At 35.1% G+C, this 144179-nt stretch overlaps 3 protein-coding genes across 3 annotated transcripts in view; 2 read left to right on the plus strand and 1 right to left on the minus strand.

Moving 5' to 3' along the window:
* The first annotated feature begins 5597 nt into the window (after window positions 1-5597).
* LOC145684901 (uncharacterized) lies at window positions 5598-11725 on the plus strand. Its single transcript, XM_081757253.1, has 2 exons — window positions 5598-5734; window positions 11271-11725. The coding sequence occupies exons 1-2, from the start codon at window positions 5684-5686 to the stop codon at window positions 11664-11666; spliced, it is 447 nt and encodes a 148-aa protein (XP_081613379.1). The 5' UTR covers window positions 5598-5683; the 3' UTR covers window positions 11667-11725.
* Window positions 11726-15931: 4206 nt separating this feature from the next.
* LOC145685575 (uncharacterized) lies at window positions 15932-69003 on the plus strand. The gene is made up of 2 exons (XM_081757964.1): window positions 15932-16042; window positions 68611-69003. The coding sequence occupies exons 1-2, from the start codon at window positions 15992-15994 to the stop codon at window positions 69001-69003; spliced, it is 444 nt and encodes a 147-aa protein (XP_081614090.1). The 5' UTR covers window positions 15932-15991.
* Window positions 69004-138116: 69113 nt separating this feature from the next.
* Window positions 138117-144179, minus strand: part of LOC145684902 (uncharacterized) — a 13303-nt gene continuing 7240 nt past the window's right edge. Inside the window, exon 2 of the mRNA XM_081757255.1 lies at window positions 138117-138562. Within this exon, the coding sequence (XP_081613381.1) occupies window positions 138167-138562 (396 nt within the window). The 3' untranslated portion in view covers window positions 138117-138166. The remainder of the gene's footprint in view (window positions 138563-144179) is intronic.

Consider the following 144179-nt stretch of genomic DNA (forward strand, 5'->3'; position numbering starts at 1 on the left):
GTTATTCCAGGAAGTGAATAATCTTTAGAAATGTTTTGGAAACTCTTCAATCGGTTGCTCTGAAAGTAATGATTTTTTTCATTATATCATAAGTAAGAACGTGAGGTAGATTAATCTATTTTCCCAAGAATGACGTACGTATAAGAGTGGACACAAATGAAATATTTAAATTACATTATTTTATTCTCTAGATATATTTGTAATTAGTTTTACTAGAATGTTTACTTGATTTCTTGTTGAAAATAAATGAATTATTTTTGACTTGGTCATATACATTTGTTGACTCCAACGATAGTAGGATCAATAATATATAAATTATCAAATACCATTCTCTAGGCGTCGTTAATGCTTTTGGCTAAATTCCTGATTTGTTTCTTAATTTTGTTACTCTTCTCTTATAGTGACGATGGCATTATCTATTGAAATAGAAATATATTACTTGAATGTCCAAAGCAACATCAAATTTTAAAAATCATTCACAAACTTTCTGTAACGTGAAGGGTGTGAGGTAAATAAATGTGATCATTTAATAACTTTAACAAGCTCTTGAAGAACTGTGTATTAGTGTATTCTTTTATATTTGAAATTGTATAAATCCGAAATTGGAATAACACCGGCTACTTAGTCTATGGAATTTGTACAACCAGTACGTATTCTCTACTTAAAAGAATATGTTTAATTTGATTGAAGTCTTGATATTTGAACACATGTTCAACTAGATACATTTCAATACAAAAAGTAAACCATGTCTCTGTACTAAGAGTTTGGAAATGACCCTGTCTTAGGAAAGAATATTCAACAAATTACAATGCTTCTTATGCATTATTCTTTGATTATTCCGTTTGGGTGAAAAGTACACCAATATCTTGAATCATTAAACTAATTGAACGCCACATGCAGGTGATATTTCAATTCACGTATATAAAAGAGTGTATTTTAAAGAAAGAAAAAAATAGAAATTTAAGATGCAATAACAATTGAGTTCTCGTTCGAAAAACTGGAAAACAAATCTATAATGTGGTTCATCACAACTACTGAGAATAATGTATTGAAAAGACATTCCTACGTAATAAAATGTTTAGATATACCGCTAATGGGTATCAACATGAAGAATGAATTCAACATAACATAAAAAAAATCTTTAGTGTTATTTAGCTGATGCCTGCTATTTATTTAAAATGTTCTACTAGTTTACTAGTTCCATAATACTTCCCAGGATATATTGATATCTTGATATATTGATAACCAAGACTTTTATTTTTTTCATTTCTTCGATCCGACATGACTGTTACCTAGTGTCTGACGTATTTTTCTTATTAGTTCAAATGTATGATATTTTGTATTATTTTGCGTACTTACGAATATTTTCAGTGTTGCTTAGTTGCTTGGTGTTGGAGTATATTTAAAAAAAAAACACTTTCGTTTTACGATTTGGGAGCATTTTAGTGATGTCATATATTTTATTTTATTTATTTATTTTCATTTTTTCATTTATATTATTTTTCTTTGTTTCTTCAAGTTTAAAACACCTCCATAGCACTAAGAGTGCATGCGTCATGGATCCAAAGTGTAAGGTGGAAACTGAATGAAAGTCATACATTATTTCTTTTTATAATATTCCCATGTGTCCAAAGAGCACTCGGGTTAGCTACTAAATCGGAGATGGAGGTCTTCTCACTTGTGGATTAACTAATATGCATTAAAGTCGTGGCTTTATGTAACTAATCGTCATTATCAACCTAGCGCTTGTGAAGTCATATCAAAGTCTTCTTTTGCAAACATGAATGAATAAATAAATCAATAAAAATAAAGATATAAATTAAAATAAGTAAAAGGTATCAAATTACTTTCAACTGATACGATCGTATTGTTCTACACAATTAGGTACCTTTCAAAAACTTTGTCAAAGATATATGTCAAGTAGCTGTTTCCTTTCATACTCAAGTTTCAGCACTGAGCATCATATTTCATTTTCGTACGTTGTGTGGTACGTAAGTAATGGCATTTCATCTGTAATAATATTTTGGTACACTGTGATGGCTGTCCAGAAATTTAACGCATTGCAATCGTTACGTTACCTTTCGAAATCAGATGTTGATGGTGCATACAAATGAAGAAATATAATGAATTATACCTAGGTACTATAATTTTATGTAGAAGGTGTTTCGCCGTTTTCCGATAGGTGGCTACAACGGTAAGTAGCGGTCGAAATAAACAGATTGCAGACGTCAAGCAGTTAGCTTGGACCTCTGTCAACATAACCCAATTCAAGCATTAGTCGATTTCTGTGTGCATTATAAGGTTGTCCTCGATTGAAAATGTCAGATTACGATTCAAATTCTCGCCATTTGCGGGAGGTCCTACTATGTTGTTTTAATATGAAGAAAACTGCTGCTAAGTCTCATCGAATGCTCTCAAGTACTTATGGTGAGGACGCTATTAGTGAGTGAACGTGTCGTGAGTGGTTCCAACGCTTCACGAACGGTGACTTTAACTTCGAAGACCGGCATAGTTGTGGAACACAATGTTTTCGAAGATGCAGAATTGGAGACATTTCTGAGTAAAGATTCAGGAAACTCAAGAGAAATTGGCACGATCGTTTGGAGTGACACAACAACCCATTTCAAAAGGGCTCAAAGCCATGGGTATGATTCAGGAAAAATGGATTTGGGTCCCGTATGAGTTGAAACCAAGAGACGTTGAAAGGCGTTTGTGTGTTTGTAAACAGTTGTTTCAGAGGCAAAAACAGAAGGGATTTCTGCGTCGTATTGTGGCCGGGGACGAAAAGTGGGTTTATTGCGATAACCCTAAACGCAAAAAAACATGGAAATATCCCGGCCATGCTTCCACGTCGACGGCCAAACCGAATATTCACGGTTCCAAGATCATGCTCTGCATCTTTTGGGACCAGCTCGGCGTCGTGTAGTATGAGCTGTTAAAACCAAGTGAAACAATCACAGGTGATCGTTATCGAACGCAATTAATGTGTTTGAACCGAGCATTAAAGGACAAATGGCCGCAATACAGCGAGAGGCACGACAAAGTCATTGTGCAGCACAACAACGCTCCACCCCACGTTGCAAAAGTGGTGAAAACGTACTTGGAAACATTAAGATGGGAAATCCTGCCCCATCCGCCGTACTCTCCAGACATCGCTCCCTCTTATTATCACCTGTTTCGATCAATGGCGCATGACCTGGCTGACCAACCCTTCTGATCTTATGAATAAGTCAAAAAGTGGATCGATTCGTAGGTCGCCTCCAAAGATGAAACATTCTTTCGACGCGGCATTCGTACGCTGGGAGAAGTATTGGGAAAAAACGGATTTACATTCCATAACTGTTCGTATCATAATTATAAAATGCTTCGTTTGATGGTTTAGAACGCAATACCTCGTACAGGTTCTTCACGTCACGAAGAACATATCCGGCTCGCTACACCTAACTTTGAAAAGACGATAAATATAAAAGTCGGGCAAGAACGGGCAGTAGATCACAACTGTATTTCGAAATACATATATCAAACTACAACATGACGAAAGATCTCAATACAGACATGAACGTACATTTTTAAATTTCAATTTCAATTTCCAGTAGCAGTTCTTCAATACGTGAATACTTCGACTCTCTAGAAATGCTTCTACAGAACAGCAACGTAAACCAATCAATCAAAACTTTAGTCAAACAGCAAGTACTCATACATACCTTTACTCATAGCTTATTTTGCGATCGTTCGTTGCCTTTTCACAAGCGCAATTAACCCGCAAACCTTACGTTCATACTATCCCAATTCAGCGCGCTATAAAACAGATAAAGAACTATCAATTTTGAAGTGCTGCTGCCGCCACTATATGCTGTTATCCGTGTTTACTGATACGCAGCAAGAAACCTTATTTATTACTTAACACAACTGTGCTGTTCGAATGTAGATTAGACGTAGTTGCCAAAACTACATTTTTTCCAGTCAGATTCTGATTCTGGCCTACTGTGCAGTGGTGCCATAAACCGGACTGACAATATTCACCACTGTGACTGCAAAGTGACATACGGTCGGATGGGCCATACTTCAAACTACATGACGTACTTTGGTGACAGACTTTAAAACAAGATTATATCTATCATATTTTCTGGACGTCATAATTAGATAAAATGTTCTCTGCAGGTTTTGACATACATCTACCTAAGCATAACATATTAACGCAAGTAACTATTCGAAAGTAGTTGTAGAACGTGAACACATTTGGATTCAAACATTGTGACTCAGTTATTTTAAAAAAATAAAAGGAATAACAAATAATAATATTAGCACTATAAATAAGATTATAAGTTTCGGTGTTCGGTACAGAGATAACTTCTGGTGTGACAAAATAGGTTAATAAAAATTTTGGTGAAAATAGAGATGGGGATGTGGGTTCCACTCAGCCTGTACCACATAAATTATCTTATATATTAAAATAACATGGATGTAATAATAAAATACTAACGAAAGTAAACATTGTGTAGAAACGAAAGTGTATATAATCCATAACGTTTTGAGAAGATTTTATTATGTAACACATTTTACAAATTATGTAACTTCTGACAAGTAGTTTTTGAAAGAGTAAACTGAAAGAAACCTAATTTGTATTGTGTTGCAAAGGTGTATTTCTTATTGCTAATATGATGTAAGTGATTATTTATTTATGTAGTGTATTTGAAAATATAAGCTATGACGCAGCAGGTTGTATCTATTATTGCTTAATTTTCAATAACAAACACATATATAAGTATCCAGTATATAAGTAACAACCACATATATAAGCTTTAAAAGTAATCCACATAAGGTAACAGAGACATATTGCACTTGTAATTAATAAACCTGTATAATACAATTTCATATTAAAACTTCCTTCCATATTTAAATTTTAAGTGTATACTTTTGTAATGGATTCTAATAAAATTTGGTATACTTTGATATAGTAGTATAGCCTTGATAATAGCAAATGAAGCAGGTTATCTGTACTTATTCTATGCCCTGCATTTTTAGTTTGTATGTCCTGATTGCAATAACTAAAAGTTACAATTACTGATATTTGAAAACAAATAACTGTGCCCTATTTATGTAAGCTCAAGAACAAAAAGACAACATTTTGCAAACTTTTAGCGGCTATCAAAGAATTGTTCACGGAAGAAAATTATGATGTGGAAGAAAATGTTTTGTGACGTTAATTAGGACATAACAACGTGGTCCACAAGCAAACAGTTGTTTCATAGACATATAAACGAATGTTAATTATAGTATTTTACTTGTGAAAACAGAAACCGTAAAGTCATGTTTTAGTGTAAGAGACCGTAAAGAGAAAAAACCTATCAAAACATCACGTTTAGGCTTCAAGTACTAAATACAGACATTATGTTCCTTTACCTTGGCAATAATATGGCGGTTGTCGATATTTTGTATTGAACTTTTCTCTAGCAGGAAGCCGTGTTTAATCACAACGCCCAAAATGGGCCAATAAATTCTTACGTGAAACTAGATTTATGATCTGCGTTCAGTATTAAAGAAGTTCACTACTATAAGTGCTGTTATATTTAAAACATGGCAGTAAGAAAGAGCAACATTTCCAAATGAAAGAGGCTTTTCTTAGCGAAAGGAAAGAAATATACCTGGTTAACAGTGCATTTGAAATTTTAAGAAAACAAACATGAGTCTTAGACATCAAATAGGAATCATGTTATTGATTGGCATATTAGAGGTATGTACATAATAGTTACAGTTTTTCTGTCTTTGTTCTTGGCAAATTGTATTTGGATGGGGTAATATATATGTGTTGTGTTTATTAAACTAACAACCCAGATACATCAGGGAGAGGGATATACAATATTAATAGTTATAAAGATTTTTCCCACACAAATTACAAAGAGTCAAGTCTCTCTAATAAAAAAATGTACCTGCTACATGAGGATCATTCAAAATTAAATGACCTCGTGTTTTAATACCATTTTTGTTTAAAGCAAAATTTCAAGAATTACTGTGAGGATATATGTATTTTTTAACAACAAGCGTTTCAACAAAAAATAAGATTCCTCAATTATTACTATTCTTATATATCCTTAACAGATTATATTATTACAATTCCGTTGTAATTCCATGGATCATTGGAACGGGTTACGAACAAAAGGTCGTAAAGAAAGACAAAAGACAAAGATCACGTGAAAATATATCAAGTTTGATAAAACGAGAAAAAATTGTTTAGCAATTACTTATTCATATAGTAGAAGAGTCCTGTATTTAAGTTTCCTGTTCTATCACGTAAGGCATGTGGTCAAACTAATCCGTCTAATACTGACAAAAAGTTACAAACATCAAAACCAATACTCTTGTTACTATCTTCATTTAAATATTTTCAGTCGTGAGTTCTTCCATATACAATAAAAAGTTATATTGAATCCTCACACCAATGATTATGACGAAACACTGTATGAAGAGTAATTCATCGGGTTTAGGACCAACTGAGCAATTTTTCCCCTAGTGTAGAAAACAAATATACCAGAATGACTAATAGTCTACACTAAAATGACAAATTCGTATAGCAGCGAGCATTTGATGTGGGAGAACCAGGTTCGATTCCCGGCTGAAGCTCATAAGGTGCGGATTCCACGTTAATCAGCATGTCCCGTCTCATATTGTCTCGCTGCTGAAATTGATGTTAAAGCCAAAATCAACTGAACTCAACTAGCATAGGTGCGAAAGAATAGTTTTTACGTAATTCTAATTTCTGAAAGCATTTCTTCCCTTATGATTGATTTCGAAGAAAAAAATGGCAATTTCTCATATTTGTATCACTGAGTCGTTGAATACGTGATTCGAACAAATCTCATAGTCGAGAACATTGAAGCTAAATCCTGAAGGAGCCAGAATAAGTAGAGCGGAATTCATACCCCACATTCATCACATGGGATCGCCTCGAGATCGTCGATGCACTCTTGCACATACTTCCTAAGCAATTGTCTTAGCTTACCAACCACTTGTTGCTTTAATTAGTCAATAATTTGATTTCGCTAACAGGGAAAAATTTACGTGACACGTTTCATTTTAACCCTAAGAAATAAACGTGGTTATCCATCTGCACATATTTTACATGTATTTAAGAAACAGTTTAACTTAAATTTCTCCGATACTATGTCTCTTGGTTATATTCCAAAATTTAACTTGATATACCTCTTGAACTATCCTTCACTTTGACTCTGGAGCCAAACCCACAATAAAGATTGTGTTCAGTCTCTACCGATAGAAAGAAACATAGTGAGACTGAAATTTCGTTTGTGAGAAACCATTTTCGCCAACATCAACGCAGGTAAAAGGTTAACGAAATTGTGATCCAAATTACTAAAACTGGAGTATGTTAATAATAATAGTTTATTTTGTAAACATACAAATACAAATTAAGTTTCGCTTGAGGAAGTATCTTCAACTTTATATTGGGAATTTATTAACTCATTTTAAAACCTAAAATTTATATGATTGAAAAAAAAATACTTAAGAGATATTATATTCTACCAGATACCAACTTAAGATTTTCATAAATAAAAATTTAAAAAAACGAGTAAGATATTCCTAAAATTTTCTATAGAAAATACTTTTTTGATTTCATTTTCACCAAGTACACATTTCATAGTAGATTCATGAAGTAGTGTAGTATCTTGGAATGATTCAATCACAAATATAAGTTACTTTCTCACTAAAGATCCGAATCGAATTGAATCTACCGGTCAAAAACTTAACTTTATCGGTACAACTGATATTTATGTGGCAATTAACTGTTATAAATAATGATATACTGTAATACCCTAATAAAACCAAGACAACTTTCATCACAAAAATCAAAGATTTTGCTTTTCTGAATTATGGCTTGGTTCTATTCCATCACTTTATTGCGTTTTTCGATGAACAGAGATGAAACATTTATTATCATTGTACTGTGTAATAACAATGGTGGGCAAGTTTCCTTTACAAGGTCCTCAACGAAATAAGTCAACGTTTCGAAAGAAAGACGTCAACGTTTTGAAAGCTGTCAATAATTCGGGTAATCTGCTAACATGCTGATATGCATAATCATAAACATCGACATTACGAAGTATTTAATATATTAAAGGGCTCGGGGCAAAGATGGTGCTATGCCACATTTGAATGTTTTGGAGGTAAATAGTAATTAGGTATTAGAAAGGCCATAAGTAATAGTTTCATTTTCGTTTTGAAAACGAAGGTCCCTCTTTTGTTCTACGAGTGAAGTTTTAATGAATTAATTAATGTAAGTAATTTACTAAACAAAGATAGGTCGTAAGGTTAGGGTCAAAAGAAGCTAGTGTGAATGTGAGCTGTGAGCAACGTGAGCAGTCCCGTGTACGATACCTGGTTGGGACACTCGGCCAAAACGGTGTATAGCTTTCTAAAGCCAACTACGGGAGGGAGTCCAAAACTAAGTTTCTCCAGGCTACGGTGTACAGAGATGGGAATGTAAGAACAAAGAGAGCATGTGACATTAAACATCAGACGTACCTTTACTTTTCCATATAAGTACCACGTACATTGAGACATATTTCATACCAGTCTATAAGCTCCAAAAACCCTTCGAGGATAATTGGAGGGCTCTGCATACCGAAGAAGCGTCGAACAACTGTGACTTCAGCATTGCTTCCAAAGCGAATTCTTCCGAGAGTCTTCTTCAAAGCAGGAAACAGACGGGTCACTGGGTGCGAGATTAGGACTGTGTGGCGGATGGGCGCTCCCACTCAAGAGTTGCAATGTGGTTTTGCTTGGCTGTCGCTGAGTGTGGTCTTCCGTTGTCGTCCATAACAACCAGGCTCAAACTGAGAGACATGTCTCCGCTTTGTGCAAGCTTTGCAACGTGACCATCTGCACGGTACCAAGAGAAGGATACGCACTTAGGTCTGGGTATTTTGCGAGTGCAATAGCTGTTTTGTTTACCCCACTGTTGTTCTTTTTCTTGAGAAAAATGAGAGGGGTATCTTAATTTCGACTTTCCATCGTTTTATGGGAGCTTTTATTAGGTTTGCCTCGTTCACATCAGGAAAATGTAGAGTGGTTCCCAACGTAATAGATCCCAGCTCATTTCTTTCCTTCCCGACTCCTTTTTTTGTTGTGTTTTCCTTGGGTTGTGTGCTTGTTAAGGGATATTATCCGTTATACTTGACTGTCCTAAAGCCTTAGAAGACAATAATACCCAGAAATGTATATATAAATATATAAAATTGTAACATCGCATCATCCTATTTCCTTAAGTTTACTTATTTATTAAAAAAGCATAGACTTGTAGTAATATAATTATATGACATAATATTTTGATTTGGAGAAGAATGTTAATAATAGTTTCAAAATATTCAGCAATTGCCAGTTTGCTTGTTTTTCTTTACATATTTTGATATATCCATAATGAAAATTAAAATCACTTTTATAAATTAAGTGAAAAAGAAAATAGTTTAGGTTCTAGGTAGGTAGATTCTATTGTCCAAACTAAACAATATTTTTTTCTGAACATTATTGTTTTTTTTTTATATATTCCTAACAGAAATTGCATCTTAAATAATATATAGTAATATTTTCAAGGTCTACTTAAAGCAGTATTCCGCAATCATTTATAAATCAATGAAGGAGAATCATGGTTAAGTTTTAAATATGATAGTTAATGACTTGTACAAAGTATTCTATTTGCTAAGGTTCAACGATAGAAAGAGGGTTAAAACCAAATTTTAAAAATCTTGTAGATCTTTTATAGTTTTAAATTTATCCAATTTTGTTCTTCCAGTTGCAAATAAAGACTGTCACTCTTTCAGTATTCAGTCAACCATTTTCAATTGAAATTGAGATACATTCATATGTCCAAACGATTTAACACACTGGTGAAAACGTTATCTGATTCCGCAGTGAGTAAATCATATTTCTAATCAGTTGAGCAGCAATATTTATTCAAAAACAGGTCGATTTGTAAATCATAATATGTTGTTTTAAAGGTTTGTGTTTCTTTGGAGCAGCGACCCGTATATTGTAATTACGGTGTACTTTAATCCAGATTTAAGGACCGTGTTGGAACAAGGTTGGCCTTCTAGGTGATCCAGTAACAGCAGCAAATTAAAACATGCTTAACACAGCTTCATTCAACCAGACAAATTTTAATTGACTAATTTCCAATCATGTTACACATTTTCCTTAGCAAGGCTATTCGCAGTATTTATTTTATTTATTTATTTAACAGTTACCAGGTACAGTTCAGAGCCTATTTTATAGTGGATATTTAACAACAACAACAACAATGGAAAGGCTTTGGAAGGTATCGGCCATGGCCTGTTTAGTAGTATGAATCGGCCAGGGAATCCGGGCGTTTGCCTGGTGGAAAACCCCAGTCAGGATGGTCTGCAGTGGGAATTGAACCCACGACCTCCGAAATGCGAATCCAACGCTCTACCACTTGAGCTACTTCGCTCGGAAATAGTTTAAAATAACAAATAGAATAAAACTATATAGCAATTTCCGCCTACGCAAAACGATATCTATTTGGAACAGACCATTATACTATACTGAAAAATATGCTTGGCATTTTACTATTCCTTTTCCAGAACATACAGTAGACGCTGACGGAGTCCACACCATACTCTCACATTTTCCTTACTACCAATTTAGGAGAACCTGCATCCATCCTTTGAAGTTTCTGAAAAATAACAGAACATGAAATAAAAGACCTCCTCCAGGTGATCCAATTTGTGCTGAGAGATTCTTAATGGCAACACACCCAAATGTTATGCAAATAATTTTACAAATATCATGCCAACAAAATACCAATTTGGACAAGTTACCTACAGCGACAAATAAATGAATTTACTTCTTACAACAAAGAAGATTAATAGAACGAGTGCATCTCATGACCTTTGGACCCTACTGTATAAAGAACACGTGGATCCATTATATGAGTAAAGTAACACAATTAAGTTTAAGAAATGTTGGTTTGATTTCTCTTTATTTTCTAGTAGCTAGACAAAATTTCCAAAATCTTTATTCCTCATAATATGTTCTTGATAGTAGTTTGTTATTTATATAATATATCATCGATCGATGGACTACATCTTCCCTTTATCAAAAGGCAGAGTAACATTTTCGACAACAACAATAATAAAATATAATAATAAATATAAATGCAAATGAAATAGACATGAATTTTGCTATCTATTAAATGAAAAGTCCAACATACTTTATTGTAACAACTTTCTTCCAATTAGGTGATTCCAAAGAACAAGATTTCCTGTGGTGAATTGCTATCACGAGCTCGTGTGGACAACTTGTACCAGAACGTCAAGAAATTGTTCGTGAAAGTTCTCCGATTTTTTCCTGCAACCACACGGAACGAAAGAGAGGAAGGATTGTTTCAGCTTGCATCCAGTTATGATGTTATAAAAAGGTATATGAACGAAATAAGTGAAAGTGATGCTGCAGCTGCAACAAAACATATACAAGAGTACGAAGAAAAGGTTAAGAAAGCAATTGACGACATAGACAGACTTCCTAAAGAATGTTACGCAATGGAAAGTATTAAAGAAAGAACAGCTGATGTAGTAAAGAACGCATTAAATGATCTAGAGTACATAATTAAAAAGCCAGTACCAGTAGCGATATAATTTTATATTGTACCAGTAATTAATTCTAACTTTCTATTAATTGAGATATTGTTACCAACTACAATTAATAAAAATGTTGGAAAGTAAACCTTTATTTTATTTTAAGCACAATTAAATGAACTTGTGTGTCGTTGTTTGATTTTGAATAAATAAGACTTTATACTTACCACATTGGTGTAACAATTTAATACTAAAAGGTATGATAGGTATGACATTTTGTTTTTCTTCTATGTGCAATTGTCATAGTCTTAGTTTAAGTTTAGATCTTTATGTGTCTAAGACTATCGAACGATTGCTACTCAAGTGGGTGAGCGACATTGCTATTCCAATGGAATTGATAATGTCCTAGTAACCCTGTAGTACAGGTATCTTTCATTTATTTCTTCATTGCAATAAGAAATTGTATTTGCATTTTGAGATTAGCATCTCATTCAGTAGCAAGTCAATATGAGACGCGAATGAACTAAATTAACGTACAGTTTTAAAAATACTAGCTGAAATCTTGAATCGAACACAGTTTTCTCGCGCCAAAACCAAATACACTGGCCAAATAGCCAAAGTTGCACGACAAAATTACAGATATAGCAAACAAGTTGTGACTTTGCATACTGTTACACGACTTGACAAAGAATGGTAACCTGCAAGAAAAATGCATGTGATTTACAGATTTACTAGGAATTCACGAAGCACATGTAAAATGAAATTTAATCCTTAGTTTAAAATCATAAACTTATTTCCTTCAAGATAAAAAGAGACTAACGACTAATGAAAATGAAAGATTAGGAAAGATTGGTGGAATAAAATGGGAACATACGAAAAAACCGAAAACAGATCATGTTGTGCACTCTAGTAAAAATTGAATGCTTGGTGAAACAACCATTACAGAGCCCACGGCTTGTGGCACTCATGCCTATGACTTGATCTATTACTAGCATATAGGCTTCCCATGTCATTGATGCTGGATTTGTGGATCAAAGCTAACTATTTTCTACATTCAAATAGCCTCCCAATTATCAACACAGATTGGATAGATGTCGCAATGCCAACACGTCGCACTGTTTGACTTTACTGATCTCACGAGAAGAGGTATTTTTCCAGACAATTGGCTGTTTCATGTTATTGCTATATATGCTATGTTTGCAAACTGTAATTTCAAAAAGAAAAGTTTTTTTCAAGGACAATAATAATGGACTTCAACAATACCTTTAAAAACCAGAAACAATTCACTACTATTATGAAGTATTTGCCATGTTAACAAATTAATTCGTCATAAAATCACCATCCACTTTATTTTATATTGGACATTACATTATTTCTTTTAGCACAAACTTCAATCTGATTTCTGAAAAGTTCAACGCTTAATTATTAATATCTTCGGCTTTTTAAGTAATTTTATTATATTTCGTTAATATTGTTTATCTTAATTAAAATATAATCCTAACAAAGTAACCCACAATAACAAATTAAAGTACTGTAATTTCGTTAATGTTTTCCACGACTTTCCTTTTAATTAAGGTAAAGAAATTCCAAACCTAGAATTAACGAACTTTTACTATTACCTATACCATCGTTTTCTAGTGTGTTTTCGAAGTCGGTTATTTTTGCTTTAAATTTCTATATTATGTCCACTTTTTAGTTACTCTAGTTGTATATTTAGATACTGAAACTCAAGATAGGTCATTTCAAAAAAAGGTCTAATTACGAATTATCTGTGGACCAATATAAGAGGCGAAAATCAAGAGTTCTTTCGGTTTCGTTCTCATTTCCAAGAAAAAGGAAATGCAGGACACTAATCTGTGTCTACTTCTCAACAAACTCCCTTCTGTAGTGAAAAACGTTGTCATCGCTCCATTCATTTTGTCTAGCATGCGGCATAGTCATTTTGGAGCTATGTTTCAAAAGCTGGAAAATAGTACTTCCCAGGAATGATCAACTAAAGAAATGGCGTCAACGAAGAGACTCCTTGAGGTTTGGCAACAACCATAAGCCACTCGCAACAAAATCTGGTGAGTAAAGTGAATATACTAGAAGTTAAATACTATTATCAGGCAGGAATGAACTGACAACCTTAGCGCGGTGTGGCGTTGAATTGTCGGAGTGTAGGATGGAATTGCCATTTTTTATCGTTTCTCAGTAAATTTTGGAATATTCAAAAGTGTACGAAACTGCTCGCGTCCTAATTGTACGAAATTTTAGAAAATTGTTGAAAATTATCACTCCCTGGGAATCCAAGAAGACAGTGTACACCACCGCTACCCGATGCTGCTCGATAATTTTTTTTAAATTGAGGAATCTAAATATTTTCACTTCTTAGACTGCCTCTATGTTTCGGATTTAAATAATGAAATATGTACTTTATAAGTATCACAACATTTTCCAGGAACAAATTCCCCCTCTTCTGAATCACATCATACTTACGACACTCACTCGAATTACTTCCTCTTTACATTTAAGCATTAAGCATTCGTAGAATTCAGCGAGAAAAGACTTTCCTTAAACCCAGTTAGTTTGCTTTACTTAGTTTTACTATTCTCACTGTTAGCTCTAGTGTATCGCAAATCTCCTGCATGATGACACTTCTATCTTCCACGATACAATGTTCAACACGGTCAATTGATAACTTCAGTTGATGCTGTTTTGCAACGTCCAGACCTATGCTCAAGTTTCACGCTCATTTTTCCTGGTTTGAACTCATGCATCCACCTTTTAACAGTGTTTTCTGCTATTGAACTATCATACAAAACATCCAATTGGCGTTGAATATCGGAAGCATGGCATCAAGCTGAGGTGAGGAAATCATAATTGCCCGTTCACCTTCAATCGAAAATTCCATTTCTCCGGACAGTATCATAAAGTCATTTTGATCTTTCAGGCACTGCATCTTAACTACTGCCACCTAGGAAACAAAACCAGCATTGTTTAGTGATGAAAGATGAATATCTCGAACGCCGTAGTTGTTTTCTCTATACGAAAATAAATGTGGACTTTAGAACAATACGGGTCGTATTTTTGACGTATATCTCGTATATATATATATATATATATATAGTGTTTCAATACAACACCGACAACGTTTCTTTACATCAAGATAAGACAAAAAGTATAGAATAACCTGGGTTCACTGATGCTTCCTTTCGTAGTTATAGGCTGCCGAAATTGAACTTTAAACGTCAATAGCTCCAAAGCTATGGGACCTACCGTAGTTGGTTCAAGACTTTACCTAAGAACTAGTAGGTGCCATATCCAAGTATCCACGTTACAGAATCCTAAGATATTCTGAAAACAATTTTTATCGAGGGAGTTTCGCAACGGGCATATAATTTGAAGTACTAATCAACTACCTTCATTAAAATTGTTCCGGAAGTAGCGCAGGATTCTGAAATATGTATTTTTGAATAGCGCATATATAAATTCCTAAGTGAAGTCTTGACCCGACTACGGTAGGTCACATAGTTTTGGAACCATGGACCTTTAAAGTTAATTTTGTTTATGTTTTCGGCAACCTATAACTTCGAAAGAAAGCATTTGTGCACCCAGGTTGGTGTATGCTTTTTTGTTATCTTGGTGTCAGAAATCACCAGGATGGTGTATACGTTTTTTGTTTTCTTGGTGTCAGAAATCACCAAGGTTATCGTGGTGTCAGAAATATATATGCAATGGTCCTTAGACTCTGAGAGACGGATAATTAAGGCAAATTAATCACGAATGAAGAAGAGGTGGAGTGAGAATTTGAGAGAAAATGAGTAAACTTAAAAAACATACGGACGAGAATTTTTCCTTTCCAAATTTATGTGATAGGGGATCGCAGCAAGTAGCCTACGCATCGGAGGTTAGTGCTACACCTCTGAGCCACCCTACCCCCACGAAAAATATATAATGAGTCGAATTAGAAAGATTCACCTTTTTTGTTTAAAGGGAAATTCAAACATTGTTTTTGCTTGTTTTCTGGAAACACAAGCATTATAGTTAAAGAAATACGCCTATTCAGTATTTTTAACGTTAATGTGATGGATTAGTTTTTTTTTTTATTAGGCAACACTTACAGGAATCAAGGTATGCCATTGTCTATCAACACTTCACCCTGTGCCGCTTGTAACTTTTTCTTGTTTAGCAACAAATATATAGATAAAGGAATTGGATTATTCTCTTTTGCATTCTTCTGCATTCAACCATTGAAACCATTGTCTTCTACTAATCATTTCAGTTTGCAAAATACTGATGTAATACTACAATTTGCCATAACTTCTTGTAAACAAAATATACATAACAATGATAATCAGTTATAAAGAGTAACACTTTCGGTGATCTCTATGTTCTGAATCAACATGAAGATTACTCATCGAATTCACATCGCTTTATTATTTTGTATATTGGGAGTAAGTTATAAATCCATTCTTTATTTCAGTAGAAATCAATTCGAAATACAATTCAATGGCCCCGCAGAACAACGTTGCAAGTGACAAATATCCAACTTTAGAGAAATCAAAAGAAAAAAAGACATGTTGATTATGTATAGCCTTTAAATTCACTTTTTCAGTGTCAACCTATGCCTTTCTATCAAAAAGTCGTAACCCACGTGGTGGAGAATGTTATTTGCTATGTCGCTTTGTTAAAATTGTTGTTTAATGTAGCAGAAATTGTTGCTTGCAACATTGTATGGCGGTGCTATTGAATTAGTGGTAGTTTGTCTCATATTTAACTCTATTCAGCATATCATCGTTAATTTAAATCTGAGCAGGTAGATGTACCTTGAACAAAGCATGCAATCATCATATATAATTGATATGAAAGTGGTAATTGAGTTTTCGGCAAAGATTAAGTTTAGAAAAGAAGTTATATTTAGAGTATAATAAACGATTTACAAAATTTTCGTATAAAAACATTAATTTTCTTTAGTTTGTAAATGAAAATAATAAATGTCGTCATTAGAAAATCAGGTAGCTGATTTCACACACGCTCAAGGAGACCACTCTCTTAAGAACACATGCAGTAATTATATCGGGTTCAGGGAAACTCCGAAGACGCACTAGTGGTTTCCACAAGAAGAGGGGCTGGTATCCTAGGATTGAGTTGAATGCCAGAGTGCCATATTTTAAAACATAATATGCACCTATATCCTTACAAACTGTAACTGGTATAACAACTGTAAAAACCTATAGGCAACGACTCAGATTTCCTACGCGCTTTCAGGAGCTGGTTCATGAGGGCAGATTTTATGGACAATTTTATCATAAGTAATGGAGTGTACATCCATCTCAATGGGCAAATAAAAAAAAATGGAAGTTTTGGTGTACGAAGAATCCACACGCTATCCACGAATGTCCACTAAATCCTGCGAAGTATACGGTATGTTGTGGTGTTTCGCCCCGGATAATTAAAGGACCTTACTTCTAAGAAAATGGCAATGGCAATGCAGTGACCGCCATTGCTGTTCGGTACCGGGCCATGATTCAAGATGCTTTGAGTCCTGCAGTCTAAAAGATGCAAGGCGTCTAGTTCCAGGAAGTTAACACAAAAGCGCACACATTTTCAGGGATACAATCACACTTCTGCGAACCGTTTAGAACATCGTATCTTTTACCAAATGTAAACGTCCCTTTGCCACTACGATTGACAGATTTGAGCAAGATACTTTTACTTTTGGGTCCACCTCAAAGAACGAATATACGCCAATAAACCTTAAACACGGCAGTAGTTCAAGGAGAACATCTGAGCCGAAACCAATCAAACACAATTGTGACTTTGAGAAATATGACTAATGTTGTGGCAAGAGTTTATCTACATCATTGGTTACATTTACATGAAGTTATTTGTCACACGTAAATGAAAGGAATCACTCGTATGTAATCTATGTTATACTAGCATATAAATACATATTGCTAACATGCGACTGGCGTTTATTGTTTTTAAATTACTTTGCAAATTATATCCTATCCTATATTGCAACTATTGATTCAAAATGGCCAGAATTGAAGCACCAAGTTCTATAGATTTCAACTGCTTCCAGTTTTTTCTTTAAAAATAAGGGAGGAAATAGAATCTATTCCTACCATACGGAATGCATATAACCAACTACTTCTAGGTAACTGCCAAAGTGTTTGTTGTGGTAATCAGTGTAGAAATTATATATATATATATATATATATATATATATATATATATATATATATATATATATGTAGTATTACACATTATGTTTGAAAAGAGGGATAAAAGTGAAGACAGGTTGTATTCCTGAGGCACTAAATTAATTTCAAGAAGCTTTTCACTATCTGGTATAGTTTTTGTAATCTCGTGCTCAAATTTACACGCTAAAAGAATTTACTTATACCATTTTCCTTGTGGGTATGGGTTTAGTCTATTTCTAAAATACTGAGTTCATATTAAAAAGAAGTTTCTTAATACATCTCACTTATGTTACTATGATACCATTCGATAGATAAGACGAAAAGACAAAAGAATTTACACGTTCTATATAACTTTCCATCTTTAGACATAGCATAGTCTGAAAGCCTAAACATATAGATAATCAGCTGATCCTATAGTGTGCGTTATATATTAGTTCGAATGAGTTTGATGGCATATAAAAGATGGTATATACTACTTTAGGAGGCTTAGATGGGCATGTCATTTAGTTAGAATGGAAGAAAGTAGAAACGCTTTCAAAGTCTTGACTGGAAGACCAATCGGAAAACGACCATTAGGAAGACGTAGGCGCTGATGGGAGGACAATATTAAGATGAATCTCGCAGAGATTGGAATACAAAGTAGAAACTGGATGCAGTTAGCTAAAGATAGAAGTCAGTGGAGAGTTTTCGTGTACGCGGCATTGAACCTCTGGGTTAAATAGGCCATACAGTTAGTTAGAGTTATATACTACTTAGCATATCTTAAGTACTGCATTATTATAATTGTATTATATTTATTATTATTTACCAATTTTTTAAAGTCTTTATTGAATGAATGTAATTGCATGTACTAAATATGTATTGTATGTATCATATATTTACTACCGAGGCGCATTTCTGGGTGTAAATGTTGTTTGCTGTATAACAGATAAATAAATAAATTATTATTAATGTCTCCCGGGATGTTAGGTGATCTGCCAGGGATAGCATAATTCTTATCACGAAGCTGCGTCGTGAATTGGAAGAGCGCCTTGTTGTATTAAAAATATTAGGAACCTTACTGTTTGATAGATATTTTTATTGTGTTTGATAATCAAATAGGATTTAACACTAACTTCAAAATATAAGAAGTGTAATTTATGATCTTTAAATACGATAGACCAAACTCGTAGATGTTATATTTGAAGGTTTGAGCGAATTCACTGAACTTTATGGAATTAAATCAATTAGTATAAAACTAAAAAGAAAATAGGCAAAGGGTAGGCTAAATTATTATTAATGTCGGTCAGGGGTGTTATGTGATCTGCGGGATAGCATAATTCTTATCACGAATCTGCGTCGTGAATTGGAAGAGCGCCTTGTTGTATTAAAAATATTAGGAACCTTACTTTTTGATAGATATTTTTATTGTGTTTGATAATCAAACACTAACTTCAAAATATAAGAAAGGTAATTTATGACCTTGAAATACGATAGACCAAACTCGTAGATGTTATACTTGAAGGTTTGTGCGAATTCACTGAATTTTATGGAATTAAATCAATTAGTATAAAACTAAAAATAAAATAGGCAAAAGGTAGGTTATCGGTGTTGTCAAATAAGGGAGATATGAGGCCCGGAAGTTGAGAAATTATGAGATTCCTACAATAAAACGAAGAAATGGAAAACAAAACAAGACTGCAGAAGAACCAAATGTACAGTAGGAAGTAAACCACAGCATGTTTTTTTTTGTCCGTCGGCCCGCTAAAGGGTTTTGCCCTTTCTTCGGGTAAGTGCTTTAGAGAAAAGGTAGTTTGCATGTTACTGTGGCTGGTCTAAGAGGTGCACAAGTATATAAGATTTATTTATTTATTAAATACATATACACACAGAGAGGTGATTGAAGGGTGACAATAACATCTAATGAAATACAAGCATGATATAAGCATGAGGCAACAATATTGTGGAAAAGAATACATTTATTACCATGTAGTGCTGAGGTAAGGCGAATGCAAAACGGGAATGAGTATAGTACGGGAGGCAGTATGGAGAGAAGGAGATGAAGATGAAATGCAGTGCTCTGAACGCCACATCACAAGGTATTTGATAGTACTGACGAATGCATGTTATCTTCTGTTCCTGGGGCGATTCAGGAACTGATGAAGACAGAGGAAGCCCATGTTAATAGGTATTTACGGTGCGTATGATGGATATATGAATGATGAAAGTTCACGTGGTTCGTAGATGTGAAAGATTTCGGGATCTACTACAGCATCATCCAGTTGCAAATGATAAAGAGTCATGAAGTGCTGTAGGGGAGTATCAACGTAAGTTGAGGGTGCGTCGTGATCTCGATCGTACCGTAGGATATCAAGTAACATGGGATGCTGCTGGTTTATTCGCTTGCAAACGTACCGAGTACGAAGCTGTTCGAGATGGTGCAATAAAGGTGGAAAGTCAATCAGTTCGTAAAGTAACCGTGTCGGATGCGGTAAGCTGATGCGATGTGCGAGACGTAGAGCATGGCGCTCTAGGATAGCCAACTTCTGATAGAATTTTGGCGGTGCAGATGTCCAGGCAGTGTGACCGTATGTTAATGTACTGCGCATAAATGCTTTATATGTATGAAGTACTGTTAACGGTTTTAATCCCCAGGTTGTACCAACTAGGTGCTTGAGGAGGTTGAGCCGATTTTGCGCTTGGCGTATGATCTTGGTGAGGTGTGGGGTCCAAGTAAGTTTGGAGTCAAATATGACACCAAGATAAGTAAGAGTATTTGATGCCACGACAGGTGTATGATCCACTTGGAGGTTTAATCGACTTGGATTCCTGTATATACGTGAACGGCGTCTACGTGGCAGGAAAACAATAGCCTGAGTTTTGGTAGAATTAATACTTAAGCGCCATACATTACACCAGTCAACGAATGCATCAATTGCCGTTTGCATAGTTTTACTGATGGATTGCACTGTGCGGGCTGTCGTGAAAAAGGCGGTGTCGTCAGCAAACTGAAATATGTTGACATTGTTTGGAACAACAAGGTCGGCAACATACAATAGGTATAATAAAGGAGACAGTGACGAGCCTTGAGGAACGCCAGATTGGATGAAGATCGGATGGGAAAGTGTTCCGTTAATAGAGATATATGCTAGTCGCCCTATTAAGAAAGAATGGATGAATCTGATATACGAGGATGGTAGAAAATAGTTATGGAGTTTGTATAGTAAACCAGGGTGCCAAACTTTGTCGAAAGCTTTTTCTAGATCAAAGGCTACCAGACAAGAAGGAAAACCTGTGTTGTATTGATCATAAACAGCCGTAGATAGTCGTAATAACTGATCCATCGTACTAAAATGAGGTCGAAAACCGGCTTGATGAATAGGAAGTAGATTATGAGTTGTAAGATGAGCGTGCATGCGGCGGACTAGAATACGTTCTAATATTTTGCAAAGGCAACTGGTGAGATGAATAGGGCGATAGGACTGTACGTCAGTTGGAGGTTTGTTAGGTTTGGGAAATAGCAGAACTTTTGAGTATTTCCAGTCGATTGGAAAAAATCCAGTTCGTAGGATGAAAGTATATATGGCGCTAAGAAAAAGTAGAAAAGCGGGTGATGCTTGCCTGATCAGAACATAGGTAATAAAATCAAAGCCTGGTGCAGTGTTTCGTTTACGGAGCAATGTTTGGCGAATATCATCTGGTTGGATCGGAGTGGTAAGTTGATTATTGGGTTCTAAAGAGTGGCTGATAGATGGGCGCAGAGAAGCAGATGTTGGATCTGTACGTCGGTTTATTGAATTTTGTAGGCGCTGCGGTGTATACCAACCAGGAAGAGGTGTAAAAATATCTTGAAAAAATGAAGCAAACGTATTTGCTTTATCCATATCACTGAGCACTGCCTGATTATTGTGAACGATGGGATATGGTGTGCGGGATACTGTCCCGGTGAGTTGATGGAATTTGCGCCAATATTTACTGGGGTGTGATTCACTTGCAAGTGTGTTGCAAGTTTGAATCCAATGGCGTTTCTTATAGGCAACAATATAATTGTGCGTAATTCTAAGGTATTGGCGATGAAGTCGAAGCGCTTCAAGATTACCCGTAGCGAGGTACTCACGATGTGCTCGACGAGAAGCGGATATGAAAGGTAAATAGTGCGGAGGCAATTTTGGTTTATGTAATTGTACTTCTGTTGTTGGAATGGAACGGTGTGCTGCATCTTGAATAGATTCAGTAAGAGCGGCTATTGTGTGATCAAGATCACATTGTGTAGTAGGCATGAGTAGTGTATTAATAGCATTGTCCAAATCAGAGCGATATTGCTCCCAATTAGCTCGTTTGTAACAGAATACTTTCTGAGGAGGTAGCTTCGGAAAGAGCGAGGAGAGCAGTGAAGTGCAAGTTTGATAGGTACATGATCACTACCTATAGAATCGAGCACATCGATATGTATACTCTGCGAGAGAGATGTTGATGTGAGGACAACATCAGGAGTAGTATTGCTGACGGGGCGTGTAGGCTTCGGTAAAGCATGGAACTCTGCAACTGTTTCATTGTGAAGAAACTCAAGAAAATTAGTTTTATCTCGCTGTGACCGGCTATGAATGTTTAGATCCGCCATTATAATGTAATGCCTAAAGGTAGAATCGATATATCGAAAGAAGTCATAGTGGATTGCCTTGCCTGGACGAAAATATATGGTGGCGAAAGTGACAGTACGGCCTCGAAAATAAATAGTTGTGACATTATGCTCAGGAAGATGGTGTGCGAGCTGGAGTGGAACAGTAACTGCTCGATAAGGAAGTCGTTGGCTAACACCTATAGCTGTACCTCCGTAAACTCTAGGACCAGATGGAGCATCATGTCGGAGAAGATGATATTTCGGAAAATAACAGGAAAGATGTGGTGCGAGATAAGTTTCGTTAAGTGCAAAGGCTGCTATGTTTTCTTCTTGGAGAAGTTGTGTGAAGAGCACGTGATGGGTTAAGACTGATCGAATGTTGAGAAAAAGTAAATTATAAGCCATAATGATACGTAGTATACAAGTGTATGTAGCAGCACCCATATTAAACATAGACTTCGATTGGTTGAACTTGAAAATGAACTGTAGGTCCGGAATAGGTAGCATGAAGTTGTAAGTTAAACAGTAATTTGGCTGCATACATAATCTGATTCAGGATGTGGTTGCGATCAAAAGGATGAATATTTTGTAAAGAAATTGTAAGGAAGCGTAATAGATCTTCAACAGTTATTGGGTGGCGTAGCGAATTTGCTGGTGGTGTTGGAGTGTCAACAGAACGTATCGGTACAACAAGTTCTGGCTTAGCTGGATCTGGTTTAGGCTTAGCTTTGCACTTGTAGCTATAAGTAGGATGTTTTTCAGAACATCGGTCACAATGTGGTGGTTCCTTAAGATTAGGGCAGCTTTTTGTTGGATGTTCCAGTGAACAATAGCCACATTTGATGGTATTCGGACACTCAGATGTCGGATGGGAATTGTATTGTTGGCATTTCTCGCATCTAACCGGCAGAGGTGCTGGTGTGCGAGATGGTTCCACTTTGTAACGACGCCTGTAGATATATGCACCGTGAAGAAGAAGTTGGTCGATCAACTGTTGTTGATCAGTAAGAATGCGAACTAAGTATGTTGGACCCTGGTTGTTCTTGATACGTATACACCGCTTGACAGGTAGTCCTTCTTGATGTAATTCAGAGTAGATTTCCTCATCGGTGAAGTCGGGTTCTACGCCACGAATGACAACTGATAACATTGGAGGACGCCGTGGTGGTGGTGGGGTTTTTCGTCCGCTCGAGTTTAAAGTAGATATTTTCGCTTTCGACCCAAAAATTTCAAAAGTAGCCTTGTTGCGGACGTGAGTAGCAAAGTTTGGATTGGTCGATTTCAGGATTATACCCCGACGCGTCTTGATGATCTCTCGTATTTCTGGACGAGGAACGTACTTTACAAGTTGCTGAAAGACAGTGCGCACTGTGTCGTATTTTGGATCATAATCAGTTAACAAAAAGTTATAAATGGTGTCTTGGTGAAGCAAAACTTGATTTTCAGCAGAAGTGGATGTCCAATCCATATTAGTGCTCGTATTAGAAGCAGTAGGATCTGCGATTGGTGTAAGACGTTGTTTCTTCGGATCCAATGTTTGCTCACCATCAGAAAGAGATCTCGAGCGAATTCTTTGTCCGTTAGTTACACAGGTTGCGTAAGTAGTTTTAACAATGGTGGTAGCTTGTACTAGTCGTGCTGTGCCGGTAACAATACGCGGTTGCGTTTTCTGCCGACCATGTGGCCCGATATTTAATGGAGATGTTTGAACCAGATTCGACTGTCCGGGAGCATTGCCTGAGTCCGCCATAAGGATGAAGAGTACTAGGGCCGAAGCCCAAACAAAGATGAAAGAAGATGAAAAGATGATTAGATGAAGTTCAAAAATCAAGGAACCCTTCGAAAGTGCTAACTTTCGTCAATCCCCTAAGTGTAGTATTTGTGTTATGCTCACAGGTACGTTTTGCAATACCTGGTCCTCGCTGACACAATAACAGACACAAGAGAGGCTAGGTTTCTTGCTAAGGTATGATGTGTACCACAGCATGCACAATGAAATATATTATTTACTTTAAATGCTATTTTGGCTGCGAGAGCCAGCTTGAGGCGTTATATTTTACAGTAATTAGAATTTTGGTTGGTATTATTAGTTTGAAATGCAACAATTTATTTTAAATTGTATTTGTAGTTGATGCTAAGGAAAAGGATGGAAAGGAAAGAAAAAAATGTGTTGCTGATATTTTTTTACGTTGTAATTATAGATTAGTAAGCACAACGTTATTTAATTTTTAGATTTTTGCACACTAGAGGAAGACGCTGAGGAAGAAGAGATGGGGAAAAATTATTTAGGATAATATTACATATTTTGTAATTTTATTTATTTAATTTTTTTGTAATAATGTATAATATTGGAATTATTGTTAATATTAATGATTATGGACAGCTAGATTTAGTTGTTTAAAAAAACTATGTGTATTTAGTTTTAAAAGATTTTAGAAAATTTTAGCGCTAACATAATTTAAAGATGAGTAATAATAATGTTTAAACAGTATTTTTAATAATAGTGAGAGAGTTGTTTATATTTTTGTATTAAATATTAGAATAAAATTTTTAGTGGATTATTTTATAGAGAGGAAATTATTAATTATATTATTGTTTATAAAACATTTTATTATAGAGGGAGTAAATATGTGGGTGTGTTCATTAATTTTTTTTAGACACATAATGTTTTTATTATTTTTGCTATTAGCTGTTGAGAGGGCATTTTTTAATATAATTTATACATTAATAGCGGTGGTAATAATAATATATATTGCTGAAACATTATAGGAAGTATAAGATTAGCTAGTAAATTAGACTTTACCCCTGATATTATCGCGTTAAAGTGCGAGTATTATTGTATACCCATTGTTTTGATGAGCCTTACTGAATTAGTGCATTATAGCTTAAGATATAATATAAAGATCACTTGAGGATTTATATAGATTTTTGTGTGGTGATTTAATATTTGAATTTTGAACTATATATATAGTATAATAGATAATACGGAATGCCCGCTACTGGACATATATGAGCTAGCCATTGCTAATTAATTTTTATTTTATTAAATAAAATATTTGAGAAATTGAACAATATGGAATGTTTGCTATTGGACGAACATGAGGTAGATGGTAGCGAGTAATATATTATATATTTACATAATTGGGAAAATGATTTTTTTTAAAGCAAGAGAGAAACGGTGTTGATATTAGACTATTTTGCTGGCGTATGATTTGATTTATTGGATAGAGACTTATTTTTGTTTATTTGGACATCTTATGGACAAGATTTACTTTAGACAATATTGTAAATATTGTAGAATTGATGTACATAGTATATAAATACACTGAGGAACCAATGATTAATAAATTGTATGTATATTGTTTTGCTTTATAAAACGACCTGAAGCAGCAGAGTAAACACACGGTAGTAATAATATAACATTTAGATATTGTAAACGGAGACAACTTGGACGAATTTGTCACCTAACATTTTTCTTGCTTACGAATAGACAACATTGCCCCCCCCCTCAGGGCCAGTGCATAGGGCTCCATTTGGGACAGCATCCTAGTGTGGCAATCGGTTTTGATGACATTTTTGACATTTCACCATGTAGCAATTATAACCATAACCTCGGCACAGGTTGATTAAACGGTGACCTTTTCTTGGTTAATAGTAAGAACGTACATTTTACTACTACTTTTACCAGGTAGACAAGATTTTCACTGCAAAGCTGCTGCAACGTTCACGTTCGCAACAACGACCGCAGTCAGGTACATTCAAGTCCCACAGAAGCAGGCGGAACTGACGACAAGTAACAGAGGACAGAGTCCCTTATTAAGGAAAACGGAGAACGAGGAATTACTACGTCAAGAGGACGAGGCCATACACAATTGAATGTGGTCCTAGAAATAAATTTAGAGAAAGACTATTGAACTTTAGCTTTCATCACGGCAATGATTAGCGAGTGTTACACCAATTTCAGCAATATTTTGGACACGCACAAGCTGAGTGTTTATGGGTGAATTTTTTTGTAATTTACTGCATGTACACTAGTTTAGCATACTATTTGACTATGGCAGCTTTTAGGAAGACATTGTTGATGAAACAAAAAGGACGATCATTCACTGTACGATTTGCGATAATTTCATGTCCAAAGACATGAGCAAAACTACACCTCCCTCTTAACTGCCGCCATGTTTTAGTACAAAGAGCTGAGACAAAGGGGAGCAGGCTTCTCCAGCCCGCTCGCTCTTGATTGGTTGCTCCTTACTACGTATTAGAGCGTAGTACCGGAACAACAATTTGAATAAGAGAATATATATGACCAAATAAAAATAAAATTTATATAAGTAAACGTTCATATATGTATGTTCATAATAATCCTTTCGTTTACACGAAACACAAAATTTCAAATTATTTTAAACAGTCAGCGCTACTCTCAGAAGCCGCTTAACGCAAAACATAGACATACAAAGAAAGGTAGCATGTTTTGATTACATACATTAATTCAATTGTTGACCATTTTGAATCCTTTACGAGACTTGAGAATTGAGAAAATATAAAAGAAAATAACATTAACTAAGAGCTGATTAAACATTTTTACAAATAATCTCTTTGAGAAAATGTAACGCTCAAAGAGGAACGTTACATCCACCCAGGGGACAAAAAAATTATCTAAAACATCGGTTATTTTTTTAAACACTTTATATATTATTATTTAAAAATAGAAGTTATTTATATGGATAATTTTGAAGAAGTTTATTTTTTTGTTTTTTGGAGAAGTTGATTTTTTTTTAAGTTGTGAAAAGTTTGTGTTGTTATACTTTTTTTAGTGAGGGTATGTAAAATTGTTGAGTTTTTTAGAACTTTTTGGCCAAGAAAGGGCTTGAGAAATATTTTATATATTTAACAAATTTTTTTTAACCGAAGAGGAAAAATGGTGAAGTTTAACCATTATTAGGTTTTTTTAACTTAACCTTTTTTTGTTTGTTTTAAAGATTTTTAGTTTTATTAGTAACTTTAGGATACAACGTAATATGACGATTTTGGGTAGGTGTTTTTTTTTTAAAACACCGGGCCAAGGAATTTTTTTTTAATGCTTAATAGCAGAATAAGATAAAAATATCTCTGCAGGCGTATAATTAATACTACTCCATAATGAATAATTAAGAAGTTTTTCACATTGCTTAAGTACAGTATTCCACTTAGAATGATTACTATGACACTTTAAATGAATAATTTGGTTGAGTTTTTAATGTTTTTTTTTTGTTAAAACATTTGAGGAAGGGGAATAACTGGATGTTAATATTGATTTTATATTATGTTTTTACAATAGTTTTGCCAGGGGCGCGAAATGAATTGTGAACCTTTGTTTGAGACAATAACATTAGGATAGGGAAATAAATAAAAATATTTTTTTAACATTGAAATTATATCTTTAACATGAGCAGTTTTTAAGGAAAGAAACAAACAAACCTTGAATAAATATTGATAATATATAAGATATAATAATAACCATTATTAACTGGGAGTTTTTTAACAAGGTTTACCGCTAGACGGTTGTGAGGTTGACTAGCTTTTATATGATTCTTTAAAGTATTACTTGATTGGCGAACATTGTTTTAGCACAATCAAGATAATTTTTTGATATACTGTTGAACTGACAGTTTTTGTTTTTTCTAATAAAATAAAGAACGACATAAAAACATATATTTCCTAGGCCTAAAATGACCACGCAAATGGACTATTTTAATTATTTTTTTTACTAATTTTTGAGGAATAACCAAAAGCCATTGGTTTGAATTTTTATGTTTAAAATATAACAAACTTTGATAATAAGTGACATGTTTTGGAGAACTATCCAATAAAGACCTTACCTTAATACAAAAATTATTATATTGTTGCTTTTTTTATTTTTTCCAGGTTAAAAAGAGGTGAATTTTGAACAGACAAGAAATTTACATGATGTTTTTTAACTTAGAAGGCACTTTTGGTGGATTTTTACTTAATGTGTTTGCTATAAAATTTAGACTCCCAGGGCAATGCTCGAAGACAAGGTTGAAATTTTGTAATTTGAGAAGCATACGAGTTGTTTTGGTATTTAAGTTTTTTATAGAAAAAGAATGAGTGATGGCAGCATTATTTGTATGAATATATGTGGTTTTTTTTGAGAACATATTGTGAAAAATGTTTACATAGAAACAAAATAGAGAGCAATTGCAATTGAAAAGAAAACAATGAAAGTTTGTGAGGTTTAACTTTACGACTAGCGTAGGCAATGACATTTGGATGATTAGACCCGTCAGGGTACTGTGCCAGAAAACCAGCCAAATTTTTTGAACAAGCATCCGAATGGATGTGGAACGGCAAATTGAAATCAGGCTGTTTTAACGCAGGCGGATTACTGACGATTTTTTGCAATTTATAAAAGAGATTTAAAACTTTGGGAGTGAGTTTGTATTTAATATTTTTTTAATGAGATTGTATAGCGGAGAAGTAAGAGTTGAATAATTGGGAATAAACTGCTGTTGTCATCCCAATAATTTTAGAAATTGACGCATTTTTTTTGGGGGGGGGGGGCTTTGGGATGGGATAGCAACGAATTGGCTTATTATGACGTGGATTAATTTTAACAGTTTGACCACTAATGACATGTTCCAGGAAGTTCACTTCCGTCAGAAGGAAACAACACTTCCGGAAATTTAGGGAAAAATTTCCACGCTTAAAAATTTTAAACACACGCTCCAAATGGGCGAAATGTTCACTTCGAGAAGTATTAGATATTAAAATATTATTTAGAAATAAAGTAACGAAATTTTTAGTACTTTGATTGAAGTAACTATGCATTACGCTCTGAAAAATGGCGGGCGCACTCTTGATTTTTTGAAGTAATACCAACAATATGTACTGGCGTTTTTTATAAACAAAACTTGTACAGGGATATGACGAACGATGGAGACCTACGCCATAATATTTTGACGAACAGTTAAACTTTGAAAAGTATTGCGCTTTTGCTATACGGTTTAATATATTACCTATTGGTTTTACTTGAGCCTTAGGAGCCCGAATACGGTGGTTTAGTAGACGAAAATTAATTACGGGCCTAACAGCACCGGACGCCTTGCGGACATAATGCATGGGGTTTTGGTATGGTGAGGTTTGTTTACGGGCTATGCTTAATTTAATTCATTTTTGTAATTTTGCCTCAAATTCCATTTCTATGGATTTTGGCACAGAATAATACGGTTTTACGACAGGTTTTTTATTGGTTAATTTTATTTTGTACAAAGGCGTTTGTATCCTACGGGGATACTCGTAGAAAACATTACGATATTGGAGTAACAGATTATATTAACGTTGCTTAACATTGCTATCTAAATTTTTTTGAGATGAGATATAGTTTTGAATTTTAGCTTTTGAAAGATTGGATTTAGGAACTATATGCACATTTGATACAGAGAGGACAGCTGAATTTTTTACTGGAGGAGGAACCTCTAAGATATTAACATCAGAACACGAAAGTTCAGAAATAAGTAATTCCTGCTTATTGGATGGCTATTTAGTTCTCCCGATTTCAACCTTGTTTGAAGACAAAGCTACCATAAGAATACTAGGTTGATCAGTTGAAATTACGACAACACTACCAGCATTATCACGCAATTTGATTTCCTTTCTTTCCCTGTCGATAACAGCTTTAAATTTGTTTAAAAATAGACAACCCAAAATAAGATTTTTTCGAAGATGTTTTATAACAAGTAAAGGAATATCAAATAAATGACCCTGAATATTTAAACTAAATATCTAGACACCTTGAACTGAAAACTTCTCTGTACCTGCAAAGGCACCCAACGATAAACCCGTATATGGTCGCAATTTAGCAGATGAGAATTTTAGTTTTAACTGTTTTAAAATATTCCAGTTTAAAAGGTATAAATTAGATTTACAGTCAATAGTACAGGTTAATTGGACTCCTCCAATGTTTTTTTACAACGGGGGAAGAAGAGAAATAATAGTTAGGCTTTTCTTTTTCTTTATCCTCCTCGACTACAAAGTTTACGTTAAATGACATAGCATTATTGCTTTCATTATTGTTTACATCTCCAGATAATGACTCGACCAAGACATTACAAGTTTTGACATTAGCTTCAGAATCATTATCTACGGGGACTGAAGAAATACAGCAGTCGTTTCCCCCCGTGTTCGGAAAAGACTGCAACCTTAGTTTTTCGAAGTAGATGAAGGTTGATCTTCCCTCGGATTGGAAGATACCTCATCTCGTCTTCTATCATTATTTTGATATCTTCCGTTACGTTCTCGATTTCTTTTACGATAACGGTTTCTACCATTTCCTCGATATCGATTATTATACTGATAATTATTACTATTATTGTTATTGTTATTATTATTATTTCTATTTTCAGTCTGAGCATAGCTTAAAAATTCAGTTTGACAGCTACTGTCAACATGTTCTGAATTACGATTAATAATTTTAGCTTGCTTAGGGAATACTTTCTTTGTCGGAAGCCTAACTTCATGCATGGAAGTATCCTCGATCCCAGATAATAACACTACTTTACTCATTAATTCATCAACACTATTATATTGCTGAACAGACAGTAAACGCATATCTCTAGGCGATAAACAATTCAAAATTAATTCCACAAGTTCCGAAGTACTCGGGGTTTCACATATATTGTAGTAACTTTCAACTACAAACCAAACGTAGTCTAACAATGAAGCGAATTTTGTCTTATCATACCGCAAAGATTGCAACGACTTCTTCTGTGCACGCTCTATTTGAGGCGAATAATATTGATTTTTAAAAAGACGTATAAAGTTTTGATTTTAGGAGCTACTGAGCTATACCAAGCAAAAGTGGCTTGTATTATATAATGTTTTATGACTTTTAGTTGGTTTCTATTAGTAAGTGAATATATACTTAAACATTTTTAAGATTCCTCAAAAAATTTTTGGGGGCTCCAGGTTTGATATTTCCAGAATACGAAGGAAGAGATTGTAAATCTTTCTGCTTAATTGCAAAAGGCAATGAACTTGGTGTTATACCACTGAAGGTGGCAACAGTGTTACGCGGTACCTGACTATTTGGTACAATAGTAGTGTGGAAAACACTAGGATCATAACTAGGCTTTAAATAGCTAGTATTAAACAACGGTGGGCTATTACCAACATGAGAAGTAATTCCTCTTGACATTGACCATGTGACAGTGTTAGTAGTACGAGTACTATTACTTATAGTATTACTATAATAAACAGAAGAATTGACATTTGGAAAAGTATTTAAAGCACTGGCAACTATTTTAGTTTCAATCGGGCTAGCTGGAAAGTTATATGTAATATCTGGTTCTGATTGCACAAACACAGGTTTACTTGAATAACTAACAGAACTAGTAACAAACACATTGCGTTCAGCAGACGTATTAACAATACTATTGACAGGCAAATTATCCCTTGACTCAGAAAACGACACAGGAGGGTCAACACTAATACAAGGACGTTTACAGGGGACACCTTCCTTACTCAGACTCCCACTCTCAACTGACGTAAATTTAGGTTTTTGCAATTTATTTACTTTGTTGATTAAGGTTAACACTTTAGAGAAAAGCTTAGATTGACTAGTAGTACACACTTCTAGTTTAGTTTTAACCTCATTACTTTCAATTTTAAGTTTTTTTAATTTTATTAAACACAACCTTTAACGTTTTATGATGAGATTTAGCCTCATTTTTAATAGAATCAACATGAGATTCCACGGATTTAACACACGACCTAACAGACTTAATACATAACTTATTATTTTCAATACATGACTTATTATTCTCAACTTTTACTTTAATGTTATCTAACTGCACTTGCAAATCCTTTTGATTAACAGTTAGAGAACTACAAAGGTTATTTATACTACTTATTTTTTCATCAATCTTGTTAATTGTAGTGGAAAGGTTATGTACATTTTCAACAATGCACTCCTGAATTTTAACATTGTTAGCTTCAGCTTTTTTGTTACTTTTTTCTATTTTATCATTACTTTTTTTTTAACTTTCTGCTCAACGCTTTTTATTTTGCTATTAATATTAGCATTACTTTTTTCTATCTTGCTCAATACAAGAGCGAACATTTCAGCGAGTTCACTCGCCCGCTCTGTTCCTTTTTTTGCTGCCTTGCGGGGACTTAGGCGAAGAAAAATATTTGGGAGGTGATTCATTCTCACGCTCCGACACTTCAGGAGAAGTATGTGCGTCACATTTAGGACAAACCCAAACAAAAGAATCTGAGCTAACACCTTTAAAAACACTAGAAGTATTCTTTAACTTAACACAAACAAAATGTGACCATTCGTGACACCTGTCACAAGATATAGCACGTTTCTTATCAGAGTAAATTTGTTCTGCGGCAGCAAGAGGCTCGCTACAACAAACGCAAATAATATTATCTCCATTAGGAGGAAGATTCCTCGACTTAGCCGACATTTTACTTATTTATTTATAAATTTAATAAACATAAACATATCTGAGCTCTATCCAGTATATTTTATTAACATCAACGCGACAGTTTGTATTACTTATTTCTTTTTGCATAACACGACAACAACCAAATAGTGTGACATTTTTACACAATAAAATAATCCTGGCTGGGTCGCCAGCTTGAAACGTACCACTTATTTTAAATGGTATTTTGGCTGCGAGAGCCAGCTTGAGGCGTTACATTTTACAGTAATTAGAATTTTGGTTGGTATTACCAGTTTGAAATGCAACAATTTATTTTAAATTGTATTTGTAGTTCACGCTAAGGGAAAGGACGGAAAGGAAAGAAAAAAATTAGATTGCTGGTATTATTTTTTTACGTTGTAATTATAGACCAGTAAGCACAACGTTATTTAATTTTAGATTTTTGCACACTAATGGTATTGTTAACGCTGAGGAAGAAGAGATGGGAAAAAATTTAGGATAACACCACATATTTTGTAACTTTATTTATTTAACTTTCTTGTAATAACGTATAATATTGGAATTATTGTTAATATTAATGATTATGGAAAGCTAGACTCAGTTGTTTAAAAAAACTATGTGTATTTAGTTTTAAAAGATTTTAGAAATTTTAGCGCCAACATATATTAAAGATGAGTAACAATAACGTTTAAACAGTATTTTTAATAACAGTGAGAGAGTTGTTTACATTTTTGTACTAAATATTAGAATAAAATTTTTAGTGGACTACTTTATAGAGAGGAAATTATTAATTATATTATTGTTTATAAAACATTTTATTATAGAGGGAGTATATATGCGGCTGTGTTGATTAACATTTTTCTTAGACACATAATGTTTTTACTACTTTTGCTACCAGCTGTTGAGAGGGCATTTTCCTTAACATAACTTATACATTAACAGCGGCGGTAATAACAATATACACTGCGGAAACATTATAGGAAGTACAAGACCAGCCAGTAAATTAGACTTTACCCCAGACACCATCGCGTTAAAGTGCGAGTATTATCGTATACCCACCGTTTTGACGAGCCTTACTGAACTAGTGCATTATAGCTTAAGATATAATATAAAGACAACTTGAGGATTTATATAGATTTTTGTGTGGTGATTTAATACTTGAATTTTGAACTATATATATAGTATAATAGATAATACTGAATGCCCGCTACTGGACATACATGAGCTAGCCATTGCTAATTAATTTTACTTTATTAAACAAAATATTTGAGACATTGAAAAATATGGAATGCTCGCTATTGGTCGAACATGAGGTAGATGGTAGCGAGTAATATATTAAATATCTACATAACTGGGAAAACGATTTCATTCAAAGCAAGAGAGAAACGGTGTTGATATTAGACTATTTTGCTGGCGTATGATTTGATTTATTGGATAGAGACTTATTTTTGTTTATTTGGACATGTTACAGACAAGATTTACTTTAGACAATATTGTAGATATTGTAGAATTGATGTATTATCTGTCAGGAAAGTAAATGTACACCTATTTTTCGAATCTGGCATTCCTGCGCTCCATCCGTGGAGAGTATGAGAATTAAATCAATCAAATGTTTACTGAGGGGCAAAAAGAAAAGTTTAATCTGAATAAGACATTGTAGAGGAGCACAAGCTGTGAATACGAATAGTGCATAGTGTAAATAAAGGATGACACCGAAAGAGAAAGCCAGAAACAGCTGTTAAACTTAGAAAAAAGAGTAAAAATTGTCGACGTGGGAACATAAAACTCAAATACAACAAATACGCCGTTAACTAAATGTTCACCACGCCATGATCTTGGTGCAGTGGTTAAGGTGCTAGATTACAAATGAAAAGAACGCGAGTTCGAATCCCCATCAAGGACATTTTTAAAAACTTTGTTAATAATACATACAGCTTATCAGAGATGGTAAAAGAGGTCGTATTTAGTCATTCGTAGCAATTATTATTGGTAATGTTTAATAATGATAATACTTTTTGGCTTTGCGTATTGCTTTTATTCTCTTCTTAATTTTGAAAGAGAAGAATATCCGAACAAATGCTACCAAAATTCCTCATATTTTGAATATAAACGCCATTTGCAATTAGTAAAGAATAAAAATTGAACGTTCCGATGTAACTGCAAAAAGTAAAAAGAAAAACATGGAAGTGGAGTGTTCGAATCCATACTCATGGTTATTAAAAATACAATTTCTACATGCTTTACACCTCCCGACCGCGTTTCTACGTTAGCAATTAAGAGGTTTGTGTTTAGGTTAGGGTGGTCAAATACGTTTTGCAAAGGGGCCCGGTTTAGCTCTGACGCACCACAGGTGCGAGCAGGGAGCAAACACCTTTTCTCTCTCCCTCTGTGTGTCTATTTATCTATCTATCTGTATATATATATATATATATATATATATATATATATATATATATATATAACGCTATTTGTGAATGCCATAACCACCCTAATTTTCAGCGGATTGAGACGAAACTTGGCACAAACATTAATTGTTGAAATATCTTCATGAGTTCGTTAACCAGAATAATCAGATGAAAATGTTCAAAATGGCGGCCCTTCAAACTCTTAAAAACTTCCATGGGAACCAAATTTCGCCCATAAATAGGTGTTCAGAAAGTTTAAATAACTTTTCCTCTTTTACTGAGATATTTGTGTGCAGGGACTTATTGAAATATTGGACCCGATTAATCGCATAAAGAAGGTTCACGCTCTTTCGCTACGGTCGGGCATTTTTTTTTTCTTTGCAGGAGGGAGTTATTTTCGTATCGGAACAAGATGATTGTTAGTGATGATATGAAATTACACATTGAAAGTGAAGTAACTTGTGAAACGTGTTATTTGAAATAATAATATAATAAATGTGCTTTCCCCTAACACAGAGGACTGTAAATCATGCATTTTGAGTTCGGGAGCGTGAATGGCGAGGAGTGTTTTTTGATTTGCTTTTTAGTAACACATTGCATTGCAAATAAAGGTAGGCAACATTAGTGGTAAGTAAAATATTTTTATTATTATTAATAATAATAATAATAGGTGTTGTTTGTGGCAAGGCAATATCTTCCTCAATTCTCCTTCAAACGTAATAATTGTAACGCCATATCTCCCTTACAAACAAAATATTAGCAATTTATATCGAGAGAACGGGAAATTGTAGAGTGATGGGAGCAACGTTGGACAGTATGCACTCATAGTAATCAGAAAAATAAGCGATTTCAATGCAAAATGAACGAAGAGTCATTGTCATGGGTAGTCATGGAGCCACGCCAGAGCCGTCTTTAGGCAAAATGTCGATAACTTATATCGAGAGAACAGGAGGTGATAGTGAGATGGGACCAACGTTCTGCCGTGTCATGACAAAACGCTGTAACTTTGGCGGAGCAGTTTTGCGAAAATGAGCCGTAAAGTTTTCATTCGAAAATGTGATCTGTATCGTGTAGAAGAAGAGTAACTGGGCAATAATGGTCAACCAATCAATTTTCAACAAATTCAATCACACAACATGCATTTACGTAACATTACATGTAATCACGTGTTTCCAAAGTCAAGATACACTGGTTCTACACGATACAGATCACATTTTCAGATGAAAACTTTACGGCTCTTTTTCGCAAAACTGCTCCGCAAAGTTACAGCATTTTGTCACAACACGGCACCGTTGGACACTGTGGACCCATAAGGCACATCCAAATTAGTGGGGGGGGCGCCAGCCAGCCTTACTTATTTCCACATAATAATATAAAATTATATTGTCGAAATACACACACGAGTTAGCTAGTAATATTTGATATTATTATTATTATTATTATCGACAGCGTCTCTTCATTACGTGTGCATGTTTGACATGAAGCCAAAGAGAAAATCCATCATTCGTATAAAGAATAAGAATAGTCAGTTACTTTAACTGTGAACGACAGCGAAAAATACGAAAAGAGTGATTAGCTTAGCGAAAAGAAACAATACTTTCTCTCTAATGGATAAAAAAAATCAAGCCGAGATAGATTCGAACTCGTTGGACGGCGTGAAAAGTCAGTGTTTTTTCCACTTTTTTTTAACTGACTCACCGAACGTGTTTCAGTAACTTACTTATTGCTAATTTTACTTGCTTCACTCGTTTAACTTGCTTTTTCTAATAACTTATAACGACAGAGACACGAACACAGAAACATAAGGAACAGTTAAAAATCATAGATACTCTCCCGCCCGAATCGAACCCGAGACACCAGACACCAAAGTCGCACGCGCTAGCCACTAGACCAGAGGGGAGGGCACTGCTCACTCTCTGTGTCGTTAGGGATTACGACCACTGTATTGCCAGGTATCACTTCTGTGGGTTGTATACTATGATCACATGTTTCTTTGCTGGAAGAGTTAAACCTACAATCTAGGTAATACATGAGGTATTTAGACCTACATGCTCTTCATATAATGTAATAAAAGGGTCATGCTGGGAATAAGAAAAAGAACATTCCTTGGACAACATGGAAACTATTGGCATCAGAAATATTTATCTACGAGGCATGCGCAGAAACATAATTCAGAATAGTTACTGTTTAGTTCAGTAAACGAAGAAAGGGGTATAAAAAGCAAATATGTCGTGTCAACGAGATCGACCAGAGTTGACAGAGGCGGAAGCAGATGTGTAGTAATACAACAACTTGGTTAAATTGATAATTGGTTTTTTATTCTGTAGTAGATCGTATCACAACTTTACGGGAGAGCAGAGAAAGACTTACTAACGCTGTCATATAGTAAGCTTTAGTAACACGATCATATAGACACAAATGGATGTAACTGTGAGTACTACAACTTGGATTTAACGAAAGCCGTTTAGATATTCAGTGGTTTGCAGGGTTGTATAAGACACAAAAAGATAAGACACGATACAATTCTTCATACCTCAGCTTCCAGTAACTAGATACATGCAATTTCTGGTTAGATACTGAAGCTGCTGTCGGATTTTAATACATGACGTATTGCAGGATTCAAAATGCTTTGCATTACTTGTTTGTTTGTAGACAGCTACTAGCTTAATGTTCTCAAAGGTTGTGCATAAACTACGGATAGCCAATTCCGGAATTATTACTTTTCGGACTCCCGAAGGTAAAACCGGACAAATTCCGGAAATCCGGAAAATTCCCATTTTGGAATAATTCCGGAATTCGGAAAAATCCGGAATTTAGAAATTTCTGATTTCGTTAACATTCCGGAATTCGGAGCAATCTACTGCATTCCGGAATTCGGAATTCGGAGCAAGTTTTTCTCAATTCCGGAATTTTCTAAATTCCGGATTCTTCCCGAGTTCCGGAATTTTTCTGAATTAGGGAGTTTAACTGAATTCCATAATTTTCCGAAATCCGGAAAGTGAAAGTTCCGTTTTCAAAAAATGAATTTACTTTGGTTAATATGAATCGTGGCGGAAATAAGTCTTTGAGCAGGTAATGGCGACTGCTTTGAAAGAAATGGGGTGTATGAGAATTCAATCTGACATATTTGTAGTTTCGTGTGGAGAAAAAACAAACTTGTGAACCAACGGTTTAAGAAAACTGAAGTTATTAATGTAAACTTTGCCGACATCATAAAAGAAATACGAAAGACATTTTGAATCGAAGAAATATAACATACAAGTTTGCAAGCGGAGACAAAGAAACCTAACGTAACCAGACTAAAGATGAATCGTTTACTGCGTAGCGAACAAGGTCAAGCTGTTTTCGAGGGCAAGTTTCGAGTTGAGTCGAGTTTGATAATGGCTCGCTCGCCCGTTCAGTTCGTTTTAACTCGTTTTGAAATAATGGCATGATTAGACTGGAATTGCGAAAGCCATGAGAAATGTAAGCAGTAACGTGGAATACTTTTAGTGTTGCTTACGACAGGGGTGCGTCTCGTCTCGTAATTTTAGTACATCTCGTGGGGCAATTTTTGTGTATCTCGTCTCGTCTAGATAACGAGAAGACAAGAGTTTTTTTTTTACGAGACAGCCTCAAATGTCGTAATCACCAATATAAGTATATACTGTAGTTCTTAAAATCAAGGCTGAGACCTGCACTGTCGAATTCTTGAGCCCAAGCAGAAGACCAACTCGGGTAGTGATATCAACCGGCTCGGCTCGTATCAACTGAGCGAACAGCTCGAGTCGGCTCGGTTGGGATGAGCCGATGACCCGAGCAGGCTCAGTCATCATAAAAGAAATACGAAAGACATTTTGAATCGAAGAAATATATCACATACAAGTTTGCAAGCGGATTTAAAGAAACCCAACGTAACCAGACTAAAAACGAATCTTTTACCGCGTAGCGATCGCGGTTTCGTGGTCAAGGTGCTTGTGCGAATGCACTTTTTTTTTTACCTTAGGATTTTTGATGGCGATTGATCGGCGATAACATACGTTTTATTATATTCAGATATTTGAATACTCGGATGTTTCAATACTTGAACTATCAAATCTTCAGGAATAATAATAGTAATAATAATAAACTAATAATAATTATTATTATCTCGTAGAAAATTAAAAGCTAGGAGCTAATTATCGCTCAGGTCATACCATTACAAGCAGAAACGTGACATTTGGAAAGAATATTTCGGTTTGGTTTAATGTTGCTCACGAGAAGAGGAGTTTCTCATCTCGTTTCTAAAACAAATAAAATAACATGAGAATTAACACTTTACATTCGAGACGGGTCAAGGCTAACTGAAAATTTTCGTCTCTTTTTGGAGATGAAAATCGAGACTAGACGAAAAGTATGGTAAACATTTCCCATCTTGTCTCGATTCTCGAAATAATGTATGTCCATTCTTTAAGTAGCAATTGCTCTGTAGACTGAATCTCATAGGCTATTTCGTTACATTATATTTCAGAGCTCATTGAATTATGCTCTCTGTAGGTATTTTGTAGCAAAGCTTTTATATTTACCTCTGCATATCCTAAAAATTAGTTTATTATATGCATTACTGTTGCGTGATATTCAGTTATATTTATTACAGTTATTTTCCTTAAAACATACAGTAGAATACTTTCTACATGAAACTTCAAAGGTACGTTGTAGTTTAAAATGTTGGTAGTTGCAGAGGTGTCTTGAAGGTACGGAACCACGAAATCTCTACTTTTAAGTAAGTTTTGCCAAATTTCAGTGGCAAGTTTAAACTTTTATTATTATTATTATTATTATTATTATTATTATTATTATTATTATTATTATTATTATTATTATTATTATTATTATTATATCAACACCGTGTATAATCTTTAAAAGATATACGGTTTGTATCTGTATAGTAAAAGCCAATTGACTGTCGATCTCGGTCGTCGAGAAGTCTTCAGGAGGGAAGGACATCGGTCACGTTCTGGGTTTGAGTTCCGAAGGGGCAAATATTCGGGCTCGAGCCAAAAATTGTTAATAGTTTTTAGTGTTGCCACGAGACGAGACGAGACCAGACTTCAGGCTGTCTCGTCTCGTCTCGTGCAAGCATGTCTTGTCTCAAAAAATGAGCTGGTCCCGTCTCGTGTCTCGTCTCGAGAGGTTCTGTCCGTCTCCTCTCGTCTCGTTTGTCTCGTTTTGTCTCGTCTTGTATCGTAAAAAATATAGCAGCATACCATGGGAACGAAAGTAAAATGTAGCAGGTTGCACCATGCTAATCAAGATACAACGAAGTTACAAGTATTACCCAGAACACACAAGACAAGAAATGTCACGTTAGCTACACTCTGAAGCCTTCACCTCTGGTGTATGTGGTAGTCGGTTCGATCTCGGTTAGTGCCATGTGAGGTTTATGGTGGACATTGAATGTGTGTGGAGACCGCGGTGGCTCAGTGGTAGAGCGTTCACCTCTGGTGCTTGGGGTCTCGGGTTCGATCCCAGCCCCGCGAAGTGAACTTTGTGGTGGACTAACACCGTGTGCGTGGGTTTTCTCGGGGTTTTCCCGTTTCCTCCCACTTTCTTCATTCCACCATTTCATTCATTACTCATCATCACTGTCTCCTTTAGCCTAACCGTGGAACGGAAAACTCAAAGATTTCATTTAATTTCATTTCATTTTTCGAATGTGAGTGTTTTCTCGAAGTTGTCTAGTATTCTACTACTTTCTTCATTCCACTAATTTCCCCATCATCATCCATTCGGCCAAAGTTGCCTAACGGTCTTAAAAATAAATTCAAATAAGCTCACAAGGCAAGGACAAATAGTTTACAAGATAATATATCTCTGCTGTTAGTTGTCTGAGGCTTATCGACCCTGGCTTTTTTTTTTTTTTTTTTTTTTACATTCTGAAACATTGAAATTTGTTTCACGAGTTTTAATACACGAATATACAGTAAATTGCTCATAGGTATGTCGAAGATGAAGCCACTAATGTCAAATAATGTTTACACGACAAGCAAAGTTCGATGTAAAGGTGTCACCATCCCCGACACTACCGTATACTATCAACCCACTTGCTTTATAGTGTCTGTATATATGAGAGAGAGAGAGAGAGAGATGGAAAGATATATAGATAAATAGAGAGATAGATATGTGTGTACACTTTGATTTCATATATTCCAGCTTTTAGGTTTCACAGTCCATTTTAGCATGTTTAGATTTGTTGCAATTATTATTATTATTATTATTATTATTATTATTATTATTATTATTATTATTATTATTATTATTATTATTATTATTATCATTATTATTATTATTATTATTATTATTTTACAACAAACCTCGGAACCAAATAATTTCATTGAGTAATGGAAAGTATTTGATTGAAATTTTATGTTACTGCACAGTAAGCTCTACTTAAAGTTTCATAGTAATGGGAGCTGAACGACACATCGGACGAAAGAATGCTTGCGGCCAGTCTTCACCTCCATGGTTCAAATCGGTTCCCATAACTGCGGGGTGTGTGATACTATGTGGTGGTTGCCCCGTTTGTGTAACGAACTCATGACAGTACACCCAGATTAGCTAGTGGTCTAAAAAAAAGTTGATTTTTTGGGTGGCCATTTTGGATTAAAGTTTCTTATATTGTCGTGATCTATTCGCAATCATACAACGTACACCTTCATACCAAGCCGAGTGGTCTGCGGCGATAGACCATCGGCTTGAAGGCCCCGAGTTAGTCCCGGAAGGGTCATCTGTATGGATTTTAACAGCATTTGTTTTTTCGTATTGTTTCAGGGGGGGAAATCGTACGAAATAAAAGGATTTCAATCTGAAAAAAATTGGAGAGAATATCCTCCCCAGGATACTTTCATGGGAGTAAGGAATTAGTAAAAATATAGGATATACATTTTATAGCAGGTTTAAAAATATGGTTTGGGTATCCTATTTCTTTTCTGTTAATTATGTTTTTCAATGTTCGAATTCTCATTCTCATGATATTTTCTGATCATTCTCATGATATTTTCTGCTTTCAACGGAGTTCCATGAATATTATACCAAATGTTCTTTACATTTATCAAGTTCGAAAGATTTTATGTGCCTGAAAGAAACCATTTTTGAAGATAATTCAGGTTCTAATGAATATTATTTACTAGGAAAGGGAAGTATTCCGCTCCTCTCAACATGGAAGCAGAGGGCAATTTTGCACTTTGGTCAGATCAAACGTTTCCGCGTAACAAAAGGAAGGCCCCCTGTAAAACCTCTTTAACTCCAGTAGTATTGTTAGTACCATAAATTTGCTAAAAGCAAACACTTTGAAGGGTTCGTCGACAATATTTTTGCTTTCTTTGTCCTTCACCCGGCTTCCAAACGGAGAGGTGAATTTTACAACATGATTGCTGTATAATAAGCGAACGATTGGTAAAATGGTAAAAGTGTGTTTTTATGGGTATGTGTGTGAGACACAGAGAGAGAGAGATAAGACAAAATTTTAGTAGCAAGATAACATACTTCAATTGCCGTTTTCGGTTCATATAGCAAAAAGAATACCGCCGCCAGAGAATAAAGACAAGTGTAGTCTGTTCTGTTCTCTTCCGCTATCTCAGCCAGAACTTTCAACTACAGCCTGTAATGAATGTAGACCTTACCCAGTTTTCAAATTGAATAGATGGTGGTGGTAGTTCGGTTTCTTGACCTTGTAAAAATCTTCCCTGCCTTTGATTTTGTTTGGCATCATTCCAGCCAGAAATGAAAGAAAATGAGAATTCCTCAGTTTACAGCAAGAGGAATTGGAGACAAGACATTAAGGACGATATTCTTGGAGGCTCATGTATCACGATTGTTTCATTTAATAGACAAAGAACACTTTTCTATGAAGGCTTTTCAACATGTTTTCTCACAAAGGGGATTTTACATTTGCAATCTATATGACCACTGGCAATTTCAATCTTGGCCATTCCAGCCAACGTTTTCATTTTCGAGACGAGACAGACTACTTGTCTCGTGTAAAAGGGTTCTGTCTCGTCTCGTGGCAACACTAAAAGTTATAGGCTTCATCCAAACATGTTCAAAACAGCTGGGACCGGGCTTAGGCTTCTCAACGGCTCGAGCGGCTCAGCTTACAGCTCATTCACTATCGAACCGAACCGAGAAGTGAGCCAAACCAACAGCTCACCCAACCAAGCCGATTTGAGCCATCGGCTTATTTCAGCTGAATCGAAACGTGCCGATGGAGTAGGTCCAACTTAGCTGGCTTGAACCGGTTCACATGAGCCGAATAGGGGACCCATCCCAATCGAGAAAGCTCGAGCCATCGACTCAGCTCAAATGTCGTTCTAACTGAGCCGGCTCGGGTCATCGGCTCATCCCAACCGAGCCGACTCGAGCTGTTCGCTCAGTTGATACGAGCCGAGCCGGTTGATATCACTATCCGAGTTGGTCTTCTGCTTGGGCTCAAGAATTCGACAGTGCAGGTCTCAGCCTTGATTTTAAGAACTACAGTATATACTTATATTGGTGATTACGACATTTGAGGCTGTCTCGTAAAAAAAACTCTTGTCTTCTCGTTATCTAGACAAGACGAGATACACTAAAATTGCCCCACGAGATGTACTAAAATTACGAGACGAGACGCACCCCTGTCGTAAGCAACACTAAAAGTATTCCACGTTACTGCTTACATTTCTCATGGCTTTCGCAATTCCAGTCTAATCAGGCCATTATTTCAAAACGAGTTAAAACGAACTGAACGGGCGAGCGAGCCATTATCAAACTCGACTCAACTCGAAACTTGCCCTCGAAAACAGCTTGACCTTGTTCGCTACGCGGTAAACGATTCATCTTTAGTCTGGTTACGTTAGGTTTCTTTGTCTCCGCTTGCAAACTTGTATGTTATATTTCTTCGATTCAAAATGTCTTTCGTATTTCTTTTATGATGTCGGCAAAGTTTACATTAATAACTTCAGTTTTCTTAAACCGTTGGTTCACAAGTTTGTTTTTTCTCCACACGAAACTACAAATATGTCAGATTGAATTCTCATACACCCCATTTCTTTCAAAGCAGTCGCCATTACCTGCTCAAAGACTTATTTCCGCCACGATTCATATTAACCAAAGTAAATTCATTTTTTGAAAACAGAACTTTCACTTTCCGGATTTCGGAAAATTATGGAATTCAGTTAAACTCCCTAATTCAGAAAAATTCCGGAACTCGGGAGGAATCCGGAATTTAGAAAATTCCGGAATTGAGAAAAACTCCGGATTTCGAAGAAATCCGGATTGCTCCGAATTCCGGAATGTTAACGAAATCAGAAATTTCTAAATTCCGGATTTTTCCGAATTCCGGAATTATTCCAAAATGGGAATTTTCCGAATTCCGGAATTTGTCCGGTTTTACCTTCGGGAGTCCGAAAAGTAATAATTCCGGAATTGGCTATCCGTAGTTTATGCACAACCTTTGAGAACACTAAGCTAGTAGCTGTCTACAAACAAACAAGTAATGCAAAGCATTTTGAATCCTGCAATACGTCATGTATTAAAATCCGACAGCAGCTTCAGTATCTAACCAGAAATTGCATGTATCTAGTTACTGGAAGCTGAGGTATGAAGAATTGTATTGTGTCTTATCTTTTTGTGTCTTATACAACCCTGCAAACCACTGAATATCTAAACGGCTTTCGTTAAATCCAAGTTGTAGTACTCACAGTTACATCCATTTGTGTCTATATGATCGTGTTACTAAAACTTACTATATGACAGCGTTAGTAAGTCTTTCTCTGCTCTCCCGTAAAGTTGTGATACGATCTACTACAGAATAAAGAACCAATTATCAATTTAACCAAGTTGTTGTATTACTACACATCTGCTTCCGCCTCTGTCAACTCCGGTCGATCTCGTTGACACGACATATTTGCTTTTTATACCTCTTTCTTCGTTTACTGAACTAAACAGTAACTATTCTGAATTATGTTTCTGCGCATGCCTCGTAGATAAATATTTCTGATGCCAATAGTTTCCATGTTGTCCAAGGAATGTTCTTTTTCTTATTCCCAGCATGACCCTTTTATTACATTATATGAAGAGCATGTAGGTCTAAATACCTCATGTATTACCTAGATTGTAGGTTTAACTCTTCCAGCAAAGAAGAAACATGTGATCATAGTATACAACCCACAGAAGTGATACCTGGCAATACAGTGGTTCTAATCCCTAACGACACAGAGAGTGAGCAGTGCCCTCCCCTCTGGTCTAGTGGCTAGCGCGTGCGACTTTGGAGTCTGGTGTCCCGGGTTCGATTCCCGGCGGGAGAGTATCTATGATTTTTAACTGTTCCTTATGTTTCTGTGTTCGTGTCTCTGTCGTTATAGGTTATTAGAAAAAGCAAGTTAAACGAGTGAAGCAAGTAAAATTAGCAATAAGTAAGTTACTGAAACACGTTCGGTGAGTCCGTTTAAAAAAAAGTGGACAAAGCACCGACTTTTCACGCCGTCCATGCGAGTTCGAATCTATCTCGGCTTGATTTTTTATCCATTAGAGAGTATAGTATCACTCTTTTCGTATTTTTCGCTGTCATTCACAGTTAAAGTAACTGACTATTGTTATTCTTTCTACGAACGATGGATTTTCTCTTTGGCTTCATGTCAAACATGCACACGTAATGAAAAGACGCTGTCGATAATAATAATAATAACAATATCAAATATTAATAATAATAATAATAATAATAATAATAATAATAATAATAATAATACTATTTTACTTATCACTAATGTTACCTACCTTTATTTGCAATGCAATGTGTTACTAAAAAGCAAATCAAATAACACTCCTCGCCATTCACGCTCCCGAACTCGAAATGCATGATTTACAATTCTCTGTGTTAGGGTAAAGCACATTTATTATTTATTCTTTCAAATAACACGTTTCAAAAGTTACTTCACTTTCAATGTGTAATTTCATATCACTAACAATCATATTGTTCCGATACGAAAATAACTCCCTCCTGCAAAAAAAAAAAAAAAAAACTGACCGTAGCGAAAGAGCGTGAACCTTCTTTGTGCGATTAATCGCGTCCAATATTTCAATAAGTCCCTGCGCACAAATATCTCAGTAAAAGAGGAAAAGTTATTCAAACTTTCTGAATACCTATTTATGGGCGAAATTTGGTTCCCTTGAAAGTTTTTAAGAGTTTGAAGGGCGCCATTTTGAACATTTTCATCTGATTATTCTGGTTAACGAACTCATGAAGATATTTCAACAATTAATGTTTGTGCCAAGTTTCGTCTCAATCCGCTGAAAATTAGGGTGGTTATGGCATTCACAAATAGCGTTATATATATATATATATATATATATATATATATATATATATATATAGATAGATAGATAGATAGATAGATAGATAGATAGATAGATAGATAGACACACAGAGGGAGAGAGAAAAGGTGTTTTGCTCCCTTCTCGCACCTGTGGTCGGGAGGTGTAAAGCTTGTAGAAATTGTATTTTTAATAACCATGAGTATGGATTCGAACACTCCACTTCCATGTTTTTCTTTTTACTTTTTGCAGTTACATCGGAACGTTCAATTTTTATTCTTTACTAATTGCAAATGGCGTTTACATTCAAAATATGAGGAATTTTGGTAGCATTTGCTCGGATATTCTTCTCTTTCAAAATTAAGAAGAGAATAAAAGCAATACGCAAAACAAAAAGTATTATCATTATTAAACATTACCAATAATAATTGCTACGAATGACTAAATACGACCTCTTTTACCATCTCTGATAAGCTGTATATATTATTAACAAAGTTTTTAAAAAGTGTCCTTGATGGGGATTCGAACTCGAGTTCTTTTCATTTGTAAGCCAGCACCTTAACCACTACACCAAGATTTAGTTAACGGCGTATTTGTTGTATTTGAGTTTTATGTTCCCACTTCGACAATTTTTACTCTTTTTTCTAAGTTTAACAGCTGTTTCTGGCTTTCTCTTTCGGTGTCATCCTTTATTTACACTATGCACTATTCGTATTCACAGCTTGTGCTCCTCTACAATGTCTTATTCAGATTAAACTTTTCTTTTTGCCCCTCAGTAAACATTTGATTGATTTAATTCTCATACTCTCCACGGATGGAGCGCAGGAATGCCAGACTCGAAAAACAGGTGTACATTTACTTTCCTGACAGATAATACATAGTATATAAATACACTGAGGAACCAATGATTAATAAATTGTATGTATATTGTTTTGCTTTATAAAACGACCTGAAGCAGCAAAGTAAAGACACGGTAGTTATAATATAACATTTAGATATTGTAAACGGAGACATCTTGGACGAATTTATGAATGGTGGACAAGTTTTTTTACAACTTTTTGGACGACATTACTTTTTTTTACAAGATGAAGTAGAGAATAATAAGACATAGTTACCTGGAACAGTGACCAAATCTCACCCAACCTTTTTCCCGCTTACGAGTAGACAACATTGCCCCCCCCCCCCCAAGGCCAGTGCATAGGGCTCCATTCGGGACAGCATCCTAGGGTGGCAATCGGTTTTGATGACATTTTTGACATTTCACCATGTATAAATTATAACCATAACCTCGGCACAGGTTAATTAAACGGTGACCTTTTCTTGGTTAATAGTAAGAACGTACATTTTACTACTACTTTTACTAGGTAAACAAGATTTTCACTGCAAAGCTGCTGCAACGTTCACGTTCGCAACAGCGACCGCAGTCAGGTACATTTAAGTCCCACAAAACCAGGCGAAACTGACAACAAGTAACAGAGGACAGAGTCCCTTATTAAGGAAAACGGAAAACGAGGAATTACTACGTCAAAAGGACGAGGCCTTTGACAATTAAATGTGGTCCTAAAAATAAATTTAAAAAAAAAAACTATTAAACTTTAGCTTTCATCACGGCAGTAATTAGCAAGTGTTACACCAATTTCAGCAATATTTTAAACACGCACAAGCTAAGTGTTTATGGGTGAATTTTTTTGTAATTTACTGCATGTACACTAGTTTAACATACTATTTAACTATAGCAGCTTTAAAAAAAAATTTTTAATAAAACAAAAAAACAATCACTCACTATACAATTTGCAATAATTTCATGTCTAAAAACATAAGCAAAACTACACCTCCTTCTTAACTGCCGCCATGTTTTAATACAAAAAGCTAAAACAAAGGGGAGCAGGCTTCCCCAGCCCGCTCGCTCTTGATTGGTTGCTCCTTACTACGTATTAGAGCGTAGTACCGGAACAACAATTTAAATAATAAAATATATATAACCAAATAAAACTAAAATTTATATAAGTAAACGATCATATATATATATATATATATATATATATATATATATATATATATATATATATATATATATATATAATCATAATAATCCTTTCGTTTACACGAAACACAAAATTTCAAATTATTTTAAACAGTCAGCGCTACTCTCAAAAGCCGCTTAACGCAAAACATAAACATACAAAAAAAACGTAACATGTTTTAATTACCTACATTAATTCAATTATTAACCATTTTAAATTATTTACAAAAATTTTAAAAAAATATATAAAATAACACTAACTAAAAGCTAATTAAACATTTTTACAAATAATCTCTTTAAAAAAAATGTAACGCTCAAAAAGGAACGTTACAACAACATCCAACAACTAACGGGCTTGATACACCATGTCATGTGTGCGGCTCGGGAGAGAAATGTAGTATTTTGCCATAGTATCCTTGTCTTTTCTGTTGTACGTATTGGTGTATTATATTAAAATATTTTCCACCTGTATATTACTGGTAACCTGAATGTAGTGTGTTTTATCTTTATTGTTTTCTCGCATGCTAGCTATACGTTTCCTATAAACTCTCGACTGAACCTATCACAGTTCATTAATCTTTACGAATCAATTCTGACGTACTTTCTTGCCACAGATTCGTTACCTATTGTGTCGCAGCTTTTCTCTACTCTTCCCAGGCGCTACGCCTTCGCTTCTGTGGTTTGGAAGGCATGCAGGATTGAATACACTGTTACAACCCAAAACAGATCGTTTTTTAGCTCTCAGGAAGCCTTTGAGATACCGATTCCACACAAAGCTATTTGAATTGCTCCTTTGCAAGAAGACTTTTGTTCACATTTCCGAATAATGTCTTGTGCAACTTCTTTTTTCTACGGTAACGCTATCATGTGCCCTTTCTTGCGTGAATCCTGTATCAAGTCCGTTAGTTACTGGATGCTGAGCAAACTGTAGTTTACTCTCTACTGTACATTTAGTCCTTCTGCAGTCTTCTTGTGCATTGATCATTTCTCTGTACAGACTCCATAATTTCTCATATTTAGAGCCTCATATCTCCCTTATTTTTCAACAATGATAACCTACCTTTGACTAATTTTCTTTCACGTTTTATGCCAATTGTTTTAATGCCATAAAATGGTATACGTTCTATTTGCAAAACTATAAATTTGTCTTGGGATGGCACAAATTTCTATTGGGATGGCAACATTGTGCAATATTAGTGTCGTGTTCTTGGTCACGCTTCCCGCTCCTGTAGGAATCATCTTACCTGCATACATTTTTTAATTTCTACCCTTTTGTGACGTTTTTGGGGTATAACTCGGCACAGCCTTACTCGGTCACTTTTAGGAATATGTATTATGCGTACACGACGTACGACGTGTACTGTAACTTCAGTTCCTTATTTTCGATATGAATGGTAACACTTCTAAAAGTACCTAAGAATATAATGGCTCATCACATCATATCTAAATATTTTATTTCCTAGAATTAATCACAAAGTGTAAATTCTAACTTTCCTAAATACTATGACGTCGACATTTTCAAGGTTTGAGGAAATGCCTCTGGCTCACCCACAGCGGTTTTGCGTAGCCAAATTAGAAACTTTTAGAATCTACAAAACACTATCTACAGATTCAACTAATTCAATATTTGGCTCAAGCTCTTGCAAAGAAAAATCCTTCATGTTATATAAAGGATGTCGTTTGGTGGCGACCTGGAAATGTAAGAACGTATGTTTTTAGTAAATTATATATTTCTGCATGGGATTAGTCAGTGTATCATGAGCACTGGTGTCCTTGGCAAGTGCGTTAAGATTATATCACTCTGCGAAAGTTAAGACATAGGGCTACTTAGTGTATGTATCACTTGGTTTTGTTTAAATTTAAAAATAAGCAAACCTTAGTTATGATTAACAAGTTTTTGGTGTCGAATATATTAATTATAATTCACCATAAAATAATTGATTCTGTGTATTGAAACTTCCCAACAAGAACCAGCAAATAGCGATACAAGATTCACGAAATACTGATTTTGGGAAGCATCAATGACTGTGGGACTGAAATGTTAAAGGAAACGAGAGAAAGATTATAAACTCACTGAAAGTTCAACTGTTTGAGTAACGTCGGAGTGAATAGTGAAAATGAATCAGTGCGCGATTGAATATTTCTCCCAGGGAACATGAATTCACCTAATATACGACAAGGCATGACATATTATATGTATGGAATCATACACCAATGCGTCGTGGGTACACGTATAATTACTACTATTATAATATATATTTGTACTGAGTTTAACGAGCAAATATACACTTAATTCTTTCATCTATATATAGTGACACGTGTACAGCACGTGAAGAAGTGGTTAGTATGGTTTCATAATTTCTCAGTAAATATTGAAAGCGGAAGAGGTGTTAGATCTGTAGAGATAAAAGTTAACATATTAGATTGCAGAAAACAACATTTTTATTTATGTTGCCGGTTTTGCTTTACAGCTATCACCGTTAAAACAGGACGTGACAGATTCTCTGCCACATAAAAACTATTTTTCGCTATCAGTCATGGCTTTTATTGTATGTCGCTCAACGTTAAACCCGAAAATGGTTTATATCTTAAACTTCCGGTTTCAATAGGGAATTAAGACAGAAGACATTTCCTATTGTTAAAACGACGCATCGATTAAGAAAACACGCTTCTCGCTATCTCTTATTATTTCCGGTCTGAATAGATCAAGACTAAAACCGAAAGCTGTAGTGGACTTCAACTGCTTCCGCTTTTATTAGAGAGTAGAGGATATAGATGAATTGCACTCTTGCGTTGCTTAGTCGATTGTAAAAAAAAAAAAAAAAAACGCTTTTCCGTATACATATGCAACTCAGTTTCCTCTATAGTAATCAACGTTAAATGGGAAATTGTTTGTTTGTTACTGCCGGTTTCAATATTGACTCTGTAATCGAATTTGATTCACAACGTTTGATCTCTACATAATGAATAAATTTGGTGGTGATCCATCAAGTAATCCTTGGAATGATTTCGTCTTGCTTATTCGCAAAAAAATAGAAGGAAGGGAGTTATTTGTGCTAGGTTTAAAATGCTTGTCTTCAAGGGTGAACACATTTTTATCAAGGGAAAATCTCTGGCCTTCCTTGCCGATATCTACACTGGGAAGTATAAACACCTTCAATCATTTTAGTACCAAATATGTAGCATCTATGTATCCTTAAAAAAACAATTATCATATTTTTCAATTTATTTGGAAAATCGTCGGATACAGTCATCAGTTAGCGACTTTCTAAAGCATGATTTCTCTTGAAGAAAGCTAGAAGGAAATGAATAATGAAATCAAAAACTGTAAACTACAGTACGGAAGGTATAACGTAGTTGGTTTCCACGAAAAGTTGTAGTGACGTTTATGGGGAGTTGCGGGAAGCCAACGAGGTTATAATTTCTGGATTTGATTGGAAAGTTGTACAGCTGGAAACTTGTATAAGTACTGCTGCAAAGTTGTTTTAAAAATCATCCAGTGGATTTCAAACATGGTACATAAATTTAATGCTAACAGAAAGAAAGAATGAAACGTATGACTATCGAAATAGTTGTATGGATAGCGAAGCATCTCCTCAAAATCTCCGTTTGTTTGCAAGACTTTCTTTTGGTTAAAATGCATGTTTTCCTTTATTAATTAAACACTGCGTTTGCCAAGAAATTGTTTTGCTCTAAAACTTACATTGCTATTTCATTGCATGGAATAGAAATCGAATATTTCAAATGCGTAAACAAGGTATGTTAGAAAGGTTTCACTACAAGTTTTTTCTTACAACTTCTAGCAGGTCCCGTATCAGGAACAATCAGCAACTTAAACGTGGACTATTGGTTTTCACCAATGACGTTCGTGATGGAAATTCATAAGATAAACTTAACCTACTCACATCATGAACACGCTTGATTTCGCTTCTATTGGTGGTCATCTTTCGTTGTTTGAAGATCTGGTTGACTTTCTCAATGTTTCGGCATAGGAACATCGTAAGTTGATAGTAGAAACTTGTTTCTTCTTTGGGCATCGTCTGTGTCCACCGGCGTCTATGGGTGTCATCTAGCGTCTTCGCTTATCCTTTGGTGCTGATCACATCATTTATCAAATTTCTTAGCTGTAGATGTTTAATGTTTCATAGATGCAATCTTGGAGAATTTTCTTCGTCCTATGCGTTGTTGAGCAAATTGCCTAATTTCCAGGCTAATGGATGCTTATGTCACAGCGTCTTCTTCTCTTTACTGGTGAAATCTTCTTTAAAGATCTGATGTCCACTTCATCACGTTTGGCTTTATTCTACTTGTTTTGATATTCTGTGACGATTTTGTTCGCACAACTGTTCTATTACTTTTTCTCTATATTCAGGACTGGCATCTTGACCAATATTTAATTTAGAAATTTGAAATAACTGTTGTCCTTCCCAAAATAATTCCTCATCCACATAATTATCATCTTTTGATTGGCAACATTGAATTGACTTTTCAATTTGAACATCTTCCGCTTTTCCGATTAAAAATTCTTATGAAGAACGACTTTTGTGACTAAAGGGTTAATCATTTCAACTACAGGTTCGTTTTTATTTAAAATAGCTCGCGGCACTAAAGTTCCTAGTTTCTCAATTATAGACATGTCTGGCTCTAAAATCACTTCTTGACCTGATTTCGAATTAATACATTTAAGTGAAACAATTATTCTTGTTCTTGGAGGAAAATACGTCCTCTTATGAATAACAAACTTTGGATCATATGCCTCTACCAATAAACAAAATATTGGCTCTTAAATCTAAGACCTGTATTACTCTGTTGTTGTGTGTTACGAGGAGGCTTTCCATATTTAAAGAAAGACAGCATCTTGTTGAGGTAATCAACACGGGCGTTATGAAAAATAAAGAAGTCATTTAATAAAAGAGCTTTCGGACTATACTTTTCCACTATTCTGAACCTGTGATGAAAGGATCCTCCATTGATTAAAAAGTTTGATTATGGCTGTGTGTTTCAGCTCTATAGGATCATATGAAACACCAACAACTTTCATAATTTCCTGTGATAATTTAGTTTTAGAAGATAGCAATGATTTATCAAAAATTGATATTGTACTTGCCGTATCTGCAATTATTTTTAATGGTTTCTTTCTCAGTTGTGTTGTAAATCTAACCATGTCCCCCTCAATTTCTAATGAAGTTTGTATCTCCCCTGAACATCCTTTTGTTTATATTGACGGTGTACACTAGTGTTATTAATCTCTACGGGTGGGTCCTTTTTGTTGTTATCTGTACATCCATCGTCTGCAGGTATAGACGTTGTCAGTTTAAATTATGAATCCCCTGTACCTGATTCATTTCGAAAGGGTTTTGTAGAGGAACATAATATGTCGTACTATTATTTTTCATGTGATATATACCCTGTATTTGATCAAAACTAGGTACATTCATGTCCAAAATTATTGTCGCATGTCCATAATATATGTTGTTCTAGGAATATAATTTGATAACGAATTGGCCCGGTATTTCTTATAATGTTAGTATGTATAATCCTGAAAGACATGTATTTGGCAAATTTCATATCAAAAGAGCAGTAAATAAGAACAATAAAACGAAAATAAAACTTTCTTGTCCATTTGGGAACATTTTATTTTACTCATTATAATTTTCGTGTTTATAATTCTTTTCCTATAACATTTACCACAAAAATACATTTCCTGATTATACACATAGTATCAGTATTAAAAGTACCCTGCAAAATCATTATCAAATTATATTCTTACAAGAAGACAGTTATAGATATGCGACAATAATTTTGAACATGAGTGTACCTGTTGTACATGAGACACATTAGTATGTTGACATCATCACTGGTTGTTATGATAATTTGCTCGTCCTGATCTAAAATTTCCACGACCACCACGGCCTTGAAAATTATTTTCCCCTGTAAAATTGTTGTATTGAGTATTGTTTCTACCCTGATTATTCTTAAAATTGCCTCCCTTACTACCTCGAAAATTATTTTTGTTTCTGATGGGATTGCGAATTATTTTGCGCATAGTGAATGATGGATTTTGGCGACTCTGAAGCACCGCCTTCCATTCTCAGCGAAAATTTTTCAATTTCTTTTTGTAGCTGGTTAATGGAAGAGTAACCTCACTACTTTGAGATGATGATGAAGGTGTCTTTGTTCTTCAAATTAGTCATTTCTGGTTTCAAAGTTTACCGCCATAGAACGAAAACGGAAACAGATAGCGAGAATTGTTTGTTCTTGTGTTTTATAATCAAGAGAACATATTGTCATAACAAACAACACTCTACTGAAATCGGAAGCGGTTGAAATGTCTTACTTCTTCCGACTTCAACACTAATTTCATTAGGAGAAAAATGGTAAGAACTATCAAGATGCAATTTTCTGCAATTAATTCAGGTTTCCAGAAATAGGTTTCATTTCTTCTGTTAACCCTTTGTACAAATCGAAAGTGGTTCAAACTTAATCATTTGTAGTTTCAACACTTATCTCTATAGAACAAAATTTCAAACCGGATTTAGTTAAATTTAACGATTTCCGGTTTAAACATCTAGTGCTATAGAACAAAAATGTATGTATATAGTTACAAGCTGTTTTCTGCAATCCATGCATGGTATCAAAGGAGCATATCGTAAAAACCTACACCTTTGTTCTAACACAATAAATAGTTAACATTTATTACTAATTGTGGTTTGAATACTGACTCTTGCAGAGTAAAAAACGGTCAGAGATATTGAGATATAGTGTTTTTCAATCGATGCAGCTCCCCATAATTAGAGTCTATCTCCTTTCCTAATCGTCTATTCAATCTAGAAGTGTTTCAAATAAACAAATTACCGTCTTCATCTTTATCGTCATAAAGACAGTAAAACATGGTAAGTAATGACTTTTTATATGGATTCAGTGTCCAATGAGCAGGTTCTAAATTTATCATATTTATTTATTTATTTATTGGAACCATTAGTTATAGGTGTATTATTTAAAGTTTGACTATTAATTTTTTACGGTTTGAAAGTCTAGTGCCGTTTCACTCCCTTAAACTCTTCAGCAATAAAGGTTAAACCCAGAAAGGATTTATTTCTGACTTTTCCAATTCTAAGAGTGTTAAGAAATTTTATTGATGCACATTCTTAGGATGTCAAATTAATTCTAGTAAAAGCGTTTCTCACTATCTGTTATCTTCTATGTAAACTAATATTGAAGTCGAATGATGAAATCGATTTCTGTCACTTCCAGTTCTAGTAAAAAGTTAATTAGAGAGATGAAGTGTTCTTTGCCAATTCTAATGGATTGCAGAAAGCCATTTTTCGCTATTGTTTACCGTTTGTGCACTATAGTGTTCAACGTTAAAGCAGGAAATAAATTACTTTTATCACTACCGTCATTAATAACACTTTTATAAATCAAATCAATTTCTAACTTTTGATGCTGTGTGTGTTGATTGAAATTTATTGTGATACATCAAGTAGTACTTTTCTTGAATTAATTTCTGTCTCGACAAATACACATTATTTTTGTCTCCTGCACGGACATCGGTCATACGGATATACATTCAAGGTATATAAATGAGCTTTGATAAACTCTGTTTACTCATGTGCTTGTCTAAAAAAAAAAAAGAAAAAAAAAGGCCTTTAATTGCTTAATAATGTTCCTAAATAATTTCTCTTATAAAGGATTTTGCTCAGCACATTGATTTGAAGAGCAGATCAAAATTTATTGTCAATTTAGTGCCATATTGAATACAATACGCGTAATATATTTTATACAATAACCTACATTTCTTAGAGAATTCAAAGGTTGCCGAGGTTAATTGAGGATCAAACTTCCCTACGTAATTATACAGTACTCAGATTCACTATCAAAAAAAATTAATTAGACTTACATTTTCGGCATTTAGGGAAATAATTGGGTCTGTACAGCGCTCAATAAACTTTTCCACAGTTAATCTCAAGTACTCATTTTCAAGATAGTGAATAAGTCCTGAGAAAGGACCCCGCACTTTTCTTATGGAAAGTGGCTTTCGGCTAATGTTGTTGAAACTTCGCTGGTTGATAGTTCTTAACATGTGGATCAAAAGTCTCAATGGGCACAAAGACCGAAATCCACTCCTTCCCCCCCAAAAACCGCCTCCAAGTAGCTGGGGGGATTGAACTGATTTCAGCATGTAAAACAACTTGTTGTTTTGATCAACTCAACAAGGACCCCAAACAACCACATGTTAGACTATCAAACTACCCCACTTGACACCGCCCTTTTTCCCCCCACATATCCCCCCCCGCGAATTACCTTACGGATGTTCCATATTACTGTAGTTTATAGTTGCGCGTATCTGTTGAAATACCTACAATTTTGGTCTCACCGACGATATAATGGGTTTCACGTATCGCTGATTACGAATCTGAGGTGAGAGTTCTAGAATTCAAGATGGAGGATCAATATGGCGGATCAAAAACACGAAACTCCTGAATGTAGCCACAAATAGCTGTTTACTAGGGTATTTTGGGTCGTTGGTTACGAATCTGAGGTCAAAATTCTTGAATTCAAGATTGCAGATCCAATATGGTGGATAAAAACGTCGAAGCCACAAATCGTAGTAGACTAGAGTGTTTTTAGATCTCTGTTTAAGTACGCAAAGTTCCTTGATACTTCAGCCACCATGTAGAATTATTCTGCACCCTTTTCCTTTACCAAAACCCACCACAGATATCTTAATGCTGAACGGTGTTAAAATAATTCATCAATTATCTGTTCATTATTTTCATCATTTCGGTTTGCAGCATCTAATGTGGTACTTAGCAATGAGTCATCGGGATATCTAATATTCTGTAAATGTCGTGCATGGCCTAAATACCACAAGACACTTGGTACGTGCGCACATGTACCTAATGTACGAGCACCACTTTGACATATACAGTAGTAACCTTGAATACCATTTTGATCATAATCCTGGTCATCTTCATCATTGGCTACATATGCTATGAAAACTTGATGCTTAGTTGCATTGCGGAACCTTGAGTAGAGACGTATGCGCAGGAATCCCGGTTCAGTTACGTTTTCGTCAAGCTGGAATTGCTCATCCTTATCTCGTATTAGTTTATCTTGGACGTAAGAGGATGAGAGATCTACCTGATATATGTGCCTACAGTCAAATCTCGTAAGTAGTTTAAGTTAAGTACAGAGAAATCAATTAGGCTTTGATCATTCAGCGGTACCCATTGACCGTTACTTCTAATAAGATTATCTACCTCCACTCTTGCTTTAACAACGTTCGGCATGATTGACCTATTTCCCATTTCTCTAGCTAATTCAATGGTTGCATCTTGCATGAAAATAACGGGATGGTATCTGTTCAAAATAGCTCCAGCTATGCGATAGAAACTATTCAGTTTCTTTGCATGTTGCAGATTCAATCTTTGTGCTAGAAACTTAAAAACAGATCTTAGATGCCCGTTTCTTGCCTCGACTATCCATCGACTTTTAGTAACTAGTCGAGAAGTATTCGCATCTTCTGTTGATAGTTGTCTTTCACGTGGTAGTAGGAGTGCGGGCATTCTATGATCAATTCCTAAATATTCCAGTAAAGGAATTGCATCGCGGTATCCTCTGTCTACTAACACAATGACCAGGATTATGATCAAAATGGTATTCAAGGTTACTACTGTACATGTCAAAGCGGTGCTCGTACGTTAGGTACATGTGCGCACGTAGCAAGTGTCTTGTGGTATTTAGGCCATGCACGACATTTACAGAATATTAGATATCCCGATGACTCATTGCTAAGTACCACATTAGATGCTGCAAACCGAAATGATGAAAATAATGAACAGATAATTGATGAATTATTTTAACACCGTTCAGCATTAAGATATCTGTGGTGGGTTTTGGTAAAGGGCAAAGGTGCAGAATAATTCTACATGGTGGCTGAAGTATCAAGGAACTTTGCGTACTTAAACAGAGATCTAAAAACACTCTAGTCTACTACGATTTGTGGCTTCGACGTTTTTATCCACCATATTGGATCTGCAATCTTGAATTCAAGAATTTTGACCTCAGATTCGTAACCAACGACCCAAAATACCCTAGTAAACAGCTATTTGTGGCTACATTCAGGAGTTTCGTGTTTTTGATCCGCCATATTGATCCTCCATCTTGAATTCTAGAACTCTCACCTCAGATTCGTAATCAGCGATACGTGAAACCCATTATATCGTCGGTGAGACCAAAACTGTAGGTAGGCATGGGCGCGAGACGCGAGAACGCGAGAAGTCTCGTCTCGTCTCGTCTCGCAAACGAGACGAGAACGCGAGACGAGACTTATAATATTTTGCGAGACGAGAACGCGAGACGAGACCTGATATATTTTGCGAGACGAGAACGCGAGACGAGAATTCAGCAAGTCTCGCGCGAGAAGTCTCGCGAGACTTCTCGCGGTCTCGCATAATTTACATTTGTGATATTGATATGATATTCTTTTGCAAGTACCATCATACATATTGAAAAGAAGATAGTTAATAATGTCAGGATCGAGTTTTGTAATAAACATGGGCGTACCGACGGTAGTGCCCCAGCAAAGAGAGTGATGGCAAAAGAGGACGACCAGGAGAGCGTTAGCCAAGAGATCGACGGGTCAAAAGGCGACGCACAAAGAAAGCGACAGCAAGGAGAGCGACGGTCCAAAAGGGCGACGCACAGAGATCGATAAACTATGGATGAAATGCTTGAAACGTGGTCATAATTCAAAATCAGTAAAAATGGACAAAAAGTGCTATAATGAGGCTTTTGATCTTGTTAATTATCAATTTGACATCAAGTTAAAAAAAATGGAGGACCAAATTTGGAAAAAAGTAAAATTGGCGAACTGGACTTGGTACATTGGTGCATTTGACTTTATTGATTACAAACTTACTAATTTGACATTAAAATTTAAAAATTCGAAATTGCGGATCCATATAGCGGACTGCGTCTGAAAAAGTTTGAGATTCGAGAGGGAAAGATACTTTGTCTACTTCAGTAGCTAGGACAGAGTCAATCTACCAGTCATTTATTAATTAAAATATAACTTAATGAAGTCATTTAATTTTTCAGTTAAACAATTGTTCTTCTCCCCCTTATTTATCGAAAGCTTAGTCCTCAACCATATAGAGTCATTCCACCTGAAAACGAAAAATCGAGCAAGACGGTCGGTTATGTGAATGATAATAACCAGAAATATATATATAAAGTTCTAAACCGTGTGGAACAAAAACGCACAGTGGAATACTAACAATATTTTGATTCCAGCAAGAAATATGCTTCCTCCACAAGTGGTGAAAATTTCAATTTGTATTTCAACTTACTTCTGTCCCGGCATGTGTTTACGTGGCTTCACGTTTCTTAGCAGCTGTAAAATTCCACAAAAACATTCTTGTAAACAAAGTCCGGGTGTAGAAAGGAATGCAATCACAAACGAGAGTCGTGCTTTTCTGTTTTCACTCCTTTTAGTAGACTGAGTTCACGATTGTTTGTAATTGTTTGCAAAATTTGATTTTGTTTGTAGCGGTTTCAGACCCTGGAATGCAGACAACACAACAATCTTGATGTAGCGTTGGAGCTTCAAAAGGCTGTAATGGTCACATCTGTTTTACAGATTGATATGTATTGCTTTCTTTTCTTTCTTTCTTTCTTTCTTTCTTTCTTTCTTTCTTTCTTCTTCTTCTTCTTTTTTTTTTTTTTTTTTTTGAATTTTGGAGCAACAACAACAATATAAAGTGACAACATGAAAACAGATACTTTAGTGAGGCTCAGAAACACAAATTTGAGTGTTTTAGTCATTTCCGATAAGAAGTTAGAGGGGGCATAGCTCAGCATCCGTTCTCTATGCACTATATACCACTAGCACTAATAGGAATTAGAAACACAAAAGATGATTTTTTCTATAGAAAGTACAGATGATGATACTTATTATTCTCTCAAAATTGCGTTCCCTTTGAAACAACAAATTTTTCAATATTTCTTCCGAAAATATAATTTTGGTTTAATTCATCGACTTGGACTAAAAAGATCCAAATATTTCGTAACCCAAAATGTGTATTTGCGTCGTCACTACTACGTGGTAAAAAAAAAAAAGAAAAAAGGACTGTCCACATACCTACAGTGCAATTTTGAATTTATTTATTTATTTATTTCATTTTCGATAGAGCTCCAAGAAAATGAACATACAGGGTGTCCGAGAAGTCCTTCCCTGATTACAGAAATTGATAACTCAGGCTAGAAATAAGATAGAAATATGAAACTGGTGTTGAATTGTTTACAAACTATAAAAGTTTTGGTCACATCAGTACACTTCCACATGAGCACCCTTGGTAGCACGTAGCACATCTAGGCGATATTCAATTTCCATCCACACATTAGCCAACATCACTGGAGGTATCGATGCAACGACTGCGGTTATTCGTTGCTGCAGGGTTTCAAGATCTGGTACACGTGTTCGGTAGACCTCATCCTTGACATAACCCCATAAAAAGAAGTCTAATGGGGTTATGTCAGGAGAGCGTGGAGGCCAAGCTGTTGGTCCATCACGACCAATCCATCCCCCAGGAAATGTCCTATCGAGGTAGGCACGGACGTCCAAACCCCAATGAGGTGGTGCACCGTCTTGGTACCATGACGTTTGTGTAAAATGTCATGGATAGAGCTTTTTGGCATCTGTAATTCACGTGAGGCCCTGCGCACCGATTTCTTAGGACTTCTCAGAAAAGACTGCCGCACAGCCTCCACCGTGTCTGCTGAGGTTCTTGGTCGACCAGACCTCGGAAGGTCAGCAACCGACCCTGTGTTTTTGAACTTCTCATACCAGGCTTTAATGCTCTTGACATCAGGTGGAGTCCTCCCAAATGTTGTCTGGAACTGTCTCTGCACCGTGGTTGGTGATCGTGTCTCATAGTACCACAGAACACACTGTGCCTTCTCCTGGTTGGTTGGCATGGCTTCTTGGGCTTCTTACGTACTACAAACCTAAAACAAACAAAATTGAGACTTGGTAAAACAGAACAAACCTAACACAGACAAAAACTTTTATAGTTTGTAAACAATTCAACACCAGTTTCATATTTCTATCTTATTTCTAGCCTGAGTTATCAATTTCTGTAATCAGGGAAGGACTTCTCGGACACCCTGTAACTTAAGATTCAACTATGGTCGTATCTTCAACATGAATGGCGTGCATTACAAACCATTCCATTTTCCTTCCTATCACATATTGATAAACACTCAAATCTCGAATGCGACCGCGCGAAGATTTTGGCATAATTTGTCGTTTCCACATGGAATAACTCTATAGGTATTGTCTACATGTTCAGCCGAATCTCCACGGAAGTTATTCCCTTCATCACCTTTGTTTGAGTCGTCTAAATTTTTGTCAGCTTCCGTGTTGGAAATAATTAAAAGGTTTACAGCTTCAGATGACAAATTCTTCATTTTCTTATGAAATGATTTGCCCAAAGAAGAAATGAAAGGATCTGTTGTTGCCAAAAGCCTTTGGAACTTATCATCCATGTTTTCAATACGAAAACAGTTTCGAGAAAAATTCTGACAAGCTGACAAGAATTCAGACGGTTCAAACGATGAATTCGATAAAGATTTGGCTGAACGTGTAGACAATTATATGGTTGAGGATGAAGCTTTCGCAAAAGAAGGAGAACAACAACAATTGTTTCGATGAAAATATCTTCAGTAAATTGTCCACTGATTTCGCGTATTTATTCTTTATATAACTCCTCCTGTACCATTACCACGCTAAATAAACACCAAAAATGAACTGAATTCAGGCCTGGTCATACCGAAAGTGAAAAGGTTTACTATTAGCCTAAACAAACAGCTAAATTTCCGTATTTTGTTTTGTTTAATCTTGTTTTTGAGGCGAGAGATAGAGACTGGGAGAGACAAAATCAAATCTGTCTCGCCTCGTGACCAGGACTGGTGATATTCAAGAAACAGTTCACATTTGTTTCGAGATAATACATTAACGACGTCTCAAGATAGACTAATTTTTCCTCTTGTCGCATCTCGTGAGCATCACTAGTTAATATAAAAAATTCTAATACTATAGAATTAAACTTGTTTGGAACCGACACTACTCGAAACTAGAGCAAATATCGAGTCGAATTGGAGATTTTTTGAGTCGAGTTCTCGAGTGGATATAAAATATTTTTATTTCGAGTGAAGCCAAATTTAAAGAAAATTTTTTTGAACTTGCTCGTCCCCAACCCTCGAACAGAATGGGTCCAGAAAAGGTAAATCAATATTGTGCGTTCGTGCTGTACTTTGCAGTAAGGAACAATGCTGTCATAATTATGAACTCCCTAAAGATGTTAATGTTCTACAAAATTGATACCTTAGAAGTGCATGGTTCTCATCGAAACATCCCTTCCACACATCATCACCTGAAATCGTAGAGACAATCGCAGACGAAGGCAAGTCAGTAACTAATAGTTTATTTCTAAACTTTTGGGCTAGCATTTATTTGAACATTTACTATAAATTATGTCGACTAGTGGAAATAAAAAAAAATACAATTTTCCTTTGTATTATGAAATTTGTATTGATTTTTTTAATGTTTTACTGTTATTTTGGTAGTTTTAAAGTATCTAGTTAACGGAGTAAGTATTGTGACTTTTCGGCAACACTGATAGTTGCTTAGTTAGCTGTTCTTGTTTCTTGAAATGGTTTGGTCAGGTTGTCACAATTACTGATTTCATGATAGGTTTAAGTTAACAAGGTTAGTCAAAATCTAGTTACTTTAGGAGATTTCCTCATGACAAAAGATTTAAGAAATAAAGATTGTGTTAATTTTTCTTTGTCATTACTTTCCCAAAATGTAATAAAATAGATTCTTCCATTATCTACACTGTTTTCTTTATTTTCTCTTTGGAGTCGTGAGCCAAGATCTTTGGTCATAAAGTTCTTGAGGAGGGGGAGGAAAATAGGGGAAAAAACGACACGTTTTGTCTTGTGTATCCACCCTCCTTCTGATGATGAGACAACATCTTGACAAATCATAAAAGCAGGATAGCAAACACCAGTACAATGCATTTTTTTTATTTCTTTATTGAGGACATATTTGGAAGCTGTCTTTTCGGAAAATTTTGTCGAAACAATGAACTTAGGTAACATTGCATATTCGCGGCTGCGGTTTCCGGTCTTCTGTTATTGCACCCTCGGTAAAAATATCCTAGTTCAAAAATATACGGCTCGCTTTGATTTTTCCTTCAGTGCAGAAATTCGAGGCTTCGGTCAGAGGATACCATATCTTCTCTCTCTCTCTCTCTGTTTCTGTCTGTCTCTGACACTCTGACTTTCTTCTTCCTATTTTCAATGCATTATATATATTGTTCCCCCTGCCCACCAAATTGTTTTCTTACGGTAACTTGTTTTATGAAGGCAGAAAAAGGGCCTATTGGCTTGTCTAAGAAGGAAAATTTTTTAGTCAAAATAAAGCAGTTGTTTCTTTCCGTAAACATAAATTTAGGATAAATGGATTTATGGCTGCAAGACGGATCCTCTCACCAAAACCAGAACTGATATCTGCTTAGCTTTTATTCGTCAGAAAAGGAGGGGGAGAAACAGTGACGACGCCAGAGGGGGGCAAGGGGGCGAGCACCCCCTAGTAGCTACTTCTGCCCCCTTACTGCTACCTAGACTGCCCCTTCCCAAGATTCCTACAATCTTTAAACATTCTACATGTAGTATTTTATATCAGTATCATAACCAATCTCATTGTCAAATTGTAGTCTACTGTACTTTCCATGCATTTACTATGTGGTAGATAAGTCCTCAAGCTTTCTTCTTTGAGCGGCTGAGTATTTCTGTTTTCTAATTTAGCGCCTTTTAAGGTAAATTTTAGTTATACTTCTTATGATTTTTAATTATTGTGCCTAGCGAGCAATAGTAGATTTGGTCGACTTGTTTTCTTCTCATTGGATCAACTTCGATTGGAAACAAAAGAAAGGTAAAACCAGTTACGTAACTTATTTGTATTTATCCAGGTTTGAAGTTTTCTGTTTCATATTTTGTGTTATTTAAAGGTTCTATACTTATTTTTTCTGAAACATTATTCACAGCTTTCAATATTCAAAGGATGTGCTTATAACACCTTAGTTTACAACTACCAGGGCTTAATTTTTTGAAGGGGATAAAATGAGTTGTGTTTTCCCTTCCTGCAAATGATAATAATAAATTTATGGAATTAAATTGATTCCAAATAAAACGTATTGTCAGGGTGCTGATCTTTAGTTAGTAATTGGTTTATACTAGTGCTCCCTTACTTATTTTGTTTCAAAGTACTGACGTGACGTCTACCATATTGAGTAGGAGCTGCTGAAAAATTCGTAGCCCAACCCAGAAGGAGTGCACGTGGAATGGTAAAGTTTTACTTCTTCTACACTTTCCCCGAAAGTCAATATACTACCTTGTACACTGCTCTAGTTTTTGCAGAAAAGTTAAAAAATTTGAAGATTTCCTCGCACCACTGTTCGTAGCACTATCCCTATCAGATCTAAAATTGCGTTCTTTCAAGTGTTATTTAAGTTTGGGAAATAAGTATACGTAATAGTTAGACGGAGCTAAATCTGCGGAATAATAATGATGATCTAGACATTGAAATCCTAGATTATGCAATGTCAGTTGTGTTCGCAGGGGCTTGATGGACAGATGTATTCTCCTGAAAAAAAAAAAAAACAGAATTCCTTTCTTTTCATTTTCCAGTGCGTTGAAATTTTAATTTTTCTTTCATTTTTGTAAGTAATGTAGAGATTCTGGATTAATTATTTGACCATTGCGGAGGTAGTCTATGAGTACGACTTCATACTTATCCCAGAAGAATGTTGCAAACAGTTTCTCAACCTACTTCTGTGTCTTGAACTTCTTGGAGCGTTGGAGAAATGTGCGCTACTACTCCATTGACTGTTGTTTCGATTCAGGATCATAGTGGTACAACCATATTTCATCTATGGTTACTATTCGTGAGCGAAATTGATCAGCATTACGGTCAAATTGAAAGAAGATTTCTCTTAATGCCGTCACTCTTTTATTCTCCTGACAAATATTTTGGGAACCCATTATGTCGAGAACTTCAGCATACCCAAGCCATTCTGAATTATGCTACCGACGAGTTCCAAAGAAATGCCCAGAATCTCTGACACAAGTTTTGCTGAGAAGGTAAAAACTGAGAAAGCGGGGTGCAGCCAGACCTCAGACTATAATATGTATATCGTGAGTTTACTATACACTTTAAAAACTATATAAACAATAGCTTAAATTATTTTTGTCACTCAAAAATTGGGGTGGCCTAGGCCCTCCGGCCCAGGGCTATATCCACCACTGACTGAAATACTGCAATTTTCAAGAACAATGTCACATATTGCATCCATGATTTCGGAAAGAGTCATTGCTTTTAATCATCCTGGATGTAAAACATAATTTGTTGAGAAATCACCACGTTCATACTAAGCCACTTACTTCTTCACCACTGTATATAACGGAGGAGAGACCCTTGGTGGTACTGATTTCCTAATTAATTTACTTCGGTGACTTTCCTTGGTGGAATAAAAATGGTATAACAGTTAGGATCTGAATGTTCGTGAAATTATCTGTTTGGGCACACATAATCACTTCAGAAGCCTGAGAAACAATAGGAATTTCATTATTAATATGCAAATTTGTATTTGTACATACAGAGATATGTTTTTCTAAACTGCGGCTTCATTTTTCTACCTAGTACCTACACTCCTTCTGGATTGGACTAGGATATTTTCAGCAACTCCTCGTAAATTCTCTCTCTCTCTCCCTATATATATATATATATATATATATATATATATATATATATATATATATATATATATATATATATATAGAGAGAGAGAGAGAGAGAGAGAGAGAGTTGCGTAGCATATAGTACTGGACGAATGTGTTACTCTTAGCATACGCGAAAGTAATTCAATTTATGTTTGGATTTCAAAAGTTTCATTGAAAAATATTTCATATGCAGACGTTACTTATTTGTTAGTTACAAACTTTACCTGAAATAAGTTTAAGTTATAATCATATCGGTCTAATATAAAAACAGCAACGAAATTACACAATGTAATGTAAAATAAGTCAAACCTAATAAATATGTCATATTTGGCATGGCAAATAGCCGCCCCCCTGAAAATGTATCTGCCCTCCTAAGAACTTAAAGCTGGCATCGTCACTGGCGAGAAAAATGCTGTCGGTACTCCACTACTTTTCTATGGTTTTGTTTTGATTTTGAGGAAAAAAACTAGTGTTTCAGATTGCAAACAGTTTGAAATATTATTTCAGATGAGCTTGGTTCGTTGCGTGAATTTCATTAGGTTCCTTAGTTTGCGAAAGACTGTTTGTATTGAGTATAAGTTGTGCTAATGAAATTCTGTTTTTGTGATGGAAGGGTATTTGTCTAAAAAACACACATGATCTGAATAAATTTTTATTTAAGCTCATTGTAGTCTTTCTTGTAGTTATTAAAGATTAATCTCTTAACTCTCAATTGTTAAGAAAATGTTTAGATGAAAGTGCATTTAAGTTGTGAAATATATATTACTAACGCTGCATGTTTACTATAAACACGGCTATTTGAGTTACCGTTCTTACCAAGTTATTTGAAAGTTTTATCTTGCAAGTAAGATTACTCAAATGTAACATGCCGATTTCATTCATACTTTATATAGACAGAGACTACAGAAAACTGGCATTTTTAATACCGAGAATGTGGGGTGTAAAATCATGCATTGTGAATCGGAATGAATGGATAAGCATTGTGTAACAATGCAACTATGAAACAAAACTATGTAAACTTTGAGTATACATTATTTCAAAAGGGTCGAATGAAGACTACATTATTCCAGTATTGATTTGCGAGACCGCGAGACCAACGCGAGAAGTCTTGCGCGAGACCGCGAGACGAGACTTCCAAAATTTTGCGAGACGCGAGACGAGAACTTAGGTCTGCGAGACGAGACGAGACGCGAGACGAGAACAGCTTTTGATTTTGCGAGACGAGACGAGACTTGTTTCAGTTCTCGTCTCGTTTGGTCTCGCGCCCATGCCTAACTGTAGGTATTTCAACAGATACGCGCAACTATAAACTACAGTAATATGGAACATCCGTAAGGTAATTCGCGGGGGGGATATGTGGGGGAAAAGGGCTGTGTCAAGTGGGGTAGTTTGATAGTCTAACATGTGGTTGTTTGAGGTCCTTGTTGAGTTGATTAAAACAACAAATTGTTTTACATGCTGAAATCAGTTCAATCCCCCCAGCTACTTGGAGGCGGTTTTTGGGGGGGAAGGAGTGGATTTCGGTCTTTGTGCCCATTGAGACTTTTGATCCACATGTTAAGAACTATCAACCAGCGAAGTTTCAACAACATTAGCCGAAAGCCACTTTCCATAAGAAAAGTGCGGGGTCCTTTTGAAATGGGAACAGAATTCAAAATTTGGAACTTTTTAGCCCTTGGTTATGGGCACTCCAGTTAATAAAGATTCTCCTTGCCATCAACATGATCACATCTATGTCACACAGACATTTTTATATTAGTAAGGCGAGAATGAATTACTCAGTCTACTAAGTCAACTATACTAACCAAAGAAAATAAATCTTCTGCATTATAACAAAGTTTGGAATACAACATTTAAATGAAGTAACTACTTCCGGGTCCTTGAATAAAGCAACACGTAAATTTGTAGTGGACACTTTTGTTTGTAAGGGTGAACGTACGATCTATTAGATTCATTGTAAAGAATAAAATTGTAGATGTGCATATTTAATTTTAGTACTTTTAATTCCAAAAAATGTACGTATAGTAATATCATATAATTGATCAACCAATTGACAGTGATTTTTCTTATTCATATAGTAAAATTGATATTTCTTTTCAGAAATATAAAAATGAACAGAGAAAAGGTTTTTTTGTCTGTTATAACACTGACATATTTTATAACATTAAGTTTCTTTTATGCAGGTCATTTCGTATAACAAGATTTACTGCGATGAGTTGCTACCACTTTCTCTGGTAGACAATTTCTACAGCAACTTCAAAAAATTATATGAGAAAACAGTCAATCTAGGATCTCCAGTCTCTTCTGTTGATTTAAAAGAAGCATTGGGTCTTTTTGATGATACTTATGGGCGTTTAAAACCACATATCAGCAACATAACTGAAAGTAATAGCGAAGCTGCCAAAAAACATATTCAGAAGTTCGAGGGAAAGATTAAAGAAATGATGGACGTTTTAGACAAAGTTTCCAAAAGCAACATAGCAGCAGCACAGGAAATTTATGAAAAATCAGTAGAAGTGCTTGATAAGGCGTTCTTTGGACTAGTAAAAATAATTAATAAGGAAGAAGCGAAATAAAATAAATGTATTTAATATTATGCCAGTAAACAATTTTATGCTTTATGTCATTATATTAATACTCTTACAACTGTAAAGGTATTTATGAGAACTTAATTGATGTTAGACAAGGTACATTTAAAATGTATGAATGTGTTGTTATTTTATTCCAAATAAATAATCCTAGAATTTATCAAACTAGCGTTAACGAATTTATATTTAACTTATGCTTTTTAATTTAAATTACTATTTTGTAGAGTTTATTAATATCTGAATACTTATATCAAGTGCAAATGTGGTACAAAATATGCATTATTTTAATTGACAAATACTTTATTAGGAAGAAAAAGTTTGTTTAAAAATCTTAAAATAGAAAGATATGGTGATCAATATTAAGTTCTTGTACTTTTATCCAAATTCATTTTGCATGTTTTTATTCAATAATGATGTACATTTCTAAAAAAGATATATTCAGACTGATTATCATATTTGTGGGGAAATTAGTGATTTTGAAATAAGAATTGAAGCTTTTCCGGCGGTGAATATAATAGAGATGTTCTCGGGAAATCAGTCAGGTGAAGTCAGGCGATAGAGCCGACGTTTCCAAGAACTGATATCGTTCTCGTTTTCAGGGCGCCCTGAAGATCAGAACGATGTCAGTTCTTGAAACGTCGGTTCTATCGTCGGACTTCACCTGACTGATTTCCCGAGAACATCTCTATAATTAGTGATTTTGTTTTTAATATAACCTAACGTTCTGAGATTTCGCAAAAAGGCAAATTATTCTCAACATAATATCAAATCGTCCAATTTATCATAAACGACATCAAGAAATGTATCTTGAGCTGCATTCTGTCTAAAAGAAAGTGTATGTATCAATAGATATATGTGGTTAGGTAAAGCAGAAAATTACTGAAATGAAGCCAGGAAAATAAATTGTGTCAACCTTACATCTGCTGATCTCCATTCAAAACATTATATTCATAGTCAGTGGCGTATTTAGGGGGGGGGCTTCCGGGCTTAAGCCCCCCCCCCCCCGAAATCTTACTTACTATAGTAAAGTATATGAAATATCTTGCAGAATTTTCAATTTTCAGGCAAAGCCCCCCGAAAGTTAGCAAAGCCCCCCCCCGAAACAAAATCGTAAATACGCCACTGTTCATAGTTATTGCGTAAGTACTTCTGTAAACGTTTCTTTCTCAGGCACAGTCTGACGAGTTTTGTCCAAAATTATAGTAAAGATATTTTCGATATAGGAAGGGGCCTAACATATTAAACTTAGATTACTTAAGGCCAACTACTAATTTTTTCTTCGGCCATAAATCCAGGTCCGGCCTAAGCTTTAATTCTTATAGAAGATTGGTCAGTTAGTAAAAGATAATGACACTCTGATTCACAAAACAAAGGTTATGAAAGACGTTTATGATAGCTCTACGTAGCACTCAAACAAAATTTTACCTGATATCCCGAGCCGCAAACCAATTTGCTAACCACTTATCCACGGAGAAGTTATTTCTCTGCTTTAGTTTGAAATAATTTGACATGAATATCAATCGCACCTATTTGTTCTTACGAATTTCCTTAAAATCAGTCAATACTTGGATCAGTATTTTTACAACTCTTCAGAAACAAAAGTTTGAATTCAAAAAGTTGCAAAAACTAACTGCGAGTCAAAAATGAAAGCAGCAGTATGTATACCGTATATGTGAGAATTGAACTCACGACAGGAGGATACGGAAAGATCAGAACATATAACGTGATAATGCATAAAACAAAATTCTTATCACAAAATTATCATGCCTATAAAACGTTATTATACAGGGTGCGGCACGTAAAACCAACCCGTAAAGTGAACTCATAAAATGAAATGTAATGTATTGAATATGATTAACTACAACACATAAATGAAATGTAATATATTGAATATGACTACTCACCCTAACAGCAGCCTTCACAGCAGGTGCTGAAAGTGTCCTCCGCCCACTTCAACACACATGTGAGCACGATTGAGGAGATTTATATATACCCTTGTCAGTTCTTGTGTTGTAATGCTATTGGTGACATCCTGGATCCTGGTCTTGAGTTCTTCAATTGTGTGTGGATTTGTTTCGTATACTCTTGAACTAAAAATAAGTTTTCTTTTTAATTCGTTGTTATAATATTTCCTCTGGTAAAACAAAAAATGGAATCAGTTTACCTGCCTTTCTCAAAATAACCATATATTAACACAGAATGATCCTAACCTCTGTTAACCAAGGGATAATTAATATTTATCTTTCTCACATAGAAAAAGAAAGTTTAAGAAATCCCCTTTAAAAGTTTCCCATATATCGCTCATGCATGAGATTAAGGAACGAATACATGAAAAATTGCGAAGTAAAGTTTTAAACTTTACTTTTTATTTATTACTTTTGTTGTTGTTTTGTACTCAAAATATGCAGAAGCTATTATATACTTTTAATATTCAAAAATCTAAATAGGAAGCAGTAAGTTCTGTGCTATATGTTTATATGCTGCTTTGTTTCATGCTGATTTGCGTGTAGAAGGTAGTGAATAACAAAAAAATGCTGTCAATAAATTATACATATACATATACATATACATATAAAATGAGAATTGCCGTAATTATACATTTTCGTTCCCAGAAAACCGAGGTTATGATTGGAGAATGAGCATACTGTAATATATATATATATTATATACATACTTGTTCATCTCAACTTTAAGTTGGTGAGCAACATGGAAAATCGGAACTTTTCTCTGCCTTGTGTGAGCTGTTTTATACTTTGATAAGGTATCTCTTCTTCATAACTGCATCTAGATGTTCTATGCTTGGTCTTCCTCTTCCTGCCTTTCCTTCTACCTTTATCTCTAGTATCACGGTGATCCATTCAGAGTGCCGAATAAGATGGAAAAGCATGCTGTTTGTTCTTTTTCCTCTTATCTTTAACTGCCTTCATTCATTAGTTTCCTTTAGTACATCTTCGATCATTTTCCTTCCAGTCCATAATATGCACAGCAGTTTCAAATGCTTTCAACTTGGACATTTCAGATTTTCTCAATGTCCACGTTTCTGATCCGTAAAGCTCCACGATCAAACCCAGGGTTTTAATAAATCGTTTTGGAAAGTCCAGCGATACGTTTTTTGATGTTAGCAGTTCTCTTTTCCTATTGAATGCTTCATTAGCCTGCGCTATTCTGGAACTCATGTCTTTTTCACTCCTTCCGCCCGAGAATATTAGACTTTCTAAAGAGGGACACATCTTAACGTCTTCGATTTTCCTTTCTTCTTGTTACACGATTGCCCATTCGCCCCCCTTTCCTTCTCTTGTGAACTTCAACACTTTGTTCTTCTTCTCATCTATCCTCAGTTTGCTTGTTTTTGCAGTTGGTCTTTCAAGTTTGAAAGTGATACTTGCAAGTAATTTTCGCTCTCCGCTATCAGTACTATGTCATCAACGAACCTTACTGTGCTGAAAACCTGACCATTTACTTTTACATCTTTCTCGTTTTTACAAAATAATCCTTTCATAGCCTTGTGGAGGCGCGGTGGCTCAGTGATAGTGCGTTCACCTCCGGTGCTTGGGGTCCCTGGTTCGATCCCAGCTCGCGCCGTGTGGATTTTGTGGTGGGCAAATACCGTGCTCGTGGGTTTTCTCGGGGTTCTCCCGTTTCCTCCCACTTTCTTCATTCAACCATGTTCACTCATTTCTCATTATCACTGTCTCCTTTAGCATAACTGGCATAATCGTAGGACGTTAAACTTAAAGATTTCGTTTCATTTTATCTTTCAGAGCCTTTTTCATATAGACGTTCATCAGGAGAGGTGAAAGTCCACAACCTTGTCTTACTTCTTTACTTATTCTTCCTTCCTTTTGATCTCTTCCTACAACAGCTGTCTGGTTCCTGTAAAGTTGGGTGAACTCTACTCAAAGGCCACACTTCGTACAAATATTCTTCATACTATACCCAACTATTTGCTAAGGGGATCCAAGCTTACTTGGTGGGTGGATCTGCCAGACATACTTGCTTACCTAGAGGAGTGGATTACTATTTGCTGCATTTAATTCGGTATTTGGCATTATCGCGTATCGTCTCATTTATCTGCCATGATTCTGGATTCTATGAGAACTGTGTAATGAATCATAATACATGTCAATCAGAAGCAAACATCAGTTCTTGCTTTCGAGCAGCCATTGTATGTTCAGTACAATTGGAGAAAAGAAGTTTCTACAAATGAATGCTTGGCATCGAGCAAGCTGCCATGCAAACTTTATGCCATCGTGTGGAAAACAATGGGTGAGTGGAGATTTTAATTCGAGTTGGAATTACAACTCAAGGCAAAGTCGAATCCACGCTTCGATCTGCACATATCGAGAGGTCTCTTTACGCCGATGAAGTCACAGCTGCTGTTTTTACAGCTTTGCAAAGGAAAGCATACATCGAGTCTTCTGATGGAGATAACTCACTGGTTGACTAAATGTGGAACAGCAATCGCCGTGAAACGCAGCCTCAGTTCCGAACCTGGAATACTATTTTAGCAATGGAGTTTACTTTGTTCACGTTTGTTCGAGTTATACGTGAAGCAAACTTTGTATTGTACGTAAAGTGTATTATCAAGATACTTTCATGATTCTTTGCATTTGGCTACGTACACTACCTCGGTGACTTACAGTTCATATTTGTAAACAGATGTAACTGATTCTTTGCATCCGGACGTGATGGCAGCTCTCAAAGCAGGTCTCTTTGTTGCACAAAAAAGACGTAGATCTGTTTGGAGTGTGCTAAATGCGGCTGCAAGACAATATGCTCCGAGAATCGATACAAATGACGGAAGACTTGATTGATCGGTACACCACTTTGCTGTTGCGAAAGAGACTCCGAATGAACTGTTTCGAGTACTTATTTAACATTTTTGACTTCTATATTTCCTTTTAGCAACTACTTTATAGTGTAAATAACGTTCTGACAGCTTACAGCGTTGTTAATAACAGTTAACTATGGATTGTTTTGTAAAGAAAAAAGATGGTATTTTACTTACATTTGAGTTCATTTTAAAGGTACTCTAATGCTGTAATTAAACAGCCCTTCAAATCTGACACTTGTGATCATTATTTTCAGGTAATTGATTTCTGATTACCTACTCAGTTTTTACGCCAATCTCATTTCTGAAAGCATTTCTTCCCTTATGCTTGATTCCGAAGAAAAAATAAATTGGCAAAAAGTCATATTTGTATTATTGATTCGTGAAAGACGTGATCCTAACAAATCTCATAGCCGAGAACATCGAAGGTATATCCTAAAGAATCCACAGTAAATAGACCGGAATGAATGCCCCACATTCATCCCCTGGGATTGCCCTGAGATCGTCGATGCGGCAGTAAAGAGTAGTGCGCTTTGTGTGTAATACACATAGCTAAATCTAAATCAAATTATCTGGATAAACGTATACCATGAGTATATGCACTCTTGCACGTACTCTCTAAGCAATTGTCCTAAGTTACCAACCACTTGTTGCTTTAATTAGTCAATAATTTGATTTCGCTAAGAGGGAAAAATTTACGTGACATGTTTCATTTTAACCCTAAGAAATAAACGTGGTTATCCGTCTGCATACACTTTACTCCTATTTAAGAAACAGTTTAACTTAAATTTAACCGATCTATGTCTTTTGCTTTTATTCCAAAATTTAACTTGGTAAACCTTTCAAACTATCCTTCACTTTGACTCTGGAGCAAAACCCATAACAAAAATTGTGTTCAGTCTCTGCCGATAAAAAGAAACATTGTGAGACAGTTAAATTTCGTTTGTAAGAAACCATTTTCGCCAACATCAACGCAGGTAAAAAGTTAACGAAATTGAGATCCAAAGTACTAAAACTATGTTAATAATAATAGTTTATTTTGTAAATATACGAATACAAATTAAGTTTCACTTGAGAAAGTATCTTCAACTTTGTGTTTGAATTTATTAACTCATTTTAAAACCTAAACTTTATATGATTGGACCAAACTTAACAAGTATTATATTCTACTAGATACCCACTTAAAACTTTCATAAATGAAAATTTAAAAGACAAGTAAGATATTCCTAAGGTTTTCTTTAGAAAATACTTTTCTGATTTCATCTTCAAGTCCACATTTCATAGTAGTTTCACGAAATAGTGTAGTATTTTGGAACGATTCAATCACAAGCATCAGTTACTTTCTCAGTAAAGATAAGAATAGAATTGAATCGACCAGTCAAAACCTGAACTTCATCGGTACAGCTCATATTTATATGCCAATTAACTGTTATAAATAATTATTTTCATCACCAAAAGCAAAGATTTTGCTTTTCTGAATTATGGCTTGGCTCTATTCCATAACTTTATTGTGTTCTTCGATGAAAATCTATAATCTATTATCAATTATCAATTATTATCGATGTGCTATGTAATAATAATGATGGACACTTTTCCGTTAAAAGGTCCTGAATTTGAAATAAAGAAGTCAACGTTTCGTAAGTTGTCAATAATTCAGGTAATCTGCTAACATGCTGATATGCATAATCATAAACATCGACATTACAAAGTATTTAATAAATTGAAGGTCTCGGGCGAAGATGGTGCTTTGCCGCATTTCAATGTTTTGGAGGTAAATAATAATTAAGTATTACAAGGTTTATTTTCCTGTTGGAAAATTACATTGGAAAGGAAAGTCCCTCTTTTTTCTACCAATGAAGTGTTAATGAATTAACTAATATACGTTAATTACTGAATAATGATAGAACGTAAGGTTAGTGTCAAAAGAAGCTAGCGTAAGCGTGAGCTGTGAGCAGTGTGAGCAGTCCAAGGTACGATCCGTGGTTGGGACACTCGGCCAAAACGGTGTATAGCTTTCTAAAGCCATCTACGTGAGGGAGTACAAAAATAAGTTTCTGCAGGCGACTCTGTACAGAGGTAGGGATGTAAGACCAAAGTAGCATGTGACATTAAAGATCGGACCTACCTTTATGTTTCCACGTAAGTACCACGTACATTGAGACATTTGATATACCAGTCTATAAGATTCAGAAACACTTGCAGGAAAATTTCAGGGCTCTACATACGAAAGGAACGTCGAACAACTTCTGTAACTTAAGCATTGCTTCCAAAGCGCCTGCTCCCGAGAGTCTTCTTCAAAGCCGGAAACAGATGGAAGTCACTGGGTGCGAGATCAGGACTGTATGGCGGATAGGCAAGGCGCTTTCAATCAAGAGTTGCAATGTGGTTTTGCGTTACCGTTGCTGAGAGTGTTGTATTCCATTGTCGTCCAACAACAGAACACAAGATGTGAGAAAACCAGGACGCTTGTTCCGAATTGCTTAATTCCATTTCGAATTCCTCCCTTGACTATGGCGTCAAAACGCGCTTTTTCACCGTAGCTACTAGGCTCAGACTCAGAAACCAGTCTCCGCTTGGTGCAGGCCCTGCGACGGCACAATCTGCACAATACCAGGAGAAGGATACGCACTTATGCCTGGGTATTTTGCGAGTGAAACAGCTGCTTTCTTTGCCTCATTGCTGTTCGCTTCTTTGGGGAAAATGAGAGGGGAGCTTAATTTCGACTTTTCGTCGTATTATGAGTGAGTTTGATTTATTTATTGGGTTTTCTTCTTCCATATCAGGAAAATGTAGCGTGGTTCCCATCATATAGATCCCAGAATATTTCTTTCCCTACCCATTCCTTTCTCTGTTCTCTTGTTCCTGGACAATGTGCTTGTTAAGGGATATTACCCCTCATACTTGACTGTCCTAAAGTCTTAGATGACAGTAATGGCCAAAAATGTATATGTAAATATATAAAATTATAACATCGCATCATTCTATTCCCTTAAATTTAATTATTTATAAAAAAACATAGACTAAAGAATAACAAAAACAAAAACAGAAAACTAAACAATATTTTCTCTGAACATTATTCTTATTTTTTCACGTATATTCATAACATAAACTTGACTTGCATGTTAAATAATATATACTAATATTTTCAAGGTATGCTAAGAGAGATATTCCTCAACTATTTATAACTCAGTGAAAGAGAATCACGGTTAATTTTCAAATATGTTAGTTAATGGCTTGTACTAAGTATTCTTCTTACTAAGTTTCAACTATATTCAAGGAAATGATAGAAGGAGCGCTAAAGCCAAATTTTAAACATCTTGTAGATTTTCATAGTTTTAAGTTTATTCAATTCGGTTCTTCAAATTGAAAATAAACACTGTTTTCACTCTTTCTGTATTCAATTGACTATTTTCCCCTGAAATTGAGATTCGTTCATACGCCCAAATCTTTTATCACACTGGTGAAAACGTTATCTGATTCCGTAGTGAGTAAATCATATTTCCAATCAGTACACCAACAACCATTATTAATAATCAAGTCTTTTTGTGAATCATGATATGCTGTTTTAAAGTTTTGCGTGTGTTTGGAGCAGGAACCCGTATATTGTAATTATGTTGTGTCCCAATCCAGATTTTAGAAGGACCGTGGAGGAACATGGTTGGCCTTCTACGTGATCCAGCAATAGCAGCAAATTAAATCACGTTAAACACAGCTTCATTCAACCAAACAAATTTCAGTTGACAAACTTCCAGTCATGTTACACACTTTCCTTAGCAAGGCTATTCGCAGTATTTACTTTATTTATTTATTTAACAATTACCAGATACAGCTCAGAGGCCATTTTATACTGGATATTTAACAACAACAACAACAACAACAACAACAACAATGAGAAGGATTGGGAAGTTATCGGCTTGGGCCTGTTTTAGTAGGTACCATCCCGGCATTTGAGTGGTAGGATTGATCGAAACCCTGGGAAATCCCAGTCAGGATGGTCGGTAGCGGGAATTAAACCCACGACGTCTCGAATACGAAGCCAACGCTCTATCACTTGAGCTACTTCTCTCGGTTATAGTTTAAAATAACATATAAATCTAGGAAGCAATTTTCCCCATGCGAAACGCTATCTATTCGGAACAGACCAATATATCCCACTGAAAAATATGCTTGGCATTTTACTATTCCTTTTCCAGAACATACAGTAGACGCTGACGGAGTCCACACCATACTCTCACATTTTCCTTACTACCAATTTAGGAGAACCTGCATCCATCCTTTGAAGTTTCTGAAAAATAACAAAACTTGAAATGAAAGACCTCCTCCAGGTGATCCAATTTGTGCTGAGAGATTCTTAATGCCAGCAATCCAAATGGTATGTAAATAATTTTACAAACATCATGCCAACAAAATACCAATTTTGACAAGTTACCCACAGCGACAAATAAATGAATTTATTTCTCACAACAAAGAAGATTAATAGAGTGAATGTCATTATCTTTGGAATCTACTGGATAAAGAATATGTGGATCTATTATTTAATTAAAGTAACACAATTAAGTTTATGAAATATTGGTTTCATTTCTTTTTTATTTTCTAGTAGCTAGACAAGTTTCCAAAATCGTTATTCCTTAAATATGTATATATCATTGATAGTAGTTTGTTATTTATATAGTACATCATCGATCAATGGATTACATGTTCTCTTTATCAGAAGTCAGAATAACACTTTTAACAACAGTAACAATAAATATAAATTCAAATAAAATGGACGAAAACTTTCCTATAATTTAAATGAAAAATCCAACGTACTTCATTGTAACAACTTTCTTCCAATCAGGTGATTCCAAAGAACAAGATTTCCTGTGATGAATTGCTATCACGAGCTCGTGTGGACAATTTGTACCAGAACGTCATGAAATTGTTCGTGAAAGTTCTGCGACTTTTTCCTGAAGCCACACGGAACGATAGAGAGGAAGGATTGTTTCAGCTTGCATCCAGTTATGATGTTATAAAAAGGTATATGAACGAAATAAGTGAAAGTGATGCTGCAGCTGCAATAAAACATATCCAAGAGTACGAAGAAAAGGTTAAGAAAGCAATTGACGACATAGACAGACTTCCTAAAGAATGTTACGCAATGGAAAGTATTAAAGAAAGAACAGCTGGTGTAGTAAAGAACGCATTAAGTGATCTAGAGTACATAATTAAAAAGCCAGTACCAGTAGAGATATAATTTTATATTGTATCAGTAATTAATTCTAACTTTCTATTATTAATTGAAATATTGTTACCAATTACAATTAAGAAAAATGTTGGAATGTAAAGATTTCTTTTATTTTAAGCACAATTAAATGAATTTGTGTGTCGTTGTTTGATTTTGAATAAATAAGACTTTAAACTTACCACATTGGTGTAACAATTTAATACTAAAAGGTATGATAGGTATGACATTCTGTTTTTCTTCTATGTGCAATTGCCGTACTCTTAGTGTAAGTTTAGATCTTTATGTGTCTAAGACTTCCGAACGATTACTACCCAAGTGGGTGAGCGACATTGCTATTCCAATAGAATTGAGGATGTCCTAGTAACCCTGTACTACAGATAGTTTTTTTGGCGGAATAGAACCTGAAAATGTCACTTCTTCCTTCATTGTAATAATAGATTGGATTGCATTTGGGATTAGCATCCAATTCAGTAGTAAGGCAAAATGAGAAAGGATTGAATAAATTAACACACAATTCTAACAATACGATCTCCAATCGGGAATCAAACCCAGTTGTCCCGCTTCAGAATCACATACGCTAGCCACAGAGCCAAAAGGAACTTTTCGTTGCATGTCAAAATTACAGATATAGCAAACAACTTGCAACTTTGCACATCGTTACACAATCAGACAAATTTTGGCACTCTGCAAGAAAAGTGTATATGATTTACAGATTTTACTAGGAATCGATCAGTTGCAACATTGACCAAACACATGTAAAAATGAAATTGAATTCTTAGTTTCAAATCAAAAGCTTATTTCCTTCAAGATAAAAAGAGACATACGACTAATGAAAGTAAATGATTACGAAAGGTTGATGGAATGGTAATGTGGAACAAAATGGCAACGCTACGATAAAACCTACGAAAACAGTTCATGTTGTGCATGCTAGTAAAAATTAAACTCTTTGTGAAACAACCATTAGAGAACCTACGGCTTGTGGTACTCATGCCTATGAGTTGATCTATTACCAGCCTATAGGCTTCCCATGTCGTTGATGCTAGATTTGTAGCTTAACGTTCACTACATTTTACATTCAAATAGCTTCCTAAATATCATTACACAGTGGGTAGATGTCGCAATGCCAACAACTCGCACTGCTTGACTCCGCTGATCTCACGAAAACATGTATTATTCCAGTCCGTTGTCTGTTTCAGATTACTGTTGTAAATTTTAATAACTTCTGGTTTGTCAATGTCGAAGATATATTCGCATTTGTGACCTCTTCTCCGGCACAAAACAGCACAGTACACCATTGGACTTGTGTCATTAGGAATTTATGCATATGCCAAACAAGAAACAAAATTGCTGTATTTTCAAAGTATAGCCTCTTCACTCTAACACACGTCTTTACCATTCTCTTCCATCCATGCATAGATTGGTAAATGGATTCAGCTGCGATGTTTCGAGGCTTTGTCATTTCAACCTACTTGTCCATTTTCATGCTTCCAAAATGAGTTGTGTTCATAATATTCTCTTACTTAAGTCTTTCGAAAATCACAGATTGATGATTTGGTGAATAGGCAGCAGAACCAGAACGTCAATTATTCTCAGACAGATAGGAATGAATGCAGAGTTAATGTTACTTGCTCGGTTCTCATAATCTGGCAACAAGATTTATGCTGTCACTGTAACAGCCACTTCTTAGTAACCAGATTCCTTTGTTAATGCTTCTTAAACAGAAAACATTATAACCTTTGACTTTCACTGCACGGATTTATTCTTCCTCGGCGAGAAAGAGACTACCTCTGAGAGCTCTTGCTCTTGAATTCAGTGTGATGACTGCATATCAGTGTCCCATAAATAGTATCAATTCTAAGTATCAAGTTCTTTTCTGTTTAAAGAAGTATGACAGTGTTCTGATACATGAATGAGGAACTTCTGATCATCATTCTGCTGCTATAGCAAAATTTTCGAATTGCTTTCATGCATGTACAAATCTTCAGTGATGGTCTTCCAAACACTGTCCTTTCAGATGCCCATCTAACTGGAGTTCATTCCAACAATCAGACCATAACAACCACACAAGAGCTACATTAGGATGTTAAGATGTGACCCGCTTCTTGAAGATCTCCCACTACCTTTGCTAATATTTGAAAGACTTCGAAAATTCGATAGACACTTCTGTGTGATATTGTGTTGAATCCATAAACTTAACAAATCATTTGAAGTTTTCTTTTCTAACAGTATCAAACATTTCAGGTTTATTTGAGGCTCCATGTGTATGATTTTATTCCGTTGAACGATCTGAAACGAAACCTGTAACCAAGAAAAAGTTTTAAAACAGTACACTTCTTGACACATGACGTTACGATGTTTTGACATTAAGACGATGTTTTGAAACGGATAGCAGAGAAGAGGACGCTTATGTTCTTCTCCGCTTTCCGTTTCTAAACATCTTTTATTGCTCTCTTTGTTCATTGTATCTTTTTCATCGTCCTCCAAAACCAAATTTCGTATTTCTCTGTTTCTTATCAACCTTTCCTAATGTTCAAGTCTCTAAACTATACATACGCATCACCTGACCTATTTCTTCCTTAGATCAATATTAACCACGTTACTTTTAATACAGATATTTTCTTGGAGAATACTTCTTCCGCTTTGGCAATTCGTGAACTGATTTGATTTGTGCAGTAAGCGCCTCTAGTCAAAATACTTTCCAGGTGTTTGCAATTAACGATTACAAAATACATTCCATGTGTTTCGTTCCCAGGTCAACTTCCTAGCGATTCCTATTATTATTATTATGATGTAGGAAACTTCTCTCTTATATTTCCATATTCCCTTAGAGTATATTTATTCAAGTTTAAATGTTAGTGGTTTAATTATAAAACTGACATTTTTGAACACTTGCAAACTTTAATGGCAAAGAACAGATCTTTTTCAAGAACAATATTAATCGACTTCAGCAACACCTCTAAAAACAGAAAATAATTCACTACTATTGTCAGTAAACAATTATGAAGTATGTACCAACGTAACAAATTAATACTTCTTAAAATAACCATCCACATTTTTGATATTTAAATTGTTTCGTTGAGCACAAACTTCTATTTTAGTTCTGTAAAGTTCATTGCTTAATTATTATCTTCTGCTTTTTAGCACTTCTATTGCAGTTTGTTAATATTGTATCTGATAATTAAAAATATAATACTACCAAAGTAAGTCACAACAACAGATGTATTAAAAATTCGGTACTATTTTCCATGAATTTATTTTTAATTACGAGAAAGAAATTCCAAAACTAGACGCAACAGATGTTTTTCTTATCTCTATTTTTGTTTCCTAGTGTGTTTTCGAAGTTGGTTATCTTTATTTAAAGGGTCCTAGTAAGACAGTGAAATCGGCCCTTGATCCAACTTGAGTCATTATTGATCCAAAAGGTTACCCTTGAGCTAAAACTACCTCAAAAACTTTTGACCCCCTACTCCCTCCCCTTACCCAATTTATGGAGATACTTCTATCTTCCATGAATGTTCAACACCCGCAATGTTAATGCCAGTTGATGCTGGTTTTGGATGTCCAGATTTATGAAAGTTTCACTCACATTTGTCCTCCTTTGAAATCATGCACGCACCTCCTAACACTATTTTCTGTTAGGGAACTATCATACAAAACATCCAATTGGCTATGAATATCGGCAGCATGACATCAAGATGCAATGAAGAAATCATAATTGCGTGTCTACCTTCAATCGAAAATTCAATTTCCCCGGACAGTATTATGAAGTAATTTTGCTCTTCCAGGCAGTGCATTATAACTGCTGCCGCCTAGTAAATAAAACCAGCATTACTTAGTAATGAAGGGTGGATATCTCCGACGCCATAGTTGCTTTATTTAATGTGGAATTTAGAACAATATCGGCCGTACTTTTGGTGTGCACCTGATATATATATATATATATATATATATATATATATATATATATATATATATATATAGATAGATAGATATAGATATAGATATATATATAGATATAGATAGATAGATAGATAGATATATGTCTGTGTGTGTGTGTGTGTAATTGTGTTTTTTGTTGCCAACTTATGTGTATATGTACTCATGGTATTAACACTATCATCCGTTGAGAAATTTCAAGATCTAAACCAAAAGGCTATCATAAGATTCTCATAAAATGTGAAACTAGAAAAGAATATGCAAAATCAGTATGTGGGATACGATGAAGTCAGTTAATTACGTTATTAACACTGCCAACCATAGAGTGGAAATATGTATAATCATAGGCACAATTATGGTGATAAGACTGTTAGTCAGGGGCTGCGGTGGCTCAGTGGTAGAGCGTTCACCTCTGGTGCTTGGGGTATCGGCTTCGATACCAGCTTCCTCCAAGTGAACTTTGTGGTGGACAAACACCGTGTGAGTGGGTTTTCTCGGGGTTCTCCCGTTTCCTCCCACTTTCTTCATTCCTCCATTTCATTCATTACTCATCATCCCCGTCTCCTTTAGCGTAACCGGCATAATCGTGGGACGTAAAACTCAAAGATTTCATTTCATTTCATTTCAAGAATGTCAGTCGATGAGGGGTTCTATGGTCTAGCTCGAAAGGCTACTGATATATCCTGTCAAACCTAAATGGGACTACAAAAATAAGTATATCATTCGAAACTGATTGAATCATCAAAATTAGTACACCTTTATCGCCATTATGGATTAACGTTAATACAGTACACACACACATACACACTACATATATATCACTACACATATATACATACATGAAATGAAATTAAATCTTTGAGTTTTTCGTCCCACGGCTATGCCGGTTAGGCTAAAGGAGACGGTGATTATGAGAAATGAGTGAAATGGTGGAATGAAGAAAGTGGGAGGAAACGGGAGAACCCCGAGAAAACCCACGCACACGGTGTTTGTCCACCACAAAGTTCACTTGGCGGGGGCTGGGATCGAACCCGGGACCCCAAGCACCAGAGGTGAACGCTCTACCACTGAGCCACCGCGGCCCCCTATATACATATATATATATATATATATATATATATATATATATATATATATATATATATATATATATATATATATATATATATATATATATATATATATATATATATATATAACAACACCGATAACGTTCGTTAGGTGATTCCTGACACCAAGGTAAGACGAAAAGAATAGACTAAAATGGGTGCACAAATGCTTCCTTTCGGAGTTATAGGCTGCTGGAAAATGACAAGAACAGTAAGAGATGTGGAGATGCAGTTTCTGACAACTGATTTCAGGGTCTCAAGAATAAATTACATGACTTACGTTAACACTTCGTAGAAATTGGAAGTGCTTTAGATTAGCCATTTCAGTATTCAACACTTATCGTTATGGAAGAAAAATTGTAATATATGTGTGTAATGTTTTCTACAAACTAATCAGGGTCTCAGGAGAACATGCCATCACAACTCGCAACACACAAGTAGTTGTTGTTTGATACTTATTCAAAAATCTTTACGTCAAAGGGAAGTATTACGTCCGAGAGTTAAAGGAGAAAGCGATGATGAGAAATGAGTAAAATGCTGGAATGAAGAAAGAGGGAGGAAATGGAGAACCTCTAGAAAACCTACGCACGCAGCGTTTGTTCACCACAAAGTTCACTTGTCGCGAGCTGAGATCGAACCAAGGACCTCATGCATCAGAGGTGAACGCTTTACCACTGAGCCACCGCTGCACCCCCTTTTGATACTAGTTCAGCTTAACATTGTTTTTGTATTGCAAGAACGGTAGGATATATTGAGATGAATTTTTTTGCTATCGATTCAGCTTCCGAAGCGTAGGTTCTATAAATCTCGAACAAAAAAGGTGATAGAAATTTCTACGACTTCTAGTAGCAGTAATGGTTTCCATGGGGGAAAAAACCTAAGACATATCTAGTTGCGTTCGTTTGCAATTCATTTAGCAAGTTCTATCTTCTCTTTTCACGCTGTATTCAAACCGGAATTAGTTCAGATTAACAATTTCATTCTAAAATATCTATAATCATAGAGAAATGTATATAGTGACAAGTTGTTTCCTGCAATCGATTAATAGTCTCATTAGTGCATATCGTGAAAACCCATACCAAAACATGAAATAGTTTAACTTTATTACTGCTCCCGGTTACTTGAGAAAGTAAGTAGGCAGTACTCACATTGACTACAAAAAACATTCTTATTTATAAAAATTTCTTCACTCGACAGAACAAGATGGCACATGGGATACCGTAAGAACGACTTAAAACTTATTTGACGTCGGGATTTAAGGAGATGATGAAGTCAGAACGGCGCTCTGCAAGCTTTTGCTCTGGCTCTCATATGCACTAATTTTCCAGTGTCTGGACTAATCTTGATACTTGAACAGAACTAAATTTTGGCAGCTCTCGGCTCGAGGTCGAATCTAGGCACCTTAGCTAATAAATAGACTCCTTGTAATATACTACCTCTCGTCTTTGTCTTATAAACATTGTTGAATTATTAAGACAAGAACGAAGTATTCAGACTACTCAGTTACCTGTAGTAAAATAAGAAAATTACGCTTCTGAATCAGTGTAGAATACAAAATTTCATTGAAGTTATAATTCCGGATCCTTGAATAAAAGAAGACATAAACTTGTAGTGTACACTTTTGTTTCCAAATGTGCGCGTAGGTTCTATCATGTTCATTCCAATAATACAATTTAGACGTGCATGTTTCATTGTAGTAGTTCTAATTCCCTATTAAATATACGTGTCACAATACCAGACATCTTGAACAATTAAGTGGCAAAAACTTCTATTATTCATATAGTGAGAAAAGGTTTTAAACAAATATGAACAGTAATGGAGAGAAATATTTTGTCTTCGTTTTCCATTATAGCAACAAAATGTTTTACCACAATGAGTTTCTTCTATACAGGTCAGTCGCTATAACAAGATTTACTGCAACCACTTTCTCTTGTAGACAATTTCTTCAACAACGTCCTGAAATTAGAGTAGAAAGCCCTCCTCCCGAGCATTTAAAAGAGGAATTACTTGCATCTAATAATAACGCTTATCGGTATTTGAAAAAACACATCAGCAACTTAACTGAAATTCAAAGTGCTGTTGCAAAGCAGGTCACTGCGTACCTCGAGTTTCAGATTAAAGAAAAGATGGACGTTGTAGACAAAACTTCCAAAGAAGATAATGCAGACAAGAAGAAGATTTACGAGGAAACAACGAAACTAATTAACAAAGCGTACGAGTTACTAGAAATAATAATAATTAAGTACGGATTGGTATAAAATAAATACGTTTAATATAATGTCTGTATACAATTTTATATGATTCCAGCTTACAACTAAAGGTGAGAACTGTATTAATGTTACTTAAAGCACAATTAAAATAAAAGCATGTCTTGTTATTTTATTCCAAATAAATAATCCTGGAACTGGAAGGCTGTTGACAGTAAAGTAGGAAGTCTAGAAAATTAATCTTAGATTGTTTAAGGTCGATTAGTAAACATTTATGGATGTACCTGAGAAATAAACATTTAGAGAAGGATCCACGACAATATGCAATACTATAAAACTTTGAGGTTAGATCACTGAAGGTAGTGTTGACTCAGTTTATAGTTCTGGTTTCATTTCAGTAATTTTCTACAGTCGTGTACGCCCTAAGTTATGGAGCGTTGATTTTCAACACAAAGTTTATGAGAAACGTTTATGATAGCTCCACTCAAAATTTGTACCTGATATCCCGAGCCACAAACTTGTTTGCTAAACATTTATCTACGGAGAAATATTTCCATACTTTAACTTGGAATAGATTGACAAGAATACTATTGAGACCAATTTGATCTTTTAAATTTATACCAACTCGTACTTAGCCCAGCAAACACTCCCTGTAGTCCGACGCGAATTGTCTTCTATTTCAATTTCGTCCAATTTCATTCCATGCCGCAACTACTGTAACTCTAGTTCACTGTAGTTTGCCTCAGAAGCAAAAAAACACATTTATTAAGCAATGATTTGGACATTACTTCGGACAGGTTTCGCATAGCGCGGAAATGAGCGTAATTCTAACTTTCGTTAGCTCACGATGGCCTTTTGATCGTGCGATATCTAAAATGTTGCAGATAGTTATTATTAAATTAAAAGCAAGTTTTGATATCTTTATGCATTGTTTTAATCTTTCCCTTGGTAAAGTAGAAAATGGAATCAGTTTACTTTTACTTTCGAAAATAACAATATATTAATACAGAAAGTTTTGTGGTCTGAACTGGAGTTGCCTAATGGAATGCTTATAATACTTGACGTTCATATTCCTCAGATAGAAAATTAAAAAATGCAAATTCTATTTAAACTTTCCCTTATGCCATTCATATGTGAGACTAAGGAACGGAAACGTGAAAACTTAAGCAAAGGAACGGAAAGCAAAATTTTCTAATTTACTTTTTCTTTTGTTCTTTGGAACTAAAAACACAATGCATAAGGTGCTATATAATTTTAATATTCAAAAGCCATGTTAGAATACAATATTATTCTAAAATGACATATATTCGTAACCATCAATGGAAGCTCAGCCAAATTCTTTGTAGCTCACTTCTCTTACCAAATTGATAGGATATATTCGTAGTTAAAGATATATTCATTTGTTCTTATTATACATTTTAATGAATAATGTTTCCTTTGTTTAATCCTGGTCTACATGTATAATGTAGCCAGCAACAAAACTGGTGTCAATAAATTATGCTGTAGAAGTCATTTGGTTTTAGCCAACGTTGTATTGTGTTCACACACCTAATTTTTCCTACCAGAATAAATGTATTTATTTATTTTTCTCAACACAATAGCGAGATGATTAGTGGGCAATGGGTATATTATCGAACAAAAATTTTACATGAATAAATATGTAAGTAACATTCAACACGATATAAGAATATAAATAATCTTTTATATATTCATTTAAGAATTTCTCAGTTTCATTTTAAAGAGAACATGATTTACCATAATTGAATGCATTTATCTCCCAACTAGAAAGGGTTTCCCCAATACATTTAGTTTTGGTTAGAAATTATTTCTTACTGAACTGGCCACCTGGAGCACTAAGCAGACTACAAACTAAGGTATCCGTAGCTGGCGGAGAAAAATAAGAGAGTCATTTAGTATTTCCATCCCAATTGGTTTAATATGCGATCTTCTTAAATACGGTAGGATTACTTATGTCTCTGAGGATTAAGGGAACAACCGTCGACTTGATTTCAAGCCCCCACGGAGACTAACACACCTGGTTGATCCTTAGTATTGAAAGATTTGCTATTCTCTTGGCTTAACTATTTGTTTTTGATACTCTCCTCTTCGGAGTCTGAATTCAACGAAACTTGTTGACGACTTTGGCACTCCTACCGGCTAATGATTAATATTAGTGGTTCCTCTTTGTAGGAGTATACACCTTAATAAACTCTAACCTTAGTTCTCTGGTCTAAGACCACACTATATATAGGGACCGTCACTACCCTTATTAGTGGTAATCTGGCGCCATCTCCAAATTTAGTTTTAAAGATGGCTTTTCAGAAGACATCAGAAAAATCAAATACAAAAAGCACAATCACCTCGGATTCCAGGTCTCAGGGGCACAATAATAAAATCTACATACAAACCAGAAGATTTTCTAGTGCCTTTAGGCAACAAGAAACAAGCAGCCACCACAGCAAAATTGAAAACCGCTAAACTTAAGCAGTCAAGTGCTTCGCAACCATCTACTTCGAATAAACCTAAAAATATGGATTTCACGGTAGTAAGAACGCTAAAACAACGTAGGTCTTCTTTAGCAATGATCAACAAGGCAGAACACCTCACTAATGGTCCTTTAGAATATCCACCTCTTCCACTCAGTAACAAGTTCCATGTTTTGTCCCCAGCACAATCAGATAATGCTAGTACGATCACTAACACTGCTACTACAAATCAGCCACTCACTTTCAAGCCTCCTCCGATTTTCGTCTACTGAATTACCAATACCTATACATTTATTAAGACCTTGTCACGAGAATTGAGGGAGCCCCTTCTAGCTCAGCCCAAAAGGGTGGGCATTCGGATTCAAGCGTAAAACAAAGATGATTATAATTCTATCAAAACTTATAGCTATTCTAACGAAAACTTAGTATGCTACATGCATGGCAGCAAATCAAAGGCCTATTAAGGTGGTTGTCCGAAAATCTGAAAGATGAATTTATCCGACTGGGCTATAAACCAACAAGCGTCCACCAAATGTCTCGCAAAAGCAAGACGGATAACAAGAAAATTATGATGTTACTGTTTTTGATTGCTTTGGAACGTACTGCAGTTGTTAAGGAGATATGTGCTATCAACAACGTACTTCATTACAAGGTCCAAATCGAACCGTACTAGCCTCCCTCGGTGCTACAATGTTACAGATGACAACGCTTGGGGTATTCACGGTACACCTGCGAATCGCATCTGCGCTGTCTCAAATGTGGGCAATTTCTTTTTACCCTGGCCTGCAGTAAAGCAGACTCCTCCACACCCGTCACTTGAGCAAACTGTCAGAGATGAAGCGGCAAATTACCATGGCTGTCCAGTATTCAAATCCTATTCCGAGGCTCTTAAATTGCCAGTACAGCAGCCGAGAAAACTTCAAGATAAAGCCGAGAACAGTTTCAACAAATCATCAACAGAGACGATTTCCATTCCCACTATTATTAATATCCCACCTATAGCTACGTACAACGGAGACGTTGAAGCTCCTACTGCTTCTTACACCCTACCAGCTTGTACAGGAAAACAGGAGAGCCCGAAAGAAGATCTGGACTTAAAGTCCATTCTTTCATTCTTCAAGGGCTTACATTTCCGCATAATAATAGAGCATATTAAACGTGGTGTTACTAGTTTCCTTCAAGCAGCGGATTCAGCACCCAAGGCTGCAGCTGTAATAGCAACAATAGCGGGAATTGTTGCCGATGGCTGTTTCAAACACCAGCGTCCTACATCATACACTTATCCTTGCTCGACGGACAGAAACAAATGCTAATTAGATTTCTCACACACCACAGAGTTGATGTCATGTTTATACAAAAAACACACTTTAATGCTTGGATCACTACTTAGCAACTACCGAATTACATTATGTATTACATTACAGGAGAGTGGGCAGACAAAAAAGGATTACTACTTATAATCAAAAAGGCATTCCCAGTCAGGTTGATTAAAGTACCACCCCGCTTACTTTGGAGGCACTTCCTGTTGAGCTAATAACTCCAAGTGTTCCATTAATATTGATTAACGTGTACAGGTTCCCCTCCACACAACTAGAGCCCACTCAATTCGATGTTATTCCTAACTTAAAGCCAAAAGTCATCTTATCTGGAGATGTTAATGTTAAGCATGGTGAACGGAACTCCATTGCTCCAAACATTGCTGCAGACCCTTTACACCACTATCTCCTCAAGTCCAACTTCATCACTGCTCCGCCAGACCCAACTCATCATCCAATGTTCGGCGGAGAACCCGATGTGATTGACGTCGCTCTTTGCAAAGATGTATCATTTACTGTACACCCTTACGTCATTTCAGATTTAGACTCTGACCACGATCCAGTCATTTTTTTCACGTCTCACAACGCAGCATCGTGCATTCTGCCCTATTCTTAAGCAAATAGAAACTGATTGGGATATATTTAAACAAAAAATTAAACACTATGATCGATCTACGAGATCGGCCATCCACGATTGAGGACATGGACCAAGCATTTTCTCACACCACATTAGCACTTCGAACAGCAGAGGCAGCGAGCTCCAACACTATAATCTCCGCAATACACACAGATCAATGCGACAGTCTACATCTGCAGATCTATCTTCATTTAAAATGAGCTAGAAGTCGATGGTCGTACACACTACTTTCGGCATACAAGACATTGCGAAATAAACTCCGTGCGAAGCTCAAGATGCTTGCACAGTGACAAAATCAACAGTACTGGGAAGATACTTTTCGAAATGCCATAGTAGATGATCGCAAAATTTGGGCATACTCTAAATCCTTTCAGCGTGCTACATATGCTTCCACAGCTAGATTCCTTCAAAGACCACAAGGACTGACTCAAGACCCGCAGTCGTAACCGGATATTTTCTCCGGCTCTCTGAAAGAATACTTCCAGCCTTACAGAGCACGTCTTGATCCCTATCTCAAACAGCACATCCGAACCACATTATATAAGATAAACACACAAAACCCTACGCATGACATCACCTTAGATAGATCTCGAGAAATAGAAAGACATATCAAATCTCTGCCGGCAAAGACAGCATCTGGGCCCGATAGAATTCGATCTGAGATCTTAAAACAGCCACACAGAAAATTACTGGTCCTTCTGACTTATTTATTTAATGCCATCTTTCAATTATGCTATTTCCCGAAGACCTAGAAACAAGCTCGTATAATCACGAATTCACCACAACCGGAAAACTATAGGCCGATAAGTCTTCTGTCACACGTGGGTAAACTCTTTGAACGTGTGTTTCTCTGGAGGCTGAAACAGCATGTGGTTACGAGAGACCTTCTACCATTCCATCAGTTTGGGTTTCGTGCAGAACATAGCACTACCACACAACTCCAGTAAAGTGGTGGGTCATTTAACAGAGGCTTTCAACAGAAAACAACACAACCTTGGAGTCTACCTGGATCTGTCAAAAGCCTTCCATAAAGTCTGGTTAGCTGGACTATTATATAAACTATACACGCAAGGTTTTCCAGATCGTGTTCTGCATTAACTGTGTTCCTACCTCATTGGCAGAAAATTTCATGCATCTGTTGAAGTGTAGGGCGCTGTACTTTCACCGCTTTTATATAATCTGTACACAGCAGATCTCCCTAACTTACCACATTACCATTTTTTACAACGTACGCCGACGATACTACTTTTTCGAGACCAGTAGCTCACTTGAACAGTGTTACATCTACATACAACGCCAACTTATATGTTTCCAGAGATGGGCAACACGTTGGAAAATCAAAATCCATGCAGACTAAAACTGCGCTGTCATTCACAGTCGGAGACGCATCTGCACACTTCGAAACCTATCTTATGATAACTCTCGTATTCCTCATGCTACGTACACCCAATACTTGGGTGTGACTTTAGATCGTGGTCTAACGTTCGCCGCATACATTAGAGACATAAAGAGAGAATTACAAAAATCTCAGCGTTGTACCTAATCTTACGCTGTAATTCCAAGTTTACATCTTCGAGACGATGGTCATGGCTATAGTCTATTATGCATGCCCTACCTGGCAAAATGCTTCACATAGTCACATACCAACTATCAAAAGTGTGTAAACTCGAGCTGGTAGTATAATCACTGGTCACGACAGATATTCACGAAACAGCCAGATCTTGGAAGATTTAGAGCTATCCACTGTCAGAGACGTTCTACGGCATCTCCACAATAAGTTCTGGCGTACTTTACCCAGACATATAAATCCAGATATAGTTAAAATCGGCACCGAATGTGCTCTGCGAATCGTCCATCGAACTCCACGCATTTAACATCTTTCCAGAACTGGTAATGAAGTCATAATCAACTACTCTGCGACAATTGCAGATGTAGACTCCCATACATAACAAAACAATAGTAATATCCAACAATCCTCCAGCACATTGTGATATATTCTTTATACCATATTACTCATGGAGTCAGGGGCTCCGTACCGATACTCTATACATAAAAACAAAATTACCGTGACCGTGACCGTGATTTCTTGCTGTTATAATCTGACACGCTTTCTAACACATCATGTCAAATTGCGGTACACTGCTTTCCATATATAATACATGAGTAAACAAGAATCAATTAATCACATTCTTCTAAATGTTCAAAAATCTGTATATCCTAAAGGACAGTCAATAGTCATATCCATTATAATAGCAGAATATTAGCACAAGTGACCATTTTAAGTTCGAGAAGAATAAGGATTATAAAGTTATTTAAATTCATGTATATATTTTTTTCTCGACTCAAGATACATACTTACTGATTGAAATTACATTTCAATTCAATAACTTTATCAATTACCTTACACAACTGCTCTTGAATCAATTTTCACAACTCAACACCAAAGTCAAGTGACTTTCTCAACTCAAAATACATGGAACCATACCAATTTCTGTAAGTGATTTCACTAAATATGAGTTGAATAAAATTGTATTCCTTTCAGAGACGTCCATACATGCAATTTGCCGAAGTTTAGACCAAGATAAATTTCTTAGACTGTAAAATGAAACAAAAGAAATCAAAAGTTTTGATCTACTTAGTGCGAATTTATAACTTAAAATTCCTCAATCGGAATGTTTAGTCAGTCTTAATAGTTTTGACAGCTCTAAATTTAGCAAAGCAGGTTGATGCATATACCTTGGATGACAATACAGGTACAGCCAAAGACAAAAGGTTATAAAGGAATGGTTTGTGAGAAAAAATAGCTCTTTCCTGTAGGAGAATTGTTTCAAAAATGTTTCACTGTACACCTGATAGTTGGGCAACCAATGTGCCAGAAGAAATGACATGCCAAAATATTCATCAATTTCGAGCAAAAATGAATTAGTACTAGATCATAGCTTACGGCTAAAGAACCAGGACATACGTATGCAGAAATTCATTTCACATTAAGATCTAAAAGGTAGAATTAATACAAAAAGAAGAAAAATATTAATATGAATTATGCTGAGACACAAAAAGCATGGAAAGAGCGAAGCTAGAGGAAAAGATGGAAAAGAACGAAAGAGGATAAGTAAAAATCAGAACATATTGGAATAAATGGAATTTTAACGATTAAGGATATATAGTCTGCGTCTTCCCCACTGTCGCCATTCTCTGCCTCTAGTTTTTCTCTCTTTATGGAACTAATCTCGTTAAGTAGCGATCGCGAACATTATTTACAATGGCAAATTCCTTGAAAAAGTAACTGTAAATCCAGGATGAGAATTGAACGAAGAACCTTTAAAATGAAAGTTACATAATTGTTCACTTAGCTACACGGACCATAACATCTATGTTGTTAATCGGCTATTAAACTTGCAACTGTCAGCGAGTTACATAGATGAGGTTATCCTCTTGTACTAATTCTGCTATGTACAACACGCAAATTACTATACCAACTAATTAACATACTCCGAAGTCATCTTGTTCCATTTCTGAAAGATGACTGGAGACAAAAATTTCCTAAGTGTATCTTCAGATACATCCGAGAAAAAGTAAACCAAAGATGCCACTTTCGAATCTGTAAAAATACTTTGACAAGCGGGAAAATTCCTCCAGACATGATTTTGATCTGTTTTAAATATATGAATACATGTTGCAGTTGTTATTGATTGTAGAGAAAGTAACGTTAAATGAAATACTTAATAATAAAATATTTTGATACTTCTCAACTCATGCTCGTTTTGTCATTTGTGTTTACATTTCCAACAGAAACATGAATGAACGTTTACAATGAAAGAAAAGACAACGTACATAAATTTCACATTGATAGTAAAATAAAACCCGTTGAGAATGCTCCAAGAGCATTTCAAGAACGAATTAAAAAAAAATATTAACTTTTACATGCTTTATAACAATTGTCTAAGTACTTTATTCTTATACTCATTAAACAATTCTTGTAATATGTCTATCCATTTATAATTTCCTTGAAAACTAATTTTTTTCCAGATTTATGTTAAAACGTTCAAAGATATACTGTTTTACAAAGGCATATGCTCAAATTGAAGGGCACGAAGTTGGAAAATATGCAAAATATCATTTCTCTATGACCTAAGATTCCCGAAATACGGCTCCTAAAATCGCTCGAAATCGGAAATTATTGGACAATATCTTGGGAACGGAAAGAGTGACGAGAATAACTCAATTGCTTCTTTGAGATAATTTTTGATGCTTTATAGAATAAAGAGCTAAAATTGAAAACAAGTCGCAAATAAAAGACACAGACACACACACACACATAGAGACATATAGATAATTCAGTAACGGACGTTTTAAGTTCGTAGAAAACTTCCTACGTGAACTAAAGTCATCCTCATAATTTGAGAGTTTGAAAGATAGACCTATACCGAATTAGTTAATAAGTGTTTTGACAGCATAGTGTCTAAGGGTACTTTGTTTCATTTCAGGAATTTTCTATGAGTCATTCACTGGATATTCCTTCAAATCTTATATCAACATACACCCAGACATTGCATCGTCTGATTATCACCTGTTCCATTCCTTTGACAATCACCTTAGAGGAGGCTAGTTAAAATCCCTACGAGAGGAGCAAAATGCACTTGATACCTTCTTCGTTTCACGGCCCACCAAGTTCTACCGCGATGGAATGCATGGCCTTTCAGAACGTTGGCAGAAGGTCGTTGATGCTAATGGGAACTATTTTTCATTTTCCAGGTACGTCTTAGATGACATATCGATATTCAGAGTTGGTGGGTGAAAAAGAAACATAACTTTCTTGGTTTCCTTTATATTTATAAGTATAATGTAAATGTATTACGAAAGCAGTCAGACGGCTACCACAGCAACGAAACTTTCTTGTTCGTGAATAAGAAAGCTGCCACAAGAGAAGCAGAAGAACGATACTGTACAGTGAACCAAGTATAAGCTGCGATTGTAAAATGTACGAGCTTTCTCATTTCAAAAAAATATATAGCTCTTGACTTTTGGTTAGGTTATGTAAAGTGACGAAGCCTACAATAATGCTGGGTGTGATGCAAGTGATATTGTTGAAAGTGATGAACGCTGAAAATCAACGGCAAACCTACATTTGAAAGGAGAACAATAGTGTAAAATAACACCCAGTGACAGGTTTTGCAGTGCATTGAAGTCTGTATCCACTGAGAAGCATCGTGCAACTGTGATGAAACTGACAGATTCTCACAAATTTTGAATTTATAATCATAGCCGATTGCGAGTTGCAAGAAACAGATATATATGGTTTCAGATTGCTATGGGCTAATAAGGGCTCGTAACACTTTAAAACAATACCAATGGTTATGCAAACACGTAACATGGTCAGCTGATAACTGGAAATGTTTTATATGGTTAGATTGAGTCATTGTTAAAAATGTCATTATACTTTAGACCATGGGTTTTGATATGGTCCAAAGAGGCGTATGATCAGCAGCAGTATTTCCACACAGTTCTTGGTGATCGTGATGTTAGGTTGTGATACCCTAGTTTTAAGAAGATCCTTCCTGACTCTTGCTAGTCGCATCATTGCTAGTAATGATGTCACCATTTTAGGAAACTATAAGTATTTGTTGTTGTTTTTCACCAATGATGCCATATTTGAGGATGACAAAGCACTCATTTATTCAGATGAAGTTCTTATGATCTGGTTTGAGAAACACCAGGTTGAAGTTAAACATCTTCTCTGGCTCACATAAGCATTCAACCTGAACGTAATTGAATATCAGTGGTCAGCTTTGAACACACAAAACCGGCTCAAATCTCTGTCTCCATCCTTTCTGACAGAACGGAGTATTGCATTAGAAGTGCAATGGGTGATATTCTACTAGTTACTATTCAAATCATTTGTGACTGCATTTTAAGTCGCATCAGGGCAAAAGTTGGTCAATGTATTATCACGAGAATGTTATTCTCGCGAGTTACACCGTTTGAGAATTTTCGATTACATTGGTATAATTTTACTTGAATACGTAAAAATATATTCAATATGTTTGTAAAAATTTACATTAAGGACAACTGAAACAATTGTAAAGTAACAAGAGCATATAACTAGTCCTTACACAAAGGTTACAAATGACTGGTTATTTTGTTTGAAATATAAGAAACACTTATATCTAATAAAGTTTGATTAACGTTTTACATGCAAATAAAACACAAGAAACAAAACATTAAACTCCTGAAAATCTGATTCATTATCATTAACGGACCAGATGATTCAACAAAAGGTATGAGTTGCATAACCGTCACTTATGAGAGAGTAATTTTATTATTTCTGATTATTTCAGTGTATATTTTAATTAGTAAGAGTAATTGATCACTTCTCTGAAGTCATATAGTTTGCAATTGATTCGACGTTTAGAGAGACCTTATAATATCTAGTGGTTGATACGTACAACGTCTGTGCTAAATGGAACTGTCAATTATATATCAATTAAATATAAAAGCATCTAATTTGTCGAAGATGAATTTGAATCTGGTCTTCTGAGAAACATTATGTTAGATAAGCTTACCGAAGGCAAAGATTAAATTCTCCACATATTTTTATATAAGTGTCCCGAAAAAGTAGAAGTTACAACCTTTACTAAATTGGAAGAAGTTAGCTTGAACCAGTACTGCTCTAGATTGTTCTGCTCTTTGTTCATTGTTTTGCTCTTTAGAAAACTTTGTTTCTTTTCCGACTACCTGAACATTGAGCTCCCTAAGTTTCCGGTACTGGTATTAATACTATTTTGTTTATCGCAGAGTTCGTTTAATTTCAGTTCTCTACAAGTCTGTGGTAGCTCAATGCATAAACAAAGGTGATGTTTATTTGAACTAAGTTCTCTTCTCATATAGAGTGCTTATTTCAAATGCTAGTAGTTTTCAAGAACCACTAACATCAGCACATACTTGGAAAGAATAATACCATTAATTTTGAAATAAACCCAAAGTAACTTTCTCTTTTCTGCAAAATTGTGTATTATATTTATCGATGTACTTTTTCTCTTAACATAGCTTCCAAATCCAGTAACAAAACACCATTATTATTGGGCATCATGTTTAAGGTTATGATTGCATTGTTGTGTTTTTTAAGATTACCTTCAACTCCTAAACAGCTAGCAAGATGGTTTACAAAGTGTAACATATATTCCATACATTTGAAATATTGATTAAAAATAGCGTTTTCATACTTTCAGAAACTTCGGTATTAGATACAATAAATATTAATCTTGTTCTAGTATTTACAACTATGTTTTCTAACTAACTTCAAGACAACAATGCCTCACCGGTCATTTAAAAAGAACAGTGCTTCTTTAGATATCAGAATTCTGGAACCAATTATGGCAGTTAAACCTCCGATAGTTTCTATTTTATCACTTCTACTATTAAGTGTAAGTAATGCATGTGTGTTTATTAGTATATTCAAGAACAGTCAAAAAATCTTTACTCCTATACTTTTAATATATAAACTTTTAAGTGAGGTAGATTTTACAATAATGATTTATATTTTCTGTTAGTTCAACTATCTGCACCCATAAGAAGAAGCGCTACTCTCTACCTGTCTGGTAGTTGCTCTTTGCTTGTCAGATATGTTGAGTATTACTTTTTAAGTGTGTAAACCTACATTTCTGTTACTATACATGTCGGGTAGAGTAGAAATACCCCATGTCTAATGTAACATACGTCATCCTGGAGCTTATTCATTTCTTTTTGAAAAGAAGCCCCGTATTCCACTTCGAAAGACAATGCGCGAACTAATGATCCAGGATGTAATGAGTAGGTACAGAACACTATTGAAACAGGGAAAGTTATTTTAGTGACAACAGAGATGAAGATCCTAATTTATGTGTGACTTTGACAACAATATAGAAGCTGCAGACGGAATTTCGATAATAGTGGCGATGTAAATATTACAATTTCGAAAAACTTTTGAAAACCACACAAGAAGGGAGTGATTATCTTCTTCCTATTATGACAGAATATCTAGAGTTAAAAGGGTAATCATAATAATATACGATCAAGGAAACACTAAATTATTTCACATTTCCTAGGTGTAATTGGTGAAGCTAAAAGTCTTTCCTGAAGATGACATGAGAAAGATGTTTTGGAACTTATTTTCATGGATGAAATACTGGCTTAAAATATACATGAAATTGCAATAAATGAGGTCGCAATTTAGGAAACCAAATCAGATAGAATATAAAGATCTCGATCTTCTAGAACGTTTTCAGGACTGCTTGCAGTTTTCACAGAAAACAGCAAAAAAAAATTGTAAGCACTGTTTGCTACAAGTGGAACAGATCTGGATTTCTCCAGATGTGTGAAGTCTTGAAATGTATTAATATTATTTTGTCTTGTTTTCGTTCTGATGATACTGATAAAAGTACTGAAAGGACGCAGAGAGATAAAAAGCGTCAGTGTCATAAATGGTCTACAAAATGGTGTATAATTGTCAAAGATCTACTCGATTTTCGAATATATGTTCGTGGTTGAAATCTTAATTGGACTTTGAGAACTATGTTAATTTTGAATTTCCATTTCAAAGAAACATAAAAAGTATTACGTCCATAAACTGTTCGGCCTGAATGATGTTCAAACACACTACTTTTTTCAATAGGTGAAAGGAAAGTGATGTGAAAATTCTGACAGAGGAAGGAAAAAATTCGATATTTCAATATAGTCAGTTTTTGAAAGGCCCGTACAAGGATCGAATCGCAACATACATGCCGATTACTGGTTTTCACCATTTATGCTTCTAAGCGTATTTTAGAACACAAGTTTTACTTGTAGGCGCCATGAAGAAAACTAAACGAAAAATTCTAGAAGAATTTCAGCCAGTAAGACAGAAAGAAATATTCCATTTCTGCTTGTTTTCAATGAAGACAAAAGTACTTTTTCAGTCACAACTCAAGATATATAGCTCCACGTGCCTAAAACGAATAAAGCAGTGGTTTTAGTTTCCTCTATACATCATACAACCTTTACATCAGAAAATTTCAGAAAACCAGATTTTATAAGAATAAAGTTTAAAGAGGAGGAGGATGCTCATGATGAAAAGTACTAGCCGTAATCTATGCATCGTCACTCTCGAAAAGGCTTCTTACAGTTTTCAACACACCAATTAACGTTCTTTGATAAAATTATCTATATTTATATGTTAGCCAATTCAATCAAGAGAAAACACATTTTGACATAATTACATAGATTGCGAAACAATTAACGGAACTACAATAATGTCAGAATAAAAATGCTCAATAGGTGTATTCCTAGTCAGATTCGCTAAGCAATAGCTTTCATTCTACAGAAAGTAAAAACTTCCAATAGCACACAATCAGGAATTAAAAAGTATGTACGGTGTTCGAGGTATCCTGTGGAAATTATAGGAAAATGAAATATCCAATTAATAGGCTATCTAGTATTTTCTCTACAATATTGCTGATTCTTGCATGAAGAATGATTTAATAACATATGGAGGAAAGCATCAATCATTGTGACTTAAAATTAATTTATAATGTCTCTAAGAAATAACTGGAAGGAACAGTGATCTGAAGTTCAAGTTTTAATATTTGTAACTGATAGGTAGAAATTGTTTCTTTTTTAAAAAAAATATAACCTTATAAGATGTACAATATTATTGTGAGTAGTAGAAAATGGATCGATCTGGCTCATATGAGGCCATATTAGAACAACTCAGGAGCCCCTGGGAAATCGAGCATCGCGAACCGTCGACCCACAGTCTTTTACGACCTCCATTTTAGTGGTGTATTTGTTCCCTTTTATGAGCACTTTTTAGGGGGTGAACTCGTTCCCTTTTATGAGCATATTTTTCAACCCCTATTTGAACATAGCAGATAATACATAAGACTACGTAACAAATAGCAGAACATAGCAGAGGTGTATTCTTTTTCAACCCCATAGCATAAGACTATGTAACATAACAAAAGTAGTAAAAGAGCATGACTTACTTTCCAACCCCTATTTTAACATAGTAGAAATGACATAAGAATACGAACACATAGAAGAGCAGAGAATACATAAGACTCATATCTTTTTAGGGGTGTATTTGTCCCCTTTTATGAGCACTTTTTAGAGGGTGTACTCGTTCTCTTTTATGCGCATATTTTTCAAACCCTATTTTAACATGGCAGAAATTACGAACACATAGCAGAGCAGATAATACATAGGACTCGATCTCTTTTATGACCAACGAACATAGCACATAACACATAGCAGACATAAGACTACGGGGGTGTACTCGTTTCAACTCCTATTTAAACATAGCAGAAATTACAAAACTATTTAACATAGTAGAGCTGTATTCGTTCTCTATTTTAACATAACACAACAAAAACCAATAATACCATTAAATAAATCACAGTTACAGGAGTATAATCTATCCACTGAATGCTCTGTTTGCGATAGTAAATATATGAGTAACAATAGAAAAGTTAAACATCATAACCATTTAACTGGAAAATATATTGCCACGGTGTGCAATAATTGTAATTTGCAAATTAAACGTCAAAGTAATTTTATCCCTGTGTTCTTCCATAATTTATCTGCCTATGATGCACATTTATTCGTGAAAGAACTAGGTTGCACACCTGGAAATATATCTGTAATTGCAGAGAGCACTGAGAAATACATCATATTCTCCAAACATATTAATTTTAATGGTAGACCTATTGAGTTACGTTTTATAGACTTTAAATTTCTTCCGTACAGTCTCAAAAATTTGGTGTCAAAATTAAAACCTGAGCAATTCGTATATACAAAGCAATATTTTTCCGACGATAAGTTTCCTTTAATTCTCCATAAGGGAATTTATTTTTATGAATACATAACAAATTTAGATACATTTAAAGAAACTGAATTACCTGGAAGAGAGGCATTTAATAGCAAATTGAACGGAACACAAATTTCCGAGACCGACTATCAATATGCAAAACTGATTTGGCATGTCTTTAAGTGTCAAAATTTAGGAGACTACCATGATCTGTATTTAAAATGTGATGTACTTCTCACAGCAGATGTATTGGAAAATTTTCGAAATACGTGTTAAAATGCTTTTAGTATTGACCCAATTAATTGTTTTACTGCACATGGTTTGGCATGGCAAGCCATGTTATATGAAACAAAAGTTGAACTTGAACTCTTATCAGATATTAATATGTATATGTTTGTAGAAAAATCGATTCGTGGAGACATCACACAAGCTGTATTAAGGTATGCCAAAGCTAATAATCCTTACGTACATGATTTTGATGCGGAAAAAGAAAAATCCTATTTACTGTATATTGACATGAACAATCTGTACGGACTATCAATTATTGATTATTTACCATATGGTGGTTTTCGGTGGGAGGACAAAATTGAAAATTGGCAAGACAACAATAAAATTATTAATTGGCCCATTGATAGTGAGTTGCTTTTTTTTCTAGAAGTGGACTTAGAATATCCAAATTATTTACAAGAATACCATTCTGATTTTCCCTGTGCTCCCACCAATGAAGTTCCACCGAATGGTAAATACTATTAACACTTAAATCGAAATCGAATTATATCTTGCATTATATATTATTACAATTTTATCTAAAACAATGTTTAATATTCGTAAAAGTACCTACAATATTATGGTTTCGTCAATCTAAATGGCTTGCATCTTATATAGAAGAAAATACTCAACGTCGTGCAAATCCTACAATTGAATTTGAAAAAGATTTATATAAATTATTAGATAATTCTGTAGACGGAAAAACAATGGAGAATGTACAAAAACGCATTGATATAAGATTAATTAATAATGAAAAAAGTGTAAAAAATTAGTAGCGCAAGATCAGTTTCAAAATTGGGTAAAATTAGGAGACAATCTTGCATTATTCCATATGTTAAAAAATCTGTAACTCTAAATAAACCGATCTATGTAGGAGTTACAGTTTTAGAATTATCAAAATTAGCAATGTATGAATTCCATTATAGTGTAATGAAACCTCGATATGGAGATAAGATTAGTATTACTTACATGGATACTGACTCTTTCATTTACTACATTAAAACCGACGATATTTATAAAGATATAAAAGTCATGAATGAGTATTTTGATACCTCAAATTATGCGGAAAATCATGGTATATAACACAAAAAATAAACACGTTTTGGGTAAAATGAAAGATGAATTAAGTGGAGTTCCCATCATTGAATATGTTGGTTTACGAGCAAATAATTATGCAATAAAAACTGATGAAAATAAAGAATTGAAAAATGTAAAGGGATCAAGAAAAATGTAGTTAAAGAACAAATTACGTTTGACGATTATAAATCATGTCTATTTCAAAACGAAACTATTCATAAAACACAATTTGAAATTAAAAGTAAATATCACAATTTAACAACAAATCAGGTAACAAAATTAGCGTTAGATCCGTATGATGACAAAAGAAAAATTTTAATTTGTAATATACACACTGTTCCTTGGGGGTATCATAATAAAGATTTAACATGTGAGATTTGTATATTGTAAAGTTGATATCTTAGTTTTTGTATATATATTAGTGTAATAGTATTGATAAACAAAAATATGTCACAATCAGTTCGAGAACAAATAGTTGCAGAATTACATAAAGGTGCAAGACGAAACTATCCTCGAATACCCGTTATAACGAAAGGAATTCATGATTTCTGGCAAGCTGATTTAGTTGAAATGAATAGTGGAAAATTGAAAGGTTTAGCAAACATTAATCGAAATTTCAAATATTTATTAACTGTGATAGATACATTCTCTAAACATGCTTGGGCTATTCCTGTGAAAAAATAAAACTGGGAAAGAAACTACACAAGCATTTATAACAGTACTGAGAAAAGCAAACAATAGCCCCAAATTTTTACAAACTGACAGAGGTCGAGAATTTTATAATTCAGAGCTTCAGAAGGCGATGAACCAAAATAGGATTAAATATTATTCCACGTACAGTGATGTGAAAGCAAGTATTATTGAAAGATTTAATAGAACATTACGTAATTTAATGTGGAGACAATTTACACTGCAGGGAAATTATAAATGGATTGGCATTCCGCCGGAATTACTAAATAAATATAATAATACTATTCATTCCACTATTAAAATGAAACCTATCGACGCTATTAAAAAGAAAAGGAAAAACATCTATTGACAAACATCTATTGCAAAAAGTTTTCTGTGATAAAAAGGAAAAGTAAATTTAAGGTAGGTGAATATGTAAGAATTAGTAAACTTAAGCGTCCTGGCTTTGATAAAGATTTTACACGCGATTGGATTACAGAAATTTTTCAAATTGCTAATGTTTTCTTCACTAATCCTCCAACATATCACTTAGTAGACTCAAATAATAAACCTATTGAAGGAAGATTTTATGGACACGAATTACAATTAACGAAATTTCCAAAAACATATTTAATTGAAAAAGTTTTGCGAAAGAAAAATAATAAGGCCTATGTGTAATGGTTAGGTCTGCCAAAAAGTGAAAATTCTTGGATTGATTTAAAGCATACTGTATTGTAAAAAAAGAAAAGTCAATAATTTATAGGTGAAGCATGTAATCACGAGTATTTCTTGTAGATTTTATAATTTCAAAAGGTGAATTTTCTATTTTAAATTCTAGCAACACTGTAAAATTTTGTTGCTTAGTTAAATTGTCATCATCATCATCATCACGAGGTCTATCAGTATCACAAGTAAAAAGTATATTAAATCAAATTTGTTCTTCGAAAAACGCTGTGTTTTTATGTAAAGGAGAAAATAAAGCAAAATATTTAAAAACATTATTTAAAATAAATGTGATATATCTGTAATATGGAGTGGAAAATTCGTTTTACATGTATGGTAGCAGGTCCTACAGGCTGTGGAAAATCATATTTTGTTAAAACATTTCTTAACCATTATAGTAAATTATTTAAAAATATTCTATGGTGTTATGGTGAATGGAGCCGTTGTATGATACTGTTTCAGACTGCACGCTTAAAGAAAGTTTACCTCAAAATAATGAATTTCAAGCACACGAAGGTCCACATCTTGTAGTTATTGATGATTTAATGCGTGAGTGTGACCATCGGATTGTAGATATTTTTACTAAGGGTAGTCATCATAGAAAAATAAGTGTAATATTTATAACAGAGAATATTTTTCATCAACAAAAAGGAATGCGGCATATTTCGTTAAATTGTCTTTATATTGTTTGTTTTAAAAATCCTAGAGACCAAGCTCAAATAAATTATCTGGCACGACAATTGTATCCAGGTAATACAAAATTTACTCAAGAAGCATATCAAGATGCAACTCGAATTGCACATGGTTGTTTACTTTCTGATTTAAAACAAAATACCCTGATGAGCAGCGAGTTCGAACAAATATCTTTCCAACAGATTCTTTTAATTATGTTTATGTGCCTGTAAAAAAATAATTGCAATATGGTTTATATTATAACAACTATTTGTGCTATAATAGCCGTAAAAGAAAAAAATGATTAGTAAGGAAAATGCACATTTGTTAAAACTTTCAAAACCGAAAGCACGTAAGGCAATTTTACAAAATGCAGATCCTGATTTAATTCGCTCTATTTGCGAATGTTCCTATAACGTATTACAGCGAAATGTTCCATTAAATATAACAGAGATAAATAAGTTTAAAAAATATAAAAAGGAACTGAGATATTTGTTGAAAAAAGGTCCGTCATTAAAATAAAAGAAAAAACGAATAATTATACAAAACGTGGTTTTCTTACTGCATTGTTTGCTCCTATTTTAGGAGGTATATTATCAAGTTTAATTAAGTAATTATGCAAAACGCGCAAAAACTTATTTTAATCTCACCAGAAACATTACATCATTATCAAACGATATCTAATCTTGATGATGAAATGAAAGAAATTTTAAATAATGAAAGTTTAAATGTACAGGAAAAATGGGTACGATATAGGGAGGTCTTACAAAAATATTTAAATATAATTCAAAAACCGGCAGCAGTTACAACAACAGCAACTACTACTACTATTGATAAAGAGGAGGAGGAGGAGGATGAAGTAATATCTACTCTCCCTGAAATTTGTAAACGTAAAGCGTAAATTGAAACAAATTCCAAATATTCAATGGGATGATAATGGAAATGTGAATATTAATAATAAATTAATTCCAGGTGCAAATATAGTGGATTTGGTATCCGATTTTGTTAGATGTCGTAAGAAAAATATTTCGGTTGCTGGTTGGAAACTTTTTGCTACATTATTAGCTAAAGCTAATATACCCTTAGAGTACATTGGTAATCCTCAACAAATAGAATATATTAGAGAACAAACAGAGGACGAAGAGAGTGATGAAAACGAAGAGGATGGTCCTCCACCACGTAAACGTAAATGGTGTACTTATAAGCAATAATACTAATGTAATATTTTGATCTATTGATATTTTTGAGTATATAGAAAGAAAGAAAGATAAATAATCCGTACTTTCATTATTACATTCTACAAGCAGGAGGTAGTTGTAATGTATATAAAGGTACAGCATATCAAGAAGGTTATGTCATTGATAGTTTTCTAGGAGGTTTATTCCGCACTGTATTTCCTTTATTAAAACAAGGTGCAAAAACTGTTGGCAAAGTGTTGATACGTACAGGAATTAATATAGCAAAAGATGTACTAGATAATAATAGACCTATTGAAGAGTCTTTACAAGATCGGTGGCAAGAAGCTAAAACAAATTTAAAAAACAAAGCTCAAAATAAAATAAATCAAGCATTGGAAGGATCTGGAAGAAAAAGAAAGAAAGTTCATTTTAGTGGTGTGAAGCGGATAAAAAGATCCAAAGATATTTTTGATTGATTATGGAGCAAAGTGATAGTTTTTATCTCACACTTCCTAGCAATAGTTCTATGGAATATTTTCCTCAAAATACTCTTGCTTGTTATACTGCTAAATTATATCATCGTATTGTACTGGAGGAGGGAGTGTGGGAACAGCTGTTGTTGAAGTACACTATACAAGTTCATTTCAGAATGTTTCCAAATATAAAAATAATATTTATTACCGTAACATAAATACAAAAAACTGGAACATAACTCAAATCTTACCAGGCCATTATTATCATGTTGATGTTATTATATCTCAAATTAATCATAAAATGATATATTAAATTTACAATTAAAAGTTAAAGCATTAGTAAAACGAATTGAGGTTAATAGATTAATAAAGGATCAAGAGAAGCATATAGAAGTACGCCTATCTCCTGAACTAGCCAGACTACTAGGGTTTGATCATATTCAACAGGAACATATTGCAGTTGTTCATCATGCTCTTTAACCACCTGATTTAAAAAAAGCACTACCTACACTTATGTATATTTACAGTGATATTGTACAACAAAAAATGGTAGGTGATGTAACAGTCCGGAGTTCGAGTCGCTGTTCGGGTGGACCTTTATTTGTAATCGCCCGGTTCGTGTAATCTGGTCGCATTTCGTGGTCCTACCAATAAGTATTCTCCTGAGACTGGAACTTACCTGGACAGGACGATGAAGGACCTCTCCAAGAAGAGTTACAAACTGTTCCCAATCGGTCTAAAATCAGATGAGCATTAGGCGCCGAGAGGTTCGGGTGTCTCGTCTCGAAAACCTCACGGACGATCAGACGGTCATCCAGACCATAACGCACTCAAATATCACTCATACAAACAACGAAAACACATTGGATTAAATGACACTATACTTATTTATTAGAACACTATTATTTATAAAGAAATAAAATAGCGAAGAGGAATGAACACAACACTGAACACTGAAGATGAAAAGTAATTTTCGTCACTGAAATCACACTTTGCCTTTTCAGTGCGCGATAGCCCTTTAAATATATAAGATTATAATTCGGATTTCACAGTAAATGCTTTTCTCACACCATTGACGCACTTGGGTGATTAGCACTGGGGAAAAGTTGTCTGGATCGTCCCACGAAGAATCCAGTTGGGACGCCGAACAATCCAGAAGCGTAAAGGTGACTCTTCAGCAAAATAAACAAGAAGGTCTCCACAGTGGAATGCTGATGTTGGAGGGCGCGTGTATACCATTTTAAACGCACAAGGTCTACGGACCTGGGCCTTCACTTGTTGGGGGCTAGCCGTAAGAAAACGTCCTTCACCGGCTAGTAGCTTGTGCCCCTTAACACAACTTAATCCTTGATTCCCAACGCAACGTGCGTGGTGGCTGCGTACAACACCGGAGTCAAACTTCCTGAGCACCGAAGCTCAAGGTACGGTAAGGACACTGTCTTTACGAAATATACAGAGTGTCCACAAAAAATCATTCTATAACCTGGTAGCGGTTATAGTGACACCATAGCTCCATTGTTACGTATTATAAATACAAATATTACAGAGCATGGTATTAATAATGTACATATTTTTGATAATCCTCATTATGTCACCGTGCAACGTAAACAATTTGATCAAATTATTATTGATTTAAGAGATAGTACAGGTAATCCACTTCTTTTCCAATATGGCAGTGTATGTGTAAAATTATATTTTCGTAGACAAAATACGATATTGTAAATTTTACCATGTGTGAATATTAATAGTAAGAAAAGAGAAAAATGCAGTGTGAGTGTATGAAATCAGAATTAGATTTATTTGCTGGTTTACCCTCTCAAACCAGTATTATAGGTAATAAAATAGTTCCATATAAGCCTGTGGCTTCAATGTTTGATAATGCACCAATAGAATTTGTTGTCCCGGGTCATGGGGTTGACTATATGGACTTACCGCACACAATGTTATATATTAAAGGTAAAATTACTAAATCAGATGGCTCTAATTTAACTTCTGACGATAAGAAAATCGCCCCTGTAAATGATTTTCTCAATGCAATGTTCAGTGAATTGCAATTATATTTGAACAATCAACTTATTTCTTTCTCTTCACCTACATATCCATATCGATCATATATTGAAAAACTACTAAATTATAATGTTAATGCTAAATCAACGCATCTTCAAACATCAATGTGGTTTAAAGATACTGCAGGACATACGGAAAGTGTGGCCGATGGTAATTTAGGATTTAAACAACGTTTTCTTCTCACTACTTTAAGTCAGTCATTTGAATTATTGGGTTATATTCATGCTGATATTTTCAATCAGGAGAAATTTTTACTGAATGGTGTAGAATTGCGTATTAAACTTATTCCAGCTAAACCTACATTTTGTCTAATGGGTGACGCAGATGCTGATGGAAAAGTTATAATTACAGATGCAACATTGCTTGTGATAAAGGTTGATGTATCACCAGCAGTTAAAATAGCACAAAATAAAGTATTACAAAATCCTAAATTTAGAATGAAATATCCTCTAACAAAAGTGCAGGTGAAGACAGAAACTCTGCCATAAGGAATTATGGATAGTACACTTCCAGATCTGTTTTCAGGCATAGTGCCTAAACGTATTATTATTGGTTTTGTTACTAATGCTGCTTTCAATGGTACTTATCAAACAAATCCGTTCAATTTTCAACATTTTAGTATGTTGTTTTCTACACTGTGTGTTGATGGAACGCTTGTGCCATCCAAACAAATACAACCTGATTTTGATAATAAGCTATATATACAAGCATATTCTACGTTATTTACAGGTTCAGGTATTTATTATTCTAATCAAGGTAATGATATTTCACTTGCCAAATATCCTAATGGTTATACTCTACTGGTGTTTGATTTAACTCCCGATTCTAGCGCAAGTGCTGCATTTCATACTAGTCCACAACGACAAGGAAGTGTACTTTTAGAGGTTCATTATAAAGAAGCACTGCCATCTCCTGTAACAGCAATTATTTATGGTGAATTCTCTTCAGAATTAGAAATTGATTTCCAGAGAAAAATATATATTAATTAAAAAATGTTAAATACAATTGAACTTTATGAAGCATTGCAACAGAATTTTCCTAAAGATCATTTTATTGGTGTATATGCTGCAGATGAGTTGCCTTTGTTTATTCATACATTTCCAGCCGCCATAATTATAAATACTGATTCTAGTGATAAGCCTGGTGAATATTGGGTTGCTGTTTATATATCTAATATGTGTGTGGGAGAGTATTTCGATAGGTATGGTATACCTCCCTATATACAACATCATATAAGGTTTTTAAAACGAAACTGTCTGAATTATACATAGAATAATAGACGTATTCAAGGTGATTTATCTCAATTTTGTGGACATTACTGTTTTTTATATCTAGCATGTAGTGCATCTGGTTATTCACCGCACGATTTCTTAAACAAATTCTCACTTACCACTATTGATGCTAATGATATTATGCTTTATTCATTTATGAGAGTATGATGATGTTATTTTTTTTAATCTCCGCCATTGCCGGTCCCAAGCCCTGGATGAGAAAGGAGGAGAGTTGGGGGTTGCTACCCCCGTAAAAAGAATCTATGTATGTTTAAATAAGGGTGGAAAAATAAGTCATACTCTTTTATTAGTTCTGCTATGTTAAATAGGTGTGTGTTCGTAGTCTCTGTGTAATTTCTGCTATGTTTAAATAGGTTTTGAAAAAGTGATCATAAAAGGGGATGAATATTATGTATTCTCTGCTCTTCTATGTGTTCGTAATTTCTGTTATGTTCAAATAGGGGTTGGAATGAGTATACCCCTGCTTTATGTTTTATCTGCTATGTTTAAATAGGGGTTTGAAAAAATGGTCATAAAAGAGAACGAATACACCCCTAAAAATGATCATAAAAGGGAATGAATACATCCCTGCTATGTGTTCGTAGTCTTATGTATTATCTGCTGTGCTATGTGTTCGTATTCTCAGCTATGTTCAAATAGGGGTTGGAAAATATGCTCATAAAAGAGAATGAGTTCACCCCTAAAATGGAGGTCATAAAAGAGAACGAGTACACCCACTAAAAGTGCTCATAAAAGGGAACAAATACACCCCTAAAATGGAGGTCGTAAAAGACCGTGGGTTGACGGTTCAAGGTGATCGATTTCCCAGGGGCTCCTGAGTTGTTCTCATATGTTCTAGTATGTTCCAGATCGATCCATTTTCTACTATTATTGTGTACTGGCAGCTTCTATGATGAGTGCATTAAAATTAGAATACCACAAAGATAATACTTCTGAAAGGCGATTTGTTATTTTCTTTAGACAATACAAGGTTAGTAAAAACTACCAGTGTTATCCGACTTCGTTAAAATTAAATAATTTATCCCCGTACAATCTCCATTACTGTCATTCGTTGCAATTGATAGAAAATTATCTGCGGTTACTGTTCTTAACTATCGCAATTATTTTTTTACTCACAAGAAGATTTCGTTCAGACTTCTCCTGATTTCTTTCACCATCGATTCTTTATGTATCCCCAACTGTTTGAGATAGGCCAACGCAGCTTGCGAGAAGTAAATTTCAATGTATTTCATATCATATTTTCTTTTCCGCGACAATATATTGAAGAATATACAACTACTAGCTACAGAACCCCAAGGTTCAATTCTGCATTCACAAAGGCACTCTATTCTCTTCTGCCCTTAGCTAACGTAACCCAGCTTCTGCTTTGAATTTACATTTCTGGCACGTAGCCTACCTTTTAATATCTCCTCCCATCTGCATCTTGGTTTTATTATTATTGTTTTTCTCTCTGATTGAACTGACAGTTACAATTTTAAAATCGTTATTAGTTTTTTTCTCATTCTGGCAATGGCACCTATGCATCTAACCGTTCTAGACTCTAACAAGTTATACAGTTCATAGATTCCAAGCTTGTGCATCCCCCATTCTCGTCTCCCTTAGAGCCGAATATATGTCCCATAATGTTGTCTTTAAAATACTTCCAGTTCTTATTCCTCCCTGAAGGTGAAAGATCACCTACCGCAAAGCAGCATAACTGGCATAATTGTCATTTTTCATATTTTCGCTTCATATTCTTTTACAGACGAAGAAAAGCGTTTACTCTTATACAAATTCTCTGCTTTCAGTCCCCATTTAATTTCTTCGTAGATATGGGATTGTTTCTAGATATTAGAAAATACCCACTTAAGTTAGAATAGGAACTACTTTTGGGTATTCTTTCCTAATTTTAATCCTATAAAAGAATCATAACAATACGTTAAAAGTAACTGCATTTTCACGTCAGAATATGCCACAAAAATGAATAAAATATGAGTGGAATGTCCAACCGTGGAAGCGCTCTCAGTTTCGTCAAAAGAATAATAACACAACATCAGGTTGTAAACGTTAATAAGTGAGCAGGAATTGTGCATACCTCTAATTTTTCTTCTCAATGTAAAGAGAGAATATGAGTATGTAGTGTTGTCGACCTATGGAAAGGCGTCGCTATATTTATATGTTAACAATCAACAGATTTATGACATTTTGAGAGGTTGGTCTTCAAAGATGGTAATGTATAGCTCATGATTTTAAATCGACACTTGATACATTAACTTGTATAGTTTTTCCTAGTGTTTGATGAGCAGTTGACAAGCCTACTTTTATGTCCTAGAAACGTTTACTCGTAGAGCTTTAGTGCACTATTCGCGTCATAGAAATCGTTACGAAAAGTTTAATTCAAAATTAACAACAAACTCTTACCCCATTTGTGTATGCATTCAAAAATACATGGGTTGATTGATTAGGTGCTTCTGGTATTCAATGCAACTTCCCCTTCCGTATACGTAATATACGTTTTCCATTCAGACGGAAAAAACAGGAACCACGTTTTGAATGTTTACCGTATAGCTCTAAAACCGTCTCCTTCATTCGTTTGTTCTGATATGACTTTTTAGAGTCTGAGTAAAACATAAATGCCGCGATATGTTCTCATAGCTTCATAAACGCCTTCATTTGCATTCGTTCCTTCTTCAAAGACTCCGAACTAGGAAGATGATCCTTGTGAAATTTATGGAAATTGTCAATCGTGACAGTGGGTTTCATGCATCTCTTATTCTATAATGCGGACGCAGTTCTAAAACTTACTGACAGAAATGAGTGTTATTACATGAATAATTTTCAGTAATTGCATGCAAATGTTCCAGGGCAGGAAAACGAACGAGACAGACTCCCCACATATATAATGATATTAATTAAGGTCTTAGGGAACATTTACTAATCACTGTTTTAGATCGTTCCAAAATTTAGTGGGTAAGCCAATATATTCCTCCCCAAATTGTAAGAGAAATGCAACAATTTATCAATGCCTTATGAAAGAGAGTAAACCTCTGTAATCACAATACTAGTGTTACTGAAAATTTATATTTACATTTCATATCAGTTACAATTTGCAATTACATGTATCGCTGGAACAAAAAAATTGACATTAATATTATTATTACCCCAAAGATTATGAAAAACATAGTCTTCTGAAAAGATTCTTGCACCACAAAACAAATTACCAGTAATTTCAAAATATTTTGCAGCTTAGCTACATTATTTGCACTATATTTAGAATAATATTTAGCAATTTATTTAAGTTTGCAACACTGCTTAAAATAATGTAACTGCGATTTATTGTAATTAAAGCCACCAGAACTATTGTTGTAATGATATATAAGCAAAGGAAAGCAACAATCATTATAAAAAATTTAACACAAATAATTAATTTTAATAGTATAACAATCACTAACATGTGTTTGGTATTGGTATTTCTTAAATGGTTTTAAGTAAGAATTCCTGTAAATGACTTTGTGATCATATAAGTTCTTTGGAAGCATCTACATGATGATATGTGATATGTCAGTAGATTCTCGAAGTAAAGGCTTTTGAAAAAGTTATATTTTAAATTTGTTGTATCTTTGTTTCTTCATTCCTTCGAAGTACACCATACCATGTTCATAGTATTTGACGCTAACATACAATTGATGTCCATTGCACCATCAATCTCGTTTGAGTTATAAGATATTTCTAAAATGTTGATGTTAGTGATACTGTACTGCCGTTTGTTACATTGTGTAATGTATGGGGTATTTTGGTTTTATTTAATGTCTAAATTAGAAATATGTAATACCCTACGTAGTGCAATTTGAGAAAATGCAATTCTGTTGCGTTAGCAACACTGATTACTTATCTAGTGGCGGGAACGACAGGCTGTACGATAATGATATTTTCACAGTTTTAATTTCACACTATTTATTTCAAGGCTTTTGAGACAAAACCGAGACGAGACCGAGATCGAGATTGAGACGGCGATTTTTGGACTCGAGACGAGACCGCTATTTTTCAACTGAGACGAAAGATTGACTGTACAAAATCTTATCTCGTCTCTTCTCGGTACCATCCCTAATTTTGACACCGATATATGGGACCAGGATATCTTTTAAGTTCTTGTTTTCCAAACTGGCTCAGGTGCTTGCTCTAAGCATCCAAAATGAGCATTTAATTATATCTGAAACGAGAAGCAGTATCACTTATGAACAACATTGAGTTGAATTTGTAAAGCGTGAGGTTCTATTTTCCCAGTGAAAATTAAAAAGCGGTAGTACATTATAGCAGATACATTATGAAAGCAAATGTGGATTCTATTATTGGAAAGAGAACGACTTCTCGCTACCCATTAGCGTTTCAGACGTCGAAACTATACCAAGCATAAGTCTTACAGAACGGCTTGGGATATCAGAGAAAAACGGTAAGAGATATCGAGGTGCTTTTTTCTCCAATCGATTCGGAGTCCTAATGATAGGTTCCATGATCTCCATTAACTCTCTATTCTAACCAAATGTTCTTCAAATTACTCATTTCTGGTTTCAAAGTTTACCGCCATAGAACGAAAACGGAAACAGATAGCGAGAATTGTTTGTTGTTGTTGTTCTCGTGAATCGGAACAACACTCTATCGAAATCGAAAGCGGTTGAAATATATTACTACTTCCGGCTTCACCACTAATTTCATTAGGACAAAAATGGTAAGCGCTATCAAGATGTAGTTTTCTGGAATTGATACAGGTTTCCAGAAATAGGCTTCATTTCTTCTGTTAACCATTTGTATAAATCAGAAGTTGTTGAAAGTCAAATATTTGTAGTTTCAATACTTATCTGTATAGAACCAAAATAATAATAGGGACTAGTTGCTTTCTGCAAACGAAGCAAGATCTCAGGAAAACACATCACAACCCGGAACACTCTACACAAACCGAAAGTGGTTCAAGTATTCTCGTACTTCTAGTTTCAATATTGACTTTTGTTGGCCAAAAACTTGAGCAACTTTGTTTTACTGTCAATTTATCTTCCTAAGAACATGTTCTATCCTACTACTTCCGGTGTCAATATTTGTTTCCATAAATTGAAGACGTAATATATATCGAGATGAAGTTTTTTCTTGCAATTTATTTTTCTCCTCAAGAATAAGTCCTGCCGCTTCTATTAACGCTGTATTCAAACCGGAATTAGTTAAATTTAACTATTTCCTGTTGAAACATCCAATGCTATAGAACAAATATGTTTGTATATATTTACAAGCTGTTTAGTACAATAGATTCGTGGTATCAAGAGAGCTTACTGTAAAAACCTACAACTTTGTACCAATACAATAAATAGTTAACATTTATTACTAATTCTGGTTTGAATACTGATTCTTGTAGAGCAAACAACAGTAAGAGATATTGAAATACAGGTTTTTTTCAATCGATGTAGCTCCCAATAATTAGTCTCTCTTCTCTCTTAACCGTCTGTTCAATCTAGAAATGTTTCAAATTAACAAATTACAGTCTTAACTTCTATCGTCATAAAGACTGTAAAACATGGTGAGTAATGACTTTTTATATGGATTCAGTGCCCGATAAGCAGGTTCTAAATTTATCATATTTATTTATATATTTATATATTGGAACCATTAGTTATAGGTGTATTATTTTAAGTCTGGCTATTAAATGTTTACGGTTTGAAAGTATAGTGCAGTATCACACCGTTAAACTCTTCAACAATCAAAGTTAAAACCAGAAAGGATTTATTTCTGACTTTTCCAATTCTAAGAGTGTTAAGAAACTAATTGATTCATATTCTTAGGAAGTCAAATTAATTCTAGTAAAAGCGTTTCTCATTATCTGTTATCGTTTATGTCCTGTGTAGACTAATATTGAACCCGAATGTTGAAATCGATTTCTGTCACTTCCAGTTCTAGTAAAAAGTTAATTAGGAAGATGAAGTGTTCTTTGCGAATCCTAATAGATTCCAGAAAGCCATTTTTCGCTATCGTTTAGCGTTTGTGCACTATAGTGTTCAACGTTAAAGTTGGAAATAAATTACTTTTATCACTTCAGTCATTAATAACACCTTCATAAAGCCAATCAGTTCCTAATTTTTGATCCTGCGTGTATTGATTGAAATTTAATGTGATACATCAAGTAGTACTTTTCTTGAAGGAATTCCTGTCTCGACAAATACACATTATTGTTTGTCTCCTGCACGGGCATCGTGCATACGAATATACATTCAAGGTATATAAATGAGCTTTGATGAACACTGTGAACTCATGTGCTTGTCTGAAAAAAAAAAAAAAAAAAAAGATCTTCACCTCATTGGAGTGACGTGTACACCAGCTCTAATGACATGATTTCGAATATGGCCTTTAATTGCTTAATAATTTCTCTTATAAAGGATTTTGCTCTCTACATAGGTTTGAAGAGCAGATCAAAATTTGTTGCCTATTTAATGACACATTTAATACAATACGTGTAATATATTTAATGCAATAACCTACATTTCTTAAAGAATTCAAAGGTTGCCGAGGTTAATTGAGGATCAAACTTCCCTACGTAATTATGCAGTACTCAGATTCAGTATCAAAATAATGTAATTAGTCTTATATTTCTTTATTTGACGCAGAACAACATAGTATATTATTTAACTTCGGCACTTAAGGAAATGATGGGGTCCGAACAGCGCTCCATAAAATTTCCACAGTTAATCTCAAGTACTAATTTTGAAGAGAGTGAATAAGTCCTGAGAAATTTTGAGATGGGAACAGAAATCAAGATTTAGAACTTTCGTAGCCCTTGGTTTTAGGCACTCCAGTTAATATAAAGACTCCCTGCCATCAACGAGATGGCATCTATGTCTTACAGACATTTTATATTAGTATGGCGGCAGTCTACTAAGTCATCTATACTAACAAAAGAAAATAAATATCCTGCATTACAACAAAGTTTGGAATACAACATTTAAATGAAGTTACTGCTTCCGGGTTCTTAAATAAAAGAACATGTAAATTTGTAGTGGACACTTTTGTTTGTAAGCGTAAACATACGATCTATTATGTTCCATGCAAAGAATAAAATTGTAGATGTGCATATTTTATTTTAGTACTTTTAATTCCAAAAAATATACGTATAATAATATCATATAATTGATCAACCAATTGACAGTGATGTTTCTTATTCATATAGTAAAATTGATATTTGTTTTAAGAAATATAAAAATGAACGGAGAAAAGTGTTCTTTTTTATTTTCAGTTATAACACTGACACATTTTATAACATAAGTTTCTTTTATGCAGGTCATTTCGTATAACAAGATTTACTGCGATGAGTTGCTACCACTCTCTCTGGTAGACAATTTCTACAGCAACTTCAAAAAATTATATGAGAAAACAGTCAATCTAGGACCTCCAGTCTCTTCTGATAGTTTAAAAGGAGGATTGAGTATTTTTGATGATACTTATGGGCGTTTAAAACTACATATCAGCAACATAACTGAAAGTAACAGTGTAGCTGCCAAGAAACATATTCAGATGTTCGAGCGAAAGATGAAAGAAATGATGGACGTTATAGACAAAGTTCCCAAAAACGATACAGCAGCAGCAATGGATATTTATGACAAATCAGTAGAAGTACTTGATAAGGCGTTCTTTGGACTAGTAAAAATAATTAATAAGGAACAAGCGAAATAAATTAAATGTATTTTATATTATGCCAGTAAACAATTTTATGCTTTATGCCATTACATTAATACTCTTATAACTATAAAAGTATTTATGAGAACGTAATTGATGTTAGATAAAGTACTGTTAAAATGTATGAATGTGTTGTTATTTGATTCCTGTTTATTCCTAGAATTTATCAAACTAGCGTTAATGAATTTAAATTTAACTTACGCTCTTTTATGTAAATTACAATTTTATATGGTTTATTAACATCTGAATACTTATATCAAGTGCAAATGTGGTACAAAATATGCATTGTTTTAATTGATAAATACTTTATTAGGGCAAAAAGAATTTGTTTAAAAATATTAAAATAGAAAAATATGGTGATCAATATTATGTCGTCCTTGTACTTTTATCAAATTTCATTTTGCATGTTTTCACTCAATAATGATGTACATTTCTAAAAATATCATCTTCAGATTGATTATCATTTCTGGAGACATTAGTGATTTTGAAATAAGAATTCAAATAAGAATAGAGCAGACGTTTCAGGCACCCTGAAGACGAGAACGATGTCAGTTCTTGAAACGTCGACTCTATCGTTGGACTTCACCTGGCTGATTTCCCAGGAACATCTCTATAATTAGTGGTTTTGTTTTTAATATAACCTAACGTTCTGAGATTTCGCAAAAAGGCAAATTATTCTCAACATAATATCAAATCATCCAATTTCTCGTAAACGACATCAAGAAATGGATCTTGACCTGTATTCTAACTAAAAAGTACCAATAGAGATATGTGGTTAGGTAAAGTAGAAAATTACAGAAATGAAGCTAGGACAATAAATCGTGTCAATTTTATCTGATCTCCATTCAAAACATTATATTCCTCCATATTGCCGGAAGTACGTCTGTAAATGTTTCTTTCTCAGGCACAGTCTGACGAGTTTTGTCCAAAATTATAGGAAAGATATTTTTGATATGGGAGGAGGCCTTACATATTAAACTTAGATTGCTTAAGGCCAACTACTAATGTTTTCTTGGGCCATAAGTCCAGGTCCAACCTAAGTTTTAATTCTTATACAAGATTGGTCAGTTAGTAAACGATAATAAAACTCTCATTTTCAACACAAAGGTTATGGAAGACGTTTATGTTAGCTCTACTTAGCACCCAAACCACAATTGTACCCGATATCCCGAGCCGAAAACCAATTTGCTAACCACTTATTCATGGAGAAATTATTTGTCTGCTTTAGTTTGAAATAAGTTGACATGAATATTATTTGTACCTATGTGTTCTTACTAATTTCCTTAAAATCAGCCGAGACTTGGATCAGTATTTCTTTATCTGTTCGGGAACAAAAGTTTGAATTCACAAAGTTGCAAACACTAACTGGGAAACAGAAACAAAACAGCAGTGTGTATAACATATATACAAGAATTGAACTCACGACAGGAGGATACGGAAAGATCAGAACAAATCACGTACTGATACATAAAACAAAATTATTATCACCAAATTATCACGCCTGTAATAAAGTTATTACACAAAGTTATTATACAGGGTGACCGCGTGACTATGTTACAAAATTTAAGGGATGATTCCTGACACGGAAACAAGAAAAAAAGTTCAAATAAACTTTTGTCCAACGTACATAATTTCGGAGCTACAAGGTGCCGAAAGCGTGGGAAACTGACATTCAAAGCTCTATAGCTCGACTATGGTGAATGATAGAGCTAATGCGGCATGGTCACGTCAAAGACACCGAAGCTGCTGTATTCAAAAATGCTTAGGTCGAGATCGTGCAATTCGTGCACAAGGGATTCCCCAAAGGAGCGTAGGGATTCCCGGATAATCTGTCAAGAAAGATGGGTCGAAAAGGATACGGATGAATAGCTGTCCCAACTGCTAGCAATAATGCGTCTGTACTAAGTCGATATCTCGCACAAGCACAAAATGGCGAACAGTTTTATACGTGCCATGTGTGGTTGCATAACGCGCACTAAATAAGAATGGGAAACATGAAAGGAAAATGTGAATAATTTAGTACAAATGTTAAATACATGATATTACGCTGTCCTATCATTGAACATACGCATTTAATAAAAGGCAATAGTCATGAAACGTTCTAAAATGTTGTAAAAGGATCACACTATTAGTCTTTCTTCCATGTATTGTTGTCATTGAAAACAAATAAACAAAACTGAGCGAAACAACAATAATGCAAAAGAGGTTGTTTCCTAAAAACAAAAGTCACAAGAATGGGAATAATGTCTTCAATCAACATTTTACAGCATGATTGAATGCAGCCAAGAACATCATCAATTACCTGTAAACGAGACAAATCTCCCAATTATCCTACAATAGGTGATGGACATGGCGTCCCTCTACTTCAACACAGGCGTTACAGCGTCGCAGTAAGATCTGACGCATCCGCTGTAACAACCCAGGATCTGTTCTTATGGTATCACAGACAGCGAGTATTCGTGCTAAGTTCTTCTGCGTTGTCTATAGACGTTTCATAGACAAGTGTTTTGACATGACCCCACAAGAAAAAATTAAGTGGATGCAAATCTGGGGAACGTGCATGCCAATTACAAGGACCGCCTCTTCCAATGCATCTGTCACGAACCGTTTGATTCAAATACTCTCGAGCACTAGCTGAAAAGTGGGCTGGGGCGCCATCATGTTGAAACCACATCCGTTGACGAACACCGAGAGGGAAATCCTCTAATAACTCTGGAAGTATGTCTCGCAGGAATCTCGTATACACTGGTGCAGTTAATCGTGGTGGTAGTAAATATGGACCTATTATCTGATCACTGATAATACCCGCCCACATATTTATGGCGAATCGGTCTTGGTGGCCTCTTTCCACAATTGCATAAGGATTTTCGTCTGCCCATACATGACTATTGTGACTATTAAATATCCCGTCTTTCGTAAAACAAGCTTCGTCGGTGAAAAGCAGGTAGGAAGCAAACTGTGGATCAATTACAGAGCGTTGGAGAAACCACTCTCAAAACCCAACGCGAGGTTGAAAGTCAGTTGGACGTAAGGCCTGAACCCTCTGCGGGTGATAGGGGTGTAACTGTTGCTCGTGTACTACTTTCCAAACAGTATCTTGTGCTACTCCCCTTTCACGTGCTACTTTCCGGGTACTTACTGTTGGGTCTTGGGTGAAACGGTCAAGCACTTGTTCTTCAAAGTTCGGAGTACTTGTGGTTCTTCGTCTTCCTTGGTCGTAGTATTGAGGTTGTAAATTCCCCGTGTCTCGTAAGCGTTGAAAAAGTCTGGCAAACATAGTATGGGCTGGATGTCTTCTTTCTGGATACTTCAGTCGATATAACCTATTAGCTTGTCGACTGTTGCCATTTGCTTGACCGTATACAAATATCATGCGCGCAAGTTCTGCTATCGAATACTCCATTTGATCTCACATTCGAACAAGCAAAGCACAAACTGCAATAAGGAACTCGTACGCTACGAACAAAACCACATGAAGAATGACCTTCCACCTTCCACAACACCTTCTAGTAGGGTTGTCTTATACTTTCCTTACCTTCGATTGTTTTCTACGACAGAAGGAAGAACAAATGCTTGTGATCGAACCTGCAAACTGTGGTGTACTTCAGGTGATAGCACCGTCTGTGAAAACAAAATATCTTCTAAACGATAACAATACGACATGTTAAGCATTCTAGACAAAATCTCGGAATTAGTCCTGCAAAACATCGGAAGCAGCGACTAAAACAAACGTCCTGATAAATTGTTTTTCCTTGTTCTTTTTCAATGTTCGGGTAACGCACATTACGGCTAATGATAAGAAACGGATATTTTACTGTTGTTCTCTGGCAGTGGTCAAATTAACATGGGATGGCGGAGAAATCCCCCTCTCGTGAAAAGTATCCTCGGCTCGTATCATCAAATGAAATAAAGTTTCTGCCTGGAAGAAAGCACCCATATCCCCCGGTTTTCCTCCTTAGTTTTACTTGCTTTCAATGACAAAACTACATGAAAGAAAACAATGATAGTGTGATGTTTGTACAACATTTTAGTACGTTTCATGATTATTCCCTTTATTAAACGCGTCTATACGTACAATGAACAGGACAGTGTACTATCATGTATTTACCATTTGTACTAAATTATTCACATTTTCCTTTCATATTTTCCCCACTCTTATTTAGTGCGCGTTATGCAACCACACATGGCACGTATTAAACTGTTCGCCATTTTGTGCTTGTGCGAGATATCGACTTAGTACAGACGCATTATTGCTAGCAGTTGGGACAGCTATTCATCCGTATCCTTTTCGACCCATCTTTCTTGACAGATTATCCGGGAATCCCTACGCTCCTTTGGGGAATCCCTTGTGCACGAATTGCACGATCTCGACCTAAGCATTTTTGAATACAGCAGCTTCGGTGTCTTTGACGTGACCATGCCGCATTAGCTCTATCATTCACCATAGTCGAGCTATAGAGCTTTGAATGTCAGTTTCCCACGCTTTCGGCACCTTGTAGCTCCGAAATTATGTACGTTGGACAAAAGTTTATTTGAACTTTTTTACTTGTTTCCGTGTCAGGAATCATCCCTTAAATTTTGTAACATAGTCACGCGGTCACCCTGTATATAATATACAAGTGTCTGGAAAATTATACTAATATCAGTAATATTTAATAATACAAGGACTTATTATTTTACATTATTTTATTCTGATATTTCGCTTCAATATAAAAGATTTGGACAAGACTCTTCCCGGCTCACATTGTGTTTCATGACTCATGTTATTATAGTATACTTTTGGATCGTACCTACTGCATTTATTTTAAATAGAAGAAGACTCGAACTGAAGTTCTTGAAAAATATGCAAATAATAGATTTTTACTTTTCGTCAAATATTTTGTTAATTTCTATGATTTCCTTCGTTTATAGAACTTGATTCGGAGATATATAGTTCTCAAACTTGTAAAAATGGTAAGATGATGGTTTCTTTGTTACGGTGATTTACAGCTAACAATAAGGAAACATTATTCTCTGTTATTAACTCTTTAATTGGCAATCTTTGATAGCATTTCATTTGAAATATTTAGTTTGCTTTTATGGATGAACCATGCCTTCCTGATCATAATTTCGTAATTTTTAAAGTATTTTTGTACTTTGGTTACAAAATACAGGATGTTTATTTCAAAACAACATTGCCATAAAATAGGTCTTCTTTGTAGCTACTGAGCAAAATTACCCTATTATGGTCAAATTTCAAAATAATACTCCCAGTAATAACCAACAGTTTCGTTCAAATATCTTCCTACAAAACAAAAAAGAATAAAATAAAACAAATAAAAAAGAACTTTCGCGGAAGGTAGGAAGAGATAGAGCTCCCATAATGCTAAATTTGACTGTCCCCTATTGACGAAGAATAGAAATATGTCAACAAGCGACCCACAAATTTTGTATATGAATATTGTATTGAAAACAGTAATGCCAATTAAATGATCACTGAAGTTATAACTGGTGCGGATAAAGTAATAGAATGCGATGTTACTTGAGAGCAACGGTGTCAAATAAAAATGAAATCTTTGAGTTTTACGTCCCACGGTTATGCCGGTTAGGATAAAGGAGACGGTGATAATGAGTAATGAATAAAATGGTAGAATGAAGAAAGTGGGAGGAAACGGGAGAACCCCGAAAAAGCCCACGCACACAGTGTTTGTCCACCAAAAAGTTCACTCGAACCCGGAACCCCAAGCACTGAGCCACCGCGAACCCTCGGTGCCAAATAAAAGGTTAAAAATTAGATAAGGGGCTAAAAATTCATGTGACTTTAAATTTAAAGTATATCTACTTGAAAGTCTCAACTACTAGATTTTGTTGAAATAAAAGCATGGATATGTTAGTTTGACTTCTGCAGTTATATATTGTGCTCAAAATTGACACATTTATAATTTATACGAAGTACTGAAATATCAAAAAAAAAAAAAATAAATAAAACGCTTTAACCCCATGTGAATTTGTCTTGCATGCCTCCAATATCATTCCACTCCGCACGTCTATTTTCAACAGTTTGTCGAGCACATAGCCATGTTTGAAGGGCTCTTGCGTTGCTAGAAACTGACTATATCTAAACTTTCCTTAGTTCCTGATGGCTATTTGATTGTGCAATACCTAGGATGGTAGATAGTTATTATTGAAATGCAAATTAGTTTTGTTTATTAGTTGTTATAATCTTTCTTCTGGTAAAACAAAAAAATGGAATCAGTTTACTTGCCTTTCTCAAAATAAAAATATATTAACACAGAAAGGTCCTAACCCCCTGTTACCCAATGGATAATTAATATTTATCTCTCTCACATAGAAAAAGAAAGTTTAAGAAATCCCCTTTAAAAGTTTCCCATATATCGCTCATGCATGAGATTATGGAACGAATACATGAAATGTTGCGAAGTGAAGTTTTAAATTTTGTTTTTCATTTATTACTTATGTGTTGTTTTGTACTCAAAATATGCAGAAACTTTTATATACTTTTAATATTCAAAAATCTGGTTAGAAAGCAGTAAGTTCTGTACAACATGTTTATATGCTGCTTTGTTTCATGCTGAATTGCGTGTACAAGGTAGTCAACAACAACAAAAAAAGATACTGTCAATAAATTATTCTGCTGAAGTTATTTTGTTGCGCCAACGTAGTATTCACTTAACTAACTTAATTTTTCCTACGAGAATTGCAGTAATTGTATATTTTCGTTCCCAGAGAAGCCAGATTATGATTGGAGAATGAGCATGCTGTAATATATATACAGGGTGACCGCGTGACTATGTTACAAAATTTAAGGGATGATTCCTGACACGGAAACAAGTAAAAAAGTTCAAATAAACTTTTGTCCAACGTACATAATTTCGGAGCTACAAGGTGCCGAAAGCGTGGGAAACTGACATTCAAAGCTCTATAGCTCGACTATGGTGAATGATAGAGCTAATGCGGCATGGTCACGTCAAAGACACCGAAGCTGCTGTATTCAAAAATGCTTAGGTCGAGATCGTGCAATTCGTGCACAAGGGATTCCCCAAAGGAGCGTAGGGATTCCCGGATAATCTGTCAAGAAAGATGGGTCGAAAAGGATACGGATGAATAGCTGTCCCAACTGCTAGCAATAATGCGTCTGTACTAAGTCGATATCTCGCACAAGCACAAAATGGCGAACAGTTTAATACGTGCCATGTGTGGTTGCATAACGCGCACTAAATAAGAGTGGGGAAAATATGAAAGGAAAATGTGAATAATTTAGTACAAATGGTAAATACATGATAGTACACTGTCCTGTTCATTGTACGTATAGACGCGTTTAATAAAGGGAATAATCATGAAACGTACTAAAATGTTGTACAAACATCACACTATCATTGTTTTCTTTCATGTAGTTTTGTCATTGAAAGCAAGTAAAACTAAGGAGGAAAACCGGGGGATATGGGTGCTTTCTTCCAGGCAGAAACTTTATTTCATTTGATGATACGAGCCGAGGATACTTTTCACGAGAGGGGGATTTCTCCGCCATCCCATGTTAATTTGACCACTGCCAGAGAACAACAGTAAAATATCCGTTTCTTATCATTAGCCGTAATGTGCGTTACCCGAACATTGAAAAAGAACAAGGAAAAACAATTTATCAGGACGTTTGTTTTAGTCGCTGCTTCCGATGTTTTGCAGGACTAATTCCGAGATTTTGTCTAGAATGCTTAACATGTCGTATTGTTATCGTTTAGAAGATATTTTGTTTTCACAGACGGTGCTATCACCTGAAGTACACCACAGTTTGCAGGTTCGATCACAAGCATTTGTTCTTCCTTCTGTCGTAGAAAACAATCGAAGGTAAGGAAAGTATAAGACAACCCTACTAGAAGGTGTTGTGGAAGGTGGAAGGTCATTCTTCATGTGGTTTTGTTCGTAGCGTACGAGTTCCTTATTGCAGTTTGTGCTTTGCTTGTTCGAATGTGAGATCAAATGGAGTATTCGATAGCAGAACTTGCGCGCATGATATTTGTATACGGTCAAGCAAATGGCAACAGTCGACAAGCTAATAGGTTATATCGACTGAAGTATCCAGAAAGAAGACATCCAGCCCATACTATGTTTGCCAGACTTTTTCAACGCTTACGAGACACGGGGAATTTACAACCTCAATACTACGACCAAGGAAGACGAAGAACCACAAGTACTCCGAACTTTGAAGAACAAGTGCTTGACCGTTTCACCCAAGACCCAACAGTAAGTACCCGGAAAGTAGCACGTGAAAGGGGAGTAGCACAAGATACTGTTTGGAAAGTAGTACACGAGCAACAGTTACACCCCTATCACCCGCAGAGGGTTCAGGCCTTACGTCCAACTGACTTTCAACCTCGCGTTGGGTTTTGAGAGTGGTTTCTCCAACGCTCTGTAATTGATCCACAGTTTGCTTCCTACCTGCTTTTCACCGACGAAGCTTGTTTTACGAAAGACGGGATATTTAATAGTCACAATAGTCATGTATGGGCAGACGAAAATCCTTATGCAATTGTGGAAAGAGGCCACCAAGACCGATTCGCCATAAATATGTGGGCGGGTATTATCAGTGATCAGATAATAGGTCCATATTTACTACCACCACGATTAACTGCACCAGTGTATACGAGATTCCTGCGAGACATACTTCCAGAGTTATTAGAGGATTTCCCTCTCGGTGTTCGTCAACGGATGTGGTTTCAACATGATGGCGCCCCAGCCCACTTTTCAGCTAGTGCTCGAGAGTATTTGAATCAAACGGTTCGTGACAGATGCATTGGAAGAGGCGGTCCTTGTAATTGGCATGCACGTTCCCCAGATTTGCATCCACTTAATTTTTTCTTGTGGGGTCATGTCAAAACACTTGTCTATGAAACGTCTATAGACAACGCAGAAGAACTTAGCACGAATACTCGCTGTCTGTGATACCATAAGAACAGATCCTGGGTTGTTACAGCGGATGCGTCAGATCTTACTGCGACGCTGTAACGCCTGTGTTGAAGTAGAGGGACGCCATGTCCATCACCTATTGTAGGATAATTGGGAGATTTGTCTCGTTTACAGGTAATTGATGATGTTCTTGGCTGCATTCAATCATGCTGTAAAATGTTGATTGAAGACATTATTCCCATTCTTGTGACTTTTGTTTTTAGGAAACAACCTCTTTTGCATTATTGTTGTTTCGCTCAGTTTTGTTTATTTGTTTTCAATGACAACAATACATGGAAGAAAGACTAATAGTGTGATCCTTTTACAACATTTTAGAACGTTTCATGACTATTGCCTTTTATTAAATGCGTATGTTCAATGATAGGACAGCGTAATATCATGTATTTAACATTTGTACTAAATTATTCACATTTTCCTTTCATGTTTCCCATTCTTATTTAGTGCGCGTTATGCAACCACACATGGCACGTATAAAACTGTTCGCCATTTTGTGCTTGTGCGAGATATCGACTTAGTACAGACGCATTATTGCTAGCAGTTGGGACAGCTATTCATCCGTATCCTTTTCGACCCATCTTTCTTGACAGATTATCCGGGAATCCCTACGCTCCTTTGGGGAATCCCTTGTGCACGAATTGCACGATCTCGACCTAAGCATTTTTGAATACAGCAGCTTCGGTGTCTTTGACGTGACCATGCCGCATTAGCTCTATCATTCACCATAGTCGAGCTATAGAGCTTTGAATGTCAGTTTCCCACGCTTTCGGCACCTTGTAGCTCCGAAATTATGTACGTTGGACAAAAGTTTATTTGAACTTTTTTTCTTGTTTCCGTGTCAGGAATCATCCCTTAAATTTTGTAACATAGTCACGCGGTCACCCTGTATATATATATATATATATATATATATATATATATATATCTTCTTCTTGTTCATCTCAACCTTAAGTTGGTGGCCAACATGGAAAATCGGAACTTTTCCCCTCCCTTCTGTGAGCTGTTTTACACTTTGTTAAGATCTCTCTTCTTCATAACTGCATCTAGATATTCTATGCTTGGTCTTTATCTTCCTGCCTTTCCGTCTACCTTTATCTCTATTAGCACGTTGATCCATTCAGAGTGCCGAATAGGATGGCCAAGCATGCTGTTTCTTCTTTTTCCTATTATCTTCATCTGTCTTCATTAATTAGCTTCCTTTAGTACGTCGTCGTTCATTTTCCTTTCAGTGCATAAAATGCGGTGCACGTTTCAAATGCTTCCAAATTCGACATTTCAGGTTTTCTCAATGTCCACGTCTTTGATCCGTAAAGCTCCACGCTCAATACCAGTGTCTCACTAAATCGTTTTGTAAAGTCCTGCGACACGTTTCTTGATGTTAGCAGTTCTCTTTTCCTATTGAATGCTTGTTTAGCCTGCTCTATTCTGGAACTCACGTCTTTTTCACTTCTTCAACTAAACTTTATCACTTTGTTTTTCTTCTTCTTTATTCTTCTTCTAGTTTGCATGTTTTTTCCAGTTTTTCTTTCAAGTTTGAAAGTCCTTCCTGCAGGTCATTTTCTCGGAAGCTTCATAACGAGGAACTACATAGTTTATACGGTTTACCCAACATTGTTAGGGTCGTCAAGTCTAGGAGGCTTAGGTGGACAGGTCACGTAGCTAGAATGGAAGAAAGTAGAGACGCTTTCAAAGTCTTGACTGGTAGACCCATAGGAAAACGACCATTAGGAAGACCTAGGCGCAGATGGGAGGATAATATTAGGATGGATCTCGCAGAGATAGGAATACAAAGTAGAAACTGGATGCAATTAGCTAAGGATAGAAGTCAGTGGAGAGCTTTTGTGAACGCGGCACTGAACCTCCGGGTTCCATAGGCCATAGAGTTAGTTAGTTTTAGTTAGATTGTAGATTTTAATTCAAGTTGAAATTACAACTCAAGGCAAAGTGGAATCCACGCTTCGCGCTGCACATATCGAGAGGTCTCGTTACGCCAATGAAGTCACAGCTGCTCTTCTTACAGCTTTGCAAAAGAAAACATGCATCGGATCTTCTGATGGATATAACTTATTAGTTGATGAAATATGGAAGAAACATCACCGTGAAACGCAGCCTCAGTTCCGATCCTGGAGTACTATTTTGGCAATGGAGTTGACTTCGCTCACGTTTGTTCAAGCTATACGTGAAGCAAACTTCGACTTGTACGTAAAATCTATTATCAAGATACTTCCATGATTCTTTACATTTGGCCACGTACACTACCTCGGTGGCTTACAGTTCATATTTGTGAACTTCTCTCACTGACTCTTTGCATCCCGACGTGATGGCAGCTTTCAAACCATGCGCCTTTGTTGCACGAAAAAGTCGTCGATCCTTTTTTAGTTTGTTAAATGCGGCAGCAAGAAGATACGCTCCGAGAATCATTACAAATCTTTATCTCCGAGTACGACTTCTGAGCTGGTCTTGCAGGTGTACATAAGTTTCGTAGCTCTTCATATGTTTTCATACCGATAAAAATGTAGAAAGCTTTCTGTATTCCGGTAAAGCCGAAGATAAAACTACTTGCTCAAAACGTTCTATGTAAACTTGAATGCGTGCAGTTTCCAAGTCAAAGGACTCAAAATTACTAAATAAAGCCATGTTCTAATACCGAGTGCGCCAAATGATAAGGTGTAAAAACTTTTAAATAATATTTAATCCGTATTTAGGTTAAGTTCTCTAATTCACACAACAAATGTTAGGTTAGGTTTACGCTAATTTATTATCTTCTGAGATAATTTAAAAATATATCTCCCATAACATACGAGCGCCCAGAGCCTCCATATGTTTCCTGCCTTCAGCTATTCATCATCACTTTTTGACAAGTATAATTACAACTCTTACACAACTCCTTACTTCACTTCTATCAATCATTTCTCATTTCTGCTAATTCTGTTTGGATTGAGTATAGCCCGCTCCCCCAGTGATTTTTAACGAATCATAGTGATTCTAACGATTTATACTAGTTCATAATGAATCGGAATCGCATGTTATAAAGATTTAAGACGTAAATCTTGCGGTAAGGAAGCTTTTTTAGTATAAGTAGTAGTAGTAGTAGTAGCGGTAGTGGTAGTAGTAGTAGCAGTAGTAGTAAGTAACAATAGTAGTAGTAGTAGTAGTAGTTAGTAGCAATAGTATTAGTAGTAGTAGTAACGGGTTAGAAGCCCCGCAGGGGTTGGTTGGGTTCTGTTCTCGATATAAGTAGTAGTAGTAGTAGTAGTAGTAGTAGCAGTAGTAGTAGTAGTAGTAGTAGTAGTAGTAGTAGTAGTGACTCTTCCAGTTCCGCTGACAAAGAACTGGGGGGAGCGGGCTATACACAAGCCTTCTGTTTTATCTAATTCCTCTCTACATCTAATTTCCTTCAAGTTCCATTTACTATTCACCAATTAACTAAACTTCAATCTGTCTAAACTCAAAATCAACAACTGTTTCTAACCACATTAAAAACACTCGTCCTCCTTTTCTTTTTCTGGCTAGTGCTATTATTTAAACATTTCTAACCTAACTTCCTACAATAATTTCCTACTACTAACAAATATATGAAATTTGTAAAAGATGAAACCAAACTAACTACCTTTGACTGGAAGCTGCAAAAAAAAAAAAAAAAAAAAAAGCTTCTGTCTATTTGGTAGGAATTATAACTTCAAATTCCTTAATTACAAATTTCAGAAATCATTCCTAAATATCTTTACTAACTTTAAGTTTAGTGATACCGATTCTTGAATGAAATATACCAATGCTTTGTCTGCAAGGTTGTCTGTTCAGGGTATGTAAATAATTACTGAATAATAAATAGTATGTAAATAGTAATAAGAGACTATAAATAGTAACTGAAAACTTTGCCATCCCTTCAAATCGAATTCGTTTGAACTTCACACAGGCCTTGATGGATTAAGTGTACATATTAATGTTTCGAAACTACAAAACGTATAACACTGTTTCCATTCTTCATATTAAAAGAATAAAATTCTGTCTCACTTCTACAAGTTATAGAATCATTCAAAGTGAAATATTTCAGTTTAACGTCTTATGATTGTGGATAATATTTTAAGAGAGGCAATGATTAAGGCAAATGAATGATGATGAAAGGATTGGTGGAATAATAAGGAGAAAGGGGAGTACCGAGAATAGAACCCACCGACACTATGCTTGCTCACCACAAGCTTACATGGCCAGGGATCGAACCAAGTACCCCACACAACAAAAAAGTGCTCTATCACTGAGTCACTGTGCCACCACGTAGAATTTGTAGTATAGTACGTCATATAGAGAAGACATCTCCAAGTAAGAAGATTATTAGAGTAGATGTAGCCATTTGGGACCTCTGGGAAACAACAAAGAAAAGATAATTTTTAGTAGTGGTACTGGGGGCGTATTGCTAGTCGAATCAGCAGAAATTGAGTTTACAACGCCCTGTACTTCTACCCCAAGCGAGGGTTTGGGTCAAATCTGGCAGAAAGATATTAGCTGAGAATCATGCTACAAAACTGACTCCCCTGAATCTAGGCATTATGTTTACATTTTATTCCCTTGAATATATATAACACTGGTAAAAAAGATACAATTTTGGTAGGTTTTTTCGACTAAGGAAAGGCTTTATAGTCCTATGAACACATTTCGTACGGTGTATGTATTTGACAATTTTCGAATGTTTCGAATGTTCGAATGTTAGTTGAAAACTCTCTTCAAATTAATTTGCAATCTTAACAGAGCCGCTTATACACTTGTATTTTTTATTTTGATGAGAGTTTACACGTTATGATCAATGTACTTTCCTTACCAGATTTTGGTACATACTCCAGATTCTTTCTGTAAAGATTGAGTATTATTACGTCATATTTCCTTTTATGTTTTCTTCTGAATTTTGATTGATGATAAAGTAATTGCTATTCAAATCTGATGTTATAATCCAGAAGTAACCCCTCTAAATTTCGACATTGATCGCTTTTTATTACCTTGAAAATGTATTATATTACCTGAAAGTTCAAATTTGGTAGATTTTAATCTTATAAAGTAAGCCTTCATGTTGCTTTCAATACATCTGTAATGTATATGTGCAACAAAGGACATGTAAACTTGATTTTTCGGTGTTAAAGATAATCGTTATATATTTTGGTTATGATTAGTCTATTGAGGCTCTGATTTCGATTCCCTGTAAGACGTTGAAAATTTTAATAAATGCAAAATTTTAAGCATAAATCTCAAAACATTTTCAAACTAAAATTTAAAAAAATCTCAAATCACAATTTCAAACTTTCTTCAAATTTTAGGGAATATGAAAAAGTTTGAAATTAAAAAGATTAAACATTTTTCAAATTATTTTTTTTTTTAATTTTCAAAGAGCACGAAAGGATTCAAACTAGAATTCAAATCTAAAAAATGTCAAAGTTAATTTCCATTTAAAATGCTTTCAAACTGAATTCTTGAGAAGTACATTGTTAATTATTAATAAAAAGGAGTCGTAAAATACTGGCCACTGCAACACTTGATATATTAACTATTTTATGAGAACTATAATCTTAAAACAGATTACTGTTTAATATAAGCTTGTTAAATCATACGCTTGTTAAAAGCAAAACAAAATGCGAAGATGTATGGAAATTCATTCATATATTTAAATACGACGTAAGTCATGTAAATATTTTGTATTTACCTTAATCTCTCCTCCTTCTTGAGTCAAACTACAAATGAGCCTATTTATTCATAGGTTGAATGCACTACGATGATTATCAGAAGAAAAACTTACAAGAGCAATTAAATTAATTGCAATTTATACTCATATATGATATAATAATCCAGATTAAATCTTATTTGGTAATAAGTATACAATTCTGCAATTAAGAGTGTAATGGTAATAACATTTAAGCAAACTACCTCATAGTATGAAATAATATTATTCTTGGAACACTTTATCTCAAGATTTTTACTGTAACATGGGTTATAGAACATTTTATTGTTTTTCGGATTAAAGCTGCCTACCTTTGAATGTAAATATTCCTCTTCTGTGAAACAGAATGTATCTCGGTTTACTCTCTGTATCCTTTCCACCAAGCTGTGATTAATGTTTGACATGTTTCGTGTTAAACTCCAAATGATACAAACCATTGGAGATTTTATGATCCTTCTTCGTAGTGTGCCGGTGCTGTGCCATCAGTTGTAGCATAGAATAATCTCTAAAAATACTCATAGAATAATGTAACAATTGGGGATGGAACTGATGCACAACACGGTACTTAACAACTAAATTATGATTTAATTTAAATAAAATTCAAATGTTTCAATTTTGAAGATGGCTAGTAGGGAAAAGGTGAGAGAGAGAAATAGGTTATGATTGAAAGATAAAGGATGAGCACTAGCCTGATAGATCCATCGAGACCGGCGTCGTCCTGGTCATCTGGAACGATGAAGGGTTTGCCGTGAAGAAATCTGGATGTTCTGGTAACAGCCAACAACTGAAACTCAATTCTGCTGGACTGCTAGGGGCATCGAACTCTCTCCGTGATGCGTCTCTACAATAATGTGTATTTAGGATGTCCTTTACATTTTCATTCCACTAATCTCAACTGACAAAAGTATCTGCGGCGATGAACTGGCAGAATGGTATTCTTTAAACTTGTAGTCGGTGTTCCTCCAATGATGGGATCTGCTTGTCTCCGATGATCCTGTACCTTCCTCAATTTCGTGACGAATACCCCTTGTTGTTGTGTTCCTCGTAGTTTTGTCCAGCTCAAGAATGATGACCTAAGAATCCAATGAATCGGGAAGTATCAGGCCTTGCTTGAAGGTATGCGGAAGGGTAAGAAGGAAGCTAGTCGAGTTTATTGACAAAAATGTGTTTACAACAGATGTCTAAAAATGTACAGTTCTAATCAAAGTTTTCTTTCAATGAGTTTTCAAAAGTTCATGTTTCTTTTGTTAATAATGCAATTTAATAAAATAATCGAATTTAGTGAAATAAATTAGAGTTTATACAATTATCTCATCGTCACCTCATATACAATACACAATTACTTCACAGTAGATCTGATGGCTAACACATGAAAGTTTGGTGAATTAGAACTCAGGATTCAATCCCGAGGAAGGGATGGTGATTCAAATTTAACTTTAAACTGTAGTTACACATCTCATAAAGTGTTGTAGTGTTAAGAGAAACGATTATGGTGGTCTCCGATATTATTATAAACAAAAGGCTCACGTCTTATATACCTTAGGCGATGGACAGACACAACAACTTAATCAGTGAACCTTATACATAAACTAGAAGCAAAATGTTTAATCTTTATGTTTAACTACAATAAAAGAGTATTATTTTGCTTCACGAGTCATTGTTTTGAAACAAGCAAGGTCCCTTAGAGGATGGAGATAATTTTAACAAGTCTCAGTATATTCTTTACGTGTTTCTGCTTACTGTTAAACTACGAACATACAATTGAAGACATTACAATTAATTTTTAGAACTCATTTGTGGAAAGGTTGTTGGTTTAAAATAATAATAGGTTAAGATCACACAAAAGCAAACATGTACGCGCACAAACGATGTCGTTTATTACATAGTTATTATAAACATTAATTGAATACAAATTTTATTACATTATTGTATTCAGTGAAAATGCATCGTTGTTGAATTAAGTCAGAAATATCAAGCAAAGAAGTTTTAGCATTATGCACGTTTAGTATAAAATGATAGTCTTTTTATTAGAGAGTTTGCACTGTTCGTAGAATAACATGGTATAATCTGCACATAAGCAAAACTAATCTTTTTCCTTAAAACTGAAGATCTATATGTGACATTATTTAAGACAAAAATAGATTAATATTCTTGAACCTCCTGGGAATAATGTGCGTGTGGCTATTCATTTGAAACTGTATTATAATTTGATTCATTGACAACCATATGCTGTCCTATTACTCTTATTAAAATTTTAAAACTGACAAAGAAAGTTGGCTTAGCTTGTAACTGTATTATCCATTTTTGTCTCATGAAATTTCATATATAAACCTAGTGAGCCTCATAAGGATCAAACTAAAATCCTCTTTGTACTAGAAACATTTGTTTACATTTAATATTATTGCTTTATTTTAACTCTTTATGAAGCATTTTTGTATTCACCCGAAATCGATCTTGTGACATTGTATATTGAAATTATATTTACGGTATGTGTTGTTTAAGAGAAACATTCACTTATCACTCGTATTATGGCACCCGTATGTAATTGTGATAAGATCAAAGTAAAGTCCTTCTAACTGGCAATAAAAAATCGAACTGGGAACCCCTTACACTACAGTAAATAGAATTCAGTACAACTTCACTCATATTATAACTTCAGTACTGGAAAGTCTTGTATGAGATAGGTAACATGGTTCTCTCAATCATATCTAATTGTTATGAGCGAAAAGGAAGCGCTGTGAATTAGCAATAAAGGAATCAAACTAAGGACCTCTCACACAAGAGTAAATTGAATCCAACAACTGGTTTGTAGGACATCATTATCACGTTTAAACTATGCATTATAATGACATAATTACAAGCTCAGGGTCATGAGCGAGGTAGTGATGTAACCAATACCACTAGTATACTTTAAGGAGTATGAAGGATGACTAAGGCATACATTTTGTAATAATGGTTACAAATACGAGCTTTTATTTTTAACTAATGATGTCACAAGAACAAGTATTAAAGAAAAATGCAGATGTTGCGTTCTTCTCCTATAATAAATGAAGTAAAATTGAAATGATTATTTGCAATGAAATTAATGATAGAATATTTATTGTACCTTGTTATGAAACGTCTGCATGGAGTATTGAAAACTCTCCCCTTGATCATCTCTTACATGACACTTCGTTCACTACTCAAGCATTGTCACTTTACATGAAATTTCTGTTATGTAATTTCAATATAGCTGAGACTGAAATAAGATTTTTTTCTTCACAACGTGTAATATACGAAGGGCTTTTAATTTAGGGTACAATATAACGGAATGTTAGTTGAGAATTTGTTGATTAGTCTGTTTAGAGTTTAGTGTGGCTTTGAGAATCGAGCTCAAGGCGTCGATTTTCCCTTACGTTTATTGGACTTTTAAAATATGGAGCATTGTGGTAAGAAATTGAGACAGACATATTTGAATGTCCCATTCACCTCAGAGTTACTCACAAATCTGTACCTCTGTAAAATTCATGAGCACATCTTCTAGAGCTCGATTCAATTCGAAGAAAACATTGCTTAACGTAAGTGGTTATGTTTGTTTTATTGTAAAGTCCTGTGGTCGATTATTTATGAAAGGAATACTTTGAAAACAAAATTAACTCATAATTTTACATTGTTAGGTATAACATTTTTGGATACCTGACAACTAGCGATAATGTGAATGCATTATTTTGTACATAAAGTATGTTTTATATTCGTAGTTATAAAAATAATAGGAGAACTCGTGTAAATCTTTTTGATTAACTACAAAATTGTGAGCATCAACTGTACTCTATTCTGTTTGGTTGGGTTTTTCTGAGTATTTCGATGTTGATTGGTCTTACTGAACTCCTCGCAAGAGAAGACTAGCGAATGGAATCCGAGTCGTTTCGAAAGACATTTCAGAGCGTTGACAAGTAACAGGAGTGTTATTGAAAACAACTGTAGAGCTCACGCTGAACATAAAACTAAGCTTGAATACTTGTTTTTATAATCTAAATATTTCAAGAGCTACTTAACCAAAAATGCATCATATTCACTTTAGTTAAAGATTATTTCTTCAATAGATGTGCAGTTTGGCAAATTCTCTCAACTTCTCCTGCTGGATTTTACAACAGTGTCCCTTCCTCTCTCCATCTCTCTTTTCACAGCATTTGAGGGGTTGCAATGTCTCAATACCCACGGTGTCTCTGTCTCTCACACTCTCTTTCAATAGTATCTCTAATATGAAGCAGGTGAACAATATATAAGAAGACTATATAAAAAAACTATATATGTTGAACAGCAATCTTCTGATCATTGGCTGAAATGACAACATTTGGAATTGTGACAACTAAGTAAGGGCGCACAATTTCCGGTAGCTAGGTCGCCATTGGCGACTAGAAATTTTAAAGTTGGCGATCAGTGTTCAGTAGGAATGGTTTCTGCCTAAACCCACAGGGCTGCGCAGTTTCTGTTTCACACGAAAATAATTGTCACTGAGTGAGAGAAAACACGTAATGTGAAATTTTTACAACGGACACCGAAAGTGGAGTATTCACAACGTTGTAATTCGCTCTCCTTTCCCACTCTCAATAGAATATTCTGACAATTTCCATCAATGGCCCTTCACTTAAGGACTTTGGTCCGAAAGCTGCAATCGATAACTGGTACACCAGTGCTGAGACAGTGTGTTGCATAAACATGAAGTCTTAAGGTATATTTGTTACATGTACATGAATTGTCCGATTCATAATTGATTATCCTGAATCGTCTAGTTTTGAAATTTTATGCCCTGATGTAACCTCTTTCCTTGTCAAACTAAAGGCCGTGAGGGAAGGGGGACTCTTAAAGCCTTGACGGAGAGAGATACTGGCGACCATCATTTCTGGATTGGAAAGTGCATCTGACTTTGAAACTTTGTGCCCTGAACTAAGTAGTCCGCACGGAATTGACTGGCGGCTGTCAAATGCTTTAAATGAGGGGTCTGGTTGGCTATTTAGCTATCGGGGATGTTTCCCACACGTTTCCGTGGACCATGAATTATTTATGGCACTAGCCACGACATGTAGAAGACTGTATCCTTTATATACAACCCGTACATCTATTGAAGAAATAAACTTGAAGTCATATTTACTGGGATATAACAACAAAACTGATACAGTAGTACATATATCACAATGGCAAAACATTATAGTAATAATCTAGGAAAAAGAACAATAACATCAGAAATAACGAACACGACAAACCAGCAGGTAGTATATAAAGAGAAAAAAAGTAGAAACATACAAATACGTTGCCGAAAACATCAGACAGCAATGGAAAACTATAAATGAAATAATCTAAAGTATATTTCAATATTCCGTTAAAACGGAAAATTTTCAGGATTTTCCGAATATAATTTTGCGGAAATTGACTATCATTTCTGAAGAATGATGAGTCTTGAAACAAAAATGTTAAAAATTTTATATCTTAGGAAATGTTCTTGCTCTTTTAAATTGGACGCCTTCATTTACTTTTTATAGTTAGCTTTTATCTTAAGAAATCGCTGAAAATGATTGTACTTCTTTGTCCTTCATTTCTCCAAGATGGCGGCCGTAGCACAAGTTGGGTTACAGAATTTTTAGCATGATAATAATAAGGAACAGGATCATAACAATTATATTTAGAAACGATGCATCACTAATAATTTCCAGGATCGATACCTAATTCGGCTCACCTATTTCAGAAATAATAAAATATATAAGGATTGAAGAAAAAACACAGCTTTGGGTATTATCTTTGTATTAACAATTCTGATATTGATTATACAATTTCAGGTTTCTAGCTAACATTTTCTAGAATTTTCATCAAGCCTAACACCGAGTTCCTTGCGATATCAGCTGCTTTGACTAACAACGATGAGTATGGTTCGTCTATTTGAGTAGCATACATTTTCACATTATTTTCCAATTGATAGCTGACAATTCTTATTAGACCTTCATAATCTTTAATGTGCTTTATGATTGAAGCAATTCTCGCCGGGCTCAAATTATCCAGTTGCTGTCCTATTGTGTGTACTAATGTTCCGACATCTGTGGGCAGATTGATAAGCGCACTATTGGGAAATAGAAGTCGAAGTTTCTCCACTAGATGCAGAACGAGATCAATGAAGTTGGTCACCGAATGATGAACAGGACTCTTAGAAAGGACGAAGTTATGATTATGTTGACCAGCTACCTAAATAAAACATAGTAAGGAATTAGTAATTTTTTTCTAAATTGTCTACATTTATCATAATTAAAATGTATGATGACTAAGAAATACACATAATATGAAAAGCATAATCAATATACTTATATAATTCTTACCAAAGTCAAAAATAAAACATAATTGATTACCTTGGGGCAAAAATCCGTCAGGTCCAAAAAGTGAAAGTGTAAAGGAGATAACTTCACAAGGGTTTCTCTTCATCCGATTTTCTTCAAACTTGGCACCTATATACTAGACCGAAAATAAACCGATACGTATATTTTTGTTTCTTTCGAAAAGTAAGTCAAGGTGGGCAAAGGGTCCCTTTTCAAAAAATGGTCCCCTTTATTAAAAGGGACATATTAAAGAAGCGAAACTCTGCCGATGCAAAGATGACTTCGAAGTAAAAAATATGGGTTTTCCCGTTTTTGGGAGGAAAAGGTTGTAGAAAGTGGCCTTGTAGTCGCCAAACGTCTTTGATTGGTGGATGCACCTTTTGAGACGTTTTTCAGAATTACAATATCTATAACATATCACGGTTTCAAGCAATTTCCCCAAAATTCAGAATACTGTTACCTTCAGCTCTTTTTTTAAGTGGCCCTTTAGCGGCCAAGCGGACAGTGATGGATTGTTGAGTAAATTCACACTTTTTCTCAGGATCACAATATCTACAACATATCACGGATTCAAGCAATTCTACCGAAATCCAGAATAACGTTACCTTCTCTTTTCTTAAAGTGGCCCTGTAGTGGCCAAACGGTCAGTGATTAGTGGTTGTGTCTATTGAGACTTTTTCTCAGGATCACAACATCTACAGCATATCACACTTTCAGTCATTTTCATCGAAATTCAGAAAATCCCTCTCTTCGGCTGCTTTCAAAAACCCTCACAGTTGCCAAACGATCGGTGATTGATGGCTACGCCCATTAAGAATTTTTCTCAGGATCACAATATCTACAACATATCACGGTTTAGTATTTTTTTAACGAAATTCAGAATGTCGTTGTCTTCGACTGTTTCCAAAAACGTGGCTCTGTTGTGGCCATACGGTCAGTCATCTGTGGTTGTGCCCATTGAGATTTTTTCTCAGGAACATCATATCTACAACATATCACAATTTTAAGCATTTCCACCGAAATCCAATTTCCGTAAGGATTGTGCGGGGTCCATTGTCATTTCGAAGTGGGCATTGCCCCTGCATCCCTTTTCCCGTAAAAACGACAAAACCCGTATTTCCTACTTTGAAGTCATCTTTACATCGGCAGAGTTTCGTTTCTTTAAAGTGGCCCTTTCAAACAAGGGGGCCCTTTTAAAAAGGAGCCCTTTGCCCTCCTTAACCTACTTTCCGAAAGAATCAAAAAAATATGTATCGATTTATTTTTGGTCTAGTAGCCTATATAGGTGCCAAGTTTTTGAAGAAAATCGAATGAAGAGAAACCCTTGTGAATCTATCTCCTTTACACTTTCACTTTTTGGACTTGACGGGTTTTTGCCCCAAAGTCTTCAATTGTAGTGGCGTTCTGTTTAATAGACATTACAGTGTGATTTGCAGTTTATACTTGAATTCTCTCGCCTGCTGTTACCTCAATTGGGATAAGTTGTGTAGCGTTTGGAGTGCATGCACGATGCCTGCAGATCAGCACAGGCAGCTGTTATCCAATTTATTAGTGCATAAGGCCTACATACTTTAGAAACTTATAGCAGGTTCCAGGAGGTATGCGGCGATAACTGTCTAACACGTTTCTTAACATTTTGTTTGTGTTAACGTTATGAGGCAGAATGCAAAAGTATCAATGACTGCATAGGGCCAACCTTTCTACAATCCCATTTGTCAAAATCGTGGGATCAAAACAAATTAAATTATTGTTGAACTGTCTATAAGTATGGGAGCTATGTATACCATAATTTACAAGAAACCTCGTTATGTATAAAACGTGTGTACAATGGGTAACCAAGCATCTGAAGAGAAAGAATATGCAGAGAAAGAGTTTTTGCTTGACCCATTTTTTTCGGAATGCGGAGCAAGATATAGTTATGGTTACACATTAATTGTACTTCACGGATTCTGAAAGTGGCGTATTGTGTAATACAGAAGTAAATTATTTTTTAAATAAGCATTATCGTAGCTTCCATTTCATTTGGACAGACCTTACATTATAATTATTCAATAAATTTGAAAACCAAATCTTGAAAATTCAAGGTAATAATTTGGTTAGTAGATAAAGTAATTGTATTCTTCGCATTGCATGAACTTCAATCTAAATTAACAGTTACATTCAAAATATTATATACGTATGTAGAATATCAATCATATTATGTAGTGAAAATCCTAAACAAAAATATTTTAATTAGATAGGCAGAACATTCTACGTAATTACAAGAGCAACCCCAAAGCATAAAAAGTACAAAAAGCATAACAGCAATTTATACATATGGATGGTACCTTACACATAATTGTGGTTGTCTAACGGTCCAGAATAAGCTAATTTTAAAAGCATAATTTTAATGAAAACACATAAAGCATAATTTAAAATATATAGCACAATTTTTGGAAAATTCTGTTTAACTGCAAGTTTAACATACTGTATTAATATTTTTTAAAACCAATATTTACTTTGCAAAATCATTGAAAATATAACAATGCAACGGTGCAATTCTTTATAGTGGATAAAACAAAGATGGAAAAGAAAAACTTTCCGCCAACAATGAATAGTACAAAAGAAATCCACACTATATTGTTATGTGTACTTCTTAAACTTGAGCACTTTCTGTACTTTTTGGCGACATCTTTTACTTTTCCTTTCTGTATATATGCGCCTTTAAGGCGCACACAAGTGATAAAAAGCTGATTCGAGTAAAGCATATCTCTTTACAATGCATTAAGTAGAAAGTTCATTAAATATGAAAGAAAGTAGTTGCATAAAATATTAATAAGTAGATCAAGATTTTTAGAATATTTAGTGCGTAGTAAATATTATACATTATGCACGATTGATGTAAAACAATGATTGAGATTAAAAATAAAGCATAAGAAATCATAATTTGGAAAAAAAATAAAGCATAATATGGTTGCTCTATTAATTACATTGCGAGAGCTTTCTACTTTAATTGTATTATCATCGATACAAATAGTTTACATATATTTTCTGAACCTTCTAAAAGAAGTCTAACGCAGCGGTCGGGCCGGAAATACCAAGTTAAATGCAGGCTATCAACAATAGAACATAAAATCTAATATCTTTGGGTTTGCTGGGCAGCCATTTCACGTAAATATGAGCCTAAGGACAGAAAATTGTTTTAAATATATTTTGCTCGTTATTTATATAAAAATTACCAGAAAGGTTCAAAATTTCCTATGCAGATCGATTTCTTGTTAAAATGTTTTAGTTTTTGTCTTTTTGAGCGAGTGAAATTCCATGCTGTACGAAGCCAATCGAAGTGAGAATTTACCAACAATATTGGACACCCCTAAACAACACATGATAAGCATTTGATTCAGTTGCACTGCGGTATAGACAAGCACGTACACCTTAGGAACTGAAGCTCAGAAGTTTTAAAGCTATTGGTGTATTAAGTAGTCTACTATTTGACTACTTTTGGTACCAATGTAATTATGTAACGCCCGTTACAAAAAAGATGTATTTTTTTCTATACAACTTGTACTAAAAGTCAGAAGTTGTCTATCTTTTGCAAAAGTAAAAATGAGCACATGAGCATGAATACCAGAAAAGAAAATGAATACCATTATATTTATAATTTAATAGGCAAAAACTGCGTAACGGGTTTTACATTGCCAATGTAACGGGTGTTACACGTGAATTGTTAGCTTGGTTTGACAGTGATATTTTGTACACTTGTGCTAGCTCTAAGACTCTAAAGAGGGAATTTGAAGTTAGTAAAGTTATAGAGGGTCCTCTTCTGAAGACATGAATTATGGTAAGGGTGAACAGTGTGCGAATTAAGGGACATTGAACCGGAGGTGATGAAGTGCACTCCACAGAAAATAACATCTAAGAGATATCGTGGGATGTGGGGCTCCCTCTCATGCCCTCGTTAATCGCACACTCAGGGTAGTGATTAAATGTCATAAAAGCGCCATATTTCAATTAAGTACTCATAACATACTAGAAGTTTGCTTCTTATCAGAAGCCCAATACACTGCTATGAATGTCTTTGTTTAGCAAATCATTAGAGGCTGCAGCGCGACAGATTTTCATCAAGAAACCAAAAAATCCTACACTACAATGATGTGTACGCAGATCCGAATGAAGTTGTGATAACCCCTTTGCGGAAAGATGTTTGTGTTGGAATGTTGTCTTGCTGGCAATGAAAGATGAAATAAGTAACAAAGACTATCGTCAAGTTGGAATCCGTCAAGGACTTTCGGACGAAAATGGTGATATTAGAGTTATGTTCTTGAAACCTTGTGGCGAAAAGGAATTCGGACTACGCCGAAGTTTAGAAAGAATACTAGTGACGTGCCGTAAGGGGGGTTTAGCAGGGTGACAGCCCCGGGCGCCGAAGTAAAGTGCCAAAAATTCGGTAGGAAAAGAAAAGGAAAGAATCAAAGAGAAAAAATACTTCACATATCAGTACAAATTAGTATGCACTTAAATCCTCTTCCTGTTTTAGAAATTGGTCCTATAATGTTACTCATGTTAGGAAAACGCATATGCACATATATAAAATGGAAGGAGAAAAAGTAATAAAAAATCCTCGAAATCAGGGTTTATTTTGGAAAAGTTTCTTACGGTTTGCCCCAACCATAGTGTCACTATGCGGCTGGTCTGTCGACCTCACTAATACGTACGGGGGCGCCGTCGTATACTCTCGTCCCGGGCGCTGATTTTCCCAGCAAGGCACAATATAATTCATTTTCATGACGTGATTGGTAAACAATCCGATTATGAAAATTAAAGAATAACGTAAAGTTGTGTAGCAGTTTAGTTCCAGAGTTAATGTCACTGAAGCATAAGAAGAGTAGACTTTTGTTGATGATCAGTGTATCAACAGACCTACATATTTAATACTGAAACTTCCTACTTTCTTCTGATTTATATGTTTATTATTTTGTGTTTTTATTTCCTACACTGTACTACATGTGTAATTTTTTATCTATTAACATTGTAATATTTTGTTCTTTACATAATATGTTCATTAAAAGTGAAGTTGGTTTAAGTCCATTCGCACTGTGTAATACCCGTTACAATTTGTGTAACACCCGTTACGGTATTGAACATTTTTTTAAATAAAAGCCATTACACTTATGGAATTTCTGATTGTAATATTCACAACATCATACTTTCAGTAAAGTGCACACATAATTGGAAACAAATTTTGAGCTGGACGTTCGCAGAGTTTGGCTTAACTTTACATGCATCTGAAAGTGCATGTCCAATTGCTGTAACGCCCGTTACGCCACATTTTTCACTCTCACTGAGTTGTGGTATAATGTATATGTAACAAATTAAGTGTTTACTAAAATACACAGACAAACGGTGATGTTTCGAGGTAGTTTGATATATCTTGACCCAGTAAGGACATTTCTATAACAATTTCTATTCGTCCAAATGTAACACCCGTTACGATGGAATGGCCGTGGGGG

Source organism: Thermobia domestica, chromosome 5 (genome assembly GCF_964235325.1).
Source record: "Thermobia domestica chromosome 5, izTheDome1.hap1.1, whole genome shotgun sequence".
Lineage (NCBI taxonomy): Eukaryota > Metazoa > Arthropoda > Insecta > Zygentoma > Lepismatidae > Thermobia > Thermobia domestica.

Coding starts and splice junctions, on each gene's coding strand:
- LOC145684901 (XM_081757253.1), top strand. CDS start 5,684: ATGAGTCTTAGACATCAAATAGGAATCATGTTATTGATTGGCATATTA. Junction 5,735..11,270: donor TATTGATTGGCATATTAGAG/GTATGTACATAA, acceptor TCTTCCAATTAG/GTGATTCCAAAGAACAAGAT.
- LOC145685575 (XM_081757964.1), top strand. CDS start 15,992: ATGAAGATTACTCATCGAATTCACATCGCTTTATTATTTTGTATATTG. Junction 16,043..68,610: donor TATTATTTTGTATATTGGGA/GTAAGTTATAAA, acceptor TCTTTTATGCAG/GTCATTTCGTATAACAAGAT.